Source organism: Oncorhynchus mykiss, chromosome 2 (genome assembly GCF_013265735.2).
Source record: "Oncorhynchus mykiss isolate Arlee chromosome 2, USDA_OmykA_1.1, whole genome shotgun sequence".
Taxonomy (NCBI): Eukaryota; Metazoa; Chordata; class Actinopteri; order Salmoniformes; family Salmonidae; genus Oncorhynchus; species Oncorhynchus mykiss.
This window is the reverse complement of record NC_048566.1, coordinates 53,190,665-53,311,600: the sequence shown is the minus strand read 5'-3', so window position 1 is coordinate 53,311,600 and position 120,936 is coordinate 53,190,665. Positions and strand designations below refer to the sequence as shown.

Genomic DNA, 120,936 nt, shown 5'->3' with positions numbered 1-120,936 from the left:
AAATTTGGTATTTGCAAACATTTCTAAAAACCAGTTTTCGCTTTGTCATTATGGGGTATTGTGTGTAGATTGATGAGGGAAAAAAAAACATAAAATGTAGAAAAAAGGAAGGGGTCTGAATACTTTCTGAATGCACTGCATATGCCCTTATATCAGTCATCAGTCAAAAAGAGGGTGTCTTGTCCTGAAATCTGCTCCTGAATTCATCCCGGTCATCAGCAACAGAGCATTGGGGTAGGTGTATGTCTGGCATCAATGTGTGCACAATTACAATGATAATTTAATATGGTCATGAAAAACAAAATCTAAAGATATAACATAAACATACTGTTGACACATAGGTTATGGTGTAATGGAATGTTTTGCCTTGTGTGGTAGGTTTTGTGGGTTTTCACACTCTTATGTAGGTGTCATAACCAGACTTAAAATAACATTAATATATGTCACAACAGGTCTAAATATAGGCTATGACAAGTTATGTCAGCTATTATGACATGGTTATGTCAAGTAAAGTGTTACCCAAAAACCACGCTGGAGAAAGTCTACCAACACTACTAACAGGCTGTGACACAGAAAACGTTTGACATGTAGGACAAAAACTGCCCTGGTGAAAGTCCAACAACTCCATATATACTAGGGTTACATCGATTAAATCAGACTAACATTTATGCAGGCACAGTAGGCCCATTTAATTTGCTTTCGTTTGGCTACCTCAGAAGACCTCAGAAAAACGCCTTAAAATCCAAACTCAATGCCCCCGCGCTTCATATTCCATCCGATAATACCGCAGCCATTCGTCAATCGCTCTGCACCATCTTCCAGACAATCCTGCAAGACGGCCGTCTTCTCGCGTCTGATACTCCAGGCAATGAGATTAAAGGCCGAATGGAGAGACGAGATAAGACCATACAGACTAAACCGAAGGCAGTAAATGTGTTTAAAAAGGCTGTCGCTAGCGTGACAAATGGCAGTGGCGAATTTGCATGAGTGCACTGTTCATGGTAAGAGAACAATATATCACTGGAGAACAATGAGAAATCTTTATGGTCTGTGTAGTGTATTGGTCTGAACAGTGGAAAACCTATTCAAGTGAACAAAAAGTGCTCTTTTGTGATGACTTGTGGCATTGAAGTCAAGAGTCAACCCTAAGAACCAGTTATGCAAATATATATATTTAATTTAATATGGCCCGCTAAAGTTGTACAACGCCATCGGTTGTGTAGATCCAGCTACTCAACCCCAAATGAACAGAACAAATAATCCCAGCAAACCTGAAAATTACAAGGTGCTTATCTTTTCCATTCATTTTAGATTGAGGGATATAGCTGGATCTACAGATGGCCTGGGACACCACATTTGAGGTCTAAAAACATCTTTCAACTCTGGGATGGTTATATCCCTTTAAAATATCTACGCCTTTAATCCGTGCCTGAGTTCAACTCAGCTCAGACTAAGGAGTGCAATGAGAAAAAAATGAAGATAGGAGCTAATTGAAAATGGGATCAAAGCTAAGCAGCATCAGATGTGAGACGCACTGTAGGAGGATTCCTTGGGGCTGTGTGTGGGACAACAACACTTTCACTGGATTAAGACAGATCGTGGGAGGACTCTGGGGAGATAACCCACTCTCAAACAGCAAGACTGAGTTCACTTGAACGCCAGAAAGTTTGGTAGATGGATGATAAGTGTGGGAGGAACCCACTCCAAACATTTTTACAGCCCTAAAACCACAATACTCTTCAGGCCAAAATACTGAACAAATCAGAAGAAAAAGTCCTGGACTAACTGAACTGTTGATGTGGTAATAATGTGTGAGTGATGATTGTAATACCTCACAAGGAGCAATAACCTGTGTAGTGATGCTGTGATTACTTTAGTAACAATATTGTACATACCGCATCTTTTGGGCACACTTATGACATGTTGGCATTAGCAACATCACAACACCAGTGTTGACAGGGGGTTTTTACCAAAGCTAGTACACAGGCCTTGTTTTGGGTTATTGTCACCATTGCAATGGGAAACATATTGCCATGGACCTAACCAGCAGAAGCCTTGGCACCGACAAAAGCCGTGTCCACTTTCAATGGCAAGAAAATGGCACCACATCAAAAACAAAAAGCAAATCTGTCTGTCTTTCACGGCTGCCAGGGATTTTCAACACTCTGATCTGAGAGCCGTTACACAGCAGCAAGGCGGCGGTTCCCATTATTCAACACAGAGGCTGCCAGGACGACAATGTAACGCCCCTGCTTTTTGACCTGGTATCCCTTGAAAGAATGAGTTTCCCCCTGAGTGAATCACAATGCACGGGGAAGCCAGGTCGGGAGGAAGCCGGGTCCGGGGTACAAGCCGCTGCAATGTTAATTTAATGACGAGCTGCAGCTCAAATGATCATCCAAACAGCTGAATAAAGTCATTGTTGTTTTGCTTCGGTCTGTCCCTCTGTCACCAACAGTAGAGAGGGACACCTCTTCCCAAAAAGCTCTTCCTTACCACCGCCCAACCCAATTAAGTTCTACACAGGGTTTTGAAGGGGAGGGGGCCCTGCTGAAAATGGCCCATTGGTTTTGTGAACTGAGACAATTAGTACGTAATTGGAGTATACATTATCAGAATGATGTCAGATGCTGAGAGATGACAGAGAATAGAAAAATAACGAACTACTAAATGTTTGCACCTGGACAGTTCGCACCTGTTTCTTTTTTCAGAGGGGGATAAAAGAAAAAACAAAGTGCTTTATTAATACTTCACTGTACATTTTTATTGTTCGCTGAACCTTTATTTAATATTTTGACATTTTTGTTGTTTTACAACCTCTTGAAAATAAGGTGCAAACGTTGCACTTGTGGTAATGCTTAGTTAATCTGTCCAAAATCAGGATCAGACCAATAAACACTACATGGCCACATACAAAAGTATGTGGACACCCCTTCAAATTAGTAGATCTGGATATTTCAGACAAACCTGTTGCTGACAGGTGTATAAAATCAATCACACAGCCATGCAATCTCCATAAACAAACATTGGCAGTAGAATGGCCCATACTGAAGAGCTCAGTGATTTTCAACGTGGCACTGTCACAGAATGCCACCTTTCCAACAAGTCAGTTTGTCAAATTTCTGCTCTGCTAGAGCTGCTCCCGTCATCAACTAAGTGCTGTTCTTGTGAAGTGGAAAAGTCTGGGAGCAACAACGGCTCAGCCGCTAAGTGGTACGCCACACAAGCTCACAGAATGGGACTGCCGAGTGCTGAAGCGTGTAGCGCGTAAAAACCGACTGTCGTCAGTTGCAACACTCACTACCGAGGTCCATACTGCCTCTGGAAGCAAGGTCAGCAACTGTTTGTCTGGAGCTTCATGAAACGGGTTTCCATGGCCAAGAAGATGCCCAGAAGACTAAGATGTGCAATGCCAAGCATCGGCTGGAGTGGTGTAAAGCTTGCCACCATTGAACTCTGTAGCAGTGGAAACGCGTTCTCTGGAGTGATGAATCACGCTTCACCAATCCAACAGACAAATCTGGGTTTGGCGGATGCCAAGAGAACGCTACCTGCCCAAATGCATAGTGCCAACTGTAAAGTTTGGTGGAGGAGGAATAATGGTCTGGGGCTGTTTGTCATGGGTCGGAGCTAGTCCCCTTGTTCCAGTAAAGGGAAATCTTAACGCTACAGCATACAATGACATTCTAGACGATTCTGTGCTTCCAACTTTGTGGCAACAGTTTGGGAAAGGCCCTTTCTTGTTTCAGCATGACAATGCCTAAATGCACAAAGAGAGATCCATACAGAAATGGTTTGTAGAGATCGGAGTGGAAGAACTTGACTGGGCTGCAGATAGCTCTGACCTCAACTTAATCGAACACCTTTGGGGTGAATTGGAACGCCGACTGCGAGCCACCTATATATACACACACATGTATATACAGTATCAGTCAAAAGTTTGAACACACCTACTCATTCAAGGGTTTTTCTATATTTGTATTATTGTCTTAATTGTAGAATAATAGTGAAGACATCAAAACTATGAAGTAACACATATGGAATCATGTAGTAACCAAAGAAAGTGTTAAATTCAAGGCACACTTGAATTTAAATTTCAAAGCAGCATTTGTTTTTCAACAGGACAATGACCCAAAATACACCTCCAGGATGTATAAGGGCTATTTAACCAAGAAGGAGAGTGATGGAGTGCTGCATCAGATGACCTGGCCTCCACAATCAACCGATCTCAACCCAATTGAGATGGTTTGGGATGAGTCGGACCGCATAGTGAAGGAAAAGCAGCCAACAAGTTGGAAACCCTTCAAGACTGTTGGAAAAGATGAGAAGGCAAAAAAAATGTGGCTACTTTGAAGAATCTCAAATATAAAATATATTTTAACACTTTTTTGGTTCCCACATGATTACATGTGTTATTTCATAGTTTTGATGTCTTCACTATTATTCCACAATGTAGAAAATAGTAAAAATAAAGGAAAACCCTTGAATACGTAGGTGTGTTCAAACTTTTGACTGGTACTGTACATATACAGTGCACATTCGGAAAGTATTCAGACCGCTTGACTTTTTCCACATTTTGTTACATTACAGCCTCATTCTAAAATGTATTTAATCGTTCTTTTGCCCTCGTCAATCTACACACAATACCCCATAATGACAAAGCGAAAACAGGTTTTTAGAAATATTTGTAAATGTATAAAATAATAAAATAATAAACGGAAATACCTTATGACTTAAGATGTTTCTACAACTTGATTGGATTCCACCTGTGATGAATTCAATTGATTGGACATGATTTGGAAAGGCACAACATAAGTCTATAAGGTCCCACAGACATGAGGTAGAAGGAATTCTCCGCAGAGCTGGATTGTGTCGAGGCACAGATCTGGGGACGGGTAACAAAAAATGTCTGCAGTATTGAAAGTCCCCAAGAACACAGTGGCCTCCATCAATCTTAAATGGAAGAAGTTTGGAACCACCAAAACTTTTCCTAGAGCTGGCTGCCTGGCCAAACTGAGCAATCGGGGGAGAAGGACTTTGGTCAGGGAGGTGACCAAGATGGTCACTCTGACAGAGCTCCAGAGTTCCTCTATGGATATGGGAGAATCTTCCAGAAGGATAACCATCTCTGCAGCACTCCTCCAAATCAGGATATTAGGGTTGGCCTCGCCAGACGGAAGCCACTCCTCAATAAAAGGCACATGACGGCCCACTTGGAGTTTGCCAAAAGGCACCTAAAGGACTCTCAGACCATGAGAAACAAGATTGAATACTTTGGCCTGAATGGCAAGTGTCACATCTGGAGGAAACCTGACACCATGCCTATGGTGAAGCATGGTGGTGGCAGCATCATGCTGTGGGGATGTTTTTCAGTGGCAGGGACTGGGAGACTAGTCAGGATTAAGGGAAAGAAGAATGGAGCAAAGTACACAGAGATCATTGATGAAAACCTGCTCCAGAGCATTCAGAACCTCAGACTGGGGCGAAGGTTCACCTTCCAACAGGACAACGACCCTAAGCACAAAGCCAAGACAACGCAAGCTTGGCCACCCCAAATACAGGTGTGCCAAACTTGTAGTGTCATACCCAAGAAAACTTGAGGCTGTAATCGCTGCCAAAGGTGCTTCAACAAAGTACTGAGTAAAGGGTCTGAATACTTTTGTGAATGTGATTTCAGTTTTGTATTCTTTATAAATTTGCAAACATTTCTACAAACCTGTTTTTGCTGTGTCATTATGGGGTATTGTGTGTAGATTGATGAGGATAACTTTTTAAAATCCATTTTAGAATAAGGCTGAAATATAACTAAATGTGGAGGGGTCCGAACATTTTCCGAATGCACTGTATGCTGTATTTGCTCAAGAAATATTTGGTAAATACATTTCTCAAAGCAAAGGAGACATGATGCTAAACTGGGGGAATAAAACCATCTTTACTTTTCTAGCCTGAAAAGACATGCTTTGGTCTTCTTTCTCTGTTGGTTTTGAAAGGTGTCAAAAGCTTAAAAGATTCTCATGTTATCTTAAGCAGATGGAACTATTAAAACAGTAAGACTGACGAAGGATGAAAAAGGTCAAGTTCAGCCAAGTGTGGGAGTGCTGTCACATCAAATTACCCAGAGTGCTTTGTGCCTCAGATGTCCCCAATGACTTTCATCCTGTGATATATTTAGTCACGCTTAACTCCAAATAAATGGTTTTCTCAAAGGGCATTCACACATATTCAGAGCTCTGACAGATACTTGCAGTGCATCACAAGTGTCCAAGGATTTATTCCACACAATTGGAATCCAGTAGTAGAACATTTCCAAAAAAAACACTGCATTTGATGAAAGTCAAGACATTTTCAAGATTTAGTATGTTTTCTAGGAATCTGTGTGCAAGTTCACACTTGGTTCACGCTAATGGCTGTGACGACAGAGTTGAAGAGAGAAGTCTCACAAGAGGATGAGGCCGCAAACACGTACTGGTATCCAAGTGAGAAAAAATTGCTGGACAAGATGTGTTTAAAAGGGATGAAACATGGAATGCTGAATGTCCTCATTTGAACCTCCAATGTAAAGTAACTGACTATGAATGGAGGTTTTCAATAAAGGTTTGGGAGGCATGTCAGAGCTTGGTTGTATTCAGTAGTGCACAACGCAGCAAAAAAAACTTACAAGTACTGCTACTAGCACAGGGATAGCTTATAATTACAAATCAATAAAAGTAACAAGTAATTAAAGAGCAGCAGTAAAATAACAATAGCGAGACTATATACAGGGGGGTACCGGTACAGAGTCAATGTGCGTGGGCACCGGTTAGTTGAGGTAATATGTACATGTAGGTAGAGTTATTAAAGTGACTATGCATAGATGATAACAACAGACAGTAGCAGCGGTGTAAAAGAGGGTGGGGGGCAATGAAAATAGTCTGGGTAACCATTTGATTAGGTGTTCAAGAGACTTATGGCTTGGGGGTAGATGCTGTTTAGAAGCCTCTTGGACCTAGACTTGGCGCTCTGGTACTACTTGCCGTGCAGTATCAGAGAGAACAGTCTATGACTAGGGTCGCTGGAGTCTTTGGCCATTTTTAGGGCCTTCCTCTGACACTGCCTGGTATAGAGGTCCTGGATGGCAGGAAGCTTGGCCCCAGTGATGTACTGGACCATTCACACTACCCTCTGTAGTGCCTTGCGGTTGGAGGCCAAGCAGTTTCCATACCAGGCAGTGATGCAACCAGTCAGGATACTCTCGATGGTGCAGCTGTAGAACCTTTTGAGGATCTGAGGACCAATGCCAAATCTTTTCAGTCTCCTGAGAGGGAATAGGTTTTGTCGTGCCCCCTTCACAACTGTCTTGGTGTGCTTGGACCATGTTAGTTTGTTAGTGATGTGGACACCAAGGAAATGGAAGCTCTCATCCTGCTCCACTGCAGCCCTGTCGATGAGAATTGGGATGTGCTCGGTCCTCTTTTTCCTGTAGTCCACAATCATCTCCTTTGTCTTGATCACGTTGAGGGACAGGTTGTTGTCCTGGCACCACACGGCCAGGTTTCTGACCTCCTCCCTATAGGCTGTCTCATCGTTGTCGGTGATCAGGCTTACCATTGTTGTGTCATCGGCAAACTTAACCCTTGTGTAGTCTTAACATTCTGTATACTCCCCTTGTCCTAAGGGTAAAAAATGACCCGCCTTCACTAAACCTCTAAAATAAAGCAGTTTAATTGAATTGTAAACCCCAAATCTATTTTGCATGCAGAAACAATCGGTCATTCATCACAAACTTTGTGAATACCTGGGTATTCCCTCTTCACAATGCAGAAAGACTGCATTTAATCAGTGGACACCACTCGTTTTTACAACACACCTGTCATAATTGTTTTCTTTACTAATGTAGAGGTTTATTATTATTATTGCTAAAGGTGTGAACATACATTTTTTTAGCAAGAGATGGCACCTGTATAGCCTAAGAAAGTAGCAGAAATGTGCAAAAAGTCATTTTATATGCATTTTATTAAAGGGAAACAATAACAGTCACTTTTTTGGCAACATAGTAATACAGTGCCTTGCGAAAGTATTCGGCCCCCTTGAACTTTGCGACCTTTTGCCACATTTCAGGCTTCAAACATAAAGATATAAAACTGTATTTTTTTGTGAAGAATCAACAACAAGTGGGACACAATCATGAAGTGGAACGACATTTATTGGATATTTCAAACTTTTTTAACAAATCAAAAACTGAAAAATTGGGCGTGCAAAATTATTCAGCCCCCTTAAGTTAATACTTTGTAGCGCCACCTTTTGCTGCGATTACAGCTGTAAGTCGCTTGGGGTATGTCTCTATCAGTTTTGCACATCGAGAGACTGAAATCTTTTCCCATTCCTCCTTGCAAAACAACTCGAGCTCAGTGAGGTTGGATAGAGAGCATTTGTGAACAGCAGTTTTCAGTTCTTTCCACAGATTCTCGATTGGATTCAGGTCTGGACTTTGACTTGGCCTATTCTAACACCTGGATATGTTTATTTTTGAACCATTCCATTGTAGATTTTGCTTTATGTTTTGGATCATTGTCTTGTTGGAAGACAAATCTCCGTCCCAGTCTCAGGTCTTTTGCAGACTCCATCAGGTTTTCTTCCAGAATGGTCCTGTATTTGGCTCCATCCATCTTCCCATCAATTTTAACCATCTTCCCTGTCCCTGCTGAAGAAAAGCAGGCCCAAACCATGATGCTGCCACCACCATGTTTGACAGTGGGGATGGTTTGTTCAGGCTGATGAGCTGTGTTGCTTTTACGCCAAACATAACGTTTTGCATTGTTGCCAAAAAGTTCAATTTTGGTTTCATCTGACCAGAGCACCTTCTTCCACATGTTTGGTGTGTCTCCCAGGTGGCTTGTGGCAAACTTTAAACGACACTTTTTATGGATATCTTTAAGAAATGGCTTTCTTCTTGCCACTCTTCCATAAAGGCCAGATTTGTGCAATATACGACTGATTGTTGTCCTATGGACAGAGTCTCCCACCTCAGCTGTAGATCTCTGCAGTTCATCCAGAGTGATCATGGGCCTCTTGGCTGCATCTCTGATCAGTCTTCTCCTTGTATGAGCTGAAAGTTTAGAGGGACGGCCAGGTCTTGGTAGATTTGCAGTGGTCTGATACTCCTTCCACTTCAATATTATCGCTTGCACAGTGCTCCTTGGGATGTTTAAAGCTTGGGAAATATTTTTGTATCCAAATCCGGCTTTAAACTTCTTCACAACAGTATCTCGGAATTGCCTGGTGTGTTCCTTGTTCTTCATGATGCTCTCTGCGCTTTTAACGGACCTCTGAGACTATCACAGTACAGGTGCATTTATACGGAGACTTGATTGCACACAGGTGGATTGTATTTATCCTCATTAGTCATTTAGGTCAACATTGGATCATTCAGAGATCCTCACTGAACTTCTGGAGAGAGTTTGCTGCACTGAAAGTAAAGGGGCTGAATCATTTTGCACGCCCAATTTTTCAGTTTTTGATTTGTTAAAAAAGTTTGAAATATCCAATAAATGTCGTTCCACTTCATGATTGTGTCCCACTTGTTGTTAATTCTTCACAAAAAAATACAGTTTTATATCTTTATGTTTGAAGCCTGAAATGTGGCAAAAGGTCGCAAAGTTCAAGGGGGCCGAATACTTTCGCAAGGCACTGTAGGTATTTGTAGTTGTCCACATATTCTATGTCAGAACCGTCCAGAGTAGTGATGTTGGACGGGCGGGCAGGTGCAGGCAGCGATCGGTTGACGAGCATGCATTTAGTTGTACTTGTATTTAAGAGCAATTGGAGGCAACGGAAGGAGAGTTGTATGGCATTGAAGCTAGTCTGGAGGGTTGTTAACACAGTGTCCAAAGAAGGGCCAGAAGTATACAGAATGGTGTCGTCTGCTTAGATGTGGATCAGAGACTTACCAGCAGCAAGAGCGCCATCATTGATGTACACAGAGAAGAGAGTTGGTCCAAGAATTGAACCCTGTGGCACCCCCATAGAGACTGCCAGGGGCCTGGACTACAGGCCCTCCGATTTGACACACTGAACTCTATCAGAGAAGTAGTTGGTGAACCAGGTGAGGCAATCATTTGAGAAACCAAGGCTATCGAGTCTGCCGATGAGGATGTGGTGATTGACAGAGTCGAAAGCCTTGGCCAGGTTAATGAATACGGCTGCACAGTATTGTTTCTTATCGATGGTGGATAAAATATCATTTAGGACCTTGAGCGTAGCTGAGGTGCACCCATGACCAGCTCTGAAACCAGATTGCATAGCGGAGAAGGTATGGTGTGATTCGAAATGGGAGATCAATAACCTTCCAGGATACCCCGGCCAGGTTGATTAGAAAGGCCTGCTCGCTGAAGTGTTTCAGGGAGCGTTTGACAGTGATGAGTGGAGGTCGTTTGACCGCTGACCCATTATGGATGCAGGCAATGAGGCAGTGATCGCTGAGATCTTGGTTGAAAACAGCAGAGGTTTATTTAGAGGGAAAGTTGGTTAGGATGATATCTATGAGGGTGCCCGTGTTTACGGCTTTGGGGTGGTACCTGGTAGGTTCATTGATAATTTGTGTGAGATTGAGGGCATCAAGTTTAGATTGTAGGATGCCTGGGGTGTTAAGCATGTTCCAGTTTATGTCGCCTAGCAGCACGAGCTCTGAAGATAGATGGGGGGCAATCAGCTCACATATGGTGTTCAGAACACAGCTGGGGGCAGATGGTGGTCTATAGCAGGCGGCAACGGTGAGAGACTTGTTTTTAGAGAGGTGGATTTTTAAAAGTAGAAGTTCAAATTGTTTGGGTAGGCTATCTTTGCAGTAGATTGCAACACCGCCCCCTTTGGCCGTTCTATCTTGTCTTAAAATGTTGTAGTTAGGGATGAAGATTTCAGAATTTTAGGTGGTCTTCCTAAGCCAGGATTCAGACACGGCTAGAACATCCGGGTTGGCAAAGTGTGCTAAAGCAGTGAATAAAACTAACTTAGGGATGAGGCTTCTAATGTTAACATGCAGTCATCAAAAGAAAGCGCCTGGAGAATAGGAGTGAAGCTAGGCATTGCATGGCCTGGATTCACCTCTACATCACCAGAGGAACAGAGGAGGAGTAGGATAAGGGTAAGGCTATGAGAATTGGTCGTCTAGAACGTCCGGAACAGAGAGTAAAAGGAGGTTTCCGGGGGTGATAAAATAGCTTCAAGGTATAATATACAGACAAAAGTATGGTAGGATGTGAATACAGTGGAGGTAAACCTAGGGATTGAGTGATGAGAGAGATAGTCTCTAGAAACATCATTGAAACAGGTGGGTGTGGGTGGTGGAACTGACAGGTTGGATAAGGTATAATGAGCAGGGCTAGAGGCTCTACAGTGAAATAAGCCAATAATCACTAACCAGAACAACAATGGACAAGGCATATTGACATTAAGGAGAGGCATGCTTAGTCGAGTAATCATATGGGTCCAGTGAGTAGTGAGGTTGGTTGGGGTCACGGCGATTCAGACAGCTAGCCGGGCCATCAGTAGCAAGCTAGCATAGGATGGAGGTCTGTTTTTAGCCACCTCGTGTGTTTCCTTCGGTAGATTAGTGGGGTTCCGTGTGGCAATTGGCAAAATAGATATAGTTATAGTGACCAAAGAAAAATTGTCCAATAGACCTATTCAGATAGCAGCCGATAAGACAGCTAACGATTAGTGGGCCGCAGATGGGCGTTCAGGTAACGTCACGATGGAGGGGCCAGTTGGATAACTCCCTCGGGCAGATAACGTCGGTAGTCCAGGTGTGAAGGGCCGGTGGGGTACCGCATCGGTAGTAAAACGGGTCCGGATAGTTGCTTGTAGCCCAGGAGTGGCTGATGGAACTCTTCAGATGGCTAGCTCTGGAATAATTGATGTTTGCTCCGGGATCGACGTGAGCCAATAATCACACGGATAGCAGCTAGCTAGCTGCGAGATCCAGGTGTAAATGTCCAGAGCTTGAGGTTGAAATCCGGGGAAATGTCCGGTATGTTCTGGTCGGAGTCGTGTTGTAAAAAACAGTTGAGTTTTTGGAAAAGAAAATATATAAAAGATATGCGAAGAAAGATGTAAATATATATACAAATATATATACACGGCGAGGACAAAGGACGTCTGATTGCTATGCCATCTTGGTACATATACTGTACTGTACAACGAGGAATTCAACTACAAAATACTAGTCTTCTCCCATTTTTTTAACCATTGCCACAACCCAAGGTGTAAAAACAACAACAATAAATAAGAATAAAATAAAACAAAAACATGAATCCAACTCTAATTAGCACATGTAGGATAGTATGCAAGTGTGTGTGCATGGACTTTGCAGATGTACAGTTGAAGTCGGAAGTTTACATACACTTAGGTTGGAGTCATTAAAACTAGTTTTTCAACCACTCCACAGATTTCTTGTTAACAAACTATAATTTTTGGCAAGTCGGTTAGGACATCTACTTTGTGCATGACACAAGAAATGTTACCAACAATTGTTTACAGACAGATTATTTAACTTATAATTCACTGTATTACAATTTCAGTGGGTCAGAAGTTTACATACACTAAGTTGACTGTGCCTTTTAACAGCTTGGAAAATTCCAGAAAATGATGTCATGGCTTTAGAAGCTTCTGATAGGCTAATTGACATGATTTGAGTCAATTGGAAGTGTACTTGTGGATGTATTGCAAGGCCTACCTTCAAACTCAGTGCCTCTTTGCTTGACATCATGGGAAAATCAAAAGAAATCAGCCAAGACCTCAGAAAAAAATTGTAGACCTCCACAAGTCTGGTTCATCCTTGGGAGCAATTTCTAAATGCCTGAAGGTGCCACGTTCATCTGTACAAACAATAGTACACAAGTATAAACACTATGGGACCATGCAGCCATCATACCGCTCAGGAAGAAGACGTGTTTTGTCTCCTAGAGATGAACGTACTTTGGTGCGAAAAGTGCAAATCGATCCCAGAACAATATCAAAGGACCTGTGAAGATGCTGGAGGAAACAGCTGCAAAAGGAACTATATCCACAGTAAAACGAGTCCTATATCGACATAACCTGAAAGGCCACTCCGCAAGGAAGTGATCTTCTGCTCTAAAACCACCATAAAAAAGCCAGACTACGGTTTGCAACTGCACATGGGGACAAAGATCTTCCTTTTCGGAGAAATGTGCTCTGGTCTGATGAAACAAAAATAGAGCAGTTTGGACATAATGACCATGGTTATGTTAGGAGGAAAAAGAGGGATGTTTGCAAGCCGAAGAACACCATACCGATGGTGAAGCATGGGGGTGGCAGCATCATGTTGTGGGGGTGCTTTGCAAGCAGTCATCCTTCTGCATCTGTAAGTTCCAATCACCTTGTCCAGGTTGTCCACGCCTCCTTTGTTGTGGTTGATGTCCCACGATCACTGATTTCAGCCATTTTGTGCAGTGTGCTCAGGAGGACCACATTCTTGTTACTCTTTGGGAGGTAAGAAAGTAGATTGGTGGTGGGGTGAAGGCAAACTTTGATGAGAAGGCCTCTCTCCCCCTTGTTGCGAGGAGTGCAGGTGGAGCTCAGGCTTGTTCTTTTTAACTGTGCCAACCATGGTGATCTTCCTCTTCAGGAGCTGCTGGCTGAGTTCAATCAGTAGCACACAATCTTAATTTCTCATGGTGTGTGTGTGTGTGTGTCTTTCTGATTTTTGTGGTGTGTAAATGATTTTATAACTGCCGGGTCAAAAATGACCCAAAGACAATCTTTGTACCCTGGTGGTGTACAGCGTTCACGGAAATATGAACAAAGGCGATGTTTCACTTTTTCTAATGTTGGGGTCATTCTAGGAAAAGTCATCAAATTTCAAGCTGAAAAAATATAATTGAGTTTTTTTTCCTGCTGTTAGCGGCAGATACTTTTTTACCCTTAAGACAACACAAGGGTTAATGATGGTGTTGGAGTCGTGCCTGGCCATGCAGTCATGAGTGAACAGGCGGATGTGTGGCCGTCCGAATCATCCCAAACTCTCTCAATTTGGTTGAGGTTGGGTGATTGTGGAGGCCAGGTCATCTGATGCTGCACCATCACTGTCCTTCTTGATAAAATAGCCCTTACACAGCCTGGAGTGGCGGATGTGTAGTTACCTACCCTTACAACCTGGGGGCAGCCCGTCAGGAAGACCAGGATCGAGTTGCAGAGGGAGGTGTTTAGTCCCAGGGTCTGTAGCTTATAGATGAGCTTTGAGGGCACTATGGTGTTGAACGCTGAGCTGTAGTCAATGAATAGCATTCTTACATAGGTGTTCCTTTTGTCCAGGTGGGAAAGGGCAGTGTGGAGTGCAATAGAGATTGCATCGTCTGTGGATCTGTTGGGGCCGTATGCAAATTGGAATGGGTCTAGGGTTTCTGGAATAATGGTGTTGATGTGAGCCATGACCAGCCTTTCAAAGCACTTCATGGCTACAGATGTAAGTGCTACAGGTCGCTAGTCATTTAGGCAGGTTACCTTAGTGTTCTTGGGCACAGGCACTATTGTGGTCTGCTTAAAACATGTTGGTATTACAGACTCTGACAGGGAGAGGATGAAAATGTCAGTGAAGACACTTCCAGTTGGTCAGCGCATACTCGCAGTACACGTCCTGGTAATCCGTCTGGCCCTGCGGCCTTGTGAATGTTGACTTGTTTAAAGGTCATCGGCTGCGGAGAGCGTGATCACACAGTATTCTGGAACAGCTGGGGCTCTCATGCATGTTTCAGTGTTATTTGCCTCGAAGCGAACATAGAAGCAGTTAGCTCGTCTGGTAGGCTCGGGTCACTGGGCAGCTCTTGGCTGTGCTTCCCTTTATAGTCTGTAAAGGTTTGCAAGCCCTGCCACATCCGACGAGCGGCAGACCCGGTGTAATACGATTCGATCTTAGTCCTGCTTTGCCTGTTTGATGGTTCATCTGAGGGCATAGCGGGATTTCTTATAAGCCTCTGGGTTAGAGTCCCGCTCCTCGAAAGCGGCAGCTCTAGCCTTTAGCTCAGTGCAGATGTTGCCTGTAATCCATGGCTTCTGGTTGGGGTATGCACGTACGGTCACTGTGGGTACGACATCATCGGTGCTCTTATTAATGAAGCCAATGACTGATGTGGTGTACTCCTCGATTTCATTGGAGGAATCCCAGAACATATTCCAGTCTGTGCTAGCAAAATAGTCCTGTTGCTTAGCAACTGCTTCATCTGACCACTTTTTTATGGATCTAGTCACTGGTACTTCCTGCTTTAATTTTTGCCTGTCACGGGAATCAAGAGGATAGAATTATGATCAGATTTGCCAAATGGGGGGCGAGGGAGAGCTTTGTATGCCACTCTGTGTGTGGAATAAAGGTGGGCCAGAGTCCACCATCTACGCTGTGACTGATTCAGTTTTGTTACGGATAAAAAGCATTTGTTTGCTATAACAATGCACACGTACATTGACAATTGGTGTGTGGAAACTTTGGTAGAGTGCTTGAGAGTGACTGTACTACAGAAGGCTGCAGTGGTTATGCAAAATTGCCAGACTGCTCCTGACTAATCCCATTGCTGTGGAGGAGCCGGGAGGTGGGGGGCCTCAACACAGCACAGAAAGCCCTCATTATAGTTCAGATCTGGAGTATCCCCCGGGTAGAGTGTGCAGAGAATACCCACACTGCAGTTGTGAAAAGAAGAACATTGTTGCAACAAAGAAAAAAGAAGGAATGAGGATGGGACTTGCTGTTCCAAGGTGACTTTTTTGAGGTACCAGGAGCACTTTGTCTTGGCTGCGTAGTGCACTGGACAGAGAATGAATGAGAGAAAATCCGCCCCCATGCTCCAGAAGAGAAAAGACTCTGTCCCATGACATACTGGAAAAGTAAACAGCATTCGCCAATGTTTGCCAATCAGTGAGTTAATTGGCAGCTTTGACAGTGAGGAGCCTCTTGTTTCAGAGACAATACCTAATCTGTAGTTCCAACAGCAGCCTGCTCTGAGAGTCAAACTTTGTATACGCTGGGCCACCATTAGGGACCGTTCAAACACTGTTGGAAGTTGGGAAGCATGCACTCTGAGGCATAATCATGCAGAAGGACTTCGGGGAAAAGTACAACCCCCTCTCCTGCTTTCCCTTTTAACAGAACTCATTACATCTGCCGGTGGGAGAAGGGGGATTCTGTGGGCATGTGTCAGTCCGGCTCCTCGTCAGGGCCCCGGCGCTACAAGTGCTAACTGGGTCAGGGGGGAACAGAGAGGGGTGGGGGACTGGGTTTATCTCTCACCTGTCCGCCCTCATCGGATCTGTGCCAGTTGTGGTGCACCACCCAGGGCTCGCTGGCCAGCCAGACTGAGCTCAGTCCCAGTGAGGTCCCCTCAGCCCCAACCACCCCATCAGATTATGTACACAGCTGCACTGAAAACAAGTGTGTGACCTATATGGCATGTCCCAATAACCTTGAGGGGCTTTTTCTTTGTCTCGTTTTTTCTCCATGACCACTGGTCTGTGAGAGCAATTTAATGGAACCGATCCAGTATTTTCATCCATAATTGGTCAGGAAAGTGACAGGATGAGGAAAGGAACTTATTTGGTGTCTTCGGACACAACCGGGTGCTCATGTAAAAGGATATGTCCAACCACTTTTTGTACACGCCAAGCTTGGTAACTGTTTACGTAATGAGCCAAATGTCCTAAATCAATCTTGGCAAGACGCCTGACTGTTTTTGTCTGAAAGTGGGGGTGCAAAAAAAAGAATCCTGCAATTCTTCTGTTTTATCACAGAGGGAATCCATATTTATGAACAGAACAACTGTTTTTCATAGGTTTAGCCACAATATATTAAGCTGAACAAAAAGTATAAACGCAAGATGTAAAGTGTTGATCTTATGTTTCATGACCTGAAATAAAAAACACATGCAAGCTTATTTCTCTAAAATGTTTTGCACAAATTTGTTTCAATCCCCATTAGTGAGCATTTCTCCTTTGCCAAGAGAATCCACCTGACAGGTGTGGCATACACAGGTGCACCTTGTGCTGGGGACAATAAAAGGCCCATCTAAAATGTGCAGTTTTGTCACACAACGCCACAGATGTCTGAAGTTGAGGGAGCATGCAATTGGCATGCTGACTGCAGCAATATCCACTAGAGCTGTCACCAGAGAATTTAATGTTAATTTCTCTACCATAAACCGCCTCCAATGTCATTTTAGAGACAGCTACATATTTGATGCAACGAAGGTAGAAATGTCTTATTTGGGCGATATTACTTACCAAGCAAAGCAGAGCAGTTTTATCGAGGTACAATTACCGTGTGTTTTTTTTTTTCAATTTGTGCATAGGCGCACACAGACACAGCTTGGCTACATTGTAACCGCGAAGTGGCCACGGTGTGCTCGCATATGGGGCTCAGCCAGGACTCTTACTTTTGTAACTGAATAAAAACATTTTAACAATGTGATTTAACCGATTGATGTTGAGAAAATAGATGGCAAAAATGCAGAATGTAAACAGCTTGGGGATCCTTTTTTTATTACAGATTTAATCATGTAATATTAGCTACCGCACATGCAGTTTCCTGAAAAGGTGCAACCTTACGTAGGCTGATGGAAGGCTACTCAGAGTCAGTGGGAGAATCTCAATTGCATCCTCCTTGCATACTCTCCTTCTCAAAATCCATTGGATGAGAAAGCCAGAGGTCCCTACCCTCTGACCTTCTCCACCAATGGGTTTTGAGAAGGAGGCGAGGAGAGAGGACGCAAGCAATTGAGATTCTCCCAGAGGCTGCTATACATCGAAGACGAATCAGTCATGCCCGTGCCCATCATCGGACATGAAACAACGATACAAACGTGGAGGGAAGAAAAACTTTCCACTGGCCAAAACCATTAATCTTGAGGCGACAGGGGGAGGTGGTGCAAAATGCAATCTGTTCATTTTTATATAATATATCAAATTCACATATCCCTTTTAATATAGACGAGCTCATAATATTACTAATAATTGAAAATCACAAATTACCCAATGGACGTTGACACATCTCAGGTAAAAAACATGTTTGCACCTCTATTTTGAAAGTGGGGATGCAGCTGCTCCTTTAATGCCATTGCTCAGGCGCCTATGCACCTTGGAATACACAGATATAGTGGAGATGTACTTACATTCACAAACATTCCCAGTATATATTTAGTACATTTTTTGTTGGTGACTGAGACCAACTACCATCACAATCTACTTTGGTTGACCACTTTACATTACTGGTATATTATGATTATTTTCTATGGATAATGCTGCTCATCAACAACTATAATGTACTATAATGTACACTGGTATATAACTAGAGTTAGATGGTGAAACAACGCCATCTGCTGGAAAATAAGAACATTCCATGCGTGTGCATTTCTTTGTGTTTGGAACAAAACACACATCCTATCCTACAACATCCCCCAGCGGCTAAACAGTACTAAAATAACACTATAATAAATAGCCCACCAAATCTCCACACAGAAGACTGTGGTCAGCAATAGACTCAGATTGGGATAGTTCCTATGTTCTCAACATGAAAATGAATGAACAATGATACAGTCAATGACATGGGCACACACTGTCAAAGGCTTACAGCCAAAAATGTGTTAGCGCTCTTCATGGTCGAAAAACTAAAAAAGTAAACTGATCGACTACATACACCTTTCTAGTGTGTTGCCGATTCTCCCTCCAACTTCCCTCTTCAGAGAGGTGGCCTACACACAATAAGACATAACCCCAAAGTGGAATTATGATTTTTGAAATGTTTACAAATGAATAAAAAATGGAAAGCTGAATTGTCTTGAGTCAATAAGTATTCAACCCCTTTGTTATGGCAAGCCTAAATAAGTTCAGGAGTAAACATTTTCTTAACAAGTCAGGTAAGTAGCATGGACTCACTCTGTGTGCAATAATAGTGTTTAACATGATTTTTGAATGACTACCTCATCTCTGTAACCCACATACACACAATTATCTGCATTTTGTTTAGTAGCTACATACTGTGTTTGTGTCCATTACAGGCTGCAAATATATATATTTTTAAACAAACCCTCAAGACAGGCTATATCAGCTACAAATGTCATTTTTTATTATTATTTTAAATAATGTTGAAATAAAGGGGCTATGAGCCACAGAAAATCTATGCTCAAGTGACTTTTTCGTTGTTTTTTTTGTGTACACACACACACACACACGGTCAAACGTTTTAGAACACCTACTCATTCAAGGGTTTTTCTTAATTTTTTTACTATTATCTACACTGTAGAATAATAGTGAAGACATCAAAACTATGAAATAACACATAGAATCATGTAGAAACCAAAAAAGTGTTAAACAAATCTAAATATAATTTTATATTTGAGATTCTTCAAATAGCCACCCTTTGCCTTGATGAAAGCTTTGCACACTCAAATAATCTAATATATTTAGAGTTATTTAACACTTTTTGGGGTACTACATGATTCCATATGTGTTATTTCATATTTTATGTCTTCACTACTATTTAACAATGTAGAACATTTTAAAAACAAAGGAAAATCCTTGAAAGCACATTTGTGTCCAAACTTTTGACTGGTACTGTGTGTGTATGTATATATACATATATGTGTATGTATATATACAGTGCCTGTGTGTGTATGTATATATACAGTGCCTTGCGAAAGTATTCGGCCCCCTTGAACTTTGCGACCTTTTGCCACATTTCAGGCTTCAAACATAAAGATATAAAACTGTATTTGTTTGTGAAGAATCAACAACAAGTGGGACACAATCATGAAGTGGAACGACATTTATTGGATATTTCAAACTTTTTTAACAAATCAAAAACTGAAAATTGGACGTGCAAAATTATTCAGCCCCTTTACTTTCAGTGCAGCAAACTCTCTCCAGAAGTTCAGTGAGGATCTCTGAATGATCCAATGTTGACCTAAATGACTAATGATGATAAATACAATCCACCTGTGTGCAATCAAGTCTCCGTATAAATGCACCTGCACTGTGATAGTCTCAGAGGTCCGTTAAAAGCGCAGAGAGCATCATGAACAAGGAACACACCAGGCAGGTCCGAGATACTGTTGTGAAGAAGTTTAAAGCCGGATTTGGATACAAAAATATTTCCCAAGCTTTAAACATCCCAAGGAGCACTGTGCAAGCGATAATATTGAAATGGAAGGAGTATCAGACCACTGCAAATCTACCAAGACCTGGCCGTCCCTCTAAACTTTCAGCTCATACAAGGAGAAGACTGATCAGAGATGCAGCCAAGAGGCCCATGATCACTCTGGATGAACTGCAGAGATCTACAGCTGAGGTGGGAGACTCTGTCCATAGGACAACAATCAGTCGTATATTGCACAAATCTGGCCTTTATGGAAGAGTGGCAAGAAGAAAGCCATTTCTTAAAGATATCCATAAAAAGTGTCGTTTAAAGTTTGCCACAAGCCACCTGGGAGACACACCAAACATGTGGAAGAAGGTGCTCTGGTCAGATGAAACCAAAATTGAACTTTTTGGCAACAATGCAAAACGTTATGTTTGGCGTAAAAGCAACACAGCTGAACACACCATCCCCACCGTCAAACATGGTGGTGGCAGCATCATGGTTTGGGCCTGCTTTTCTTCAGCAGGGACAGGGAAGATAGTTAAAATTGATGGGAAGATGGATGGAGCCAAATACAGGACCATTCTGGAAGAAAACCTGATGGAGTCTGCAAAAGACCTGAGACTGGGACGGAGATTTGTCTTCCAACAAGACAATGTTCCAAAACATAAAGCAAAATCTACAATGGAATGGTTCAAAAATAAACATATCCAGGTGTTAGAATGGCCAAGTCAAAGTCCAGACCTGAATCCAATCGAGAATCTGTGGAAAGAACTGAAAACTGCTGTTCACAAATGCTCTCCATCCAACCTCACTGAGCTCGAGCTGTTTTGCAAGGAGGAATGGGAAAAAATGTCAGTCTCTCGATGTGCAAAACTGATAGAGACATACCCCAAGCGACTTACAGCTGTAATCGCAGCAAAAGGTGGCGCTACAAAGTATTAACTTAAGGGGGCTGAATAATTTTGCACGCCCAATTTTTCCGTTTTTGATTTGTTAAAAAAGTTTGAAATATCCAATAAATGTCGTTCCACTTCATGATTGTGTCCCACTTGTTGTTGATTCTTCACAAAAAAATAGAGTTTTATATCTTTATGTTTGAAGCCTGAAATGTGGCAAAAGGTCGCAAAGTTCAAGGGGGCCGAATACTTTCGCAAGCGCCTGTATATATATACACATATACATACACACACAGAAGAAATCTATCCAGGGTGGGAGACCTTTGCGAAGAAATTATACTTGAAGAAATTATACTTTGTTCAATTCTTCTTGCTGCCTAGGGACTGCAAGAATGAACTGAGGGCGTATCCACAAAGCGTCTCAGAGTAGAACATATTTCGCAAACTGTCCTAACCAGTAGGTGTCTTGATAATAGAAAAGGGCAGCAAGTCAGTGGAGTTGTTGAAAGAATGTTTTGATATTCCTATATGATCAATGCATAAATAATCTAGACCTACATGCAACAGTATCTTGCACTTTTGAAAATGATTTCTCATGAGCCCTATTTCACATAATATACCTAACCACGCTGGCTACTAAATAAGCTGTTTAAAAAATATATATTATTTAACCTACATGTTATTTTAAGTCATCTATTTGGAGCACAATATCACATTGTTTAAAATATGCCTAAATTGGGCACGCATGCCTATAAATTGGGCAATTGAAGGCATCTAGGGCCTACTAACTTTGATTTAGTTCAATGAATATGATAGCGCTTTCAAAGATTTTATGCAACATTATCAGCAAGTGACTTGACAACTTTGCCAAGCGATTTAGAGTAGCTAAACGGGAGTGACGAGTGTGTTGATATAACGGTACGCATGAAAACATATTAGCCAATAATTAAGAGTAGGCAAAGTGATCGTGTCAGGTGAAAGTGATATAGGGTACCAGTCAAAGGTTTGGACAAACCGACTCATTCAAGGGTTTCTCTTAACTTTGACTATTTTCTACATTGTAGAATAATAGTGAAGACATCAAAACTATGAAATAACACAGAGCCATGTCGTAACCAAAAAATGTGTTAAACAAATCTAAATATATTTTATATTTGAAATTCTTCAAAGTAGCCACTCTTTGCCTTGATTACAGCTTTGCACACGCTTTGCATTCTCTCAACCAGCTTCACCTGGAATGCTTTTCCAACAGTCTTGCAGGAGTTCTCACATACGCTGAGCACTTGTTGGCTGCTTTTCATTCACTCCGCGGTCCAACTCATCCCAACTATCTCAATTGGGTTGAGGTCGAGTGATTGTGAAAGCCAGGTCATCTGATGCTGGACTCCATCACCCTCCTTCTTGGTCAAATAGCCCTTACACAGCCTGGAGGTGTGTTGGGACATTGTCCTGTTGAAAAATAAATTAAAGTCCCACTAAGCGCAAGATCAAATCAAATTTTATTTGTCACATGCGCCAAATACAACAGGTGTAGTAGACCTTACCGTGAAATGCTTACTTACAAGCCCTTAACCAACAATGCAGTTCAAGAAATAGAGTTAATAAAATATTTACCGGTACCGAGTCAATGTGCAGGGGTACAGGTTAGTCGAGGTAATTTGTAAAGTGACTCTGCATAGATAATACACAAGAGAGTAGCAGCAGTGTACAAACAATGGGGGGGGGGGGGGGGGGAGTAAACATACATAGTCTGGGTGGCCATTTGATTAGTTATTCAGAAGTCTTATGGCTGGGGGGTAGAAGCTGTTAAGGAGCCTTTTGGTCCTAGACTTGGTGCTCCGGTAGCAGAGAGAACAATCTATGACTTGGGTGATGGGAGTCTTTGACCATTTTTAGGGCCTTCCTCTGACAACACCTAGTATATAGATCCTGGATGTCCGGCGGTCTTCGTGCAAGCATCGGTTTAAATAGACGGCTACGAATAATATAAATGAGAAGTCTTATCATGAGATATTCTACCTCAGGTGAGAAATACCTCAATTATTCTTCAATATTAGACATAGCGCACCAGAAGTTGACAAATAGACCCCCTCCCAATCCCCACCCCGTCCTGCCGAAACACGGAGAAGCCAGCCAGCTCTATATTATCAGTGTCGTCGTTCAGTATGGTCTCGGTGAAACATAAACTATTACAGTTTTAAATGTCCCATTGGTAGTATAGTCTACCTCTAGTTTGTTTTCCAATGATTGCACGTTGGCCAATAATACAGAGGGTAGTGGTGGTTTACCTACTCGTCTGCGAATTCTTCCTTTCCAGTGGCGGTCCTCATGAGAGCCAGTTTCATCATAGAGCTTGATGTTAGTTCTTGAAATGTCCCAGATTGACTGACCATGTCTTAAAGTAATGGTGGACTGTCCTTTCTCTTTGCTTATTTGAGTGGTTCTTGCCACAATATGGATGTGGTCTTTTACCAGATAGGGCTATCTTCTGTATACCACCCCTACCTTGTCACAACACAACTGATTGCCTCAAACTCATAAAAAAGGAATTCCACAAATTAACAAGGAACACCATTTATTAATAGAAATACATTCCATGTGACTACCTCATGAAGCTGGTTGAGAGAATGCCAAGTGTGCAAAGCTGTCATCAAGGCAAAGGATGGCTACTTTGAAGAATCTAAAATATATTTTTATTTGTTAAAAACTTTTTGGGTTACTATAGGAATCCATACGTGTTATTTCATCTTCACTATTATTCTACAATGAAGAAAATTGTAAAAATAAAGAAAAACCCTTGAAATGAGTAGGTGTCCAAACTTTTGACTAGTAGTGTATATATTTTCTTTACCATCGTCACATTTACCGCGATTGTCTATAGTTCATAGCTGCCGATGCCTCGTCTAAATAGTTTTCCCGACATTATTTACAACGTCGTTGAGCGTCATCACCATCTTTCCTTTCCGGTAGCTCAAAACGGTCGTGAATACAAGCGTAGAAACTTCTATGAAGTGATTTTACTCCTGGCTCAGTTGGTCTGAGCAGTGTCTTAAACGCCCAGTGCAGTCAATTTATTTTTTAAATAAACTCGGCAAAAAAATAAACGTCATTTCACTTTTAACTGCGTTTAATTTCAGCAAACTTAACATGTATAAATATTTGTATGAACATAACAAGATTCGACATAAACAGACAAAGATCCACAGACATGTGACTTGACAGAACCAAAATAATGTGTCCCTGAACAAGGGGGTGGGGGGGGGGGGGTAAAAATAAAAAAGTAACAGTATCTGGTGAGGCCACCAGCTGTATTAAGTACTGCTGTGCATCTCCTCCTCGTGGACTGCACCAGATTTGCCAGTTCTTGCTGTGAGATATTACCCCACTCTTCCAACAAGGCACCTGCAAGTTCCCTGACATTTCTGGGGGGGGGAACGGCCCTGGTGCTCACCCTCAGATCCAACAGGTCCTAGACATGCTCAATGGATTGAGATCTGCGCTGGCCATGGCAGAACACTGACATTCCTGTCTTACAGGAAATCACACACAGAACGAGCAGTATGGCTGGTGGCATTGTCATGCTGGATGGTCATGTCACGATGAGCCTGCAGGAAGAGTACCACATGAGGGAGGAGGATGTCTTCCCTGTAACGCACAGCGTTGAGATTGCCTGCAATGACAACAAACTCAGTCCGATGATGCTGTGACACACCGCCCCAGACCCTCCACCTCCAAATCAATCCCGCTCCAGAGTACAAGCATCGGTGTAACGCTCATTCCTTCGACGATAAATGCAAATCCGACCATCACCCCTGGTGAGACAAAATCTTGACTTGTCAGTGAAGAGCACTTTTTTGGTCCAGCAACGGTGGGTTTGTGCCCATAGGCGACGTTGTTGCCTTGCGAGGACCTGCCTTACATCAGGCCTACAAGCACTCAGTCCAGCCTCTCTTAGCCTATTGCGGACAGTCTGAGCACTAAATGGAGGGATTGTGCGTTCCTGGAGTAACTCGGGCAGTTGTTGCCATCCTGTACCTGTCCCGCAGGTGTGATGTTCGGATGTACCGATCCTGTGCAGGTGTTGTTACACGTAGTCTGCCACTGCGAGGATGATCAGCTGTCCGTCCTGTCTCCCTGTAGCACGGTCTTAGTCGTCTCACAGTACGGACATTGTACTTTATTGGCCTGTCCACATCTGCTGTCTTCATGCCCATTTGCAGCATGCCTAAGGCACGTTTACGCAGATGAGCAGGGACACTGGGCATCTTTTGAGTCAGTAAGTAGAAAGGCCTCTTCAGTGTCCTAAGAAGTTATTTGGATTTTTAGGAATTATCTTTGAAAGACAGGGTCCTGAAAAGGTGACTTTTCTTTTTTTTGCTGAGATAGATATCTATACACACACACACACACCAATGCCAGCTTCATGGACAGCTAAAAACAGAAGAATATGTACATCGGTACTCAAGGTACAAAGACGGCAGTCTATGATACCTGCTGGTTTCACCATCCAAGACTTTTGCACCAAAACATTTTCATGGGATATTTATTCATTTGTAAGAGGTTCGTTAAGTACCAATAGTTTGAGAACCTTGGTAAAACTAAAGTCAACAGGAAAAACACTCTGTGGTAGATGCATTGTAAGACTTGATCCTGACAATCGTTTTGAGTAAGTTGAAAAGCGTTTTACGTAAAGCTTAAAAATCCTTAAATCTGTCTCCTCCCCTTCATCTACACTGATTGAAGTGGATTTAAGAAGTGACATCAATAAGGGATCGTAGCTTTAACCTGGTCTGTCTGTCATGGAAAGAGCAGTTAATGTTTTGTACACTCGGTGTACATCCAGTATCACATGCCAAACAACTTTAGAGAAGATTAAAATACCCAGTGCAGTAAAACATGTGCCTTTTCTGTGTTTTATATACGTTTCCACACCATGCGGTCGGAATAATACTTAGAAATCATGAAAATGATAATGCCCTTTTCGTGTAAGAGTTGTTTGAAAAGACTTCCTGAAATGTCATCCTGATTTGGGGGGTTGGACCTTAAGCCTTTCCATTGTGACATCACCATGCGGTAAATTAGTTAATAGACCAATAACGAGTTCTAAACCTCTCCACCAATAACAGCTAGTTCAGTTTTTCCCCTCCCCACTCAGACCACTCCTAGCAAGTCTTTGCTAAGAAGCTATTTTATTATTTTTGACCATTTTAATTGAAAACAATCACAATAAGGTACTTAATTATTATCCAGAAACGATTTGATAGAGATTGGCTTAAAACAGGTTTTAAAACAGGATTCCTAGGACCTTTTCTGAGATGCTTTGTGGATACAGGCCATCCGCTAATAGCCCAGCTCCACTCCATTGAGAGTTTGTTCAGCATATCCACATGGGCAGTGATAGACTGAAATGAAAGCCAAAATCAAACTTCAAAAAAATTTAAGATTTTATAAAACTTCCATTTCAAAAACAAAGACCTGGATACATTTCTACTTTTCAAATGAACATTTCTAACTACAAACAACAACAAAAAACACAGTAAGGAAAAACAAAAAACTACTATCATAATCAACTCCCTTTGGTAAAAACTGTCTTGCATTTTTATTTTTCATATACGTACTAACTTCAGCCTCTCACTAAAGTCCACAGTAAGCTTAGAAAGTATTACTAGCACAACAACGCAGTTCTTAGTCATAAAAAAGGTCTGACACTATGTACAGTTTATTTACAGTGTGTGGATAGTCCATCCATAATGATCTCGGTTCATGTGTACAAGCTGGTGTATTGGCGTAGTAGGGCATTGCCAGCAACTTCAAAAGGTTGAATATCAGGGTTGGCCAGGATTAGTTGTGTTTATATACTTATAATAAATATATACACACACACACAATACATTTCATAATCTGACATTCACAAGCTATACAATTTTACAGTCAGACACAGCAGAGTTGTGTGGCTAATCTACTTGTCTTTTTACATGAAACACAACAGTGCTTTTCACCCCACAACGCTGCTTGGGACTCGGGCCTCGTTCTCTTAATGCACCCGTGTGTTTGAAAAGGAAAGGTGAACAATAAGAAACATCATGTTCTCGTTTTGAAGTGATGTGTTATTGTGATTTGTTCCCAGCACAGGGACGTGGCTGTGCCAGATCGTTTCAACTAAAGTCCGCTTTGAGCTCCATGCACCCTTGAAACCGTGGCAACGCAAACTCAACCCCATCCAATTCATAGTTAAGTGCACTTATCCCCCAAAACTATTTTCCACGGATACCGCAGTTGCACCGTCAACAGAATCCTTATTCTGATGGCTTCATATATTACTATGTCTGTCAATAACAAACAACCAAACCCCAGCCTACTGACTGAGCGCAAGTGAGGCTGTAACCTAGCAGGCACCTCTAGGGAGCACACAGGGCAAGTCCCAAAGGCCTTTTTTTAAAGCCCTCGAAGACCATGATTTGTGATGTGGTTTGGTCTGCTGGTAAGAGCTCAGGTCAGTGACTGTGGCTAGATTTCAACCAACAGAACAACTCCCTACATCTTGGCACCGAAGGCCCTGCAAAAGTGTGGACAGCTAAAACCGCTGGTTAAAAACAGTGATCCAGTCGCCCCCGGTAAGACCTAGTTGTGTGTTGTGCTCCCATATCAGCCTTAGAAAGTTGTTGATATGCCCTCTCCTCCTCACCCATTCCTGACCCATCCTAGTATATAATCCCAAACCCCCCTTCCAATCCTGGTGGGTTATGGTGCTTTGAAGGGTGAGCCGTATTTGACACGGTACTTGTTGATGTTCATGAAGTGGAGGATCTCCAGCTCGCGGGTGGTGGTGCACGGCACCAGGCCGTCACGCCCCTCTCCCATCAGCCACTTGTTGGTCTCAGCGGCCATGTCGCGAGTGACATGCTCCTTCACCCAGGAGTCGACCCAGGCCTGGAAGCGCTTGTGCAACCGAGTGCTCACTCTCTCGTGTGACTGCAGGTGGAAAGGAGAGAGGGACACCGTGGTCATGATACTACTGCGTTAAAAGAAACAGAACTCTCAACACAGCAAATATAGGTTTCTACGGTATTGCTCACACAATTGGTGGTCCTTTAGAGCAGTGGTTCCCAAACTGAGGCACGCGAGGGTTTGGCAGAGGGGGCAATTGGGTCCCACCCCAAAAAGGAACTCAGTCCGGCTTTCAACGTACTCTTGAAAGTTGTAATAGTAGAATGCACAAGGTGCAATTTCAAAAATGGGTAGTGCATCAGTTTTCCTTGTCATGTCAGTCATTGCATAGCTTATGTTACGTTTACAAACTAGTAGGAACTAGGCAACGCTGACATTCCCAACTTGTTAACCTGGTTGTAGTGTTCAATGAATCAGCAAGTCTGAAATGCTTGAGTTTCCTAGTTCCGATTTGCATGTGAACGCGGCATAAGAGAGCTAATTTATAACCTATCAGAAATGTCCAGATCAACTAATTCATGTCAGCAAATGTTTTTTAGCCATATATTTTGTTGTAATGTTTGAGTCACTCAATTATCACATGAAAACACAATTGACATAGAAAAACGTATAAAATTGTAAGAAAACGAGATGTAGAACTTACAATTTTTCTCTGCAACATGTGACAAAATGTTTAGAATTGCTGAAAATAAGCTTTAAAGCTGAGAAACGTTCTCTCCACCAACAAGAAGGTTGTGAACAGTCAGAAATAGACATTGCACGTGCAGGAGGGGGTGCGGTATGTTACCCAATGCTTGAAGGGGAGCCTGAGTGAAAGTTTGGGAACCACTGATTTAGAGGATGGTTACTAATTTAACCGACTAGAATAACAAGTCACATATAGGATTGTGCCCATTAAAAGGATGAGGCCACAAAGGGTAATATGTACAGCTCCACTACACTAAGTGGGAGAGGAATATGAGTAAATGGGAGGAGAGATGAATACCTGGTGAGCTCGCAGCAAAGCAGTGCGTCGGTACATGTAGTCCTCAGACTTGAAGACATAAACCATCTTGTAGGAGTTGAGCTTGAACATACATTCCATTTTAAGGTTCTCAGCATTCTCTGTGGACTTTTTCTCTCCCTCGCTGGCCTCCTTCTCTAGCTGCTCCCTACCCCTTTGGTACTTCCGTATCCGACGGAGGTTCCTGATTAGAAAAGGTTCTAGGTTAGGCTAGTCAAAGCTAACTCTCGTTTGAGGCATTTTGCACCACTTCTCCCTTGAAAAGGGAGAATAAAGAGAATAAAGAATGCATATTCAAATAGAGTGACACTAACCTGGGAAGGAAGACAGGTTTCTGAGCAAGGTGTTCCCGCAACTCTGGAGAGGTAGAGTCAGAATTCAGGTAGCGACCCACGTAATCTGACCAGCGCTAGAAAATACAAAACAACTCCACTCAATACACAGACCAGCTGCCAAAATAAAAGATCAGCAGTGATAACACACATCTACCGTTTACCACAACACTAAAAACAACTTTCAACTAGGTGTGTTCACAGATTGACAACAATCTTCGCCATTGGTCAAATATAGTATAACAAAAAATACAGCTGCTCTAATTAAGTGGCGGAAAGCTGAGAGGTGCCTGGGTTCACACAGGAGAAAATAAAAGCATATATTTGTGCTGTGCTGTCTATTACCTCTGCCTCCATGGGTTCATCGGAGTTCTCCTCCTCGGTGTCCAGAAGCTCCACTGTCAGTTGAACATGGCCTCTGTTCTTTAGAAACATAAGCTGTGGCGAGAGCGAGGGAAGAAAGGCAGGAGAGGAGAGAGAGAAAGATAACGTTAAGAGTTTGTATTTATAGATGTGTACAATAGTCAGAAACAGACATCACAGAAAAAAAAAACTATTTCCTGACAGTGGTCGATCTACCTTGAAGCAATTCTCATCGGACATGATCTGTTCCGCCTTGCGCTGGTAGCATCCCTCTACGGAAGCTCTGGATGTCTGGGTGGGAAGGGGACCTCCGGTGGCCCCGTTGGTGCCCTCTGCTAAGTACAGGTCTGTCACCTGCACGCAGATCTCGTCACTCACTATGTGCTGGAGCTGCAGACACAGAAAAGAAGAAGGGCTGAGTGGAGAAAAGTGCACAAGGTCTAGACCAGCAGAAACAACCTATTAAAAAAATGCTTAAACAAAAACCTGGAGGTTCAAAAAGCTAGCTATGCTACTAGCCCAAACTTAGTGTAAAAGAATAGCAGTAATGAGGGGCTACTGACCTGCCTGACAATGCTCTGGATGAGTTTGTCCATGGTGAAGGCGGTGTAGGCATGGATGGTGAACATCTCCCGGAGGGAGTCCTCGTACTGAGCCGGCTCCATGTTGCCATCCAGAAGGTTCCGCACCATCTCCAGGAAGGCAGAGTAGTAGTCCTCCACCTCTATATCCACTGAGGGTGGGGAAGAAAGACTATCAGAAACTGATCATGGCACTATGCATCAGTTCAACCAATGTACAGATGACATTTAAATAGAGGACTGCATTCCCATGGGATAAGCGCAGGACCTGAGGATCCCGACAGATCATTGTGGCGCCGTCAGCATTTTTCATGCTGCGGGTGGGAGTGGGCGGTCAGACAGACTTCTTTGGAATGAAAATAGTTGTTTGTTGTCCTACGGAGTTAGAAATGGTGGTCTTTCCGCTTTGTATGGGTTAGCCTAGGCCTACCCATTGTATTAAAAGCACGTCACATCATTCACAAACTCAGAATTCGCTACTTCAACTTCCGTAGCCTACCTATGCTCTTCTAGTTGGGCATGTGAGATCAAGTGCGCCTAGTATACAGTACCAGTCAAAAGCTCGGACACCAACTCATTCTTAATTTTGACTATTTCCTACATTGTAGCATAATAGTGAAGACATCAACACTATTAAATAACATATACGGAATCATGTAGTAACCAACAACAAAAAAAAGTGTAAAAAATAAATCAAAATATATTTTAGTTTCTTCTAAGTAGCCACCCTTTGCCTTGAGAGCTTTGCGCATTTGCATTATCTCAACCAGCTTCATGAGGGAGTCATTTGGAATGCTTTTCCAACAATGTTGAAGGAGTTCCCACATATGCTGAGCACTTGTTGGCTGCTTTTCCTTCACTCTGCGGTCCAACTCATCCCAAACCATCTCAATTGGGTTGAGATCGGGTGATTGTGCAGGCCAGGTCATCTGACGCAACACTCTCCTTCTTGGTCAAATAATAGCCCTTAGACAGCCTGGATGTGTGTTGGGTCATGGTCCTGTTAAAAACAAATAATAGTGGGACTAAGCCCAAACCAGATGGGATGGCGTATCGCTGCAGAATGCTGTGGTAGCCATGCTGGTTAAGTGTGCCTCTAATTAAAAATCACTGACAGTGTAACCAGAAAAGCACCCCCACATCATCACCCCTCCTCCTCCATGCTTCACGGTGGGAACCACACATGTGGAGATCATCCGTTCACTCACATTGTATCTCACGAAGACACGGTGGCTGAACCAAAAATCTCAAATTTGGACTCATCAGACCAAAGGACAGATTTCCACCAGTCTAATGTCCATTGCTCTTGTTTCTTGGCCCAATCAAGTCTCTCTTCTTATTGGTGTCCTTTAGTGGTTGTTTCTTTGCAGCAATTTGACCATGAAGGCCTGATTCACGCTGTCTCCTCTGAACAGTTGATTTTGAGATTTGTCTGTTACTTGAACTCATTGAAGCATTTATTTGGGCTGCAATTTCTGAGTCTGGTAACTCTAATGAACTTTTCCTCTGCAGCAGAGGTAACTCTGGGTCTTCCTTTCCTGTGGCAGTCCTCATGAGAGCCAGTTTCATCATAGCGCTTGATGGTTTTTGCAACCACACTTGAAATTTTCCAGAGATTGACTGACCTTCATGTCTTAAAGTAATGATGGACTATTGTTTCTCCTTGCTTATTTGAGCTATAGCTAGCTATAATATAGCTATAGCTATATTTTTTACCAGATAGGGCTGTCTTCTGTATACCACTCCTACATTGTCACAACACAACTGATTGGCTCAAACACATTAAGGAAAGAAATTCCACAAATTACGGCACACCTGTTAATTGAAATGCATGAAGCTGGTTGAGAGAATGCCAAGAGTGCGGAAAGACGTCATCAAGGCGAAGGAAGGGTGACTACTTTGAAGAACCTAAAATATATTTTGATTTGTTAAAAACTTTTTGGGTTACTATATTATTCCATATGTGTAATTTCATAGTTTTAATGTCTTCACTATTATTCTAAAATGTAGAAAATAATAAAAATGCTACCTGCCCGAACGCATAGTGCCAAAAAAGTTTAGTGAAAGAGGAATAATGGTCTGGGTCTATTTCTCATGGCGCAGGCTAGGCCCCTTATTTCCAGTGAAAGGAAATCTTAATGCTACAGCATTCAACGACATTCTAGATGATTCTGTGCTTCCAACTTTGTGGCAACAGTTTTGGGAAGGACATTTCCTGTTTCAGCATGACAATTCCTAGTGTACAAAGTGGGGTCCAGAAATGGTTTGTCGAGATCAGTGTGGCAGAGCCCTGACCTCAACACCAATGAACACTTTTGGGATGAATTGGAACACCAACTGCGAGCTTAATTGGTCAACATCAGTGCCCAACCTCACTAATGCTCGTGTCTGAATAGAAGCAAGTCCCCTGCAGCAATTTTCCAACATCTAGTGGAAAGCCTTCCCAGAAGAGTGGAAGCTGTTAGCAGCAAAGGGGGGACCAACTCCATACTAATACCCATGATTTTGGAATGAGATGTTCACCGAGCAAGTGTCCCGAGTGGCGCAGAGGTCTAAGGCACTGCATCGCAGTGCTAGAGGCGTCACTACAGACCATGATGAGATCCTGGGCACATACTGTGTATCGCCAAGGGCTATGATTACCCAATCTCTAGCTTGCTCAATGCTTCACAGATCCACGTAGCCCCCCATTAACACAGTGCTGATGCACTGTGTGTCTGAGACTTACCAATCAAAGTGATGAAAACCCTGAGTGATTGAGTGTGAAAAGGCTGTGTGGAATTAACAGTTTTGTGCTATGAACTCACTGGGCTCTTTCAGTCTCAGCTGGATGGCAGGGTTGTCATTCTTGTCTCGCTTGAGGCCCAGCACCTCTCTCTCCCAGTCACGCTCCCGGATGTCCTCCTCAATTTGTCTCTCCGCCTGCCCGTAGATCCGCATCAGCCGCGAGCACAGTGTCTGGTGCAGCCGCAGGAAGATGTACCAGTTATTGTTGACGTAAAATAGATTGTAGGCCTCGGTGCAACTTCTCAGCTTCTGAGCACCCGTGTTGCAGAAGAGGAGCTTGGAGGACTTGTTGGGGCTTCCGCCTTGCGTGACGCCATTGTGCTTCTTAGCCACGGCCTCATCCAGCTCCTCTTCCTCTTCTTCCTCCAGGTCCGAGAGCTCGCCGCGCTGGGCGAACAGCATGTCTGGGATCAAGTGGTGAATGATTTGTTTGATCTTGTACTTATCCTCCTTCTGGATGCCCGTCTGCCGCTTGACGTGGTGGATGATGAGGGCGGCAGCATCCTCCAGGATCTGGCTGTCCTTGTAGGTCAAAGTCAGGTGGGGGCCGCTGGGCATCGCGGTGTTCTCCTCCGACGCCTGTTCCTGTCGCTACGCCGCAACACAAAAGCACACACTTTTCACCTACTTGCTGTTGAATGAACAGCAACATAAAATTCCCACAATTTAAGATTCTATCCATTTTAACTTATTGAAATTCAAGAAAACTCACCTCGTCGTAGATGCTCTCAATCTCATTGAGCAGTGTCTTGGATCGTAGCACCTTGGTGTCGTTCTGTTTGAAGTTGATACCTTGGTGATCGAGAGACTTCAAGTAGTACTTCTCATTCTGCTCCCTCCAGATCTTGTTGAAGCCCCTCTGGGCTTCCCGCCACTCCTCCTCCTTGGTCTTTAACCTGAGGACAACATGGGAATGAGGAGACTTGCAGGGGAAAACCTCAAGATGTGACTAAGTGAAAAGATTCATAGTTTTCAACTCAACACAGATATAAGAATATGCATATGAGCATGCATGAAAGAAGAATATAGACACCCACAAAAGCCCCGTAAACAAATATATAAAAATGTAATCAACAGTTTAGAGAAACTAGGGATAGTTCATCCAAATGACATGCGCAATAAATAATACTCCTTTCCTGGTACAGTTTGAGTTTTGGCTTGACACTCACCTCTTCAGCACAATGGGAACAGAAATGGCAGGGTTCTTCTTGAGCCCATCGATGATGTCAGGGGCCTTTTCACCGTATATCCTCTGGATGGCCTTGCGATGGATGACTTCCGAGGAGCCTCCCAGCGTGTTGTCCAGGCGGAACTTAGCCTGCTCCTCGGCAGACATACGCGACAGTTTTCTTTGTACGGTCTCCAGCATGCGGACGGTGGCCAGGTTGGTCTCCAGCACCACGTCCAGCTAGAGGCAAATACAAATGAAAATAAGGGAGCGTTACATGACAAGCACAACATGGGCAAGACAACATAATAGCATAGATCAGGGATGGGCAAACGGGAGCAATTTCGAAATTTGGTTGTGCATCAGATACTTAATTAGCCCATGTCAGTAAAAATGTTTTAGACTGGTAAATTAGTCTAGCGGCCAGCTATCTAAACTTGTAGTGAATATGGTCGAATTACTGACAGGGGTGGGGCCCATTGGACATTAGTTATATTAAAAACTGCAAAAGAGTACCTCCACCCAATGGCAAAATGTGCAAATTCGCAGGAAACGTTAAAAAAAATATTAGATGTCACGAGGGGGGCTGAAAATGTTTTGTTAGCAAGGGGATGCCTCATGAGATGAGTTCTGTTTTTTTGTGCTCCCCACCCCATCAAAGTTGCCCATCCCTGGCATAGATGGATGTATTTGTCCATGAAACAGATCGAAACTGTTCTTATTAATTTGGTTTACAGTTTTGGGCTAACTCACCTCGAAGCGTTCATCCTCACATCTGTAGATGTGCTCCTCATACTGGGTCTTTTTGGAGCTCACAAAGGTGGAGTCTTCAGACCAGGAAGGGAAGGACACCCAGGTGTCATTGAGGACCTGGATGAAGCAAGGACACGCTAAACATTGTGTACATACTTTACACATATAAAAAGGTGTAAAAAGAATAAGAAAAAAAAGATTGCCTCACAGCTTTGCATCACACAACACAATATAGCTCTGGTAATAATACAGCTCTGATTTCACCAAGTAAACCTATAGAAACATGGTTCCGACATGAACATCCACTACATTCAGAAAACAGTACACACAGTGAGTAATTATGTGTGTGAACAGCTGACAGGTAGGTGTGGTTAATGGCTGGTGAAAAAGGTTCCCTTGAGGGCCTGTTGAATGGCTGTAGTTCTTTAGATTGCCTTCGAGGGGCAGTGTTGCACTTACCTCTTTGCACAGTGGCGTTCTCCCGGTGCACTTGGGCTGCGTGTAGCTCTTCGGCAGTGCTCTGTAACTCGAGCCCAGTCTCTTGCAGGAAGCATAGTCGATCTCCATGGCAATGCCCTCCAAGGCACGCTCCTTGGGATAGCGCTCAGTGTGGGAAATTTCCCGGTATCCTAGGAAGTTCTTGAACCAATTGAACAGTTCGGGGAATCTCCTGTCAACGACAGTGGCCATTTTGGTTAAAACATTTTTTTGCTTCAGCCACACTTAAAGCTTTACTGAATGGATCAAATGAATGCATAAATCAGTCGAACATGTCAATGATGTGAAACAAGCCACGACCAATGAAGAGTGGATGAATCTAGAAATAGTCGGTCACTGAGTGAGTGAGGCAGTTTCCCAACTTCCGTACTCACCCCAGGAAAGGCAGCACCAGTTGCACCAGCTCAGCCCTGGAGATGACCTCTTGGTTGAAGATAACCAAACAACGCAGGAAGTTGTCATAGGCCTCTGCACTCCGCAAGGCCTTCCGCACCTGCAAAAAAATATATAAACACCTGGGACGTCAAGCACAATGAGACGTCAAGCAAAGACAGATTCAAAAAGTTTTTAAAAAAATAGCATGTTCCCTTTAAGATTAACTACACTGCTCAAAAAAAGAAAGGGAACACTAAAATAACACATTCTAGATCTGAATGAATGAAATATTTTTATTAAATACTTTTTTCTTTACATAGTTGAATGTGCTGACAACAAAATCACACACAAATGATCATTGGAAATCAAATGTATCAACCCACGGTGGTCTGGATTTGGAGTCACACTCAAAATTAAAGTGGAAAACCACACTACAGGCTGATCCAACTTTGATGTAATGTCCTTAAAACAAGTCAAAGAGGCTCAGTAGTGTGTGTGGCCTCCACGTGCCTGTATGACCTCCCTACAATGCCTGGGCATGCTCCTGATGAGTTGGCGGATGGTCTCCTGAGGGATCTCCTCCCAGACCTGGACTAAAGCATCCGCCAACTTCTGGACAGTCTGTGGTACAACGTGGCGTTGGTGGATGGAGCGAGACATGATGTCCCAGATGTTCTCAATTGGATTCAGGTCTGGGGAACGGGCGGGTCAGTCCATAGCATCAATGACTTTCTCTTGCAGGAACTGCTGACACACTCCAGCCACATGAGGTCTAGCATTGTCTTGCATTAGGAGGAACCCAGGGCCAACCACACCAGCATATGGTCTCACAAGGGGTCTGAGGATCTCATCTCGGTACCTAATGGCAGTCAGGCTACCTCTGGCGAGCACATGGAGGGCTGTGCAGCCCCCCAAAGAAATGCCACCCCACACCATGACTGACCCACCGCCAAACCGGTCATGCTGGAGGATGTTGCAGGCAGCAGAACGTTCTCCACGGCGTCTCCAGACTGTCACGTCTGTCACATGTGCTCAGTGTGAACCTGCTTTCATCTGTGAAGAGCACAGGGCGCCAGTGGCGAATTTGCCAATCTTGGCAAATGCCAAACGTCCTGCACGGTGTTGGGCTGTAAGCACAACCCCCCCCACCTGTGGACGTTGGGCCCTCATACCACCCTCATGAGGTCTGTTTTCTGACCATTTGAACAGACACATGCACATTTGTGGCCTGCTGGAGGTCATTTTGCAGGGCTCTGGCAGTGCTCCTCCTGCTCCTCCTTGCACAAAGGCAGAGGTAGCGGTCCTGCTGCTGGGTTGTTGCCCTCCTACGGCCTCCTCCACGTCTCCTGATGTACTGGCCTGTGTCCTGGTAGCGCATCCATGCTCTGGACACTACGCTGACAGACACAGCAAACCTTCTTGCCACAGCTCGCATTGATGTGCCATCCTGGATGAGCTGCACTACCTGAGCCACTTGTGTGGGTTGTAGACTCAGTCTCATGCTACCACTAGAGTGAAAGCACCGCCAACATTCAAAAGTGACCAAAACATCAGCCAGGAAGCATAGGAACTGAGAAGTGGTCTGTGGTCCCCACCTGCAGAACCACTCCTTTATTGGGGGTGTCTTGCTAATTGCCTATAATTTCCACCTGTTGTCTATTCCATTTGCACAACAGCATGTGAAATGTATTGTCAATCAGTGTTGCTTCCTAAGTGGAGAGTTTGATTTCAAAGAAGTGTGATTGACTTGGAGTTACATTGTGTTGTTAAAGCGTTCCCTTTATTTTTTGAGCAGTGTATATCATACTGCACCTTCAAGCTTTCTGGGGGGTATGCCGCCTGGGTGGCAGGTAGCCTAGCGGTTAGAGCGTTGGACTGAAAGGTTGCAAGATCGAATCCCCGAACTGACAAGGTAAACATCTGTTGTTCTGCCCCTGAACAAGGCAGTTAACCCACTGTTCTTAGGCCGTCATTGAAAATAAGAATTTGTTCTTAACTGACTCGCCTAGTTAAATAAAGGTAAAATAAAAATCTAAACATTTAGTTAATTATATCTGGAAATAAGCAACTTTTACTCGTTAATATTTAATTAAATTTAGTTAAAAACATTGACCTATCAGGTTATTTAATACCGTAGCTAATGAAACTAAATTGGGCAGAAAGCCAAGCTCAAACTCACCTTCTCAAAGAACAGAGATTCTGTGCCATCTCCATGTTTGCTGGCTTCTACCAGGGACGAGTCTTTCAAATTCAGTAACTTGGGCTTCTTCTTCAAGATAGCAAAGGTGTGAACAAAAGAGCGTGAATTCTCAACTGTGATGTAAAGAATATATCAGTTTATATTGATAAATAATTCAACACAAGCTGTAAAATAGTAGAGCATGCTGGAAAGCAGTCAGAGGGTAATGCATTTTCGTATCTAGTGTGCAGATATAAGGGGTGTGTACCTTGACAGGGGGTGTGGCAACCGTCCCAGAGAGCATGCGGATCTGGCAACCGTTCTGATTGGGCCTCTGTTTGTTGTTGAGCTGCAGCTTCTTCGCTGTGCCACCGTGGTCATTCCGCACAGACTCCGCCTTTTCTGCTGTCGTCTTGCTTAATAGCTAGGGAGGACAAGGGACACGACATTGGCAGATAGCTCAGAGGTAGTTGCATCACAATATTACCTCAGGTACTCATTTGAAAACCTGCTTTCGAAATGTTATGTCAACCACTGAATTTTATGTCTGATATGGACTTTTAGGAACAAATACTTCTGAATACAAATTAATACTTTGAAAAGACTTTATAGGCATCCACTGAGTATAGCAAACATTAGATATCACCTTTCTAATATTGAGTTAAATCCCCACACCTCCTTTTCCCTCAGAACAGCCTCAATTTATTGGGGCAAGGACTCTACAAAGTGTCGAAAGCATTCCACAGGGATGCTGGCCCATGTTGACACCAATGCTTCCCACAGTTGTGTAAAGTTGGCTGGATATCCTTTGGGTGGTGGACCTTTCTTGATACACATGGGAAACTGTAGAGTGTGAAAAACCCAAGAGCATTGCAGTTCTTGACACAAACTGTTTTGCCCTGCACCTACTACCATAACCCCTTCAAAAAGGCACTTAAATATTTTGCCTTGCCTATTCACCCTGAACGGCACACGAACACAATCCATGTCTCAAGGCTAAAAATCCTTCTTTAACCCGTCTCCTGCACTTCAATTACACTGATTGAAGGAGATTTAAGGAGTGACAATAAGGGATTATAGCTTTCACCTGGTCAGTCTATGTCAAGGAAAGAGCCGGTGTTGTTAATGTTTTGTATACTCAGTTTAGATTCTCAGGGCACAGATAAATGCTTTGTGCTCTACTCACCACCGAGCTGTTGGCATCTGGTAAGAACTGGCCAAACTCAGAGAGAAGGTCCTCCTGGTTCTTGAAGAGCTGGGCCACCTGGGCATAGACCTCCTGCTCTGTCAGGGCTGGGGTGTAGTTCCCTCCTGCCTCCTTAGCATTCCGCTGCTCCTTCTAGAGTTGACAAAGAAAAACATTGCTATTATGAATGCTCCAATTGGAATATTACGTGATAGGTGGTCTAAGAGGAAAATGTGGTTTGGCTGCTGACCTGGTAGGTGTGCAGGATCTCCAGGAAGGCTTTGTAGATGTCCGGCTGACCCTGGAAACGGTTCTTGATCTTGTTGACGTAGTTGATGGCATGATTGAACTCCACAGGCTGGTTGTTCTGCAGCGGAGGGGCATTGGGCGTGCCACTGATCGGTGTGTGGGGCTGCAGGGTTGGGGATTGGGGGGAGGCATAGGCGGGGATGGACGGATTGGGCTGGCTGCTTGGCGTGAGGACTGGAGATTGCAGTGGCTGCTAGACAAAGACAAAACGAATACGTATATAAAATCATGTTGGGGAAAAACTAACATTTAACATTTTGGACTAGCAGACTGAGAAAACAGAGTGGTAAACATAATACAGGCAAATAATGTGTAATATTTATATTTTCACCCACTCACCTTGCTCATCTTGGTAGGGGTTGGCTGTGTGGGAGGGGGTGGTGCAGAGGTGGTGGGGGCTGGCACCTGGGGCTGGTGCGGGGTGGGTGGTCCCGACAGGGGGATTTGTGAGACAGAAATGCCGTGAGGGGTGATGTGGTGGATCTGACCCGGCGTGGTTACATTGACCAGGTCGTTGGTCGCAACCTCGATCTTGTAGCCCGGGGGCAGGAAGGTGTTGAATCCCATAATGAGGTCGGGGTGGCCTTTGAAGAGCTGGGATACCCTGCTTATCACCCCTGGAGTGTCAATGCTGTGACAAAACAGAGAAACATATTTGCTTGAAAGGCAGTTAACTTTTGTCATGCTAGAGTAAGAGAGAGGCAAAACCTTAAATGTCAATCGTGAATGACCTCACCTTTGAGACTTGAACTCCTTCATGATGTCCAGGAAGTCATTGTAGACTTGAGGTTGGTTGCCAAACTGGAGTTTCACTTGATCCAGGTAAGACAAAGCATCTTCCACCTGAGAGACAGAAATATATCCATCACTCTAAGTCTGATTACTGTTCATCTGGGTATTATTTGATTATATTTCAGAAAAAAATCTAAATTGCTCTCATTAGGCTGGCCTGGAAAACACCAAACGGGGGGGCCCAGGAGGTCTCACCTTGAGCCTCTGGAATTGCTGCTGGCCCTGGGCTGAGGCAGGGGGGTGAGCGTGGCACTGCATCACAGGGGGCCCGTGGGGCTGGACCGCTGGGCTGTGGTGGTGTACAGTTGGGCTAGGGGTGTGCACATGACCACTCGAGTTCTGTGGCACCATGGGGACCTGTAGGGGGGACACAGAGTCAAATTGGTTTTATTTGTACTATTTTCTACATTGTAGAATAATAGTGAAGACATCAAAACATGTGGAATCATGTAGTAACCCAAACAAGTATTAAACAAATAAAAATATATATTTAAAAATATTTGTATCTTTAAAATAGCCACCCGTAGCCTTGATGACAGCTTTGCACACTCTTGGCATTCTCTCAACCAGCTTCACCTGCAATGCTTTTCCAACAGTGTTGAAGGAGTTCACACATATGCCAAGCACTTGTTGGCTGCTTTTCCTTCACTGCGGTCCAACTCATCCCAAACCATCTCAATTGGGTTGAGGTCGGGGTATTGTGGAGGCCAGGTCATCTGATGCAGCACTCCATCACTCTCCTTCTTGGTCAAATAGCCCTTACACAGCCTGGAGGTTTTGGGCCATTGTCCTGTTGAAAAACAAATGATAGTCCCACTAAGAGCAAACCAGATGGGATGGCGTAACACTGCAGAATGCTGTGGTAGCCATGCTGGTTAAGTGTGCCTTGAACTCTAAATAAATCACTGACAGTGTCACCTGCAAAGCTCCCGCATACCATCACACCTCCTCCATGCCTCACGGTGGGAACCACACATGCAGAGATCATCCGTTCACTCACATTGCGTCTCACAAAGACACGGAGGTTGGAACCAAAAAATCTCCAATTTGGACTCCAGAACAAATTTCCACCGGTCTAATGTCCATTGCTCGTGTTTATTGGCCCAAGCAAGCCTCTTCTTATTGGCATCCTTTAGTAGTGGTTTCTTTGCAGCAATTTGATCGTGAAGGCCTGATTCACGCAGCCTCCTCTGAACAGTTGATGTTGAGATGCGTCTGTTACTTGAACTCAGTGAAGCATTTATTAGAGCTGCAATTTCTGAGGCTGGTAACTCTAATGAACTTATCCTCTGCAGCAGAGGTAACTCTGGGTCTTCCTTTCCTGTGGCGGTCCTCATGAGAGCCAGTTTCATCATAGCGCTTGATGGTTTTTGCGACTGCACTTAAAAAGAAACTGAGTTATTTACATTTTCCGGATTGACTGACCTTCATGTCTTCAAGTAATGATGAACTGTCATTTTTCTTTGCTTATTTGAGCTGTTCTTGCCATAATATGGAGAATGCCAAGAGTGTGCAGAACTGTCATCAAGGCAAAGGGTGGCTATTTTAAGAATCAAAAATATAAAATATTTTGATTTGTTTAACACTTTTTTGGTTATTAAATGATTCCATATGTGTGATTTCATAATTTGTAAGTCTTCAGTATTATTCTACAATGTAGAAAATAGTAATAAATAAATAAAAAACCTTGAATGAATAGGTGTTCTAAAACTTTTGATCAGTAGTGCACATGCATATATGGCATTTATTTTTGGGGGAGGAAATTACTGATTGTTTGGTTGTTTTATGAATGCAGTTCTGGAATTGATTGATCAATTGTTAAATCATTCCAAAGTGTACATAGCAACAGAATATCACAATTAGGGAAGTTACTGCTCATTTATGATTAAAAATTGCAGTTAAACCTATTAAACCGTAAAACTTGGTTGCGTGTGTAGCCCTGCGTACCTGGTAGCCCTGTGGGACAGAATACTGAATGTTGCCTGCGGTAGGCTGCATGCTATCGCCCACGGCCTCGTATGCGGCAGGCGCAGGGGCCAGGACACGGTGCTGGAAAGCCTCCGTGCTGCAGGTGAGGCGCCGCTGTTGGGACGCAAATACCGGTTCCTGTTCCTCCAAGCGCCGTTTCATTTTGAACTCATGCTCGAGGGGGCTGAAAGACCTGCGGACGAAACAACTTCAGCATGGCGTCTGGGTAGTCATGTATTTACCGGGCCGTTTTTTTGATCATACTCGCGCAAAAATTGTTGACCTTTTCACTTAAATGGAGACCAAGACAGCGTCAAGAATATATGTACTTTCAGGTAGGAAGGTATACATAAAAAATGTAAGCCTAAACTTCATACACAAACAGGATTGATTTATTTCAAACATCCATGCTGGGAAGAAAGTATGTGTGTGTCATTTGAATCTGAAGCTAAACATGGAAATACGAGTGGCACGTGTTGCAATACTATGTAGACTGAAAACAACCAAGCAGCCAAGGCATGCTGCAGAACTACGAGTTGCTAATCGAAGCGGCGCGACAGTACTGGGGTGTATTCAAAACATTACGCCGATTTACTTTGCAGAACAGAAACCGTTTATTCCTAACGGAAAATGTTTTGCAATAAAAACCAGAGTTTCTACTGGACAAATTCAGGAAGGTTCGTCCCCATTTCGTTTGCTTCTTATACGGTTTCCGTTCGAAGAGGTAAATGAATACACCCATGATTGAATGTGACTGGCTTGCTACATTCCATTCATGATCTAGCTACCGTGGTAGTGATTTATTTCCTGCATTTTCGTATGATGACAAAACAGTCAATATGAGATTTCTACTTAGTGTAACGAAAGGTTCCAATAAATAAGTATTTTGATGTAATAAAATATCTAGCTAGCAGCTGGTTAACATTTCGGACAGGCTCCTTCCTGTAAGTTACACAATGCTACATTTATGCTTAGAAATGGCAAGCTTGCTAGCAAAAGTTGAGTTAACGTTAGCTATATTGAATTAATGTCAATACATCTGTGGCTAGCCTACACACGTGGTAGGTGCCACCTACCTAGACAACCTCGGCTGGCCGAGTCGCTAACTAGCCAACATGTCGTTAACTTCGCGTCTTCAATCAGGTAGGTAACTAACTGCCAACACACTAACGTCACAAACTACTTAGTTGACCACTTATGCTGTGTATCTTGATCGTAGCCACATGACTAGCTTGCAAACAAACCACCAGCGTTTCCCAAATAAAGGCATTGTGAGTTAATAAGTATAAAGGAGAACGGCTCATGTGCAAGTGTATTGGCCACAATAATAGCTTCGGCCTTATTTTCAAGTTGAAAGTAATGGCCAGTCCCCTCTACCCTCCCCCTCCGCTTTGCGGCCTGTCACCATTTCAGAACACCGACAGCGAGTAGCCGAGTTACAAGACGAAGCGATCCAGTGCCCGCCTTTGGATAACGACTCAAGTATTGAGTGCTTTAGAGAAAACATACTAACGTCAACTAGTTAGTTTTCAAATGCCATAGATAAGACCACCACAACAAAAGATGACATTAACGGTGCCTTTTAAAAATTCGCAAACTACCAATTTGTGTCCATTGCAAAGGTATGTAGGTGTGTTGGCTAGCTAAGCTGTCTTGTTAGCATACAACATAAACAACACATTGAGAATCGATTCGAGTGGAGCACGGCAGACCATCTACAATAAGTTCGCGTTGCAAAATATTCACATGCTAGCCAATTTACCACCCCTTTTCCTCAAATCTGTGCTAAAGAGTACTTCAGCAGTGACTGAAAGTACCGTTCCACACGCCAGTTTCCCTTTAGTGCTAGCTATATCAAAGTTGCTATCGGGAAATGGCTAATTCAAACGAAACAATGATTGTTCTTTCAATTCTTGACAAATGAACTCACCCCCTGCCCTGGTAACACAGACTTGAACAGGCACGTTAAAGTTGCAGTCAATTCGTGGGTATAAACTTAAACCTTTGAAAGCCGAAAAGACTAACAGGAGCATGCATATACTTTTGTAAATAAAATAATTTAAAACAGCTATAAGTATTTGAACAATCACCGCAATAGGAAAATTATCCTCGAGAGAAAACAACCTCCGCTCGGTTCTTAAACAAGAGGCGTGGCCACGATTGTGTTTTTCTCTTTCCCACCCACTGAACAATGTTATTGGTCGGGACTCGAAAGAAGCGGCAAAGTGGGATGGTATTGTAGTTATTATTGGCAGTTTGAGAAGTCCCTCAAATATTAACTGGAAAGGGGCTGTACTTTCACCCGCAACCCTCGCGTACACAACATTCGAAAATTAGACTGAACAAAATGCTCGCAAATGTTTGTAAACAAAGCCGTTCTGGTAGTTCCGGGTTGCGAGCGTCGGAAAGCTGCATTCGAGAATGCAAATAAAACCGCATGCAGATCACCGCCGTAATAACTAGACTAATTAATAATGTATATACTCAGTTTAACATTTCTATAAAATCCTCAACACTATTCTTGTTATCAAGACTCCATTTTTCTAGGTTGTTAGATAGCTAGCTTGCTTCGTTAATGGAGGAAATGCCAACTACAAAAATTGCCTTGGTTGCAGCTGACCTTGCTGTATGCTAGCCAGAGCCATGTATTTGTATGTCATTTTTTGGGGGAAATGTATTACCAGCTAACTCCAATTGTAATGCTGGATAGGTCGCTAATCTGTTCCATTTATGAATACCGTCTTAATTGACTTTAATCTTCACCCACTAGCATTGTGCAGAATGAATGTATACAAAGGCAGTAACTACCCAACGTTAGCTAGCCCCAACTACCCAGTTAGCGGAGTTCAATTTCTCCTTTTTCAGCTATCTTGTTTGAACACCAAATGACCGACCACAAGCTGCCTGCCAGTGGGTGCGCTAGCTGGTTAGCTAAATATTCCTGCCTCAGGCATTGCATTGGCTATCTTGTCAGCACGCATGGATGAATGCAGATGTCCGTCATGTCACGTTAACAAAGAAAACCCTTGTTTTCAATTAATAAGCTGGTTTGGTATCTACAACAATACACACATTTCCTTACCCAATGCCGATGGTTCCATAGCCTGCCATACGTGAGTTGCTTAGCTGGGTTGCTTATGAGAAAGTTATTTGTCGATGTAACGTTAATCATTGCAATTTGAGTTAATGTTATACACAAATAACTGTTTAAAATACCTGATTGTTTGACTGATATCCTTCATCTGATGAGTGCAGGGCCATAACCAGGGTTGGAGTTTTAGTGAAGTTGAAGGATATCTCAAAGTTGAAGCTCATTTACTGCATTTCTAAACAATTAAAAAACAATACTATTTGGAGAACAGCAAAAATGACCCCAGCCATGATTATCCTTGGCTGCTGTAGGTTCATTCACCTGTTGATCTACAAACACTGCATATTAGCTATACAACTAATGTAATACCCCTGAAATATCCAAAATTATTCACATTGATTTCTACATTGGCCACTTGACCCTATTTTCACTAGATAAACACAGCCACAAAGTCGTCTTCTCTGGTATTATGGCAGCCTGCAAACAAAGGTTAAAGGTGTATGCTGCCACACTATACGGGTAATGAACAAGGGGGAAAAAAATAAACTACGAGAAAGTGGAAAAAAATACAATACAAAATTAAATCCTAAAACCAATCCCACTCCTTTAATCATAGTCCAAATCACATCCCTACAGGATGGAACATTCAGCAACAGGATTCCTTGTAATGCCAAAAAACATTAAGCCACACTCACAACACTGCCTATTTTCTTAGATTTCCAATACGTTTGCACCTTTTTAACATGCAACATGTCAGGCTCCTGTTGGCGAGTAACATTTACTAATTTCTCTAATCCAAATACCATGGTTTCTTAAACTTTACTGCCGCCTTCCACTCTTCTCGCCACCTCTGTCTCCTTCACCCTAACAGGGCACTTCCTGCATTCGGGCGCATGCTCGCCACCACAATTGCAGCATTTCGCCTCAAATGGCATATAATACTCCTCCCGTCAACATACACTTCACATATTTACATTCATCACACTGCATGGGTTTGAGCACAAAGCCCCTTACAGGTTAGCTCGCATAGCCTAAATATAAAGAACCAGTCAAAAGTTTACACCTACTCATTCAAGGGTTTTTCTTAATATTTTTTTTTCTATTTCCTATATTGTAGAATAATAGTGAAGACATCAAAACTATGAAATAACACATATGGAATCACTTACTTTTTTTTTTTTTTTTTTAAACAAATCAAAATATATTTAACATTTGAGGTTCTTCAAAGTAGCCACCCTTTACCTTGATGACAGCTTTGCACACTTGGCATTCTCCCAACCAGCTTCATCTGGAATGCTTTTCCAACCATGTTGAACTAGTTCCTACATATGCTGAGCACTTGTTGGCTGCTTTTCCTTCACTCTGTGGTCCAACTCATCCCAAACCATCTCAATTGGGTTAAGGTCGGGGGATTGTGGAGGCCAGGTCATCTGATGCAGCACTCCATCGCTCTACTTCTTGGTTAAATAGCCCTTACACAGCCTGGAGGTGTGTTGGGTCATCGTCCTGTTGAAAAACATAATAGTGGGACTAAGCTCAAACCAGATGGGATGGCGTGTTGCTGCAGAATGCTGTGGTAGCCATGCTGGTTAAGTGTGTCTGGAATTCTAAATAAATCACTAGACCAGCAAAGCACCATCACACCTCCTCTTCCATGCTTCACGGTGGGAACCACAACTGCAGAGATCATCCGTTCACCTACTCTGCGTCTCACAAAGAGACAGCGGATGGAACCAAAAATCTCAAATTTGGACTCATCAGACTAAAGGACAGATTTCGACTGGTCTAATGTCCATTGCTCGTGTTTCTTGGCACAAGCAAGCCTTCTTATTGGTGTCCTTCAGTAGTGGTTTCTTTGCAGAAATTCGATCGTGAAGGCCTGATTCACGCAGCTTCCTCTGAACAGTTGATGTTGAGATGCGTGTTACTTGAACTCTGAAGCATTTATTAGATCTGCAATTTTTGAGGCTGGTAACTCAAACCTATCCTCTGCAGCAGAGGTAACTCTGGGTCTTCCTTTCCTGTGGCGGTCCTCATGAGAGCCAGTTTCATCATAGCGGTTGATGGTTTTTGCGACTGCACTTGTAGAAACTTTCAGTTCTTGACATTTTCCGGAATTACTGACCTTCATGTCTTAAAGTAATGGTGGACTGTCATTTCTCTTTGCTTATTTGAGCTGTTCTTGCCATAATATGGACTTGGTATTTTACCAAACCATGTCACAACACAACTGATTGGCTCAAACTCATTAAGGAGGAAAGAAATTCCACAAATTAACTTCAGGCACACCTGTTAATTGAAATGTATTTCAGGTGACTACCTCATGAAGCTGGCTGAGAGAATGCCAAGAGTGTGCAAAGTTGTCATCAAGGCAAAGGGTGGCTATTTAAAGAATCTCAAATATAAAATATATTTTGATTTGTTTAACACGTTTTTGGTTACAACATGATTCCATGTGTGTTATTTCATAGTTTTGATGTCGTCACGATTATCCTACAATGTAGAATTAATACAAATAAAGAAAAACCCTTGAATTAGTAGCTGTGTCCAAACTTTTGACTGGTACTGTACATACAAAGGAAGAGACTCTTCTTCAAAGTACAAAATAATGGATGGAGTGGTCTTCCTTACTCCATCCACCATACAGGACAGTCGGTGTGCATCAACTACTGCATCTACTTTTTCAGTTACATCCCTTGCACACACTTCTAGCGCCACTCCAGAGATAACCCCCTTGATAGGTGCCCTGCTACACAGATCCACACACGCAACACATTCCAATTCAATATATTTTTCAGTTGCAAAGCACGCTCCCTTCTGTTCTTCGGACACACAAAAAAATCAAGATAAGCCCACTTCTTGTTATCAACCTTATCCAACGCATCTATGATATTCGAGATGTCAAACGGATCTCCCAGATCATGCCCTCGGTCCAAAAGTAAGAGCAAGGCTTTACTAGATTCCATGACAATACTTTTCTTATTTCCCTTCTTGTTCTCCACTGAAATGCATTTCTTCTCACTCCTCTCCACTCAACGCTCCATCAGTTTCAAAAGAAACATCCGCCTCCCATCTTCTCCTTCTACCTGATGTGCTTTCTGGTGTGCGTTTCCAGCCCAGACACAAAATCAAAACAGCTTTTCCATTTTGACAATCGATGCCACCATGCTGGCAGAAATCAATAGACGAATATCTCAGCGAATCACAGTAATACTGTGAAACAGTCATTCCACATTCCACTTACTGCATATATGTACATTTTCTGTAATTACACAATGCAAAAATAAATAAATACTATGTGTAGTGCCACTATTCAACAAGATACCAGCTTTCGCATTCTGAACGACTGGGAGTGAATGGTAGCAGCAAGAAGTTCGCCATCAAAGTGAATAATAAACTTAATTGTAGTAAATTTCAGTTAACTACTTAGCAGTCACACATACCATAACTGCTTTACTGTCAATCTATTCATTTAGTCGTTTTTTTTATTTAATTTTTTTAATAGCATTGTCTTTCTTACCATCTTCAACCTAGACTTCAGGCTATTCGGTGTGGAAGAATGGGAAATTGTGGGGACCAGGTGTCCAAGGGTGTGTTCGTAAAATTCACTGGCTATCTACTCCGATTTCAGAGCACTCTCGTCTAAGTGTGACAGAGGACAGAATAACTGATGAATTTATGAACACGTAACACCCGTAGAATATGACCGGTGTCAGTAAACATCTGCATATTTTTTTAATTAAATTATTGCTAGCAGCACAGTCAGTCACCAACACTCTAAATAACATGTAAAACAGCCTAACTAGCTCTGCTAGGGAAAGTAAAATGATCAGATTGAGGGGATTGCTCATTTGTGTCTGGAAGTAGCTAGCAAGCTAGCCAACTTAAGTCAGTTAACTTGGGTGCTTGACTGCAGAAGTTAGAGTTGAGGTCAGAATGTCAGAATGCTCGGATCAACCCTACTCCTTGGCCAGTGTCCAGTGTGCGCTCTGAACACACAGAGCGAAACACTCAAACGCTCTGTATTTACTACTTGTACAGTTGAAGTCGGAAGTTTACATACACTTAGGTTGGTGTCATTAAAACTTGTTTTTCAACCGCTCCACAAATTTCTTGTTAACAAACTATAGTTTTGGCAAGTCTGTTAGGACATCTACAGTAATTTTTCCAACAATTGTTTACAGACAGATTATGCAGAAGTTCACATACACTAAATTGACTGTGCCTTTAAACAGCTTGGAAAATTCCAGAAAATGATGTCATGGCTTTAGAAGCTTCTGATAGGCTAATTGACATCATTTGAGTCAAATGGAGGTGTACCTGTGAATGTATTTCAAGGCTTACCTTCAAACTCAGTGCCTCTTTGCTTGACATCATGGGAAAATCAAAATAAATCAGCCAAGACCTCAGAAAATAAATTGTAGACCTCCACAAGTCTGGTTCATCCTTGGCAGCAATTTCCAAATGCCTGAAGGTACCACTTTCATCTGTACAAACTTTAGAACGCAAGTATAAACACCATGGGACCACTCAGCCGTCATACGGCTCAGGAAGGAGACGCACGTACTTTGGTGCGAAAAGTGCAAATCAATCCCAGAACAACAGCACAGGACCTTGTGAAGATGCTGGAGGAAACAGATACAAAAGTATCTGCGCTGTTTATGACTTCAAGCCTATCAACTCCCGAGATTAGGCTGGCAATACTAAAGTACCTATTAGAACATCCAATAGTCAAAGGTATATGACCATACTAGAGGTCGACCGATTATGATTTTTCAACGCCGATAACGATTAATGGAGGACCAAAAAAAGCTGATACCAATTAATCGGCCAATTAAAAAAATATATAAATATATACAATTTTGAAATAATGACAATTACAACAACTGAATGGACACTTATTTTATCTTAATACACTGCTCAAAAAAATAAAGAGAACACTTAAACAACACACTAACTCCAAGTCAATCACACTTCTGTGAAATCAAACTGTCCACTTAGGAAGCAACACTGATTGACAATAAATTTCACATGCTGTTGTGCAAATGGAATAGACAACAGGTGGAAATTATAGGCAATTAGCAAGACACCCCCAATAAAGGAGTGGTTCTACAGGTGGTGACCACAGACCACTTCTCAGTTCCTATGCTTCCTGGCTGATGTTTTGGTCACTTTTGAATGCTGGCGGTGCTTTCACTCTAGTGGTAGCATGAGGCGGAGTCTACAACCCACACAAGTGGCTCAGGTAGTTCAGCTCATCCAGGATGGCACATCAATGCGAGCTGTGGCAAGAAGGTTTGCTGTGTCTGTCAGCGTAGTGTCCAGAGCATGGAGGCGCTACCAGGAGACAGGCCAGTACATCAGGAGACGGGGAGGAGGCCGTAGGAGGGCAACAACCCAGCAGCAGGACCGCTACCTCCGCCTTTGTGCAAGGAGGAGCAGGAGGAGCACTGCCAGAGCCCTGCAAAATGACCTCCAGCAGGCCACAAATGTGTCTGTTCAAACGGTCAGAAACAGACTCCATGAGGGTGGTATGAGGGCCCGATGTCCACAGGTGGGGGTTGTGCTTACAGCCCAACACCGTGCAGGACGTTTGGCATTTGCCAGGGAACACCAAGATTGGCAAATTCGCCACTGGCGCCCTGTGCTCTTCACAGATGAAAGAAGGTTCACACTGAGCACATGTGACAGACGTGACAGAGTCTGGAGACGCCGTGGAGAACGTTCTGCTGCTTGCAACATCCTCCAGCATGACAGGTTTGGCGGTGAGTCAGTCATGGTGTGGCATTTATTTGGGGGCCCGCACAGCCCTCCATGTGCTCGCCAGAGGTAGCCTGACTGCCATTAGGTACCGAGATGAGATCCTCAGACCCCTTGTGAGATCATATACTGGTGCGGTTGGCCCTGGGTTCCTCCTAATGCAAGACAATGCTAGACCTCATGTGGCTGGAGTGTGTCAGCAGTTCCTGCAAGAGGAAGGCATTGATGCTATGGACTGGCCCGCCCGTTCCCCAGACCTGAATCCAATTGAGCACATCTGGGACTTCATGTCTCGCTCCATCCACCACAGACTGTCCAGACTGTCCTCATCAGGAGCATGCCCAGGCATTTTAGGGAGGTCATACAGGCACGTGGAGGCCACACACACTACTGAGCCTCATTTTGACTTGTTTTAAGGACATGACATCAAAGTTGGATCAGCCTGTAGTGTGGTTTTCCACTTTCATTTTGAGTGTGACTCCAAATCCAGACCTCCATGGGTTGATAAATTTGATTTCCATTGATAATTTGTGTGATTTTGTTTTAACATGAGTCTTCAATATTCCCAGGTAAGAAGTTTTAGGTTGTAGTTATTATAGGACTATTTCTATCTACACCATTTGTATTTCATATACCTTTGACTATTGGATGTTCTAATAGGTACTTTATTATTGCCAGCCTAATCTCGGGAGTTGATAGGCTTGAAGTCATAAACAGTGCAATGCTTGAAGCACAGCGAAGAGCTGCTGGCAAATGCAGGAAAGTGCTGTTTAAATGAATGCTTACGAGCCTGCTGCTGCCTACCACCGCTCAGACTGCTCTATCAAATCATAGACCTAATTATAATATAATAACACCAAAATACGAGCCTTAGGTTATTAATATGGTCAAATCCGGAAACTATCAATTTGAAAACAAAACGTTTATTCTTTCAGTGAAATACAGAACTGTTCCATATTATATCTAAAGGGTGGCATCCCTAAGTCTAAATATTGCTGTTAACATTGATGGTTGTGCAATGTATGTCATAATTATGTAAAATTCTGGCAAATTAATTACGATTTTTGTTAGGAAGAAATAGTCTTCACACAGTTCGCAACGAGCCAGGCGGCCTAAACGGCTGCATATACCCTGACTCTGCTTGCACAGAACGCAAGAGAAGTGACACAATTTCCCTAGTTAAAAGAAATTGATGTTAGCAGGCAATATTAACTAAATATGCAGGTTTAAAAATATATACTTGTGTATTGATTTTAAGAAAGGCATTGATGTTTATAGTTAAGTACACATTGGTGAAACGACAGTGCTTTTTTTCTTGAATGCGCTTGTTAAATCACCCGTTTGGCGAAGTAGGCTGTGATTCAATGATAAATTAACAGGCAGCGCATCAATTATATGCAACACAGGACAAGCTAGATAAACTAGTAATATCAACCATGTGTAGTTAACGAGTGATTATGTTAAGATTTATTGTTTTTTTATAAGGTAAGTTTAATGCTAGCTAGCACCTTACCGTGGCTCCTTGCTGCACTCGCATAACAGGTAGTCAGCCTTCCACGCAGTCTCCTCGTGGAGTGCAATGTAATCGGCCATAATCGGTGTCCAAAAATGTCAATTACCGATTGTTATGAAAACTTGAAATCGGCCAGTCCGATTAAATCGGTCGACCTCTAATATCCACAGTAAAATGAGTCCTATATCAACATAACCTGAATGGCCGCTCAGCAAGGAAGTAGCCACTGCTCTAAAACCGCCATAAAAAAGCCAAACTATGGTTTGCAATTGCACATGGGGACAAAGATCGTACTTTTTGGAGAAATGTCCTCTGGTCTGATGAAACATAAATAGAACTGTTTGGGCATAATGACCATCGTTATGTTTGGAGGAAAAAGGGGGAGGCTCGCAAGCCGAAACACAGTATCCCAACCGTGAAGCACGGGGGTGGCAGCATCATGTTGTGGGGGTGCTTTGCTGCAGGAGGGACAAGTGCACTTCACAAAATAGATGGCATCAGGAGGCAGGAAACTTATGTGGATATACTGAAGCAACATCTCAAGACATCAGTCAGGAAGTTAAAGCTTGGTCGCAAATGGGTCTTCCAAATGGACAATGACCCCAAGCATACTTCCAAAGTTGTGGCAAAATGGCTTAAGGACAACAAAGTCAAGGTATTGGAGTGGCCATCACAAAGCCCTGACCTCAATCCCATACAATATTTGTGGGCAGAACTGAAAAAAGCATTTGCGAGCATGGATCCCTACAAACCTGACTCAGTTACACTAGCTCTGTCAGGAGGAATGGGCCAAAATTCACCCAACTTATTGTGGGAAGCTTGTGGAAGGCTACCTAAAACGTTTGACCCAAGTTAAACAATTTAAAGGCAATGCTTCCAAATACTAATTGAGTGTAAGTAAACTTCTGACACACTGGGAATGTGATTAAAGAAATAAAAGCTTAAATAAATCACTACTATTATTCTGACACATTCTTAAAATAACGTGTTGATCCTAATTGACCTAAAACAGGGAATTTTTGCTTGGATTAAAATGTCAGGAATTGTGAAAAACTTAGTTTAAATGTATTTGGCTTAGGTGTATGTAAACTTCCGACTCCAACTGTACTTTATAGTGTTATTGGCTATTCTATGTTCTGGTTGGTAGCTAACGTTACCACTCCAGTGGCTAACGTTAGCACCGTCATGAAAATGGGCATCTGGGAAGCCCTACAATATTACATTTTTCTAAGTAGTGCCAACACTTGGGAGCAGGCAATGTTGAAAAGTAATCTTTACATGTTGTACTTTTCTTAAATGTAGGTAATTTGTAAATTACAAACTAGCTGACAAGAAAATTGCATTTCAAGAAGGTGCAGTTTTTGCTGGGGAGAGGCTTTACGTTCCCGCAGGATGCCCAAATGGGTCACTTATGTCACGTAGCTGAGAGTAGAATGTATTCGGTTCAGTCAGTTGTTCCAATAAACCCTTCCCAGCTAACGTAGATTATGCTGGCTAGCTGGCAACTGCATGGCGCTAGTTAAAACTTGTAAAAGTCAGTGATGTTATGTAGATGAACAAGGGATAAATAATTTGCAGTATTGATCACCAATGTTCCCTTAACTGCGCACCACCACCGGGACTGCCACGAAGAAGAAATGCTGAGCAGAGACAAGAGATTAAACTTCACTGAGTTCTACCCCATTAGTTTTCACTATATAGATCAACGTTTTTTCTGTGATCAAATCAACATTATATCATCCCCTTTTCAATTAAAGAAAACAAATCTAACTTTGCAAGATTGAGTCTGATTTTGTTGTAGCAGAGCCAATACAATGTTATTAGCAGGGTTATCCCTTGAGCGGTCTTTCAATCACCCGCGAGTGAATGCACTTTTTTAGAACAGTTCAGAGCCGCGAGTGTGCACGCATTTGTTCATATTCTTTGCTAGTTAGCGGGTTATTTGCCCAGTTATAGACAAGTATAGGTCAGCAATGGGAAGTTATTGCTTCCTACAAGAGCACAAAACGTGTAGGCTACACTTCAAGTTGTCTTTGAAAAGCCAGTCAGGTAAAAAGCTTGTCTTAATTAAAAGGGGCAGCAGGTAGATCGAATCCCGGAGCTGACAAGGTAGAAATGTTCGTTCTGCCCCTGAACAGTTAAACCCACTGTTCCTAGGCCGTCATTGTAAATAAGAATTTGTTCTTAACTGACTAGCCTAGTTAAATAAAGGTTCAATAAAAAAAGGGTGAGTCTTGCATTTGGAGACAGGCTTGACTATGCAAATAAGCCAATAAACAGAGGGGTACCCTACATTGTCTGTATGGTAATAATAATAATACATTGTATATTGTTAGTGGTTTCTTGCATCACACAACAATACAATTTACAGTTACCTATTTGGCCCATGGCATTACAGACCAAGTCAAAATGCATGAATTCATGGCAAGCCCTTCATATAATATAAAAACATTTTTAAAAAGTCTCATGTAATGTAGGCCTGCATTGAACACCACATAGGCTATTTCATAGAAATCAAAAGTTATTTCCATGTAAAAATGTTTTGTTGGTAGGCCTACATTATGCTCAAATAGCCACAATAGCCTATTGGCTACAGTCTAAAATTGTAAAGGTACAACCTCAGTGTTCACTATAAACGCACACCGGAAGTTGCACAAAATTCTCACAATGTTTAAGTTTCTGCTCACATTTGTTCCACCCCACTTGACTTTATGTTGTATTAGGATAGCAGCCCACATGAGAAATAACTTTAATATTGATACCATCTGGATCACGTGCTAGTCTTCACTGCTCAATGGGGATGTACAATATTACATTTCAAATTCTCGCTGAAGTTTCTAGCCAAATTGGATATTGTGGCTAGAAACTTCAGTGAGAATTTAAAACTTAATATTGTACATCCCCATTGAGCAGTACAGACTATCACGTTATCCAGATGGTATCAATATCACAAGTTATTCCTCATCAGGATGACTGACTGAACCGAATCCGTTAGTCTCCACTCAACTCTCGCTGCACGGAAAACATCATCAATTTGGTCACCGGGCATGTCTGTATAGCCTCTTTCAGAGGTGTGAGGAGGATCTCCGCGGACCCTTCATGTCGGGGGAATTAATTTGGCCATTGGCGATCTGTGGAGTTCTGTCAATTAACTTAATTCTAGCATTACACATTATACTAATTATGTCCGATTTAATCAACAAATATGATAGTCAGTTTAAATAAGGTTAAGGGTACAAGACTGTGTACATATCTGGCTGTGTTGGCAGAAATCACTACATATCCCATAGAGCCAAGCGGGGAGAGAGTGCCCATTGTTACTGTTCCAAGACCAGTCAGAGGCAGTGCTTGACGGGCAGGAGCTCACCAGAGCGGAGTACCGGTTGTGCCGAAAAGCTCCCCCTGCCAGAATTCTCCATCCCCTTCGCATGAACGCGCACACACAAATATTAATTGCTGCGACTTGCTTGCTAGTTAACATTTCTGATCACGTTAGGCAGCATTTCAATTTTTTTTATGTCGGTTTGATCGCGGGGGAGGCACTAGTAATGTCTGTAGTTTTCAGGTTTGGTTATTTGTTTCAAATGTATTCTATAAATAAATCTATTTGCTAAAATTCATCATCTCTCCCATGTCTTATTTGACTAGTTGTTCTGTAATGTTTATTGCTTGCCTACATTTGACTCCCTCCTATGTTTAATATAACACACATACATTAATAATTAATTTCGGTTGCCTATCCCGAAGTGAAGTTTGTGCTATACAAAGTATTTGACTAGCCACAAAATTTTAAAAAATTAGGTGGAAGGGATTTCGGCAAGGCCATTTTCTTGCCTGACGAAATTCTTACCCCTTTCTATCTTGGGACTGCAAGGCCATGGCACACTTCAGAATAATTTTGGTAGCTCATGTTGACCAGTAGTGTGTGCCACGGGAAGTATTTGACTCCAGCCACAAAATTAAGGAAATTAGAAGGGGGGAACGACAACGATTTCAGCAGGCAAGAAAATGAACTTGCCAAAATCACCCCCCACCCTCAATTTACTTAATTTTCTGTCAGGGGGGAGCTTTTCGGCCCCAGACCGGCCACTAAAATGTTCTCCTGCTTAAACTCCAGTTCCTCTTTTAGAATATTAGCTCAAAAGTACTGTGGCGATCCCGCACCTAAATATCAACCGTCCTGGCACTCAACATGAGTACCGGCCCCTATTTCAGTCCAAGTCAGAAGCATCCAGCAAACCCTATGCCAATAGGGTTGAACTGAATTTGGAAGCGCGTTAAGTAGTGCAATGGTATCCTTCGCCACCTCATTTTATGAATATGCATAGTCATCTCGAGACAACTACTATAACGTGATTTTTCTCTAAATTGCCGGCATGTCATTTATACTACTTATCAGTACACTCGTAACAACTGAAGCATTACAAAACGTATATTCGATCAAATAAACCTCACGTAGGAAAAAAAAAATGTGTTGACCAAACGTAACACTTATTGACCGCCATACAAAAACTCATTGATTTGTGGGCGAAACAACGTCACCTGCAGGAGGGAAACAGATTATCCACCGAGTTGTCTCGCGCATTACTGCGCATATTCAGGCTGTCAAAGGCACTCCGACAAAAGTTGTTTTTGACAAATGAAAACGTGTCAGTTCGGCACTTCTACGAGGTCGGAGTAATAACATATTCAGCAAGACATTGGCCTGACATTCATTAATATTGGCTCAAATCTAGGTAGTGCCTTTAGATTTCGATCAAATTAACTTTGGAATAACATTTCACTCCTCAAACCCTGGTCTGTTTCGCAAGCGTTCCCAGAAGTCTCGCGATATTGCGCCTCTGGGTTTAGAAACTGTGGTGGAACTTCCAAAATAAACCATTGCCCACGGGAGGCGGAGCTGAAACACAGCCAGGGATTTCTCCCTCCTCCACCCGAGGAGTTACAGCAGCGATTGTATGACAACCGTGCCAGTGTACAGATTACGAGACATTGACGAGTACGCACATTTTAATTCGTTCTGAATCGGGTTTTGGCATGCTTCTGCTGAATACAGCCAAACAGGCGCCTCAACTGGATTCGCCTATGTGACTTATTCAGGCTCGGAAATAACACAGCTAACCATTTCGACCGACGTAGGCACCAGATCTAGAATGTTGTCAAACACAAAAAGCCATATGGTTATTGCTAGAGCGGAAACATTTTAAGCATGTAGCCAACATTAAAGCTAACCAGCTAGGACAGAGGAAGGACATTTCTTCAAGTTTTATAGGATTGATGGCAGACAAGTCTCGGTCTCCCTCGATATAGCTAGCAGATTGTCACATTAGCCCTGCAAAATCCCAAATGCTAGCTGGTTCGATATGCCCCTCTTACTTTTTCTACCGAAAATGAACAGGAACGATTGAAATGCTGCGTTCTAAAGCAATACGGGAAACATAGCAAATTATATTATTTCCTCGGCTGCAGCAGCTTTCTTGTGCGTAGATTTGGTACTCGCAACGAGGACAATGGTTGAAACCTGATATACAAGACAACAATTTAGATGATTTCGTTTTGAAACATGCAAGTCAGTTGCCCTCCACATTCAGTGCCAAAGTCAAATAGGAACTATGAAACATTTTGTAAGCGTCATTACAATTGACGTTATAGGCAATTCCGTGTCAAAAGCAGTTGTAAATGTCTTAGTTTGACCGTCTTGATTAAATTCTGTGTTTACTTTGATACTCGGAGTAAAATGTCCTATTCACCACAATAACTCCCTCCCCCTGCCGATCCATTTGCAAACTGTAGCCTATACACCGAGGTCTGCAAGATACTACATAGTATTTTTTTTACTTCTCTGGAAGTGTAAACAATTTATATATAACCCCATTTACAGTTAATTCGTGTTCTTTCAGCAACAGAAACGCATACTAGGGGGAAATTTGGCTTGCAACCATGTCCTTATTTTGGCCGTTCCTTTGACATTATCGCGTAAACACCAATACATTTGCAAGAATAAGATTTATAGCCTATATGCCCTTAACCTTCCCAATCTTTATGAACGTCATATGGTTCGAAATATGAAAGCAGAAACATTTATGTTTGCTTTACCAGCTGTTACATACCTAGGAAAAATGGTCTTCTCACTCCGGATTCGTGTTTGTAACAAAATAGTTGGAAACGCCCCCCCCTCCTCTTGCATTGGCGTACACTTCTCCTTACGTCATTTGAGTTTAAATATTACCCGCCAAACTGTTACCTATAGGCCTACTTTTTTATGCTGGTCTAGTCCAAGAAATGTAATAGTTTTAAACAAATAAGGATTTGGTATGAACTTTGATTCATATATATATTTTTAAATTGTATGTTCTTGTCAGTAGATTCTATCCAGATGTATAAGCTATGGCAGAAGACTGTCACCTGGTGACAACAAAGTAAACAGCAAAAGAGGAAGACCTTGATGGTTGAAATGTTACCAATCTTTATTAAATAGCCTTTGGGAGCAACTAATGTGAGCAGAATTTTTTTAAATGCATCTTATACCATAGAATTAAAAATGGTACATAATGTAATAATATCTATTCTCGATTAGGCTACCCTCCCTTCAATTTCAGTTGGATGCCACCAGGTTTCCTCCAAATTAAGAGCATCTTGATTCAAGCAAGCCTAAATTACAACTATGGAGTCAAGACATGAGGCATGACACTTAAAAAAGAAAAGCCTCTGCTACTTCTCTATGATATCTTAAATGCATGCAGACTGAGAAGTGACACTTGGCCATAGGCTACTGCTGTGTTGGAGCAAAAAACAAAACCTGTGAGTTGAGTCTGTGCAGTAAATGCAATTGTACTCACATTTGTCCAACAATACTAAGACAATTGAAGTAAGATGTAAGGATAGTATGAAGGCTCATTAGGGGCGACAACTTCCCTGTGGTGATAATATTAGGGCATCCTATCATTGATGTCCAAACCACTACTACTGGACACAAACTTTTAAAAAAGGTAAATAGCAGATAACGCAAAGTTTTAGCAAAGGCAAGTAACGATTATCACAGGGGAGATAGAATACTAAAGTTGGAGTTGAAAAGATCTTAGCTCCCCCTTCTGGAATTTATGGAGCTTTTGGCCACCTCAGAAAGCTGCAAAACAATTCTGGAGCCAAGACTAGCCTTTTATAGATGCTAAGAAATGTAATCAAGTCACAGAAAAATAATTACAGCCAAATTAATCATTTTCTTCAAACTTAGATTTTTTCAGAATTATGATTAGTCTAGACAAACCAGATTCAAATATGACAAAAGCACACAATCAATTGGGAATCACCATTTTTCATTTAATATGCTGAATACACTGTTTTGGTCTTCCTTTGAAAGGTTATTGGACATATCCCAATCTCCTTTGATTGGAAAACATAATACTTGGCAAAACAAAAATTGGGTAATGAGACAGAACCATTTCAAATGCACGTGTAGACAAAGGTTGGCTTTTCATACAGCATAGTTTGAGTCAGTTGTCCTCAATCATACTAATAACAAGTAATGTTACAACTGAGAATATAATTTAAAGTAGATACTTTTAAAGTCTGAATACTTGTAAGAAAAAGTTGAATACAATAGAAAAATAATATTGGTCACACTTTGTGTCCGTCATTGAAAGTAATCATTCTAAAATAAGAGTGCACGAAGATGGCGGACTTAAATGAGGCTCCACTTCAAGCAAATTCAATATGAATTCAGTTGCAAAGAACACATTATTTCATCCAACTATAAGCCATGTAATGATGCACAGGCACTGTACAGCAATGGGAACGGTAATATTCTAACATGTATGACAAGATGTCAGGTTCAGATAGATTATATTCGGAAACTATTCAGACCCCTTCACTTTTTCCACACTGTTACGTTACAGCCTTATTCTAAATTTGATTAAATCACCCCCCCCCCCAAATCTAAACACAATACACCAGTGACAAAGCAAAAACAGGTTTAGCCATTTTTGCAAATGTATAAAAAAGTGAAATAAATATCACATTTACTTAAGTATTCAGACCCTTTACTAAATATTTTGTTGAATCACCATTGACAGCGATTACAGCAGTCTTCTTGGGTATGACACGCCTGTATTTGGGGAGTTTCTCCCATTATTTTCTGCAGATCCTCTCAAGCTCTGTCAGGTTGGATGGGGAGTGTCGCTGCACAGCCATTTCCAGGTCTCTCCAGAGATGTTGGATCAGGTCAAGTCCAGTCTCTTGCTGGGCCACTCAAGGACATTCAGAGTGTCCAGAAGCCACTCCTTTATTGTCTTGGGGTCTTTGTCCTGTTGCAAGGTAAACCTTAACCTGCTCCAGAGCGTTTGGGACCTCAGACGGGGGCCCAAACGCTCTGGAGCAGGTTTTCATCAAGGATCTTGTGTACTTTGTTCCATTAATCTTTCCCTTGATCCTGACTAGTCTCCTTTTACTGAGGAGTGGCTTCCATCTGCCCACTACCATAAAGGCCTGCTTGGTAGAGTTCTGCAGAGATGGAAGGTTCTCCCATCTCCACAGAAGAACACTGGAGCTCTGTCAGAGTGACCATAAGGTTCTTGGTCACCTCCCTGACCAAGGCCCTTCTTCCTGGATTGCTCAGTTTGGCTAGGCGGCCAGCTCTCGGAAGAGTCTTTGTGGTTCCAAACTTCTTCAATTTAAGAATGATGAGGCCACTGTGTTCTTGGGGAACTTCAATGCTGCAGAAATGTTTTTGTACCCTTTCCCTAGATCTGTGCCTCGACACAATCCTGTCTCAGAGCTCTACGGACAATTCCTTTGACCTCATGGCTTGGTTTTTGCTCTGACATGCACTGTCAACTGTGAGACCTTACCAAATCATGTCCAACCCAGTTGTAGAAACATCAAGGATAATCAATGGAAATAGGATGCACCTGAGCTCATTTTCAAGACTCATAGCAAAGGGTCTGAATACTTATTTACATAAGGTATTTAAAAAAAACATTTGTAAAAATGGTCTAAAATCCTGTTTTTGCTTTGTCATAAATGGGGTATTGTGTGTAGATTGAGGATTTAATGTTGTTTTTATATATTTCAGAATAAAGCTAACAAAATGTGGGGAAAGTAAAGGGGTCTGAATACTTTGAAGGTCAAATGTCCAATCAACAGTAATCACGTTATATTGTACCTACAGTGCCTTCAGGAGAGTTCACACCCCTTTACTTTTTCCAGATTTTGTTGTTACAGCCTAAAAAAAAAAAAAATGGATTAAATTAAGATTTGTGTCACTGATCTACACCCAAATGTCAAAGTGGAATTTTGGTTGTGGAAACATTTAACGCTGAAATGTCAATAAGTATTTAACCCCTTTGTTGTGGCAAGCCTAAATAAGTTCAGGAGTAAAATGTGCTACAAATCACAAGTTGCATGGAATCATTCAGTGTTCAATAATAGTGGTTAACATTAGTTTTGAATGAGTACCCCATCTTTGTACCCCACACATACAGATAATACATTGTAAGGTCCTTCAATTGAGTAGTGAATTTCAAGCACAGATTCAACCAAAGACCAGGCAGGTTTTTCAATGCTTTGCAAAGGGCACTGATTGGTAGATGTGTAAAAATATAAAAAGCAGACACGGAATATCCTTCTGAGCATGGTGAAGTTATTAATTAGGCTTTGGACGGTGTATCAATACACCCAGTCATTACAAAGATAAAGGCGTCCTTCCTAATTCAATTGCTGGAGAGGAAGGAAAATGCTCAGGGATTTGACCATGAGGCCAAAGGTGGTTTTAAAACAGTTAGAATTTAATGGTTGTAATATGAGAATGGAACATTGTAGTTACTCCACAATGAAGACACATTTCAGTTGTACAACTGACTAGGTATCCCCCTTTCCCAATACTAACCTAATGACAGAGTGAATAGGAAGCCCGTACAGGATACGCAAATTCCAAAACATGTACATTGTTTGCAACAAGGCACTTAAAGTAATGTGGCAAAGAAATTCACTTTTTCCCTGAATACAAAACTTTGTGTTTGGGGAAAATCCAACATCAATGAGTACCACTTCATATTTTCTAGCATGGTGGTGGCTGCATCATGTTATGGGTATGCTTGTCATTGGCAAGGGAGTTTAAGCTAAAAAGAAACAGAATACAGCTATAAGCAAATAAAAAAATCCTAGAGAAAAACCTGGTTCACTCTGCTTTCCAAAGGACACTGGTAGACAAATTCACCTTTCAGCAAGACAATTACCTAAAACATAAGGCCAAATCTACACTGGAGTTGCTTACCAAGATTGTAAAATCCAGGTGTACAAAGCTCTTAAACTTACCCAAGAAAACATAAAGCTGTAATCACTGCCAAAGATGCTTCTACAAAGTATTGACTCAGGGGTGTGAATACTTATGTACATTCGATTTCTGTATTTAATTTTCAATAAAATGTAATAAAAAAAACAAAACATGGTTTTCACTTTGTCATTATGAGGTATTGTGTGTAGATGGGTGAGAAAAAAAAAATATTTAATTCAGGCTGTAACAAAATGTGGAATAAGTAAATAAGTGTGAATACTTTCTGAAGGCACCGTATATCACACGTATACAATCTCCTACAATTGTAATTTCACCTTAAATGCACTTTACCAACACAAGAACTGTAATCTCTAAAAGCACAAAGTGCTTCAACATGGCTGTGTATAAAAGTCTATTGCACTTTACTGAGGTGAGGTCTAGGACTGGTGTCTTAAAGCGGAAGCAGGGTTATGGCCTTCCTACACCAGGTCCATCGCAGCATAGGAGGCTCAATAGACGTACATGACACAACTGAAGCATACGGAACAACTACTGAGTGAAAGCAGCGGCGACCAAACATTTAATGTCACGATCACTACAAGATTTTCACAAGGAACGTTTGAACAGCCAATGTGAATGACTTACAATAACAGAGTGAAGGCAGATGGTTCATGTGTTGTCAGGAGGCCAGCTCTTAATTATTAGATCTGTAGGAAATGCATTGAGATACCAACTTTATCAGCTGCTCACAAAAACATTAATGTGTTTAGTATTACTTAAAGTTGAATTTAAGGTCATCTATGCATTTTAACTCTCAATGGTTGAGGCTTGGATTGGGGGTAGGGTAAGATGAGAAGTCCACATGCATCTCAGGGGCAACTTCTACATGTAGCCATTCGATTCAATGGCCCAGGGGAAGTTGGGGGGGGGGGGGGGGGGGGTCATCCCAGGAGGGGTTCAATGCTTGTATGCCAAGTATAGTTGTATCGCTAAGGTCACAACGACAATACCAAGAGGCAAAAGACCATTGAAAAAAAACTATTCTTACTTTCTTCTCCAATACCATTCTTCTCTGCTTTCACAGGTAGAGGATGGAGAGAGGGAGAGAGCAAGAGAAAAAGCCTTCTCAAAGACCACTGAACTGGTCACAGATGTGATAGGTTCTTAAAAAAGGAAGTTGAACGCAAAGTTCATGTCATCGGTTACTGCTAAGTATCTGGATCACACAAGACACCAAAGCGAATGATGTGCGTCACAACACTAACGACAGACTCGCATAGACACAGATAACGGTCACATAATGATTCAAAATCTTCCTCAGAAGACACAAAACTGACAACATTTGTTGCCAGGTTGCTGTGTCTTGTATGTTATTATGTCTTACTATCTAACATTTTTCATCACAACTGTGGCTCTGTCAGAAGTGGCAGAGTCAGAAGGAGGAATGAGTTGGTCTTAAAGGCCTCTTAAAAAGGGAAGAAGTGATGGCATTTGCTAGAAGTGGGCATGCTGATTGGCTACAAAGTGTCCCCTGGATTCACAGATTGGCTGCGAGAAGGGTCACTGATAGGCTACGACAACATCCAGGGCATCACAGATTGGCCGTGAGAACTATGAGGCGACCCCCAGGCATCACTGATTGGCTGAGAGCAGGCCCTGTCTCTGAGCGTGCTCCAGGATGGCGTTGTGGCAGAAGTAGTACTGGTCTGGGGTCTGGATGGTGAAGGCCCTCTGCGTTCTCATCCGCCGCACCGTCTGACACACGTTGAGCGTCCCCACATCCTGCAGCTGGGACAGACAGATGTCCAGGGCACAGAAGGTACCTGGGGAGAGGAGAGGGAAGGCGGGAGACATCATTATCAACAAATGTGTTGTGGGGAAAATACAGGAATAACATTAGTTCACTATGGCCCTCCATACATTATAGCCAAGGTGAACAGGTGCCGTAGAAATAGAATCCCTATTAGCGAAATTGAGGTGACACCTATGACTGTCCATAGAGATTCTATGTCATTCTGTGCTTTACACCGATCTTACCACAGGGCTTATTTTTGGCAGGAAAGAAGATAATTAAGTTCGATATAAGCCTGTATGAACCTTTATGATATCATGTTTTCTGTGTCTTTATTTGGGACTCAAGGACTAGAATGAGTCTGACACGCATAGACTAAAAGAGTGGTGGTCGTCAATGAGAATTAATAATTCACCTGTTCTGCCGATGCCAGCACTGCAGTGAACCACCATGGGGGGTCCCAAGGGGTGGCCCCTCCACTGGGGCCCCATGGTCTTCACTGACCGCCTCTGCTGCCTCTTGACAGCCCCCAGAAAGTCAATGAGTGTCACGGCCGAGGTGGGGACGCCGTAGTCGGGCCAGCTCAGGTACTGGAAGTGGGTCACCTGCCTCTGCTCACAATTCTGGAACACACACACGAGATGTAGCTTCAAAATGGGTGAACAACCACCAATGTTTTGCAATTGTTCAAACTCGATAGAAGTTTTGATATTAGCCAACAGTCTAAGAAGAGATGGTAGTGTGTGCTATAGCTAGATAATCTCAGATTTTTGTCCTTGGAAAAAAAATACAAATTCATCAATGGGAAGGCATGTGTTCTCCTTGGGTAAAGGGAGCAGAGGTCACCTGAGACCTGTAGCTTGCTACTGTACCTCCATGTTGTGCAGCTCCAGGGTGGTCTGGTTGTAGTGGGAGTGATTGTCCACCCTCTGGTTGACCACAGCCATGTGACCATACACCTCCTGGCCGCCTTCCTCTAGAGGCCAGTACTGACCACACTTCTTCCGACCTCCCTCGTCCGCTCTGCAATACACAGATCGATTATTGACGATCTTTCTAGAACCTCTAGGAAGTGCCCCATTGTAACCTACAGTATTTGGGTCTGGTTCACAACAGTCATTTCCAAATGTCAATGACTCATTTAAAAACAATTCTCTACATCATGCCCACTGGGTAAAACAAATATGCAAGAAGATGAACTACCTTGTTGTCATGACAATGACTAGCACGTTTTGCTCCCAGACCATCCTCCAGAAATCCCCATAGGTTTTCTCCAGTGGTCCTATGGACAGCAGAGGGTAGAATGAAGAGAATTAACTACTTTTAATAAAGACATCATAAAGCAGGGGTGTCAAGCATACGGCCTGTGTATGTTTGACACTGTGTCCAGTTTATTAGATACATCGATCTAGTACCAGGTTGGACCCCCTTTGCCTCCAGAACAGCCTAAATTCTTAGGGGGGGTAGAAACATTGCGCAATTGGCACGAAGGGACAAAATATGTGCCAGGACAACATTCCCCACATCATTGCAACACCAGCCTATACCGTGACACCGGGGCAGGATGGGGCTATGGACTCATGCTGCTTACGCCAATTCCTGAACTCAATATACTTTAAAAAGGACAAAAAACAAATGGAAACTGTGTAGAAGTGATAATGACATACATTTATACTGTTTCTTGACTGTGTCCCGCTCGCAAGTAATCACCAAAAAAAACAAGCTTATGGCATCGTTTGGAACTGCCGATCAAGAACGCAGAGTTCATCTCAGCCTATGCTGCCCTTCAGTCCCTTGACTTTTTCGCCCAGACTGAGACATGGAACACCGCTGCTCTCTTTTCAGCTGACTATGTTCTCTCTCATAGTCCGAGAGCATCTGGACATCGCGGTTATGAAACAGGGCTACTCCTCCCTCCCCGGCAACTTCAACTTTCCGACGTCTGCCTTCGATTACTTTCTTTCAAACTCACTCTTTCCCCTCCTTTTGACCTCACTCTTTCCCAGTCCCCTCCCACTCACAAGGCAAGCAATACGCTTGACTAGAGGCTGTTCACCTACTCATCTCAGTGCAACCCCCTTCCAGGTCTCTGATCAAACTACCTTGTTTCCTTTTCTGTCTCCCTCTCCTCCAAACCTAGCCACTCAACCCCTGCAGCTTATCCAGAACACTGCAGCCCGCCTGGTGTTTAACCTTCCCAAGTTCTCCCATGCCACCCGCTCTTCCGCACACACCACTGGCTTCCATTTGAAGCTTGCACCACAACAAAACCATGGTACTTGCCTATGGAGCTGCCCCTCCCTACCTTCAAGCTATGCTCAAACCCTACACCCCAACCCGAGCCCTCCCTTCTGCCACCTCTGGTCTCTTCCACACCTACTGGAGGGCAGCTTGTGCTCAGCCCAATCCAAGCTCTTCTCTGTCCTGGCATAATGGTGGCAACAGAATCCCTGCTCATCTTCCTAAAACCCTACCTCTTCTTAAATAATCCCACAGCACACCAACCCCCACCCCCCTTTGTAAACTAACGCTTGCCCCCCCCCCCCACTAGCTCAGACTTTGCTGATAGCTACTTTGAGGAAAATTTTACTTTGACTGATACGTGGTTGTCCCACCTAGCTAACTAAGTCGCTCTGGATAAGAGCGTCTGCTAAATTACAAAAATTTTAATGTAAAGCTAGGGAGTCTGAAAAGTAAAGAAACTAGGATAGAGGACTAGCTTTTGCAAATTTAGACAGTGAGGAAATAACTCATTTCAACATCCCTACCACATCCCCAACGAGAGAAGAAAAAAAAAAAAAAAAAAAAAAAAAAAAAACTGGACATTTAAAATGCGTCTATGTATCACATTTTCAACTGACTCAAAATTATTTTGTCAATCATCAGGGGGCTATAAATGCTTATGACAAGTTTTACAACGCATCCACCACATCAATGCATTTTACCTGCCAACTTTAGTGTTACCAAAATACCAATAGTTTGAGAACCTCTTACAAATTAATAAATATCCCATGAAAAAAGGAATTTGTGCAAAAGTATCTGATGATGAAACTAGCAGGCATCATAGACTGACGACTTTGTACCTTGAGTACCGATGTACGCATTCTTCTGTTTGTAGCCGTCCATGAAGCTGGCATTGATGTAATCTGATCTCTGTGGGAAAAAAACAGGACTTTGTCACAGCGAATGATAGAATAGGGGTCTTGTAACAGAGCTGTACAGTAGCAATTCAGATACCATTATACAAACATATGAAAATATAGCTCAGTTATTTGTGTGTCTTAATAACATATTCAAGATTAATCAATCATTTAAATAAATATTTTTCAAGTTCTGGGAACCACATGTAAACAGTAGGCATAGGTGCGTTTACAAAGACAGGCATACAGCAAGTCTTCTAATGCACTTTGTGCTTGATGAAAGGCAATGCCTTCAGAAAGTATTCCTAGCCTTTGACTAATTCCACATTTTGTTGCGTTACAGCATGAATTCAAAATTTATGAAAAAAATTCTCTTCTCACCCACCTACACACAATACCCCATAATGACAAAGTGAAAACATGTTTAGACATTTTTGCACATATTGAAAATGAAATATCCAAGTTACATAATGCACATTTATTGAAAATGAAATACAGAAATATCTCAAATTTACATAAGCATTCACACCCCCTTGCTATGACACTCCATTTCCCTTTGATCATCCTTGAGCTAGCGCAACATGATTGAACTCCACCTGTGGCAAATTCAATTGTTTGGACATGATTTATACACTGAACACCTTCCTAATATTGAGTTGCACGCCTTGTGCCCTCAGAACAGCCTCAATACATCGGGCATGGACTCTACAAGGTGTCGAAAGCGTTCCGCAGGGATGCTGGCCCATGTTGACTCCAATGCTTCCCACAGTTGTGTCAAGTTGGCTGGATGTCCTTTGGGTGGTGGACCTTCGTTACACACAGGAAACTGTTGAGTGTGAAAAGAACTGCAACGCTACAGAGTTTGACATAAAACAGTGCACCTGGCACCTACTACTATACCCCTTTCAAAGGCACTTAAATCTTTGGTCTTACCCATTCACCCTCTGAATGGCACACATACACAAGCCATGTCTCAAGGCATAAAAAAATCCTTCTTTAACCGGTCTCCTTCCCTTCATCTACACAGATTGAAGTGGATTTAACAGGTTACAATAAGGGATCATAGCTTTCACCTGGTCAAAGAGCAGGTGCTCCTAATGTTTTGTACAATCAAGTGTATAAGGCTCCACAGTTGACAGTGCATATTCAGATCAGAAACTATACCATGCGATCCAAGGAGCTGTCCGTAGATCTCCGAAATAGAGTTGTGACATATATCCGGGCAAGGGTATAAAACAATTTCTAGAGTGTTTAAAGTATCCAAGAGCACAGTGGTCTCCATCATTTGGAAATTTAAAAAAAATATATGTCACTACCCAGACTGTGCCAGACTCTGGCTGTCTGACCAAACTGAGCAACCGGGCAAGAAGAACCTAGGTGAGGGAGGTGACCAAGAACCCAATGGCCACTGACAGAATTACAGTTCCTTGGCTGCAATAGGAGAACAGGCTCTGCAGTACTTTACCAATCTGGGCTTTGTGGGAGAGTGGCAGACCGAAGCCACTCCGGAGGAAAAGGGACATGACAGCACGCCTGGATTTGACAGAAATCCCACAAATGACTCAAAGCATAAGGCAAAGGATTCTGTGGTCTAATGCGACAAACTGAACTCTTTGGCCTGAATAAAAAGCACTATGTCTGGAGAAAAACAGGCACAGCTCATCACCCGTACAACACCATCCCTACTGTAAGCATGGTGGTGGCAGCATCATGCTATGGGGATGCTGGGAGACTGGTGAGGATAGAAGAAACAATGAATGGAGCCAAACACAGGCAAATCCTCAATGAAAACTCGCTTCAGAGCGCAAACAACCTTTGACTAGAGAAGATTTATGTGCCAACAGGACAATGACCCCAAGCATACAGCCAAATCAATGTTGGAATGGCTTCAGATCAAAAATGTGAGTTCTTGAGTGGCCTAGCCAAAGCCCAGACTTGAATCCCATTGAAAATCTGTGGAAATACTTAAAGATTGCTGTTCACTCCCCATCTAATTTAACAGAGCTTGAGAAAATCTGCAAGGAAGAATGGGAGAAATCCCCAGATCCAGATGTTCAAAGCTGATACGGACATACCCAAGACAACTCAAACCTGTAATTGCCACCAAAGTGGCTTGGTGGGGGTGTGAATTGACTCAGGGGTGTGAATAGCTAGTGGGGCAAAAAAGTATTTAGTCAGCCACCAATTGTGCAAGTTCTCCCACTAAAAAAAGATGAGGCCTGTAATTTTCATCATAGGTACACTTCAACTATGACAGACAAAATTAGAAAAAAAATCCAGAAAATCACATTGTAGGATTATTAATGAATTTATTTGTAAATTATGGTGGAAAATAAGTATTTGGTCAATAACAAAAGTATCTCAATACTTTGTTATATACCCTTTGTTGGCAATGACAGAGGTCAAACGTTTTCTGTAAGTCTTCACAAGGTTTTCACACACTGTTGCTGGTATTTTGGCCCATTCCTCCATGCAGATCTCCTCTAGAGCAGTGATGTTTTGGGGCTGTTGCTGGGAAACACGGACTTTCAACTCCCTCCAAAGATTTTCTATGGGGTTGAGATCTGGAGACTGGCTAGGCCACTCCAGGACCTTGAAATGCTTCTTACGAAGCCACTCCTTCGTTGCCCGGGCGGTGTGTTTGGGATCATTATCATGCTGAAAGACCCAGCCACATTTAATCTTCAATGCCCTTGCTGATGGAAGGAGGTTCACTCAATCTCACGATACATGGCCCCATTCATTCTTTCCTTTACACAGATCAGTCGTCCTGGTCCCTTTGCAGAAAAACAGCCCCAACGCATGATGTTTCCACCCCCATGCTTCACAGTAGGTATGGTGTTCTTTGGATGCAACTCAGCATTCTTTGTCCTCCAAACACGACGAGTTGAGTTTTTACCAAAAAGTTATATTTTGGTTTCATCTGACCATATGACATTCTCCCAATCTTCTTCTGGATCATCCAAATGCTCTCTAGCAAACTTCAGACGGGCCTGGACATGTACTGGCTTAAGCAGGGGGACACGTCTGGCACTGCAGGATTTGAGTCCCTGGCGACGTAGTGTGTTACTGATGGTAGGCTTTGTTACTTTGGTCCCAGCTCTCTGCAGGTCATTCACTAGGTCCCCCCCGTGTGGTTCTGGGATTTTTGCTCACCGTTCTTGTGATCATTTTGACCCCACGGGGTGAGATCTTGCGTGGAGCCCCAGATCGAGGGAGATTATCAGCTGCTCCCACAGCTGATTTCTTCAAACCAAGCTGCCTACCTATTGCAGATTCCGTCTTCCCAGTCTGGATTTTTTTCTCATTTTGTCTGTCATAGTTGAAGTGTACCTATGATGAAAATTACAGGCCTCTCTCATCTTTTTAATTGGGAGAACTTGCACAATTGGTGGCTGACTAAATACTTTTTTGCCCCACTGTATGTAAATGAGATCTGTATTTCATTTTCAATAAATGTGCAAACATTTCAAAAAATATATTTTCACTTAGTCATTATGGGGTATTGTGTGTAGATGGACAATTTCTTTATTTAATATATTTTGAATTCAGGCTGTAACAAAATGTGGAATAAGTCAAGGGGTATGATGAATACTTAGTGAAGGCACTGTATGCACGATGCACAGGTGGTTCCTAGAAAGTGTTACTGATATCTCTTGTATTATGATTCTGTAAACTTTAACTACATTTAACGTCATTTAACTTTTGAGAAGTACACACCTCGTTTCTTCTGGTTTTCAGGTGAACTCTTGTTTGGTCAAGACACAGGACATCCCCATAGCGATTCCTCTCCTGGTTGTATGCAGTACTGGAGAGATTGACAGACACAAAATCAACCAATGGTGATTTATGAATATCAGAAAACAATACATCAAGTTCCTACTGGTGCAAAGTTTTGCCACCCAGTTTGACACTTTACTTCTTTCCATGGAAGTTTAATTGATAAACCTACAGTCTCCTCTCCTTTGTAACCCAGTGAGGGTTCAGGGGCCTCAAAGAATCAGAGTAGGAGTGCTGGTATATGATCAGTTTTGCCTTAGATCATAAAGAATACAATTACACGGACAGGAGAGATTTATCCTAGATCAGCGCCTACTCAGACGCTTTGTGAATATTGGCCCGGAACTCTAGGCTTCTCCCCGTCCAGCTCAAAAGCCTGGAAATGTAGACAGACCCAAAGCTAAACCTTTATAAGTGCTTCTATCCATCTACTCACAGGGCACAATGGAATGTCCCAGGTGGTTGCTCCTTGCGGATTTCCTCATACTCCAGGTGGATGCCTGAGCGCTGGAGCCTGCCCAGGTGGGCCATGAACTCAGGCAGACGCATGGCCTCAGGCCCAGGGTTGTGGACCGACGAGTCCTCCAGGGGGATGCCAACCAGCTCATCCACGGGGTCCACACGGCCGTTCTGCCCAGCCAGAAGCTGCTGGTTCCAGCCGTGGGCATCCAGGGGCAGCAGCCCCCCCAGGTGCTCAGGGAGACAGTCCCGTGGGAGGTGCTGGCATAGGTCAGACATTCTGACCATCTGGACCTGGGAGAGGAGAGGGGAAGGATGTAGGAAAGAGTGAGGGCTTCACCTACCACAGTCAAATAACTTCCTTGCTCCGTTTCAAAACACACTCACGTCATTACAACTGGACCACATTTCAATACAAGTCTGGAATCCTTTTTTAGGACATCCTGATTTGTAAGCTGTAGGTTTCAAGCTTTTAGGATGTTCAATGGATTCTGTACAATAGAGGATTAGGTTGATTTCATTCCCATTTAATTTCTGGGGCCTCCCCTGGGTGCACATTTTGTGGGGGAGGGGCAGGACTGAGTTTGGGAAACTCTGTGTGCTTTTAATTTATGCTCCCATGACCCATTCAATAAATGGATTCCAGTTCTGATGTTGCATATTAAAGCCATTCTACAAATGTCATCTCAATGAAAAATGTGATTGTGGTGATAACACCAAGCACCCAATCTCATGACCTCCTCTAGTTCATCAAAAGATGCAGGTTAAAGTTAAAACGAGATCAATGACTAACTCAAGTTGTCTTTCTAGTTCTGGTGAGGCAAATCAAATCACTCTACTGCCTTTCTTAACTAATCTGCTTTAAGAGATACAGCATGTACTGTATCTATAAGAGGCACGCAAAAGATTTGTCATACAGTTTAGTGAAATGGCACTGTTTTCCAAATAGAGGGCACTACTTTTGACTAGGGTCCATTGGGCTCTGATCAAAAGTAGTGCACTATATAGGGTGTAGGGTGCCATTTTGGACGCTGCAGTGGTGATTCCAGATACCAAACATTGGCATTCCCTGAGGGGAGTGACTTCCTGTGTAGAGGTCACAGTGGAGACACCTTGCATCCATCAATCATGACAGCTGAGGAAGTGCCTTGTGTACCAATTACATGCAGGGGTGGACAGTGGGTTCACCTTCCATCGTCAGGTTTTATACACTGGAAGGGATCTTAACGATCATCCCCAGGTCCCAGGAGTGTTTATCTGCTCCTTACTAGGAGATGTTCCTAAACTACGGCAGGGAGTGAAAGGGGTTACTGGTGTAATGTCTTGAGACACAGGGGCCATGCGTCGCTCTACACTGTGAGGCTAAGCCTATGATAGTGCACCATGCCAGAACATCTCAATCATGCTGCATCTGAAAAACCACTGTTTTAAATGGAAACTGATGGCACAGCTTGCATGGTGCTAGCAACACCAGGGTTGTGTGATTCCTGCATTGGCCAGATATACTTAGGAAGTAGATTTAGAACAGTCACTGTCACACATTCTTGATAGTTAAAGTTGGACTTAGTGCTCGTTTCTGAAGATATGATTCTGCCCATAGTGAGAATAATACCACTGCACTCACCCTCTCCCTGAGTTTCTCCTTAAGCAGCAGGCTCAGCAGGTTGTAGGGCACGCGGAACCAGACAGGGGCACCCACTATCAACACTTTCTTCAGCCTGGCAGGGAACGCCCCCTGGTGGAGAGCAGAGCTGCAATTTTGGAACGGTTTTGCAATCCTGGCCACTTTTTCATAAACATACATTTTCTGTCAACATATTATCCTGGTGAACAGTTATTGATACACTACTACAATATGCTGGCTCAGTACTTTCTAACCTTGAGTAAGTTGAGGATCTTCTTGCTCAGGTCCAGCTCAAAGTTGGTGTAGTTGGAGCCCGCCATGTCGTAAATGAACACCAGGCCGTTTCTTTGAGTTTCAAAGCTGGAGGGAAAGAGAGAGTGTGCAAAGCTGTCATCAAGGCAAAGGGTGGCTACTTGAAGAATCTCAAATATATTGGTTTAACACTTTTTGGTTAACACATATGGAATCATGTATTTCATAGTTTTGATGTCTTCACTATTATTCTACAATGTAGAAAATAGTAAAAAAAAGTAATAAAAACCCTTGAGTAGGTGTCCAAACTTTTGACTGGTACTGTATGATGGTAATACCTTAATACATTATAAGCAGATTTATAATTCCGTGTGCTATGCATAATGTACTATAATGAATGCCATTGATGCACATAATTAGTGGTGTAAAAAAAATATATATGCGCCTGCCAGGTCACACACCAACATGTCTCATATTTGGTACAATTTGTCAGTTTTTTTTTACCCAATGGTCTTGATTATCAATGAAAGGGAATTGATCATGTCATTTAAGCTGGAGTCTCATCCACATAACTGAACAGATAATACTGGTCCTCCGTAGCTTAGTTGGTAGAACATGGCGCTTGGAACACCATGATAGTGGGTGAGATTCCCAGGACCACCAATGCGTGAAAACATGTCTTTGGATAAAAGTGTCTGCTATATATATATATATATATATATATATATATATATATATATATATATATATATATATATATATATATATATATATATATATATATATATATATATATATATATACACACACATATACACACACACAAAAAAATAAAGTGAACACTAAAATAACACATCCTAGATCTGAATGAATGAAATATTCTTATTAAATACTTTTTTCTTTACATAGTTGAATGTGCTGACAACAAAATCACAAAAATGATCAATGAAAATCAAATGTATCAACCCATGGAGGTCTGGATTTGGAGTCACACTCAAAATTAAAGTGGAAAACCACACTACAGGCTGATCCAACTTTGATGTAATGTCCTTAAAACAAGTCAAAGAGGCTCAGTAGTGTGTGTGGCCTCCACGTGCCTGTATGATCCCCTACAACGCCTGGGCATGCTCCTGATGAGGTGGCGGATGGTCTCCTGAGGGATCTCCTCCCAGACCTGGACTAAAGCATCCGCCAACTCCTGGACAGTCTGGTGAAACGTGGCGTTGGTGGATGGAGCAAGACATCTTGTCCCAGATGTTCTCAATTGGATTCAAGTCTGGGGAACGGGCGGGCCAGTCCATAGCATCAATACCTTCCTCTTGCAGGAACTGCTGACACACTCCAGCCACATGAGGTCTAGCATTGTCTTGCATTAGGAGGAACCCAGGAGGAACAAAGGGGCCAACCGCACCAGCATATGGTCTCACAAGGGGTCTGAGGATCTCATCTCGGTACCTAATGGCAGTCAGGCTACTTCTGGCGAGCACAGAGGGCTGTGCGGCCCCCCAAAGAAATGCCACCCCACACCATGACTGACCCACTGCCAAACCGGTCATGCTGGAGGATGTTGCAGGCAGCAGAACGTTCTCCACGGCGTCTCCAGACTCTGTCACGTGCTCAGTGTGAACCTGCTTTCATCTGTGAAGAGCACAGGAGGTCATTTTGCAGGGCTCTGGCAGTGCTCCTCTTGCTCCTCCTTGCACAAAGGCCAAGGTAGCGGTCCTGCTGCTGGGTTGTTGCCCTCCTACGGCCTCCTCCACGTCTCCTGATGTACTGGCCTGTCTCCTGGTAGCGCCTCCATGCTCTGGACACGACGCTGACACACAGCAAACCTTCTTGCTACAGCTCGCATTGATGTGCCATCCTGGATGAGCTGCACTACCTGAGCCACTTGTGTGGGTTGTAGACTCAGTCTCATGTTACCACTAGAGTGAAAGCACCGCCAGCATTCAAAAGTGACCAAAACATCAGCCAGGAAGCATAGGAACTGAGAAGTGGTCTGTGGTCCCCACCTGCAGAACCACTCCTTTATTGGGGGTGTCTTGCTAAATGCCTATAATTTCCACCTGTTGTCTATTCCATTTGCACAACAGCATGTGAAAATTGTCAATCAGTGTTGCTTCCTAAGTGGACAGTTTGATTTCACAGAAGTGTGATTGACTTGAGTTACATTGTGTTGTTTAAGTGTTCCCTTTATTTTTTTGAGCAGTGTATATAAAATCTCTGTTCTCACCTCTCCACAGCCTGGTCCAGGAGGTAGAAAAGAGCTTGCAGGACAACATGGTTGCCTGTCTTGTTGGGGTGGTGGAGTTTGGCCGTGTACAAGGCTATGGAGGCACCTGATGGGTCTCGCACACTCTGGTAGAACAGAACAGACAGGGGTCAAAGTAAGGAGCGATTAGGGTGTGCATCTTAGCTGCACTGCGGGGCACAGATGCCAACATCCTAATATTCAAATAAGATTCCATACAGTACCTTAGTTGAGCAAAGGAAGATAATAAGCAGCACATCACAAACCAGAAGTCTTTTAAAACCATGTTAAAAAGTGACCGCAAATGTAATTTAGTATTAACGTCAATTTGTTTCTGTTGATCTAAACACACAGGGAATTGTAAGTGGTATTCTGACAGAGGTGCATAAAGTTGACAGTAGAAGTACATACAGGACTAGTTGCACACTGGATCCAACATGCAATCATCAAATACATGGGGCAGAGCAGCAGCGTGCAGGTCCAAGTATCTAAGATGGGGTCTGGGTTCAGGTTGACCACAAGGTGGCAGAGTAGACATGACCATGAGAAGCAATGAGAGCTTTGGCCACGTGGAAGCACCTGGGTTCACAGTCAGATTTAAAATGGGCGCCGCCTCATCTCTGAAGGAGTGACTTGTATGAAACAAAAAGTCTGGAATGGGACATTGCACTTAACCGGAAACAATTGTTAAAACAAGGGTCCCATTCATTTAAAACAAGTTCACAGGTTACTGGAGTATCAATGAAAATACATTGTTCTTGCACTTTGTGCAACTGTGTGACCTATTCAAAATGACAGAATTTTAACTGAATAGTCTAGTCTGAACCGCAACAGTGAGGAGCATACAATACATTGGCACAATTTACACTCACCCCAACATCCAAAAAGCAGATTGAGTGACTATTTTGACAAATTTATTTACCCCTTTATCAGGGCCCACATTCATAAAGTGTCTTCGAGTGAGAGTGCTGAATAAGATGTTTGACATTTTAGATTAGAATGAATAAGATTATGGGGAAGACATGATCCTAGATCAGCACTCCTCCTAGGCGCATAATGAATACAGGCCCCGGACATTCCTGTTATTTGAGGGCAAAATAGTCTTACGACTAAAAATACCTGACAGGATACAGACAGAGGGCCAGTGCTGAAGTGGTGGAAGTGTTCTTTCTGTGAGGAAGGAGGTGGTCTCAAATTGATGCAGCAGACTGGCAGTGGCGTGACAATGGGAAGGGAGGGGGAAGAGAAGAGGGATCGGTGACAATCAGCTGTCATAGCTCTAGCCCTGCTGACTGACTCAGATTTCCAGGCAAGGAGGGCAGGGAGAGAGGGAGGGACCCTTCACTACCACACTTGATCCCAGTCCAAGACAAACTACATGGAAGGACCCTGACTTCTCTATTTGAACTATTGAGTTATGAACCCATTGCAACAGTCTTCTAAAGACTACCAACATGATATCTTACACACACCACCACCCCCCCCCCCCCCCCCCCCCCACAACATTCTTGCTGAAACTCTACGCAGCTCACCATTAACATTCACAATTCTGAATTACTATAAAATACCATTTTGAATTCAACATCCAATTTATATTACTAGTAGTACTACTACAACTAGCAGCCTTTTACACTCATACCCGTATATGGGTTGAAAATGTCAAATTTGCACACTGATAAGTGCCTAAATTGAAACCAGTGGCTGTACAGTAACATGATCTCAGGGACTCTGTCACAGCTCTGTAAGGATTTTGACAGCTGTTCTGACTTAGACCACCACACGCGACTAGAAGTTTCCCCCATCCTCCCACTAATTTGGCAGCTTTTGCACATTTTTTCATTGCTTGAGTGAGGGAAATGCTGTAACTTACAAGGACTACGTGTTTTGAAAGATGAGACATTGATGATTATAACACCACATTGATGTCATACAAGCAAGCCAAACACCCATGAGTCCAAATGTGCACCTCACATTTCCATGTCATAAAACTATTGTAATATACACTGAGTGTAAATTACATTAAGGACACCAGCTGACCAGGTGAAAGCTATGATCCCTTATTGAAGTAACTTGTTAAAACATTCTGGCTCTGGCTTAGAATACATGGATAACTACAAATACCTAGGTGTCTGGCTAGACTGTAAACTCTCCTTTCAGACTCACATTAAGCATCTCCAATCAAATTAAATCTAGAATCCGCTTCCTATTTTGCAACAAAGCTTCCTTCACTCATGCGGCCAAACATAACCTTGTAAAACTGACCATCCTACCGATCCTTGACTTTGGCGATGTCATCTATAAAATAGCCTCCAACACAAACTGGATGTAGTCTATCACAGTGCCATCGGTTTTGCCACCAAAGCCCCATACACTACTCACCACTGTGACCTATACGCTCTCGTTGGCTGGCCCTCGCTTCATACTCGTCGCCAAACACACTGGCTACAGGTTATCTACAAGTCTCTGCTAGGTAAAGCCCCGCCCTATCTCAGCTCGCTGGTCACCATAGCAGCACCCACTTGTAGCACGCGCTCCAGCAGGTATATCTCACTGGTCACCCCCAAAGCCAATTCCTCCTTTGGTCGCCTTTCCTTCCAGTTCTAGAGAAGCTAGAGATTCCCATCTCCCTCACTAGCTTTAATAACCAGCTGTCAGAGCAGCTCACAGATAGCTGGGCTGTATACAGGTGCAGTGATCTACCTCATCCCCATATGGTATTTTTTCATTTATTTTGCACCACAGTATCTCTACATGCACAGCCATCTTTTGCACATTACCATTCCAGTGTTTAATTGCCATATTGTAATTACTTCGCCACCATGGCCTATTGATTGCCGTAACTCCCTTATTTGACCTAATTTGCAATTACTGTATATAGACTTTGTTTTCTACTGTATTATTGACTATGTTTTTTTCATTCCATGTGTAACTCTGTGTTGCTGGTGTATGTGTCGAACTGCTATGCTTTATCCTGGCCAGGTCGCAAATGAGAACTTGTTCAACTAGCTTACCTAGTTAAATAAAGGTGAAATAATTTTTGGGGAAGAAATCCACTTCAAATCAGTGTAGATGAATAGGGGATACAGGTTAAAGGATTTTTAAGTGAATGGGCAAGACAATATTTAAGCGCCTTTGAACAGAGTATGGTAGTAGGTGCCAGGTGTACTGTTGTGTCAAGAACTGCAATGCTGCTGGGTTAACAAAGAAACAAGTCCGACTATATGCTTCAATTTAGAGTTATTTATGCAACTTTAGTTGCGATACAAACGTTTGGCTATACGTTTTGATTTTTAATACATTTTACGGCTGCATGATGTGACTAATGATAATTAGGAAAAAAAAAAAAAAGCATGAAAGGCACGAGCTCCGATTTGTTTGTTTTGTGCAGGCTGCATACACTTCAGTCTCTCCTTCACAATTTGACAAGCACTTAATATTCTAACCAGGCCTTATATTTCCCGGTGGCATCCTCCTTGTGTGGCTGTAAAGCAAATCCATCACTTTTGCAACCCAAAGTGTATTGTGCTCTTGGGCTGAATATAATCATTAGAATTCCCTTCTCCCGGCTACCATACGCTGAAGCACCTCTCACTCAAAAGGCTCTCTCAGATATCTCAATTAAGTGATGGGGTCCTTCTCACAGGCATCTCAGCGAAGTAGTATACTACAAGTGAAGACCGACATGTCGGGGACGCAACTGCGCAAATCCCTCATCGAATTTGGAGGCGCATATTTAAGATGATAGAACTGTCCACGTGTTGCCTACTTTGTTAGGCCTACTCATTTTGTTGGCAGACAAACACCTACGTCAACCTACTATCCCCATAGTTCTAAAGTTAAAACCTATTCTATTGGTCAACCTCTCCTTCTGTGCTATAAATAAATATTCCAAACATACTCTGGGACATTTGTGGGATGTGAGATCCCAAATTAATACAAACACTCCCATCAAAAAACTGTTTAAGAGCAAATGAGGCTGACAACAGATCAGAACCATTTAGCTTAAAAAAAAATGTTGATAAATTATTAGGCTATTTCTTCACATAAGTGAAGCAATGCACACCGCAGTAGGCTAGGGAGAAAACTTCTCAAAAGTGACTGCAAATGGAATAAAGAATGTAACGCTTTATTTTAAATGTGCAATTATGGTGGAAATTCTTAACCAAACTTGAAACTCACATGCCACCTATGTATGCCACTTAGGCTCTACAATGGTTGTAAAGCGGATTAAACGTAAAGTTATTTGGCCATTTTAGTTGTGATACAAAAACATAAAGGCCTATGGGCTAGGCTACATGAGGTGAGCGACTATGATTTTTTAAATAGTCACAGAAAAAGGCATACACTGTTTCTTGCCTTACTGCACATCCTTCACAAGTGAAAATGCAGTTGAAATGGTAAGTTTATATACACTCAGGTTGGAGTCATTAAAACTTGTTTTTCAACCACCACAAATTTCTTGTTAACAAACTATAGTTTTGGCAGGTCGGTTAGGACATCTACTTTGTGCATGACAAGTAATTTTTCCAATAATTGTTTACAGACAGATTATTTCACTGTATCACAATTCCAGTGGGTCAGAAGTTTACATACACTAAGTTGTCTGTGCCTTTAAACAGCTTGGAAAATTCCAGAAAATGCCATGGCTTTGACATACTTTGAGTTGATTGGAGGTGTACCTGTGGATGTATTTCAAGGCCTACCTTCAAACTCAGTACCTCTTTTCTTGACATCATGGGAAAATAAAAATAAATCAGCCAAGACCTCAGAAAAAAAGATGTAGACATCCACAAGTCTGGTTCATCCTTGGGAGCAATTTCCAAACACCTGAAGGTACCATGTTCATCTGTACAAACAATAGTACGCAAGTATAAATACCATAGGACCAAGCAGCCGACATACTGCTCAGGAAGGAGACGCGTTCTGTCTCCTAGAGATGAACGTACTTTGGTGCGAAAAGGGAAAACCAATCCCAGAACAGCAAAGGACCTTGTGAAGATGCTGAGGAAACGGGTACCATAGTATCTATATCCACAGTAAAACTAGTTTGTTATATATATATATATATATATAGAACCTGGAAAGGCCGCTGAGCAAGGCAGAAGCCACTGCTCCAAAACCACCATAAAAAAAGTCAGACTACGATATGCAGCTGCATATGGGGACAAAGATCGTACTTTTTGGAGAAATGTCCTCTGGTCTGATGAAACAAAATTAGAATCGTTTGGCCATAATGACAATCGTTATGTTCGGAGGAAAAAGGGGGACGCTTGCAAGCTGAAGAACACCATCCCAACCGTGAAGCACGGGTGTGGCAGCATCATGTTGTGGGGGTGCTTTGCTGCAGGAGGCACTTATCACTTCACAAAATAGATGGCATCATGAGGCAGGAAAATAAGGGGGATATATTGAAGCAACATCTGAAGACATCAGTCAGGAAGTTAAAGCTGGATTGGAAATGGGTCTTCCAAATGGACAATGACCCCAAACATACTTCCAAAGTTCTGGCAAAATGGCTTAAGGACAACAAATTCAAGGTATTGAAGTGGCCATCACAAAGCACCGACCTCAATCCTATAGAACATTTGTGGGCAAAACTTAAGGTGTGTGCGAGCAAGGAGGCCTACAAACCTGACTCAGTTACACTAGCTCTGTCACGAGGAATGGGCCAACATTCACACAACTTATTGTGGGAAGCTTGTGGAAGGCTACCCAAAATGTTTGACCCAAGTTACACAATTAGTATTTGGTAGGATTGCCTTTAAATTGTTAATGTAAACTTCTGACCCACTGGGAATGTGATGAAAGAAATAAAAGCTGAAATAAATCATTCTCTACTATTATTCAGAAATTTCACATTCTTAAAATAAAGTGTCCTAAAACCGGGAATTTTTACTAGGATTAAACGTCAGGAATTGTGAAAAACTGAGTTTAAATGCACTTGGCTAAGGTGTATGTAAACTTCAACTGTACATAAGTTCAAGAGTAAAAATGTGCTTAACAATACACATACGTTGCATGGACTAATAGTAATAGTGTTTAAAATAGTTTTTTTTAATGACTACCGCATCTCTGTACCCGACACATACAGAATTGTAAGGTCTCGCAGTCGAGCAATGAATTTCAAAACAAGATTAAACCACAAAGACCTGGGAGGTTTTCCAATGCCTCACAAAGAAGGGAACCTATTGGTAGATGGTTAAAAATAAAATAAAAAACATGGTGAAGTTAATAATTACATTTTGGATGGTGTTTCAGTACACCCAGTCACTAAAGATACAGACGTTCTTCCTAACGCAGTTGCCGGAGAGGAAGGAAATTGCTCAGGGATTTCACCATGAGGACAATGGTGACGTTAAAAAAAAAAATGAGAGAAGGAATATAAAAATATTCCAAACATTCATCCTGTCTGCAATAACACACTAAAGTAAAACTGCAAAAAATTAACCATGTCCTGAATAAAGTGTCTGGGGCAAATCCAACACAACACTCAGTACCACTCCTCATATTTTCAAGCATAGTTGTGGCTGCATCATAGGTATGCTTGTCATCGTCAAGGATTAGGGAGGTTTCTTTGGATAAAAAGAAACAGATAAGCACATGCAAAATCCTAGAAGAAAAACCTTGTTCAGTCTGCTTTCCAATAGATACTGGGAGACAAATTCACCTTTCAGCTGGACAATAACATAACACACACTGGAGTTGCTTACCAAGACGACATTGAAAGTTCCTGAGTTACCCAATTACAGTTGACTTAAAAATCATCTTAAATCTATGGCAAGACTTGAAAATGTCTGTCTAGCAATGATCAACAACCAAATTGACAAAGCTTAAAGAATGTTAAAATATTGTACAATTCAGGTATGTAAAGCTATTAGACTCACAGCTGTAATTGATTCTAACATGGATTGTCTCAGGGGGTTGAATTCTTATCTAATCAAGATACTTTTGGTCATGTAGTGTATGTGGACACCTGCTCCTCAAACATCTCATTCCATAAATCATGGACATTAATATGGTCCCTACTTTGCTTCTACAACAGCCTCCACGCTTCTGGGAAGGCTTACCACTAGATGTTGGAACATTGCTGCTGAGACTTGCTTCCATTCAGCCACAAGAGCATTAGGGAGGTTGGGCATTGATTTTTGGCGATTAGGCCTGGCTTGCAGTCAGCGTTCCAATTCATCCCAAAGGTGTAAGTTAGTGTTGAGGTCAGGGCTCTGCACGCCAGTCAATATTTTACACACCGATCGACAAACCATTTCTGTTTGGACCCCACTTTGTGCACGGGAGCATTGTCATGCTGAAACAGGAAAGGGCCTTCCCCAAATTGTTGCCACAAAGTTGGAAGCACAGTATCATCTAGCACGTCATTGTATGCTGTAGCGTTCATTTCCCTTCACTGGAACAAGGGGACTAGCCCGAACCATATCACAGCCCTAGACCATTATTGCTCCTCCACCAAACTTTACATTTGGCACTAAGCAGTCGGGCAGGTAGCTTTCTCCTGACATCTACCAAACCCAGATTAGTCCATCAGACTGGACTGCCAGATGGTGAAGCGTGATTCATCACTCCAGAGACTCCAATGGTGGAGAACGTTACACCACTCCAGTTGACGCTTGGCATAGTGATCTTAGGCTTGTGTGCGGCTGCTCGGCCATGGAAACCCATTTCATGAAGCTCCCGACAAACAGTTATTGTGCTGACGTTGCTTCCAGGGGCAGTTTGAAACTTGGTAGTGAGTGTTGCAACCGAGGACAGACTATTTTTATACGCTACAGCACTCGGCGGTCTTGTTCTGTGAGCTTGTGTGGCCTACCACTTCTCGGCTGAGCCGTTGTTGCTCCTATACGTTTCCACTTCACAATAACAGCACTCAGTTAACCAGTGCAGCAATTTGACGAACTGACTTGTTGGAATGGTGGCATCCTATGACGGTGCCACTTTGAAAGTCACGGAGCGCTTCAGTAAAGCCAAGCTACTGCAAATGTTTGTCTATGGAGATTGCATGGCTGTGTTCTCAAATTGTATACACCTGACAGCAACAGGTGTGGCTGAAGTCAACCAAATCCACTAATTTGAAGGGATGTCGGGATGTCCATATACTTTTGTATATATAGTGTATATTAGTGTTACACAAATAGAAAAAACATTTAATCCCACTTTGTAACACCAAAATGTGGAGAAAGTGAAGGGGTGTACATAATTTCTGAAGTCACTCCAGGATAAAGTGACCAGACGACAGGATAGACAGTAAACAGTAGCAACAGCATATGTGATGAGTCTGTCAATGCAGATAGTAGCTATTGGTTAGCTATTTAACTATTTAGTAGTCTTATGGCTTGTGGGTAGAAGCTTTTCAGGAAACAAAAAAACCTTAGTTGAAGACTGAGTCATAAAAGTGCATTGAAATGACTTAGGAACTGTACACACTGGAGGTGTGTGGCTACTTGGAAGCACCAGTTAGTTATACCTCGCACGCAAACCCTTTTTTTTGTCTTGTTGCACCTACCCCAAATGTTCCAAGCATATTACCATACTACTGAATGTATCCAGAGTAATTTTAACAAATGCAGCAAAAATGTAAAATGCACATTAAATCAACAGTGTCCCTTTAGTCTAAGAATTTCCCATAATCTCTAAACGGTTCCCTTTTAATTACTACCATGGATAATGCATATCCCCCCCCCCCCCCCCAAGCTCATACAGCTCCAGAAATCTCAAAGCTGTAAAAAAAAAAAGAAGTTCAAGAGCATTTCCTCTGCCGGTCTCCCCATCCTGACGAGAGCTTCCTCCTAATGGGGAGTGAGTGACAGGAAGGGAAACAACATCTACTAGCTGCTCCATAGACAGAGGATATCAAATTTAATGTCTAGTCCTGGAGTTGTTATAGTGTTCATCTTTTTCAGCATCTGGGCTATGTTCAGTAGGCATGATGCAGGAGAAAACGCACAGGGTTGCCAAAGCTGGCATAACCAATTGTGTGTGCCAAGAGTGTAACAGGGATGTGTGCTTATTCCTCTCCTGTACTCCCTGTTCACCCACGACTGTGTGGCCACGCACAACTCCATCAATGGGCCTGCAGTGGAACGCGTTGAGAGCTTCAAGTTCATCGGTGTCCAAATCACTAAGAACTTAATGGACACAGTCGTGAAGAAGCCGCGACAGCGCCTCTTCCCACCCAGGAGGTTGAAAAGGCTTGGCATGGGCTCTCAGAATCCTCAAAAAGTTGTACAGCTGTACCATTGAGAGCACCTTGACTGGCTGCATCACTACTTGGTATGACAATAGCACTGTCCTCGATCGCATGGCGCTACAGAGGGTGGTGCGGAAAGTTAGGCGGTGTAAAAGGAAGGCCTGGAAAATCATTTAAAAAAAGACTCCAACCACCCAAGCCACAGACGTCAAGTCGGACACAAACAAGCACCTGAACAGCTTTGATCCCCATGCCATAAGACCACTAAATAGCGAACAAAATATCAGAGTTGACCTTTATATTTTCTTATTTTTCATGCACACTCACAGGGCCCAACACACAGCTGCCACTCTGTTATTAATAATATATCCTGATGCCTAGTCACCTTACCCCTATCAATCCAGTATCCCTGCACATTGTAAATATGGTACTGGAACTGACCCTGTATGTAGTATGCTTAATTTGTGTTCTTATTTTTTAGATCTTGTGTGTTTGTTCTACCTTGTCATTTTTAGTATTAAATTATTGATTACTGCATTTTTGGGGTTAGAGCTTGTAAGAAAGGCATTTAACTGTACATGTGACATTAAAACTTGAAACTATTAGACTCACCAGCACAGTGAACTTTCCACTGAGCAGTTCTGAGCGCAGAGGTTCCTCCTGGGGCTGTAGTTTGACAATGCCCTCTTTCAGACGGGTCTCCTAGAAACATGAGAAAGAGTTAAAAAGGGAACATCAGGCCTGTGAGGCCTACAGTACAACATCCATCCACTACACAGGTGTTCAGGTTGCAATGTGTGCATGCTTTTTGTTCCAGTCCAGCACTAAACACACTTGATTCAAATCCACCTACATCTTCAATGTAGGCCGCTACTATTAGTCCAATCAGGTGTGTTTGTGCCGAGCCAGAGCAAAAGTCTGCTTCTGTTCCAGCCCAGCACAACGAATTCAAATGATAAGCTAATCAGTCTTCAATTAAGACCTTGATTTGTTGAATTGGGTGTGTTGGTGCTAGGCAGGAGCAAAAGACTGGAGGATGCAAACAGAACTCCATTCCTCATCCCAGACAGTGTCTCAGAACTCTTCAGTGACTGGCCTTTCCTTAATCTGTACTGATCAAAGGCTGGAAGGATGAAGGCAATGATATGGATAACGCCTACCAGCGAGTGTGCTTTCACTCGTCATGTGATTACAAGGAAGTTTAGATGAAAGGAAAGAGAAAGGAAAATAAACCATTTGACAGATGAGCTTCAGGATGTGTTGCTTCAGTGCTAGGATGTGTCATATTACAGAGATACCGTGATATAGAAGCAGATAAGCTATAAATACCCGTGGGAAGCTGTGAATGAAACCTTGCAGGCTACACTACAATAACAGTTCCAAAGAACTACCTGCCCGAGTGACTAGAGCGCCTTTACCTTGTCTCCCGTTTTGCTTCACGCGGATCAAGAGGCTTCAATGGACTACCATGGAAAACAATTGGATACCCATGGACAAAGGACTATGACGTATTACATAACATGCTTACAGTTATAGGAGGAGTCACCATAGAATTAATATGTGGGACAATATACTAGTGGCCCTACGGGGCAAAGTAGCATTCGATATTTAGTGAGAGTGCACACAAAGCACACTACCAGTGAGTACAAATGGGAGAAATGTATTTTCTTCAAATTGTTGTGGCCACCTTTTTGTCCAGTTTAATTAACAATTTCATGTATTAGAGCCTTGAATTTGTCCTCTGGTGTGACATAATGCTAATATAAAAAGGCTTAATGATTCTCAAATTGACAAGAAAATGTTTTGATTTCTTGGAAATTCCACATTACTGATTGGAATTGTTTTTAAACAATAATTGAATTGTATAATGACAGTAACCAAGTGTCTCCCCATTACATTTAGAGTAAAATTCACAGTAATTTCACAACCTTTAGTTTACTTGTATATTATGATGTTTCCTGCAGCGATTTTTTTACTTTTACTGTTGAAAAGCAATATTCCAAGTACAAATACAGTAAAGTTCACACACTCAAGGGTAAAAAAAAAAAATGTTTTGTGCAAAATACTGTTTTTTAGACAACTGCAAACTTCAAGGAGTAGGGCATTCAAGGAGTGGTTTCAATGGAAAATGAGTGAAGTCATCAGCCCCCCCTTGCTTGAGGAACAATAGAGGTGCAATAGACTAGCCAGAACCGCTTCAAAGCACCTTGGCTTAGATTCTACAAGTATCTGGAACTTTCAGAGGAATGTGACACCAATCCTCCACAAGAAATACCATAATTTGGTGTTTTGTTGATGGAAAACTCTGTTAAAAGGCACCTCTCCAGTGTTCAATTGGGTTGAGATCTGGCGACAGACTGCCATGGCATATGATTTACATTGTTTTCATGCTTATCAAACCATTGAATGACCACTCGTGCCCTGTGGATGAGGGCATTGTCATCCTATGGGGCCATAGACATGGCCTGCCCAGCATTTTTAGACATGACCCTAAGCATGATGGGATGTTAATTGGGGCGGCAGGTATCCTAGTGGTTAGAGTGTTGGACTTGTAACCGAAAAGGTTGCAAAATCAAATCCCCGAGCTGACAAGGTAAAAATCTGTCGTTCTGCCCCTGAACAAGGCAGTTAACCCACTGTTCCTAGGCCGTCATTGAAAATTAGAATTTGTTCTCAACTGACTTGCCTAGTTAAATAAAAGGTAGAACCACACCTGTGTGGAACCACCGACTTTCAATATATACTTTGTTTCCCTCATTTACGCAAGTGTTTCCATTATTTGGCAGGTCACCAGGTCACCATTTGAACCAAATGAAGTTATTTGCCTTTATGGACCACAAAAAAAAAGACAAAAAGGGGTGTCACATCAACAAGCCAAATACAGCTCAACCTCAAACACTTTCATTCAAGCAGAGGTAAAACATGGGCATTTCAACCACCTTTCACACAAACTTATTCATACGAGGCAAGATTATTCAGTCCTTAATTGTTATTATTATTATTATTATTTTTTTTTAATCAACCACCACTAAAAGAAACCTCTGATTAAGTGACTTAATGCAAGCAGCTAAATCTAGCCACATCTTGCTGCTATTCAGGAAATTAGAAGGAGAACAAGACATTTGGGAACTTTCCATTTTCTGTGGTGGATTGGAATGGACAAGTCCCATTTTGTGTTCAACAGTTAGAGCCATTTGGCCACAAAAGTGACTAAACACAGCCCCGTCCAAATGGAGGATTAATTAAAGGTCAACTGCCCCTTAGAACCAACTTCTCTGGTTTTAACCTATATGGCATCGATATGAGTCAAACAAATGAGTGTCCAAAATTTACTACAAACTGTAAATAGGATCATTTTTGGTCATTAAGTCAGGTCTCATCCAAAACCGAGTTGAGAGTTTGTCACGATTTACTGGAGAGATGGGTATGGATTACTTACATGCCCACTTTTGCCAAATTTCTAAGTGCTCTGGAGCAGGTTTCTGTCAAGGATCTCTGTACTTTGCTCCGTTCATCCTTCCCTCAATCCTGACTAGTTTCCTAGTCCTCCCTAACCAAAGCCCTTCTACCCCGAATGCTTAGTTTGGCTGGGCAGACAGCTCTAGGAAGAGTATTGGTTGTTCCAAACGTCTTCCATTTAAGAATGGAGGCCACTGTTCTTGGGGACCATCAATGCTGCAGACATTTTATGATACTCTTCTCCAGATCTGTGCCTCGACACAATCCTGTCTATGCGCTCCACGGACAATTTCGTCGACCTCGTGGCTTGGTTTTTGCTCTGATATGCATGGTCAACTGTGTAACCTCAGACAGGTGTGTGCCTTTCCAAAATCATGTCCAATCAATTGAATCTACTACAGGTGGAATCCAAATCAAGTTGTAGAAATATCTCATGGATTTTTTTTTTTTTAAACCCGTTTTCACTTTGTCATTATGGGGTATTGTGTGTAGATTGCTGAGGATTTAAAAAATTGTTTAAATCAATTTTAGAATAAGGCTCTAACAAAATGTTGAAAAAGGTCAAGGGATCCGAGTACTTTCCAAAGGCACTGTATAGCTTTACTACTAGGGATGCACAAAATAATCGGTACGCATACTTTGAGTGCACTGTATATGCAAATTAGCCCATAACGCCACCTATACAAAATAGGCCTAGGACTATACATCCTTTAAGCAGGGTTCATACAGACATTGGCAAGTCAAATTCAAGGACTTTCTCAAGCACTTAATTGAAGGACTTCAGTGTTATACAACTGTATAATTTTTATAAAATGGTACATTAGGGCCTAATATACAGCAGAATCCCCCTCCCCCAAAAAACCATGTAGCGTAAAAAAGAAAAAAAAGTAGGCCATTACCACTAAGCATTTATATTCAAATTATGATTACATTCTAAAGTACTGTATGTGAGAATAATGTGGACATTGTCTGACTAAAATAGATGGGATGCAAGGAGATTTTTCTGTAGCCTATGTGGCCGACGCAGGCACACAAAGCTATGAACAGCTGAAGCATTAATCTCACCATGTGTCACACCATCGCTGTTTTTATAAAGAGAATGTGACAAAAACCAGGCCCCCCCCCCCCCCCCCCCTTTTTTTTTAATGGAAGACTTTGTTTGGAAACCCAAGTTGAAGCCAACATTTACCACAGCACCCTTCAACTGAAGTGGCAGGAAACAAACGAGTGGACACTTCACTCACAAAAACATTTTTTTTAAATGAAATCACAGATAATTGTAGGAGAGCAGGACAACTTATAAATTGGCTCCAACAATAACCCAGACTTTTCAAACACCACACTGAGGAGATGTCTGATTGTCAAGGTAGGCAGCCTACTCCAAATTCAAGTAGGCTAATTCAAGCCCCTTGTATTGTTTAAAATTCAGGTCTAACATGGTGTTTTTTATTCATTAGCAGATCATATTGTGAATAAGCCCATTACGCTATGTAAGTTGATAAAATTAATAGAAATAGCATTGGTCGTTGCGCAATAGTCTAACCTACACATTTGCGCACAGTAGACTGTGTCCAATCCGAGGCACAAAACCCATGAACCCATTACCTTGGGTGCTGTGTGCTCTTCAAACATTTATTTGCACATTGTTATATTACTGGGGTGGCAGGTAGCCTAGTGGTTAGAGCGTTGGTTCAGTAACTGAAAAGTTGCTAGATCGAATCGAGCTGACAAGGTAAAAATATGTCGTTCTGCCCCTGAACAAGGCAGTTAACCCACTGTTCCTAGGCCGTCATTGTAAATGAGAATTTATTCTTAACTGAACACTGCTTCTACAGTATTATGGAAAGTATGGTTTATTCTACATAAAACTGTTACACGGTTTAGAATATGTACATAGGTTCAACAATTGCACTCTTCTCAAATTACTCTGTAGGCTACTGACCGATGCAAAGCTTCCTCAGTGGCCTACATCTCACATCTGCCTGTAGGTCTTGAACTCTACCTGCTCAGCACATGAGTTGAGGCAAACTCATGTCATCCACCTGTCCATAACCTGTAATACATTACATAGATGGAAAGGACTTCGTCACTTACCGGAGACTTTGCTAGTAAAGTGCATATTGTAACACTCAACTTCACTTTTTCATGACACTATATTTACACCCGCTGTAACATATTGCATTATTTTATGGCTGGTTATGACACCTACATAAGTGTCAAAAAATGTTTTCCTTCCGTTTGAAAGTTTGTTTCTTAAATTCTTCAATCATTTAAAAAATAATTATAATTTTAAATAACTTGTAGAAAATACGTTATAACACTGTCATCACCATCAAACATATAAGCCCAAATGTGTGCACGCCAACATGTACACATAAACACGACCGGAAACATACACCTGCATGTGACCAGAGGAGGTTCTTCCAGAGAGGAAGAGGGGGATGTTCCCCCTCAAATGTAGGAGAAAAAAACACATTTTAATTAAAATAAATCTTTCTAAAAAGTTTAGTTCAGCAACCACTGGCACGCCCCACCCACACACACACCCACCCTGTAGCTGTGGAAGAGCTCGATGGCCCGGAGCACGTCGAACTTGCGCGCCATGAGGAACTTGACGGCCACTTCCCAGGACAGGGGGGACACTCCATGCTGAGTGGTCCACTTGTTGATTTCCTCCAGAAACTCCTTTGTAGCCTAAAAATACACACAGAGAGAGATGGTCACACACAATGTACTCACTCCAGGGAGAAATGAAAGACTAGAATAAGTGAAACTCAAGTTTAACATGATACATCCTATGAGGAAGTGGTACATGTATGACCTTTCTATGACATGAAATGCGATCTCACAGGAGGCTACAGAGGGTAGGACAGCTCATAATAATGTCTGGAATGGCGTAAAGGTAATGGTATAAAACATGGAAACCATTCCATTTATTCCGTTACAGCCATTACCATGAGCCCTTCCTCCTCTTTAAAGTGCCACCATAGGTTTACTTAGGAAGGGGTGTTTGGTGGGGGTGGGGACTTAACTGTGTGTGAAAATAAATAGCATAATTTAAAAAAATTCAAAATATAGGTTCAGTAGCACTTTTTGCTTCCACATTTCTGTACTTCCAACAGTGGTGTATTAATCTAAATCAGAACAACTGGATTCCATAAGGTCTGACTATCAAACCTACCAACACAAGGGACGCGAGTGGCATTGCAAATGTACGGTCCCTTACTAGATGTCCGCGGGTGTTATTAAAATAGGCCGACGGCCTCAAGTCGTCCCCCAGGGCACGGTTTTCCAGGAAGTCAAACTAAAATGTCAGAGAGACCGATGTTTAAATTCTTTGACATTTTTCTGCTGTACAGGAAAATTCCACCAGATGGCGACTAGCTGCTTATTGCAAATGGTCAAACCATTAAACGTACATGGCCGTTTCTCGTAAAATGGAAAAGACTTCGAACACGAAACTCGTGAGCACAGGTTTGGCCCAATGTACTTTTAGCCCAGAAATAAGATGGCGTCGAGGCCTCAACGCTCTTTGAATGAATGCCCATTTTCTGGGATTAAAGGTTGAAAACGGTAATACAGCACTAATTTGACCGCTTCAAGTCTAAGTACATAAAGCTACGGTGTAAGGAAAAATATAAACATCCATTTATCTATCGTAATTTACTAGAAATCGTACAACGTCCGTTTGGTGATGGTTAAGCAAATGTGTTTTTTTCTTCATCAAAAAAGTTAGATCCAGTTGCGGCGTGTTAAGGCGAATCTGTTAAGGCAGGTTTCGACGCGCTACGTGATTTTCTATACACACAGTCAATGTGGAGTGACACAGTGTGGGGTTTACATACACAGAGCCTGCAATAGTTACCGGTGTTCAAACTATCAAAGAACCGTCAGACCTAGAGATGTGACATTTTATAAACCTGTTCTGGAGCTTCAGTCGGTAGTGCACGGTGAGTTGTGTGGCTCTAAAAAGATTCTCAGGCCGAGGAACACCTTAGTCCATTTGCAATAACTCAATGCATTTTGAACGGTGCGAAAATGACAACACTTAGAAAAGTCCCAGAAATCACAAGACCAGGTGCATTGAAACCGCCTCGACCCAGAGACGGACCCTAAAGTTTGTCCGATAGCTATTTCAGGGATCCTGTTACAACACCCGGAAAAAGTGCATTTTCAGCACTAATTAAGGTCGCTGCTCGATCTCCGAACTCCGGAGTCGCTAGGCCTACACATAATGTCAGAACTGGACCTGCAGATAACACGTAGTTACGTTCTAAGTTTTTTTATGGTTTTAACAGAAGGCGCTGTGAATTTTGGGACGGCTCTGAAATGTGATAGTTGGCTTCTAAACGAGTTGGACAAAGTGGGTTTGGTGTCAGTATGTATCAGTTTGGTGTCAGAATGATATCTTACTGACTGATGGCCTGATGCCCCACTTGAATGTAGCTCGCTTAGTTTGACTGCAGCGGCCGTGCAAAAGTAGGCCCGGAATGAAGCCTGACCTAAATTTGAGGTGCTTTTGGGTGACAGCAACAGAACCGTTAAGGTTAGAAGCACAATGCAACCACAGGAATGTTGCTAAGGTCCTCCCGATAAGTGTGGAATTAACCCTTAACTTCTCTAGGGTAGGGGGCAGCATTTGGAATTTTGGATGAAAAGCATGCCCAAATTAAACTGCCTTCTACTCAGGACCAGAAGATATGAATAGAATTAGTAGATTTGGATAGAAAACACTAAAGTTTCAAAACTGTTAAAATAATGTCTGTGAGTATAACAGAACTGATTTGGCAGGCGAAAACCTGAGAAAAATCCATTCAGGAAGTAGGATTTTTTGTTGTTGTAGTTTTCTATTCAATGCCATTACAGTAGCCATTGCCTTGGTAAATTACCTTTAAATGGAGTCAGACCGAGGCACTGCATCCGTCCTCGTGCTCCTAGACCTTAGTGCTGCTTTTGATACCGTCGATCACCACATTCTTTTGGAGAGATTGGAAACCCAAATTGGTCTACACGGACAAGTTCTGGCCTGGTTTAGATCTTATCTGTCGGAACAGAGATCTTCTGTTTCAATTAATCTTGGTTGTACAGTTGTCTCAGATAAAACTGTGAAGGACCTCAGCGTTACTCTGGACCCTGATCTCTCTTTTGACGAACATATCAAGACTGTTTCAAGGACAGCTTTTTTCCATCTATGTAACATTGCAAAAGTCAGAAACTTTGTCCAAAAATGATGCAGAAAAATTCATCTATTCTTTTGTCACTTCTAGGTTAGACTACTGCAATGCTCTACTTTCCGGCTACCCGGATAAAGCACTAAATAAACTTAAGTTAGTGCTAAACCCGGCTGCTAGAATCCTGACTAGAATCAAAAAACGTGATCATATTACTCCAGTGCTAGCCTCCCTACACTGGCTTCCTGTTAACGCAAGGGCTGATTACAAGGTTTTACTGCTAACCTACAAAGCATTACATGGGCTTGCTCCTACCCATCTTTGCGATTTGGTCCTGCCGTACATACCTACACGTACGCTACGGTCACAAGACGCAGGCCTCCTAATTGTCCCTAGAATTTCTAAGCAAACAGCTGGAGGCAGGGCTTTCTCCTATAGAGCTCCATTTTTATGGAATGGTCTGCCTACCCATGTGAAAGACGCAGACTCGGTCTCAATCTTTAAGTCTTTACTGAAGACTCAGGGGGTCATTTGATTGAGTGTAGTCTGGCCCAGGAGTGTGAAGGTGAACGGAAAGGCTCTGAAGCAACAAACCGCCCTTGCTGTCTCTGCCTGGCCGGTTCCCCACTCTCCACTGGGATTCTCTGCCTCTAACCCTATTACAGGGGCTGAGTCACTGGCTTACTGGTGCTCTTTCATGCCGTCCCTAGGGGGGGTGCGTCACTGACTTGATCTTCCTGTCCGGGTTGGCGCCCCCCCTTGGGTTGTGCCGTGGCGGAGATCTTTGTGGGCTATAGTCGGCCTTGTCTCAGGATGGTAAGTTGGTGGTTGAAGATATCCCTCTAGTGGTGTGGGGGCTGTGCTTTGGCAAAGTGGGTGGGGTTATATCCTTCCTGTTTGGCCCTGTCTGGGGGTGTCATCAGATGGGGCCACAGTGTCTCCTGACCCCTCCCGTCTCAGCCTCCAGTATTTATGCTGCAGTAGTTTATGTGTCAGGGGGCTAGGGTCAGTTTGTTATATCTGGAGTACTTCTCCTGTCTTATCTGGTGTCCTGTGTGAATATGTGAATGTAGGTATGCTCTCTAATTCTCTTTCTCTCTCTGAGGATCTGAGCCCTAGGACCACCTGGCATGATGACTCCTTGCTGTCCCCAGTCCACCTGGCCGTGCTGCTGCTCCAGTTTCAACTGTTCTGCCTGCGGCTAAGGAACCCCGACCTGTTCACCGGACATGCTACCTGTCCCAGACCTGTTGTTTTCAACTCTCTAGAGACAGCAGGAGCGGTATAGATACTCCTAATGATCGGCTATGAAAAGCCAACTGACATTTACACCTGAGGTGCTGACTTGTTGCACCCTCGACAACTACTGTGATTATTATTTGACCATGCTGGGAGTTTCCTAGCCACCGTGCTTCTACACCTGCATTGCTTGCTGTTTGGGGTTTTAGGCTGGGTTTCTATACAGCACTGAGTTATCAGCTGATGTAAGAAGGGCTATTTAAATACATTTGATTTGATTCTAGAGCTTAAGTCGGTGAGTTGTGGCTCTAGGTTCTCAGGCTGAGAAAAAGCCTTGTCCATTTGCAATAACTTCAATTAATTTTGAATGTTGTGAAAATGACAACATTTAAAAATGTCCCAAAATCACAAGACTAGGTGCATTGAAACCAGAGCCTTAAGTTTGTCCGATAACTTTCATGGACCCTGTAGCAACGCCCGGAAAAAGCGAATTTTCAGCACTAATTAAGGTCGTTGCTGAACAACCTTAATCGAGCCGAAACTCATGGTCGCCTCAGCTAGGTCTACACAATGTCAGAACAGGACTCGCAGCACGAATATAACCATGTTTTTGAAGGTTTATGGTTTCAACAGAAGGCACTATGAATTGTGGGCCAGCTCTGAAATATGTGAATCCTGGCTATTAAAAGAGTTGGACAAAGTGAGTTTGGTGTCAATATGATATCTTATTGACTGACTTGATGACAGTATAATATATTGGCATTGTACATTTTATATTGCAAATGGACAGTGTACATTTCCAATGTATTTACCATCACCAAATGGACAGGCTGAAATCAACACGAGCGATGGAGACGAGCGATGGACAGGAACCACTATCACTGCTCGGCCATCCCGAGTTCAACGAGCCAGTCAATTGAGCATTTCTACAGTACGTTAGAGCATGTCCAATTCGTGTTGGTAAATGCCCATTGTAAGACATTGCAAATGGACAGTCGTGCACCTGGCAATTGAACGGGTTACCAGGAGCGTATTTTTAATATGGCTCTAAATGGTTTCAGGGGGGTACTAGGGGTCCATGGCCAGGTAGGGAGCACCCCACACCCAGGTCGAACCAACAGGGGCCAACTTTAAAAAACATTTTAAACAAGGAGAATGTGTGCGCCTAAATTGAAAAGTGTAAGCACACAAAGAAATATGGGGTAATAAAGCTGGAATCTATCAAATTTGTCTAGGCGCAAAATTCCAGGTCACACAGCAAAACATTCAGGCTATATGCAAGTAAAATGGTTGCACTGTAGAGCCCTGTGGATGTAGATTTCACGCACACCCATGTGCGCACACCAAACACAGACGCCTTGGCCACTAAGATGGTTAAGCAAAATGTACTTTAGATACATGAACACTGCCTGGGACTGTCCCCCCCCCCCCCTCCCTCCCCTCCCTTGTTGATTTACCAATCACATAACTGTGAACAATTCCATTTCAGCACTCTGCTCAGTTATCTAAGCGTTATTTATGAACTACAAGGTTGAGTAGAGATTTGAACCAACAATGTTTTTAAAAGAGAAAAAGTGATGTGCATAAATGTTTTATAGAAGAATGCTATGAAAAATAACATTAGCTATGTGCTATTGGAGCTGACAGGGCAATCGTCAAGGTGGACCATTAACTTCCGGCCCCTCATATCATGCCATCTTTCCCTCTAAACACCAGGCCTGAAGGAGCTAATTCAAAGCTTTAAACTTCCCCATTATCCATTCACTAAAATATTCAAAAGAAACACATTTGGACAAAAAGGGTTTCATAACACTATATATTCATTCTGTTCTGTATTTTCTATGATGTATTGTTTGTATATTGTTGTATTTTACCTTTGTGGGACTATCAGTGTTTTGTTACTTGCAATGGTTTGTTTTTTGAGGACCCAAGGAAGAGTAGCTGCAAATTCTAATGAAGATACTACTGATTTTGTTTATTTGTAAAACCTACAGTAGTGTGAAAAGGCACTAGAGACCCCCATTATATCATGTTTCAACTAGAAAAGAGACCAATCTAACTGTGCACGCCCTCTAGGTCCATCCATGTCCTCCCTAAAGGCTTCCGGACATTCTCTTTGACGAGCCCAGCCAGGCAGCACCAGCAAGCTGTCACAGAAGCCCGAGGGGGGAAATGAAAGCTCAAAGCAAGAGTTCCACTTCTCCAGCCAGTGAGAGGGGGTAGTCAAGTCAGGCTCTTCAAGAATACAAAAAGCTACTGATGAGCAGAGCTAAAAAGGACAGGATGCCACCGTCCTTCTCTTGCAAAGCCCAGGCTTTCAAAGACAAACTGGTGAGTGTCAGGGGCTCCTGCACTATTAAAACAGCTAAAAGCTGAGGAGAAAGCCAACTTAATTGTTGAAAAAAGAAATTGCACCGTGTTGCTGTATTGTGTTTTCACCGTGTAGTTCTTTCATTCTCATCTTTGTTTCTGTGTATCAGTCGATTATTTTAACTGGTAAATCCAAGAATGTCACGATATTGGCCCGGCTCTTTTAGAAATCTCACGGAAAAAGCATTTCCTCTGGTTACAGGTGGTGTTTAAAGGAGGTGGGCCTCAATATCTAAATCAGATTATCAGTACATTTTAAAGTGCTCTAAATATTATGATCTTTCTTTTTTTTTCTTCATAGATAAATATCAATTGTATAACAACTGATACGATATTAAAAAAAAAAGTAATAGATAGATAGATAGTCGAGTAAAAGACAACAAATGGGCCAATAATACCAGTCTGGCTCGACTCAATACCACCAGGAACCCTGGACTCCCAGAGAAGATGAAGGGATGCTATTATCATGATCCAAAAGAGCCCAACAACCAGGATTCAATAAAGGACCACTACAAATTGAGATACTCAAGGACACCGAATATGCTCTCAGACTCACCCATAGGCCCATTAAATTACAATGTTATTAAGGGACTAAAAACAGGTGTTTGTGCATGGATAAACTATTCAAATGTAACCTACCTCTAGAATAACTTTCTGGTTCACCAAAACTTTTAACCTTCACAGTTCACTTGAACATGCACCAAGAGTTGGACCCATTACTGACCTGTTACGTCAAGATAGTTACCTTCTCTAATTCAGGTGAACTAAGTGCATGAATGGATTCCTAAAAAAAAGTATTCTATGGACCCTGTGTGTCAACAACCCAAAATGTTCTACTTCGAAGAAAAATGTTTTGGCGCAGGCAAATTCTGTGAATCAAGAGGATAGACGCAAATATTTGCACATTGTAGAGGATTCAGTATGTTGTTCCTCAAATGGTGGTTCTGCTGGGTTACACATGTTGCAATAAAAGCAAAAAGTGTCCATCCTCACAGAGTCATTTTCTTACAGATCTCGCTCCATCTGCAGAAAAGCAAAAATGACTGCTTGCTCTAGGAACAGGTCACACACTCTGCCCAGTCTGTTGCGTCTCCTTAAAAGGCTAAGATAGACAAATGAAAGCGCAGAAACTTGACTGTACCTGACAGTAGTAGTTAGGATCATATTCAGTGAGTTCCTTGGTTCACATGGAGAGGGGGGACTGGCTATATGCTGTAACAAGGGCCAGAGGAGATCAATATCAAGCGAGTAGACATGAGAGACTGGCCATTTCACAAGTCTGAAAGCTATACGAACCACCAGTGACTGAGTTCATATTAGAGCCTGACCGATAAGTTCTGGGTCCGATTGTTTTTTTTGGGGCGGGGGAACAAAACCGTCTGATAGATCAGAAGATGTACCACTACTGTTTTACAGCATGAAAATTGCCATCCATAAGAGCAGTAGTCCCAAAAAAAAACATGATTTATTTATTTATTATATATATATATATATATATGCTTCAAAATGTTGATTTCTTACATTGTGACAATAATGACAGCATTAGCAGCATGAGAATGGCCACGTGTTCAGATAAACAAGAGATATTAAATCAATTTGACTATCATAATTTCACCCAATAATCGTCCGCTATCCGTAAAAGGCCAACATCGTCCGATTAGTCTCTAGACAGATGGGTTGCCTCCCACAATGTACCAATGCTCCATGTTTGTAGAAGTTTCGGAATCTCTTTGTTAACAGCTGGTGCGCAAGTTTTGAGTTTTTGCTCACCCGAGTTAGAATACCTATTATTTATGAAGAGAGTTATTTTTTCATAGTTCTCCACTTACCACCACAAACCAATGCTGTATAGGGCCGTAAGCAGACAAAATGTAGATCCAGCAGTTCTCGTGGCCAGTGATTTTAACAAAGAAACTAAAATCTGTTTTACCAGCATGTCACCTGTGCAACTAGAGGAAACAGACTAGCTCACCCTTACTCCACACGAAATACATGAAAGGCTGTCCCTTGCCCTCCCTTCGGCAAAGCTGACGGTAACTTTATCCGCTTGAATCCTGCTTACAAGAAGTACCAGTCACATGCTCAATGTCGAAGTGTCGGATGCTAAGCTACAGGACTGGAATATGCTCCGGGATTCATCTGATAACATTGAGGTGTCACCAGCTTCATGAATAAGTGCATCGACGACATCCCCACAGTGACTGTACATCCCAAACAGAAGCCATGGATTATAAGCAACATCCGCACTGAGTTTACACCTTCAAGGAGCGGGACACCTATAAAAATACCGTTACGACCGCCGATGAGCAATCAACAGGCAAAGTGTCAATACAGGACTAACACGGAACCCAAACCGGCAGCGGGCGTGCGCCATCGTTCACACATTTATTTTGTCCCCCTACACCAAACACGATCACAACACAGGTTCAAATATCAAAACAACAACTGAACGAATGACATTTGCGGACAGGTCAAAAAAAAACATTAAACATGTATGGCAATTTAGCTTGTTTGCTTGCACTTGCTGGCTAATTTGTCCTATTTAGCTAGCTTGCTATTGCTAGCTAATTTGTCCTGGGATAAACATTGAGTTGTTATTTTACCTGAAATGCACAAGGTCCTCTACTCCGACAACTAATCCACACATAAAACAGACAACTGAATCGTTTCGATTCATCTCTCCTCCTTCCAGGCTTTCTTTGAACTTATATGGTGATTGGCATCTACACTTTCATATTATTACTACGACGACCGGCAAAACATTTCATCTTTCAATCACCCACGTGGGTATAACCAATGAGGATATGGCACGTGGGTACCTGCTTCTATAAACCAATGAGGAGATGGGAGAGGCAGGACTTGCAGTGCGATCTGCGTCAGAAATAGGAATTACTTCTATTTCACCCCTTGGCATCGCAGACGCTCGTTGGCGCGCGCGAGCAGTGTGAACATGGATTTCAAACTGACGTGTCCGGTCTGGTCAGCATGTAAAATCTAATCTGATTATGCTGGCTTAGACTCATCGGATGTGGCAGGGCTTGCAAACTATCACAGATTACAAAGGGAAACCCAGCCACAGGCTGCCAAGTGACGCGAATCTGCAAGATGAGCTAAATGCCTTCTCTGCTTGCTTCAAAGGCAAGCAACACTGAACCATGCATGAGAGCATCAGCTGTTCCAGACAACTGATCTCACACTCTGTAGCCAATATGAGAAAGACCTTTTAAACAGGTAAACATTCACAAGGCCGCGGGGCGAGATGGTTTACCAGGATACGCATTCAGAGCATGCGCTGACCAGCTAGCAAGTGTCTTCACTGACACTTTCAACCGCTCCCTGACCCAGTCTGTAATATCTTCATGTTTAAAGCAGACCACCATAAATTCCCTTGTTGTTCATGGGCACAGGGACTATCACCCCGTAGCACTCACATCTATACTGCTACAGGGCAGTAGTAATTCCCTTTCTTGGGCACAGGGACTATGGTGGTCTGATTGAAACATGTAGGTATTACAGACTCGGTCAGGGAGAGGGTGAAAATGTCAGTGAAGACAAGAGGTCGACCGATTATTCGGCATGGCCGATTTCAAGTTCATATAACAAATCGGTAATCAGCATTTTTGGACACCGATTATGGCCGATACATTGCACTCCACGGGGAGACAGGCTGACTACCGGTTATGAGAGTACAGCAAGGAGCCAAGGTAAGGTGCTAGCTAGCATAAACTTATCTTATAAATAAACAATCTCAACATGATCACTAGTTAACTACACATGGTTGATGATATTACTAGTTTCTCTTGTCCTGCGTTGCATATAAATCGATGCGGTGCCTGTTAATTTATCATCAAATAACAGCCTTCTTTGCCAAATGGGTGATCTATTAACAAGCACATTCGTGAAAAAAAGCACTGTCGTTGCACCAATGTGTACGTAACCATCAATGCCTCTCTTAAGATCAATACACAAGTGTATATTTTTAAACCTGCATATTTAGTTAATATTGCCTGCTAACATGAATTTCTTTTAACGAGAGAAATTGTGTCACCTCTCTTGCGTTCTGTGCAAGCAGAGTCAGGGTATATGGAGCCGTTTAGGCCGCCTGGCTAGTTGCGAACTGTGTGAAGACTATTTCTTCCTAATAAAGACCATAATTAATTTGCCAGAATTGTACATAATTATGACATAACATTGATGGTTGTGCAATGTAACAGCAATATTTAGACTTAGGGATAACACCCTTTAGATATAATATGGAACGGTTCTGTATTTCACTGAAAGAATAAACGTTTTGTTTTCGAAATGATAGTTTCCGGATTTGACCATATGAAATAACCTACGGCTCGTATTTTGGTGTTATTATATTATAATTAGGTCTATGATTTGATAGAGCAGTCTGAGCGGTGGTAGGCAGCAGCAGGCTCGTAAGCATTCATTCAAACAGCACTTTCCTGCATTTGCCAGCAGCTCTTCGCTGTGCTTCAAGCATTGCGCTGTTTATGACTTCAAGCCTATCAACTCCCGAGATTACGCTGGCAATACTAAAGTACCTATTAGAACATCCAATAGTCAAAGGTATATGAAATACAAATGGTGTAGAGAGAAATAGTCCTATAATAACTACAACCTAAAACTTCTTACCTGGGAATATTGAAGACTCATGTTAAAAGGAACCACCACCATATGTTCTCATGTTCTGAGCAAGGAACTTAAACGTTGGCTTTTTTACATGGCACATATTGCACTTTTACTTTCTCCACCATTTGTTTTTGCATTATTTAAACCAAATTGAAAATGTTTCATTATTTATTTGAGGCTAAATGGATTTTATTGATGTACTATATTAAGATAAAATTATTCAGTATTGTTGTAATTATCATTAATATACATCTAAAAAAATAATGCAGATTAATCGGTATCGGCTTTTTTTGGTCCTCCAATTAATCGCCATCTCCATTGAAAAATCATAAATCGGTCGACACTTGCCAGTTGGTCCGTGCATGCTTTGAGTACACGTCCTGGTAATCAGTCTAGCCCCACAGCCTTGAGGAATGTTCACCTGTTTAAAAAGGTCTTGCTCATATCAGCTTTCCAAAAGGAAAACAACCCTAAGCACACAGCCAAGACAGCGCAGGCGTGGTTTCGGGAAAAGTCTCAATGTCCTTGAGTGACCCAGCCAGAGCCCAATCAGATGTCTCTGGAGAGACCTGTAAATAGCGTCGCAGTGACACTCCCCATCCAACCTGAGAGCTTGAGAGGGTCTGCAGAGAAGAATGGGGAAAAACTCCAAATACAGGCATGCCAAGCTTGTAGCGTCGTACCCAAGAAGACTCGAGGATGTGAACGCTGCCAAAAGGGGCTTCATCAAAGCACCGAGTAAAGGGTCTGAATACTTATGTAAATGTGATATTAAAGTTGTAGAAAAAGGTGTCTGAATACTTTCCGAATGCACTGTAGTTACACTTTCCTACTCATTACTAGGCAAGTCAGTTAAGAACAAATTCTTATTTTCAATGACGGCCTAGGAACAGTGGGTTAACTGCCTGTTCAGGGGCAGAACGACAGATTTTGTACCTTTGTACCGTCAGACACATTAAATGGTTCAAAATGGCAACAGTTTGCGTTCCTGGAGTGCAAGGCAGCTGAATCGGGTGCGCCTTCCGCAAAAGCCAGAGAGAATTTTTTTTAAAAAAATAGGAACTCAAAGCGTCATTGTTCCATTATTATTTTTTACAGAAATGTTTGCCGATCAACTAGGAATGCATTGGAGATCAACCAGTTGATCGTGAGCAACAGGTTGGTGACCACTGTTCTAGGAAAGTTGATTGAAGTACAATCTGTTGCTTCTCTCAGTGGGCTTAAATTTCAGCATGTCAGTCTTGGGGCTACTGCACACGCAAAGCTTAGAGGGAACATTGCCTGTAAGTAAGCATTTCACTCTCCACCTGTTGTTTACAAAGCATGTGACAAAAAAAATGGCATACATGCATTTTTGGTCATTTAGAAAATTCAGCATTTTTATATAAAACCACGAATCTAAAAACTCAAACAACGGACCTAAAAACTGTCTAGGGTACTGACAAACAGCCAGGCAGGTGTTATGTCCCAGATGTGTTTTTGGGTGAACTTCCCCTTTAAAAACATCTTTCCATACACAAACAAGGTACAAGAGTAGTGAATTGATGTTGGCTTCAGCTGAAAGCTAGCAAGGAAAGCTATCGGTATCTGCTTCCCATTGTATGCAGTGTTCTAACCTGTACTCGACATCGTTTTGGGAACAGTCAGAAATGAACAGTTTCAACATTTCTACATGCCATGTTGCATTATTCAAGTGTGTTAACTTCTGTGCAGCATAAGTGGCGATGCAGTACAGACTCCCAGTGAGATCAGTGGTTCCTCATGGCAGGCTACAGCTAGCAATGAGTAAGTAGCACAGGCAGGCAAGAGGAGGCATGAACGGTGTACTCGCACTATAAAAGGATCAGCTGTGCTGATCGACTTGATCCTCTCAAATCAGTAGACGCCACGAGAAACCGTTTTGAAGAACTACTGAAATGTTGGTGTACCGTGCATCACTACTAGGATATACAGGCCATAATCTAAAAGAAAGCAGCCAGGACTTAGTCTTGCCAAATGTACGAGCTGTTAAATTTAGAAATGTTAAAGGTGATTCATATGCAACATGATTATTGCTGAGGCACTTCGACATTAGCCATATGTGGAGAGTGCCATCCTATTCCGTTCAGTCCCATTTGGCACAAGTCGATCCTAACAGGAAGTCTCGTGCGTCATTCTTTCTATCCCCCACTCGCTCTTTCTTCCTGTTAAGCTTCCTGGGAGCCGACTGACTGACTGCCCCCTCCCCCAACATACACACACAAAGTATCCCCACAACAGCAGCATCACTCCAGTGGAAATGTTTTTAACAGCTGCCTATAAGTGAAGTTCCACCATACTAGCAGGCCCCCAGAGGCCTCCTGTTACAACCGGACACAACCAGACCGAGGTTCTAATAACCCAGCCTACAGGCGTTCAGCCCTCCACCATGGCTGGGCCCGCAGAGGAAATGAAGTCCCCAGATAAGACTTACTGCCTGCCGGCCAGATGAGCCACAGGGAATGGGAAATGGGATTAGGGCCTGGAAAGTGTAAAAGGCATCATTAGCAACAGGCTGGAAAAAGGGATAGCATACCATACCTTTATAGCATACCAGCTCCTTTTTATGCTGTGGATAAATGTTAATCATATGGACAATACCACTCTAGCAATAGATAGCCTATCATTACATAATCAGTTCCCTGTTTTTTTGACCTGTACTAGCCATATTGTTGTTGTGTGGCATGGGATGTGTGGGCTAAGTGCATCAATGCATTTGTGCGCACAAATCATTGCTTTTTAGATTCTTGCCCTTATTTAATGTAACTAGGCAAGTCATTTAAGAACAAATCCTTATTTACAATGACAACCCACTGTTCGTAGGCTAACTGCCTTGTTCAGGGGCAGAACGAAGATTTTTACCTTTTCAGCTCGGGGATTCGAACTAGCAACATTACGGTTACTGGACCAATACTCTAACCACTAGGCTACCTGCCGCCCCTTATACTGTTCGTTTGTAATGCATTTGATAGACTGTCTACATTCGCGGAAATCAAGTTTCAATTGTGTTTTTCACTAGCTATAATACATCATAAACAATCCATTGTAATATTTTGAATTTCCCTGTTAGAAGCATCGCCAACGTATGCGACAATGTAAAGGCCTGTGCCATAAATGTATACAATGTTTGTAATTGGGATGCCTGCGTCGCAACAATTTAACCATTTAAGAGCATAACTTGCAGTGGTGTAGGTAGCCTACAGAGTCAGACATTAAGGTCGTTGTAATTACATTTTCCCTTTAAGGTATGAACTGCAGGGTGCCGTGATCAGGACACCGCGGAGTCGGCGGGTGATGGCTCGTTAAACGTACCTGAATCCAGGGATGGGAGAGGGCGCTGTACTCCTAATTATACCTTGAGAACAATTAAATACTGCTAGATTTTAATTAAAACTTCAAATTATCTTCAGCAATGCATTCTAGGCTAGCTAATGCTAAAACAAACCGTTGGATTCGACAACACTTCCGGTTACTCACGCCAATGCGTGGCGTCGTATTTTCATGGAATCCAATGGCCTGCTACAGTAACGGTAGGCTCGTATTAACAGTAAATTATTGGGCTAGCATATTGTACCACACCATTCAGACTACTGAGAAAAAATGAACGAAAGTCGGATTCTGGCTATGGTAGGCTACCTGGAATGCAACTTACTTGACACACAACAATAGGATTTCTTACCGCGGTATAGATGATCAAATATTTTGCATAGTTTTCAAAATTACCTGTTCTTCCTCCGCTGACAAACTGGCTGCCATTCTTCAGTCTCGTTCTTGAGATTGACACCTTAATTTTTCAACTTGGTGGCCTTTTTCCCCTTATTTTTCGTAAAGGTAAACGACGACAGTTCTATCCTCGTACCGGGCAGTACATCAACCGGTTTTGCCTAGGTTACTGGCATTTCACAAAACTGAAATGTTCCTCATATAGAAATGGAAAGCTTATACTGTTTTTGTTCGTCTGGCCTGTTTTAGTCGAATAAGAAATTATATGGAATCTTCCATCAAAATACTCATGCATGAGCGAAAATCGCTGTTGTGTCAAATCTTCTCGAGTACTGAAGAAATTAGTCCTCAACAGTTTGGCGTTTCTCTGGGACGAATCGCAGTTGATCGAATTTGACCCATTTGTCCAGCCAGTAAAGTCACCCACCTTTGCTAAGAATCAAGAGTAAAGTCAAAAGGCATGGTGTTCAATCTTTTATTCTCTACGTACGTCGCCTGGACTACTATTCTGCCAGCAGCACTAATGACGTCACTTTTCTATGGTAATGAGAAACCTTCAAAATAAAAGCCTGTATTTCAAAACATTGCGAGGTGGATAACTCTTTCAAAAGATTGGTGCTTATAACCAACATTTAAGAAGGAATTTATGTGTGTGTATGTGTATATATACACACGTGGTTTAAAAAAAAACATTATATACAGACCACTAATTTAAAAATACTATGTTCAGGCTGGTATGTTGACAATATTGGGGTTATAGTGAACATAAATAGTGTTTATTGCGATGATTGCGTTGATTGAATTTTACAATAAAATGTATTTATAACGCCCTTTTTACATCAGCAGATGTCACAAAGTGCTTATCCAGAAACCCAGCTTAAACCCCCAAACAGCAAGCAATGCAGATATAGAAGTATGGTGTCAAGAAAAATTCCCTAGAAAAGGCAGGAACTTAAAAATAAACAGATGAAGCAGGCTCTGAGGGGTGTCCAGTCCTCTTCTGGCTGTGCCAGGTGGAGATTATAAGAGTACATGGCCAATAAGTTCTTCAAGATGTTCAAACGATCATAGATGACCAGCAGGGTCAAATAATGGTTGTAGAGGGTGCAACAGGTCAGCACCACAGGTGTAAATGTCAGTTGGCTTTTCATAGCCAAGTATTCAGAGGTCGAGACAACAGGTGCAGTAGAGAGTAGAGAGGGAGACAGAGACAGAGAAGGTCAAAAACAGCAGGTCTGGGACAAGGTAGCACGTCCGGTGAATAGGTCAGGGTTCCATAGCACATTCTTGATCAGCAGCAACACCAGGTGGCATCAGGCCAGGTAGACCTGAGGCATGGCCCTAGGGCTCAGGTCCTCCGGGAGGAGAGAAAGAGAGAGAGAGGGGAGAATTAGAGGGAGCACACAAAGACAGCTACTTCGATGCAGACAAGAAGGACAGATAGGACAGACTGACCATAGCCCTCCAAGTGGGGTTGGGAGTACTCAGTAGGGTCTGTAGAATCTATAAATGGTTTATTTCATGGGCCACTGAGGTCTAAATACATAGCAGCACAATACACACTCAATTCTCAAAAAAACGAATGAATATCATCCAGGATATTTGTACATAACATAATGACGCTTTCAGAACAGCAATTATTTACAAGTAATAAATAGGGAAGCACAAATATTACATTTTTGGCCAATACCCAATTTCCAATATTTTCCTTGACAAAAAACCTGATACCGATAACCGATATTTAACATTTTTGCAGCCTTTTAAGCATTCTAGTATAGTTAAATAGTTGGAAAACACACACACACACACACACAAACACCAAAAAGTTAGTTTGTTGGCATTTAAGATATGTCCCCATTACCAGTAAAGCATAATCAACACATACAGTGGGGCAAAAAAGTAGTTAGTCAGCCACCAATTGTACAAGTTCTCCCACTTAAAAAGATGAGAGAGACCTGTAATTTTCATCATAGGTACACTTCAACTATGACAGACAAAATGAGAAAGAAAAAATCCAGAAAATCACATTGTAGGATTTTTAATTAATTAATTTGCAAATTATGGTGGAAAATAAGTATTTGGTCACCTACAAACAAGCACATTTCTGGCTCTCACAGACCTGTAACTTCTTCTTTAAGAGGCTCCTCTGTCTTCCACTCGTTACCTGTATTAATGGCACCTGTTTGAACTTGTTATCAGTATAAAAGACACCTGTCCACAACCTCAAACAGTCACACTCCAAACTCCACTATTGGGAGACTAGTCAGGATTGAGGAAAAAGACGAACAGAGCAAAGCACAGAGATCCTTGATGAAAACCTGCTCCAGAACGCTCAGGACTTCAGACTGGGGAGAAGGTTCACCTTCCAACAGGACAATGACCTTAAGCACACAGCCAGGACAGCGCAGTAGAGGCTTTGGTCTCTGAAAGTCCTTGAGTAGCCCAGCCAGAGCCAGGACTTGAATCGAACATCTCTGGAGAGGCCTGTAAATGGCTGTGCAGCAACACTCCCCATCCAACCTGACAGAGCGAGAGGATCTGCAGAGATGGATGGGAGAAACTCCCCAAATACAGGTGTGCCAAGCTTGTAGCATCATACCCAAGAAGATTTGATGCTGTAATCGCTGCAAAGGTGCTTCAACAAAGTACTGAGTAAAGGGTCTGAACTTGTGTAAATGTGGTATTTTATGTTTAATAAATTAGCAAGAACTTCTAAACCATGGGGGGGGGGGAGTGTTAATTTTAGAATTAAGGCTGTAACAAAATTTGGAAAAAGTCAAGGTCTGAGTACTTTCCGACGGCACTGTGTTGCTGTATATATATATACTGCTCAAAAAAATAAAGGGAACACTTAAACAACACAATGTAACTCCAAGTCAATCACACTTCTGTGAAATCAAACTGTCCACTTAGGAAGCAACACTGATTGACAATACATTTCACATGCTGTTGTGCAAATGGAATAGACAACAGGTGGAAATTATAGGCAATTAGCCAGACACCCCCAATAAAGGAGTGGTTCTGCAGGTGGGGACCACAGACCACTTCTCAGTTCCTATGCTTCCTGGCTGATGTTTTGGTCACTTTTGAATGCTGGCGGTGCTTTCACTCTAGTGGTAGCATGAGACGGAGTCTACAACCCACACAAGTGGCTCAGGTAGTGCAGCTCATCCAGGATGGAACATCAATGCGAGCTGTGGCAAGAAGGTTTGCTGTGTGTCAGCGTAGTGTCCAGAGCATGGAGGCGCTACCAGGAGACAGGCCAGTACATCAGGAGACGTGGAGGAGGCCGTAGGAGGGCAACAACCCAGCAGCAGGACCGCTACCTCTGCCTTTGTGCAAGGAGTAGCAGGAGGAGCACTGCCAGAGCACTGCAAAATGACCTCCAGCAGGCCACAAATGTGTATGTGTCTGCTCAAACGGTCAGAAACAGACTCCATGAGGGTGGTATGAGGGCCCGACGTCCACAGGTGGGGGTTGTGCTTACAGCCCAACACCGTGCAGGACGTTTTTAATTTGCCAGGGAACACCAAGATTGGCAAATTCGCCACTGGCGCCCTGTGCTCTTCACAGATGAAAGCAGGTTCACACTGAGCACGTGACAGTCTGGAGACGCCGTGGAGAACGTTCTGCTCAGATCCTCAGACCCCTTGTGAGACCATATGCTGGTGCGGTTGGCCATGGGTTCCTCCTAATGCAAGACAATGCTAGACCTCATGTGGCTGGAGTGTGTCAGCAGTTCCTGCAAGAGGAAGGCATTGCTGCTATGGACTGGCCCGCCCGTTCCCCAGACCTGAATCCAATTGAGCACATCTGGGACATCATGTCTCACTCCATCCACCAACGCCACGTTGCACCACAGACTGTCCAGGAGTTGGCGGATGCTTTAGTCAAGGTCTGGGAGGAGATCCCTCAGGAGACCATCCGCCACCTCATCAGGAGCATGCCCAGGTGTTGTAGGGAGGTCATACAGGCACGTGGAGGCCACACACACTACTGAGCCTCATTTTGACTTGTTTTAAGGACATGACATCAAAGTTGGATCAGCCTGTAGTGTGGTTTTCCACTTTCATTTTGAGTGTGACTCCAAATCCAGACCTCCATGGGTTGATAAATTTGATTTCCATTGATCATTTTTGTGTGATTTTGTTGTCAGCACATTCAACTATGTAAAGAAAAAAGTATTTAATAAGAATATTTCATTCATTCAGATCTAGGATGTGTTTTTTTAGTGTTCCCTTTATTTTTTTGAGCAGTATATATATATATATATATATATATATATATATATATATATATATATATATATACAGTGCCTTGCGAAAGTATTCGGCCCCCTTGAACTTTGCGACCTTTTGCCACATTTCAGGCTTCAAACATAAAGATATAAAACTGTATTTTTTTGTGAAGAATCAACAACAAGTGGGACACAATCATGAAGTGGAATGACATTTATTGGATATTTCAAACTTTTTTAACAAATCAAAAACTGAAAAATTGGGCGTGCAAAATTATTCAGCCCCCTTAAGTTAATACTTTGTAGCGCCACCTTTTGCTGCGATTACAGCTGTAAGTCGCTTGGGGTATGTCTCTATCAGTTTTGCACATCGAGAGACTGACATTTTTTCCCATTCCTCCTTGCAAAAACAGCTTGAGCTCAGTGAGGTTGGATGGAGAGCATTTGTGAACAGCAGTTTTCAGTTCTTTCCACAGATTCTCGATTGGATTCAGGTCTGGACTTTGACTTGGCCATTCTAACACCTGGATATGTTTATTTTTGAACCATTCCATTGTAGATTTTGCTTTATGTTTTGGATCATTGTCTTGTTGGAAGACAAATCTCCGTCCCAGTCTCAGGTCTTTTGCAGACTCCATCAGGTTTTCTTCCAGAATGGTCCTGTATTTGGCTCCATCCATCTTCCCATCAATTTTAACCATCTTCCCTGTCCCTGCTGAAGAAAAGCAGGCCCAAACCATGATGCTGCCACCACCATGTTTGACAGTGGGGATGGTGTGTTCAAGGTGATGAGCTGTGTTGCTTTTACGCCAAACATAACGTTTTGCATTGTTGCCAAAAAGTTCAATTTTGGTTTCATCTGACCAAAGCACCTTCTTCCACATGTTTGGTGTGTCTCCCAGGTGGCTTGTGGCAAACTTTAAACAACACTTTTTATGGATATCTTTAAGAAATGGCTTTCTTCTTGCCACTCTTCCATAAAGGCCAGATTTGTGCAATATACGACTTATTGTTGTCCTATGGACAGAGTCTCCCACCTCAGCTGTAGATCTCTGCAGTTCATCCAGAGTGATCATGGGCCTCTTGGCTGCATCTCTGATCAGTCTTCTCCTTGTATGAGCTGAAAGTTTAGAGGGACGGCCAGGTCTTGGTAGATTTGCAGTGGTCTGATACTCCTTCCATTTCAATATTATCGCTTGAACAGTGCTCCTTTGGATGTTTAAAGCTTGGGAAATCTTTTTGTATCCAAATCCGGCTTTAAACTTCTTCACAACAGTATCTCGGACCTGCCTGGTGTGTTCCTTGTTCTTCATGATGCTCTCTGCGCTTTTAACGGACCTCTGAGACTATCACAGCGCAGGTGCATTTATACGGAGACTTGATTACACACAGGTGGATTGTATTTATCATCATTAGTCATTTAGGTCAACATTGGATCATTCAGAGATCCTCACTGAACTTCTGGAGAGAGTTTGCTGCACTGAAAGTAAAGGGGCTGAATAATTTTGCACGCCCAATTTTTCAGTTTTTGATTTGTTAAAAAAGTTTGAAATATCCAATAAATGTTGTTCCACTTCATGATTGTGCACCACTTGTTGTTGATTCTTCACAAAAAAATACAGTTTTATATCTTTATGTTTGAAGCCTGAAATGTGGCAAAAGTTTGCAAAGTGCAAGGGGGCCGAATACTTTCGCAGGGCACTGTATATATATATATATATATATAGTTAGCAGTATACAGTAAAGTCATAGGCCTATTAAACTTTTTTCAAAAACAAGAGTATGTACCAGTTATATTGTGGTGATTATCAAGGTCAATTACGTTATTTTCTGTACAGTTTTAAAATGCATAAAAGTTTTCAACTAATTTCCACTCTAACTCATAAAATAGTCTCTCATGCCATTGTGATAGTGTATTCACATTGCACTCTGTCTTTAGAGAACAATCACACATTTACACCACAACGACTACCGTCTGACAGTTTTCTAAAATGGGGGCACCGATGGCAAAAAAATCATAGTTTAGTGTCACATTTACCACAAATCCATGCATTGTCAGAGACTAATGCCAGGTATTTCTGAATTGGAAGTAGTGTATCCACTCTTTCATACTGGCTTCAGGAATCCATCATAAGATCTAAAGTAATGCAATTACTACTACATGTTCCATATCTATGGCTATAACTTTCCAATGTGACTAAGTTCATTGGCCTTATAACATGCTTAAAACCCCACCAGTTGTGGGATGTTCTAGGCACATTTGGCATAACTGCTTTGATGTCACAAAACCGACTGTGTAACTCTCTTCTGGCCTGTCTACCTTCACAATGTAGTGTGAATGTAATAGGAGCATGGATGACATTAGGGCTGACATTAGAGCTTGACCATTGAAAGCCGTTAGCAGTAATACAGTCATTTGTCATGTGGCCAGCGACACAATGTACTATTCAGTGCCCCATGAAATGACACCATACATACACTGAGTGTACCAAACATTAGGAACACCTTTCTAATATCGGTCAGTCTGTCATGGAAAGAGCAGGTGTTTCTAATGTTTTGTATACTTAGTGTAGATTCTACTCCCAACCCCACTTTTACTTTGGCAAAGAGTTTTTAAAACTTTCTATAAGCAAATATGTCATTTATAGGCTTACAGTGTATTGCGTTGGGACCACTGGAATGGGTGGAGTAAAAAGTGCTGCTGGGTATGTAGACCTAAGTCCCCCAATAAATACAACATATATAGATTCCACAGGCCCTACTGAGTAATCCTAACCCCACATTTACATTGGCACATAGAGTAGTTCTTTCTCAATAAGCCAATGTGTAATTTATATGCAGTGCATTCAATTCCAGTGGGTGGAGTAAGGAGTCATTAGCATTCTGTATTAAACCTGTTGCCCAGCACATTAGACCAATTTAAGTTTTGTAGACAGTATTGAGTAATTCCAATGACATATATGACATATATTTGTATATGTGGCACTGTATATGTGGCACCTTTCCAACATGTCAGTTTGTCAAATGTCTGCCCTTCTAGAGCTGCTCTGGTCAACTGTAAGTGCTGTTATTGTGAAGTGGAAACCTCTAGGAGCAACAATGGCTGAAGTGGTAAGCCACACAAGCTCACAGAAACGGGACCGCCGAGTGCTGAAGCGCATTGAGTGTAAAAATCATTTGTCCTCGGTTACAACACTCACTACCGAGTTCCAAACTGCCTCTGGAAACAACGTCAGCACAAGAACTGTTGGTCGAGCAGCTGCACACAAGCCTAAGATCACCATGTGCAATGCCAAGCGTAAGCTGGAGTGGTGTAAAGCTCGCCGCCATTGGACTCTGGAGCAGTCAAAACGCGTTCTCTGAATCACACTTCTGGCATTCCGACAGACAAATCTGGGTTTGGCGGATGCCAGGAGAACACTACCTGCCCGAATGCATAGTGCCAAATGTTAAGTTTGGTGGAGGAATAATGGTCTGGGGCTGTTTTTCACGGTTCGGGCTAGGCCCCTTAGTTTCAGTGAAGGGAAATCTTAACGCTACAGCATACAATGACATTCTAGATGATTCTGTGCCTCCAACTTTGTGGCAACAGTTATGTTTCAGCATGACAATGCCTTACGTGCACAAACAAGGTCCACACAGAAGTGGTTTGTCGAGATCGGTGTGGAAGAACTTGACTGGCTGCACAGAGCTTTGACCTCAACCCCATTGAACACATTTGGGATGAACTGGATCCAACTGCAAGCTTAATCGCCCAACATCAGTGCCCGACCTCACTAATGCTCGTGGCTGGATGGAAGCAAGTCCCCACAGCTATGTTCCAACATTTAGTGAAAATCCTTCCCAGGAGAGTGGAGGCTGTTATAGCAGCGAAGGGGGGACCAACTCCTTATTAATTCCCATGATTTTGGAATGAGTTGTTCGACGAGCAGGTGTCGTTATTGTGTATTTATCGGAATATCCTGCTGCCAAGAGAACGGTAATGTCACCTGGCGAGGCACAGACTCTTAGATATAACAACTCAACCCTCATGTGGCCACAAGGAAGGACAGTTAAACTTGCCTTCTTTCATTAATAAAAATTGAATAGGAAAATCACAATTTTGTTTCTTGCACACACCTTGATGTGAATTCAATGCATAATGAATTACAGTTTGACCAACAATTTAGTTAATGGAACAGCAGGGACTGTGAGGGGACACACACAAACACGCACACTAACACTCACTTTATACTTTTAGTTGTGTTGTTTGTATTATTATTTTGTTGTTGTATTGTTTATCGTTGAATTTAACATTTGTGTGACTGTCCTTGTCTATCAGTGTATCAGTTACTAGTCATGATTTGTGTTTTGTGTGGACCCCAGGAAGAATAGCTGCTGCTTCGTCAAAAGCTAATGGGGATCCGAATAAACCAATTAGATGAAACCAGCTGATAATGATTCAAACTTTGCAATGAGTTATTTTCCGCTCTGTCTAAACTCCTAGAATTAAAAAGATATTGGAAACTTTAACATTCTAATCAGAAGATAGCCTACCTATACAATTGGATTAAAGAGCATTTAGGTACACATTTTCTTTGTGACCATCACTACCAGTCAGTAGGAAGATGTCTACATGTAGGCCTAGGCCAATATGCTTGAATTGAGCGATCCATTGCATTTAGAAGTCAAGAGACAGGCCCCACATTCTCCCATGTAGTGGAAAGCAATGCATTTTGGGAAACTGCAATGAAGGATCCCAAATTGTCAGATAGAACACATGGAAGCCTTAAAGGGCAGTTCTGTGACTTTTCAACCTCATATTTATTATTTCCAACACAAAACCAGTGTCTGCATACAGTACCAGTCAAATGTCGACACACACCTACTCATTCCATTTTTTTTCATTTAAAATAAAAACTATTTTCTACATTGTACAATAGTAGTGAAGACATCAGAACTATGAAATAACACATATGGAATCATGTTGTAACCAAAAAAAGTGTTAAACAAATCAAAATATATTTTATATTTGAGATTCTTCAAAGTATCTACCCTTTGCCTTGATGACAGCTTTGCACCCTCTTGGCATTCTCTCAACCAGCTTCACACTGGAATGCTTTTCCAACGTTCTTGAAGGTGTTTCCACATATGCTGAACACTTGTTGTCTGCTTTTCCCTTATTCTGCGGTCCAACTCATCCCAAACGGGTTGAGGTTGGGTGATTGTGGAGGTCATCTGATGCAGCACTTCATTACTCACCTTCAATAAAATATTTGGATTTGTTTTACACTTTTTTGGTTACTACATGATTCCATATGTGTTATTTCATAGTTTAAGTCTTCACTTATTGTTATTTTTTTCTCCACCTTTATTTAACCAGGTAGGCTAGTTGAGAACAAGTTCTCATTTACAACTGCGACCTGGCCAAGATAAAGCAAAGCAGTGCAACACAAACAACAACACAGATTTACACATGGAATAAACAAACACTCAGTCAATAATACAATCGAAAAAGTCTATATACAGTGTGTGCAAATGAGGTAGGATAAGGGAGGCAATAAACAGGCCATAGTGGCGAAATAATAGATGTGCAGAAGATGAATGTGCAAGTAGAGATACTAGGGCGCAAAGGAGCAAAAATAAATAAATAACAGTATAGGGATGAGGTAGTTGGATGGGCTATTTACAGATGGGCTATGTAAAGGTGCAGTGATCTGTGAGCTGGTCTGACAGCTTTTGCTTTAAAGTTAGTGAGGGAGATATGAGTCTCCAGCTTCAGTGATTTTTGCAGTTCGTTCCAGTCATTGGCAGCAGAGAACTGGAAGGAAAGGCGGCCAAAGGAGGAATTGGCTTTGGGGGTGACGAGGGAAATATACCTGCTGGAGCGCATGCTACGGGTTGGTGCTGCTATGGTGACCAGTGAGTTGAGATAAGGTGGGGCTTTACCTAGCAAAGACTTGTAGATGACCTGGAGCCAGTGGGTTTGGCGATGAATATGAAGCGAGGGCCAGCCAACGAGAGCATACAGGTCGCAGTGGTGGGTAGTATATGGGGCTTTAGTGCCAAAACGGATTGCACTGTGATAGACTGTATCCAATTTGGTGGGTAGAGTGTTGGAGGTTATTTTGTAAATGACATCGCCGAAGTTAAGAATCGGTAGGATAGTCAGTTTTACGAGGGTATGTTTGGCAGCATGAGTGAAGGATGCTTTGTTGCGAAATAGGATGCCGATTCTAGATTTAATTTTTGATTGGAGATGCTTAATGTGAGTCTGGAAGGAGAGTTTACAGTCTACAATGTAGAAAATAGTCAAAAGAAAGAAATAAAGAAAAACCTTGGAATGAGTAGGTGTCCAATCTTTTGCCTTGTACTGTATGTGAAAATGGCACGTTTCTATGATCTGTAGTTAAAAATAAGAAAATCTGTGATTTTCAAAACCTGCAACAAGTTTCTAGCCAGATCCCAACACTCCCAACATCACCTCAAATCTCATAGTGTTTGAAAATCACCTTTAAAAATGTTTGAACTTTTGGTGATGTCATCGGGTAGAACCCACATGAAAAATACTATAGTACACTATGGTCTAAATACCATAGTAGTCCTATGTTTATATACTATAGGATTCATATTGTTTTTGCAGACTTTTCTCTGGTATTCACTGTAGTGTTTTTGTGGACATGACTGTAGTATACTCTAGTTTTTACACAGACATGACTAGTATACTATAGTATTCCCTGTAGAGTTTTTGTGGACTTTACTGTAGTATAGTATTCACTGTAGTGTTTTTGCCGACATGACAAGTACACTATAGTATTTACTGTAGTGTTTTTGCGGACATGTCTGTAGTATACTATAGTATTCACTGACTAGTGTTTTTGCAGACATGACTGTAGTATACTATAGTATTCACTGTAGTGTTTTGGCAGACATGACTGTAGTATACTGTTGTTTTCACTGTAGAGTTTTTGCGGACATTACTAGTATACTATTTACTGTAGTATTCACTGTTGTTTCTTGCAGACATGACTGTAGTATACTGTAGTATTTACTGTACTAGTGTTTTTGCAGATGTGACTAGTATACTATAGTATTCACCGTAGCGTTTTTGCGGACATGACTGTCGTATACTGTAGTGTTTACGCAGACATGACTGTTACACTATAGTATTCACTGTAGTGTTTTTGCGGCCATCACTAGTATGCTATAGTATTCACTGTAGTGTTTTTGCGGACATGATGGTAACACCAGCCAACTAGTGTGAGCTAAAATGGCATAACTACCAGACTACTCCAGTTACTGTTTAATGAGGGGAACACTTAAACCAGAACACAAGACAAAGGTTTGTGACAGTCCAGTTATTGAGTTGGGTCAGCAGTTTTGAGCAATCCAACGGACCATACAAAACCTTAGCAAAAATATAAACATTGTATTGGAGGGCGCTGCCAATAAACTTCCTGAGCCTCAAACTAGCAAAACCTCTACAAACAAACGGACATTATTGCAGTGGCTTTACATAATGAACATCTTGAATGTTGTCCCACATGAATGAACTCACAGATGGTTAAACTGAACACATACCATTAAGAACAATCAACCACACCCCAAACATCTCTTCAAGAAAGCATGGTCACAAAATGGTTGCTCACAGAAATAAAGCAACAGCAACAGCACCACTGCCATACAGCCTATACACCCAAAGGACCTTTCAGGTACTACACTTTCACCTGAACATGGCCACGGGGTGCTTTATTACATTTCCTGTATGTCCTCCCCTAACAAGGGTGCCCAGGGAAACACTGACCAAAACTTTGGTTTCCAGCCTGTCACACAATATTGTTCAGTTACATGATTGTAACTGATTGATGTTTAGGTGAGGTTATGGTGATGCCCATCTACTGTGGGACTCCACAGGTAGCCTAGTGGTTAGAGTGTTGGGCCAGTGAATGAAAGGTTGCTAGACTGAATCCCCGAGCTGACAAGGTAAATATCTGGCATTCTGCCCCTGAACAAGGCAGTTAACCCACTGTTCCTAGGCCGTCATTGTAAATAAGAATTTGTTCTTAACTAACTTGCCTGGTTAAATAAATAAAAATTAAGAGCAGGCAGAGATGCAGTTCAGTTTAATAGTCTTTATAGATTCAGGTAATGGAGATACATGGCAGGGAATGATTGACAGTTGTTGACTGGAGACTCTATTTGAATTCAAACTTGGTTGTCTTGGTATATAGTATGGTTTATCCAAAAGGAGACACGGAAAGTTGCAAATAATAGCGGCAATAACAGCAATTAATGTACATAATTCATTGGCTGTAAATGGTAGGGATGGGATGGGAAAGCTTCAGTGCTTTCACCAAATTGTGCCGTAAATTGGTTCATTACCTGTTCACAATGCACATTCGTGACATCTGCTGGTTAGCAATAAATAGCCGTGCGTGATTATCAGAGACGTTTTTTTCCTCTCCACTGTTTTCATAAAAAATTCTGTGTCACAACAGTAACTTGTTGGCTTTAGTAGCCTATGATAATTTTGAATACCAGGTTTGCATTTTACAATAAGTTGACTATTTTAATAAAAACAGAATCTATGGCATTATTTTGCTTGCTTAAGACAAACTTATACTATACTAAATACAACTATTTATTTGAACAACAGTGCAGAAAGTGTGGTTTCAATTTTTTTTTTAAATGTGTAAATTGTGTGTCTAACTGTATTCGACCTCTTACCCTAATTTCCCTGAATGTTCCCTACTCTACCTGCTAAGCTACCTGTCAGGTGAAACTACTGTACAAATTCTACATTTGTAAGTACGGTGTCCAGTAGAGGTCTGTGTTTGAAAGCAGTTAAGAATCAAAGAAAGCATGACGAAATCAGTGGCATCTCGCATTTTGCAACACGCGGTTTGAAAAAGCATGTAAACAAACGATGCTTGGCACACCTGTATTTGAGGAGTTTCTCCCATTCTTCTCTGAAGATCTTCTCAAGCTCTCTCAGGTTGGATGGGGAGCGTCGCTGCACAGCTATTTTCAGGTCTCTCAAGAGATGTTCGATCTGGTTCAAGTTCGGGCTCTGGCTGGGCCACTCAAGGACATTCAGAAACCTGTCCCGAAGCCACTCCAGCATTGTCTTGGCTGTGTGCTTAGGGTCTTAGGGTCATTGTCCTGTTGGAAGGTGAATCTTTGCCCCCAGTCTGAGGTCCTGAGCGCTCTATAGCAGGTTTTCATCAAGGATCTCTCTGTACTTTGCTCCATTCATCTTTCCCTTGATCCTTACTAGTCTCCCAGTACCTACCGCTGAGAAACATCCCCACAGCATGATGCTTTCACCACCACGCTACACCGTAGGGATGGTGCAGGGTTTCACCCAGATGTGACGCTTGGCCTTCAGGCCGACCAGAGAATCGAGTTTCTCATGGTCTGAGAGTCCTTTAGGTGCTTTTTGGCAAACTCTAAGCGGGCTACCATTTACTGAAGAGTGTCTTCCGTCTGACCACTCTACCGTAAAGGCCTGATTGGTGGACCGCTGCAGAGATGGTTGTCCTTCTGGAAGTTTCTCCCATCTCCATAGAGGAACTCTGGAGCTCTGTCAGAGTTACTATTGGTTTCTTGGTCTCCTCCTTGATCAAGGCCCTTCTCCCCCGATTGCTCAGTTTGGCCGGACATCCAGCTGTAGGAAGAGTCTTGGTGGTTCCAAACTTCTTCCATTTAAGATTGATGGAGGCCACTGTGTTCTTTGGAACCGTCAATGCTGCAGACATTTTTTGATACCCTTTACCAGATCTTTACCAGATCAGTGCCTCGACACAATCCTGTCTCTGAGCTCTACGGACAATTCCTTTGACCTCAAATCAAATTGTATTAGTCACATACGCCGAATACAACAGGTGTAGACCTTACAGTGAAATGCTTACTTATGAGCTCATAACCTACAATGCAGTTAAAAAAAATTAAATAAATATCAATAAGAATGGCTGGGTTTTTGCTATCACAGTCACTGGCAACTATAAGACCTTATAAAGACAGGTGTGTGCCTTTCCAAATCATGTCCAATCAATTGAATTTACTACAGGTGGACTCCAATCAAGTTGTGAAACATCAAGGATGATCAATGGAAACAGGATGCACCTGAGCTCAATTTCGAGTCTCATAGCAAAGGGTCTGAGTACCTATTTATATAAGGTATTTCTGTTTCCTATTTTTAATAAATTTGCAAACATTTCTAAAAACCTGTTTTAAACTTTGTCATTATGTGGTATGTGGTGTAGATAGATTTTTTTTTACTTAATCCATTTTAGAATAAGGCTGTAACATAACAAAATGTGTAAAAAGTTAAGGGGTCTTAATACTTTCCGAATGCACTGTATAGTGGTTGTGGACTGTTTATATATCATGTTGTGAGCTACAGTGCCTTGCGAAAGTATTCGGCCCCCTTGAACTTTGCGACCTTTTGCCACATTTCAGGCTTCAAACATAAAGATATAAAACTGTATTTTTTTGTGAAGAATCACCAACAAGTGGGACACAATCATGAAGTGGAACGACATTTATTGGATATTTCAAACTTTTTTAACAAATCAAAAACTGAAAAATTGGGCGTGCAAAATTATTCAGCCCCGTTAAGTTAATACTTTGTAGCGCCACCTTTTGCTGCGATTACAGCTGTAAGTCGCTTGGGGTATGTCTCTATCAGTTTTGCACATCGAGAGACTGACATTTTTTCCCA

General features: G+C 42.3%; 2 protein-coding genes across 9 annotated transcripts; both read right to left on the bottom strand.

The window, feature by feature from the left end:
- Window positions 1-26,176: 26,176 nt before the first annotated feature.
- sin3aa (SIN3 transcription regulator family member Aa) lies at window positions 26,177-58,793 on the bottom strand. Of its 7 annotated transcripts, none has more exons than XM_021564800.2 (21): window positions 58,723-58,793; window positions 42,228-42,441; window positions 40,476-40,637; window positions 40,225-40,331; window positions 39,828-40,119; window positions 39,430-39,681; window positions 39,180-39,332; window positions 38,262-38,417; window positions 37,994-38,083; window positions 35,814-35,932; window positions 35,401-35,611; window positions 34,942-35,058; window positions 34,190-34,428; window positions 33,733-33,916; window positions 33,041-33,611; window positions 30,216-30,385; window positions 29,869-30,042; window positions 29,635-29,727; window positions 29,272-29,366; window positions 28,940-29,141; window positions 26,177-27,978 (listed from the first exon to the last, which is right to left on the bottom strand). In XM_021564800.2, exons 2-21 carry the CDS (start codon window positions 42,408-42,410, stop codon window positions 27,748-27,750), a joined length of 3,801 nt encoding a protein of 1,266 aa, XP_021420475.2. In that variant the 5' UTR covers window positions 42,411-42,441; window positions 58,723-58,793; the 3' UTR covers window positions 26,177-27,747. The 7 variants fall into 7 exon arrangements, with proteins under 7 accessions (XP_021420475.2, XP_021420466.2, XP_021420490.2 ...); XM_021564791.2 differs by lacking the exon at window positions 58,723-58,793 and adding an exon at window positions 44,179-44,415; XM_021564815.2 differs by lacking the exon at window positions 58,723-58,793 and adding an exon at window positions 44,179-44,415 and having other exon boundaries at window positions 37,994-38,080.
- A 3,580-nt stretch (window positions 58,794-62,373) lies between these two features.
- On the bottom strand, window positions 62,374-106,520 carry ptpn9a (protein tyrosine phosphatase non-receptor type 9a). 2 transcript variants are annotated; one of them, XM_021564770.2, is made up of 13 exons: window positions 105,998-106,520; window positions 91,389-91,532; window positions 85,992-86,081; window positions 76,163-76,287; window positions 73,932-74,037; window positions 73,678-73,788; window positions 72,031-72,347; window positions 71,535-71,622; window positions 67,758-67,827; window positions 65,878-65,956; window positions 65,547-65,697; window positions 65,090-65,297; window positions 62,374-64,705 (listed from the first exon to the last, which is right to left on the bottom strand). In XM_021564770.2, exons 1-13 carry the CDS (start codon window positions 106,028-106,030, stop codon window positions 64,515-64,517), a joined length of 1,713 nt encoding a protein of 570 aa, XP_021420445.2. In that variant the 5' UTR covers window positions 106,031-106,520; the 3' UTR covers window positions 62,374-64,514. The 2 variants fall into 2 exon arrangements, with proteins under 2 accessions (XP_021420445.2, XP_021420455.2); XM_021564780.2 differs by lacking the exon at window positions 105,998-106,520 and adding an exon at window positions 105,587-105,715.
- Window positions 106,521-120,936: the final 14,416 nt, after the last annotated feature.

Bases quoted from the DNA above. Each gene is read 5' to 3' on its own strand.
- sin3aa (XM_021564800.2), bottom strand. From the start codon at position 42,410: ATGAAACGGCGCTTGGAGGAACAGGAACCGGTATTTGCGTCCCAACAG. The intron at 39,682-39,827 runs GTGAGTGGGTGA...GTCTTTGTCTAG, and splicing joins CCCCTACCAAGATGAGCAAG to CAGCCACTGCAATCTCCAGT. The intron at 35,612-35,813 runs GTGAGTACGGAA...TGTCGTTGACAG, and splicing joins CTGGTGCTGCCTTTCCTGGG to GAGATTCCCCGAACTGTTCA.
- ptpn9a (XM_021564770.2), bottom strand. From the start codon at position 106,030: ATGGCAGCCAGTTTGTCAGCGGAGGAAGAACAG. The intron at 73,789-73,931 runs GTTAGAAAGTAC...GCTCTCCACCAG, and splicing joins AGATCCTCAACTTACTCAAG to GGGGCGTTCCCTGCCAGGCT. The intron at 64,706-65,089 runs GTGAATTATTAA...TCCTCTCCCCAG, and splicing joins TGCTGGCATCGGCAGAACAG to GTACCTTCTGTGCCCTGGAC.